Genomic DNA, 121896 nt, shown 5'->3' on the forward strand with positions numbered 1-121896 from the left:
GAGGGTGGGATCCCTGACGAAGGTAGTAGTGGCCGGAGGTGGTGGTGGCCGGAGGGCCCTCCAGGTAACGGCACCTGGAAAAGGAGGGCGAAGGAGTGAAAGCCACCACTCCTCCATCAATATGGTTCCAACCACAAGGGCTTAAAGGCGAGAAGTGAGTGGGAGGGTCTGTCCCGCCACTCTTGCCAGAGACATTGTGAACAATGTTGCTGCCCAGTGCCAGCGCTGGCATGGTGGGGCAAAGGCTGGGGCCCACCACAACTTCTAGAGTTGGCTGCACCGAGCAAAGCTGTGGTCTGTTCGGTGCCTATGTCATGGCTGGTGGTGCCCTCCAATGACGCCGCACCCCCAACCCCGACGCGCGCAGGCAAGAGCGGGGCCGGTATCGTTAACGGGTCGCCATTGGGCAGTGGATGCACACCTTGTGGCGGTGTCACACTGTGGGCCCCCAAGCCTGGGGCTGTCTCGAGGGCTGCAGCGATGGTGATGGGCTTCTGATCTGTTACACTCTTGTGCTCTCTGGACTCTGCATTTACTGTGCTTCCACCCCAGCCCCGCGTTCCCACAACGGACAAGGCATGCACGCACATAACCTGTGGTTTTGAAGTCCTCTCACTGTAGCTAATTTGGGGGGGGGGGATATCAACTATGCATTTCTTAGATACAGAGGGCAGTATGTCTGGGCTTTGAAGACCCTTCATTCCTCTCTTTTTTAAGGGACAATTTTGAAATCCTGGGGTTGAGTTGAGGGGGTTCATTTTTACACCGTTTTCTATCTGTGTGCACGACCGATGTCTTCCTGTCCGGCTGAGGAGGCTCCGGTGTGGCAAGGATGACAGTTACCACCACACCTTCGCCTGTCCCACCAGGCCCGGCAGTGTAGGGGCTTTGGTTGTGGGGGCAGTGCAGTGCCTTTAAGAGCCCTTTCTAGCATTTTCTAGCAGGGGGTGGGCGGGTTGTTGGCAAACGTGAGTCCCAGAAACCTTCCACTGCAAAGCAATAATCGGCGTCTTCCATGCATGGAACTCGCAGGGTGGGTGAGCTCCTCTGTGGTCTCTTCCCCCCCAATACTCAGCATGCAAAAAAGAAAAAAATGCAGTGGCGGCTGCAGTCCTCAGCATCCTTGCTGGGAAGGAAATGCCCCCCGAGTTCAGTGGGACGTGCTTTCCAGTAAACCAGGCTAGACTCTGGGCCAGTGATGGGCACTTGGTTCAGAGCTGCCTTCTCCAACCTAGCACCCTATAATGCCCATAATCCATCCAGCAGAGCTGGCTGGGGAAGCATGGGAGCTGCAGTCCAACGTATCTGGAGGGCGCCAATTTGGGGACAGCTGGCTTAGAGGGAGCGACAGCCATGGCAAAACGCGAGAGCCGTGTTCATTCGCACAGAGACTGAACTGGCAGAGGTGGTTTTCTCACACTCTTGGGCCATGATTGTTGCGCCAGGCCCCAAGTCACCTGGAAGCCCCACCACCAGCCCTTCCACCTCGTGATTATCAGGCCACTTTGCCATTCCTTATTTGGGTGGGCTCGGAGCAAGACAAGGAGCTGCTAAACCACGGCCCACCTGTCCCTCCACCGCAGTGGCCGGCTGAGCCCCAAAGACCAAGTTGCCGTGGCGAAGCCCAGAAGCAGGGCATGACGCAGGCAGAGGAAACCCTTGCTGCCAGGCCTGGGCTCTCTCTTGTTTGGGAGGCCCCGCTCAAAGGGCTGGCAGCTGAAAACAGAGCGAGATCATGCAGCTAGATGGCCAAGGGTCTCCCAGGAAGTTTTGTGGCTGATTTGCTTCTTAACAGCTAGTCCGGGGCCTGGTTCTGGCCCCATTGCCTTCCCTGGCCGCTGTCTTTCCCATGAGAGCCGGTGTTGAGTGCTGGGCTGAGGAGACCTGGGTTCTAGTCCCCACTCGGCCATGAAGCTTGCTGCGGGACTTCGGGCTGGATTTTCAGCCACAGCTACCTCACAGGGTTGTTGTGAGGATAAAAATGGAGAGGAGGAGGAGCAGGGGAGCCGCCTTGGGCTCCTTGCAAGAGGGAAACACGGCAGGATATACATATCATCATAATAATCAATCATATCTTTGGGCTGCAAACCCCAATTGCAAAAAGCCCATGCAGCGAGCTAAAAGGGGCTGGAGCATTCTGCGAAAGAGCAGGGAGCTTTCGTCCCCCTTCCCTCGCCCCCTTTCGCGCTCTTGCCCAGGACAGAAATGTGCAAGGAGATTGCTGTGCAACCTCCATGTCTCTGCCTGCAGAGCGAAGGGTTGTGTGCATCTGTGTGTGTGCATTCATGCATCTGTCCACACAAGCTGGAAGATTTATGCCTGTTCACAGTTATGTCTTATTTGTGCTATGTGAGGTTTCAGCTGACATATTTCCCCGGCATCTGTTTCGCCTTCCACTGAAAACACCAACTGGCAGCTGAGACCGGGGGGGGGGGGGGGGGATCTTCTTGACAACAGGAAATTGGTATTTTTAAGGAGAGAGCAGGAGCCAGGCGGCCGGCAGAGGAGAGGCAAGCAGAAGTGAGCATTCAGCAGTGGCTGCGTGGCGCCAATTGTATTTGGTGTTTACCTTCCCGAGGAAGGTGTGGGCGTCAAACAAAAGGAGCCGCTCCATCTGTGAACGAAATGAATGCAGGATAAGTGCCATCCTCCCACTACCTTTGCCCCCAGTGGTCTGCGTCGTGGTGGTGGTGGTGGAGACAGCCCCATGGAAGGCCTCAAGCCTGAAAGATTTGGCTGGCTGATGGGAATCCATTTCAGGGTGCTGCTTCTGTGGCCTCCTGGGCCAACAGTCCTCCGACCTCCCAAGTCTTCCCTATCTGCAGTGGGGCACACATGGCTGCCCACCAAGCCCGTGCATCCTCCCACCTTTAGCGGCCTGGCATTGCTTGCCCCAGCCTCCCCAACAGGTGCTAGCTTTGGACTCTAACTCTCATTAGCCCCAGCCAGCCTGGCCAATGGCCAAGAATGCTGGCAGATGTTTTGTTTGTCCAAAATATCTGGAGGGCGCCAGGTGGGGGGAAGGCTGGCTTCTTTCCATTTCTTCCCCACCCCATAGCCCCTCCTCAAGGTCCATCTCGGGTACTTCCAGGTTCCAACTGAGTGGCATAAATGCGGCGTTCAGACTCCCAGCTGAGTCTGACGGAGGATGGCCTCCACAGATGAGCTTAGGCTGCTGCCCACCCCTAAACTGGCCATGGCATAACCTGAAATAGGCAGGAGCCTACAGAATTCCCATTTGCTGCTGCCTCTTCAGCCATTTGACTCTGCTTCTGTGATGTCATGGCATGCCCTTGCCTAGGCTGAATGCACAGGGAAAGATGTCAGTCCTAGAATATGAAAGGCAAGTCCTGGGAGCGGGAGGAGGGGGCAGTGGAGCGAAGAGCATTCCACTGGATGGTGTCTTGGAGATGTGGGCCCGAGCCCTGCTGTTGCCTCCTTTTGGAAATCGTGACTTCTCCACTTCACTTCCCCTGCTTGTACGATGGGCACAGCTCGCAGGACGGTCATTCAAACTGGCCGGGATAAGGAGCATCCCTAGCATGAACCACTGCCAGGCCATTGCAAATCCAAGAGGGGTTGACAGGCTCCTTCCCTTGGGAATGCACACAACGTTGCAAGACCACCGTGCCCCCGAGGTGTAACACATGGGAGTTACAGCCTAATGCCTCCACCGGGCACCATTGTTACGGGAGTCATGTTTGACAGGGAGCCCTTGCCGTTCCCAGATTTTTGCTTCATCCGCCTTCCCCACGAATGGTGCTGCCCAGCTGTTTTGGGAGTACAGCTCCCAGCATTCCTAACCCTTTGGCGTGCTGACTAGTGCTAATGGGAGTTGTAGTCCAACCTACCTGGAGGGCCCCAGGTTGGGGAAGAGTGGTGATGGATAAATTGGCTGTGGGCAAGAGCATACAGAAATAAAGAAGCATCATCGTTTGGTTATGCAGTTCAGCCATTTCCAGAGACAGGGCTCTAGAAAAGGGATTTAAACACCTTTGTGAAATGCCGAAGGGCAGACAGGGGAACCTTTTTATCAGCAGGGAAGCGGACCTTGTCTGCCACTCCCTTCAAGACTTCCTTGTTCCCTCTGCGCTTAGCTGCAATCCTCACAGTATCAGGGGCAGGGGGGAGGAAATACCTTCCCCCAGCAACAATAGATGGTTCCCTGATCTGGACTTCTCCGGACAGCGTAGGTCTCTTTGGACTGCCACTTCAACATACCAACCCCCCACCCCCTGCAAAGGACAGAACCCCTCATCCAGGGAAGGAAAATCACGAAGTCTGAGACAATTTTACACCTTTCGCAAAAAAACTAGAAAAGTAACCAAGCACTGCTGGGAGTAATAAAATAACCACATGCTGTTGGGGTAATCCGCATACGGACATTTGTTGTGGTTGCTGGGATGGGGTGCGGTGTGGTGGATTGGCAGAATTAAAATAGCCAGGACTGCAAATGTTTCTCTTTGTCCCCATGAAACATCTTGTTTGTACGGAACATGCACATTTTTATATGTATCGACGCATGAACAATACAGCAAAGTCATATATCTATATACACACATATGTCTCCTGTTGGTATTTGTTGCTCTTTTTTACTCCCCCCCCACCCACATATTAAAGTGAAGACCTTGGACTAGGGGGTGGGGACCAGACACGGAAGCACCAGAAAGAGCTGAATACTTTTGCAGAAGTTGGGGTCCCCTCCTCAGCGGTTTGGCATCAAAATTCACTGGCCAGTGAAGAGCTGGCAGCAAAAACATGGCAGTTTTAAATATCATTTATTATTTAGGCACAGACACAACCCCCAAGCTCTGCCTTTCTCTGCTAACACCTCCACAAGATGGCTCCAGGCACCTCTGGGTGCACCAGTTTCCTGGTAGGCGCTTGCATGCGCTGAGTTTGCAAGTCTGCCCATAGATTGCAAGAAGAGGAGCCAGCAAATTTAGGAGACGTGCTTCAAAAGCCATCCATAGCTACAAATGTTTCTGTTTCTGCCTCTTTCCCCACCTTTTGCTGGAAGATGCAGCTGGCAAACTGCTTTGCCGTCTCTCCCAGAGGCTTCCCAAGAAGACACAGGTGCCCTCGTGTGGAGGAATCATAGAATCATAGGAGGGCTGGAAGGGGCCTGCAAGACCATCAAGTCCAACCCCTTGCTCAGTGCAGGAATCCAAGTCAGAGCATCCCCAACAGGTGGCTGTCCAGCCTCATCTTGCATGCCTCCAGTGTGGGAGAGAAGGCTACTCTCCATGGCTACTAGGCAAGATGGCTATAGAAGGCCTCTGAACACCAGTTGCTGCGGGGCATGAGTGGGAGGGTGCCGTTGTGCTCCTGCCCTGCCTGTGGGCTTCCCGTTGGGGCATCTGGTTGGCCACTGTGGGAACACTCTGGTCCAGACAGCTGGACTACAGCGGCTCCCTTGAGACTAATCCAGCTCTTCTAGGGCTCGTATGACATCTGCTGTGTCAATGTCACTGTCCGGCAAGGGCCAGGTGAAAGAGGCCTCCCGTCTCAGCTGCTCCCACCCCATGTAAGAGGGCCTTTTGTCCCAAGTGTTGGCAGAACACAGCCCCAAACAAATGCTATCTGAAAACCAGCAAATGGTTCTGAGCAGCTGCTGCCTCTTGCCTTTGTCCCTGGAAAACTGGGAGGCTAGAAAGGGCTCCCACTACCCCGGCCCACTCCTGCAGTGCTGGGTGCCCTTGCACGGGAGTAAAACACTCTGTCCACACCTGGTCAGCAATTTTTAAGCAGGATTATTTCTTAACACCTGCCAACAGCCTAATTCTGCAAGGAGAAGGACAACCGTGGCTACAGAATCTTAAAAAGGGTGTGCGGGGAGGAATGTTTACATCATGAAGAGCACGTAGATGTCTTGGGGGGGGGGGTGGATATAGGGATCTGCTCTAGATGAGAAGATACAATCATTGCTACAGTTTCACACAACCCCTTTTCCCAGAACAAGCACTGAGTGAGCAAGTGAGAAACTCCAGACTGACTTTTTTCGGTTTAGTTTCAGCATAAAAGTTAGTAAACAAAAAAAGATTGTATCATGCAAGTACAACATAAATGGCAAGTAATCAATTAACTGAAACTCACACCCAACAGCAAGCCTTCTTGTTGAATGTTTTTTTCCTAGGCCTTGACCTAATCCAGTAAACGACACACAGATTCGACCTCGCAGACGTATCATTTCCATCCCATTTAGCTGTTTATTTCTTATTCATCAACGACCTATTCCGCACGCTAGCCAAGTATCGTAGGCTGTTTACCAACACTTGTAGGACTGCAGCCGTTTCCTCACCGTTCTTTTTCACCTGAGAGCCAAAGTGACACAAAGACCCAGGTTTAGATCCAGGACTGGCCTTCCTCGAGAGGAAGTTCTCCCCTTGTGGAAGGTCCCTCTGCCTGATTTTTGGGTGTCCCTGCTCCACAGTGGACCCCATTCAGCAGGGTCTCCTGAATCTCTGTGTAGCATTTCAGGGGGGCTGGAGGAGACAGGGAAGTCCACTTCTGCCAGCGCAATAAATCTGCATCCAGGCCAACATGTTTACATCCAATTTCTCTCACTCCCTTTACAACCAAGAGCGACACCCAAGTGACACAATACATAACATGCCATTGACAAAGCCCTTCCTCAAGTGCCCCTCAGGCTGAGGGCGGCAACGAGAGAGGAGGCTTTTTTATGGTGGCCCCCCAACGCTGCAATGCTCTCCCAAGGGAAGCACGCTGGGCAGCGACCCTGCCACCCTTCCAGCACCAAGCTAAGGCTTTCCTGTTCTCCCAGATGTTGAGGACATTTCAAATCTTTAAAAATATTTTAGTGTTCTTATCATCTTTATTATCTTAGTCGTTGTTTATTATCCTAGTCCCTGCAATGTGATACTGCATCTTATACTATGTTGGCACATTTATTAGTTTTGTGTTGTTTTCTTTTTTATCACTATTGCAAAATGTCTGGAGAGATTTATTTTATGAGGTATTTAATAAATATAGAAAATAAAGGGTTCACAGGGACCTCATACTCCACAATATCTTTAATCCTAATATTGGGAGAGATCCAGTGTGATGGACTGGGACTCGGGGAATCTGGTTCCAGTCCCCACTTGGCCACGAAGCTCCCGGGGGGACTTCGGGCCAGTCACTCCCCTGCCTCACAGGGTTGTTGTGAGGATAAAATGGAGAGGAGGAGGGCCATGTAAGCTATCTTGGGTTCCTTGCAAGAGGAAGAAAGGTGGGATATCAGTGTAATAAATAAAAATAAACAATATCTTTAATCCTAATTTTTTTTTAAAAAAACCCTTTAGCTTATGAGAACAGTGAAGTCACCTACACATTCCCTGAGCATGGATACTTTAAATGGAAGCCTTGACTTCCGCCCCGTGGAAGCGGTAAGCGCGTCCTACAGTCTTGCTTGCAACTTCGCCTTCTCCTGCTGACCCTTTCCCGAGGCTGTTCAGCCCCACTCTTCTTTCTCTGCAGCAGGTGGGGGCAGCACCAGAGCTCTGGGCCCTCCGGGGTCGAACGCCACCCACTGACCCTCCTGCTTTGCCTGTGTGCTGTCGTTGGAGAGCCTGGCGTCTGTTAGTCATGGCAAGATGTATGTTGGAGCAGGGAAGCTGAGGGATGGAGGATGCTGAGACAGAGACCCAAGCCAAGGGGGGGCAGCTGAGCACCGGGGGAAGCAAGCACCTGTGCCCGCAAACGGGAGGAGGCAGAGAAGAATGCCCGTGCGTACAATGAAGCAGGCCCAGGAGCGCCTTTTGCAACAGGCCAGCTCAGTTTAAAGCAATGGAACAAGACCTTCAGAGCAGCCTTCTCCAACCTGATACCCTCCGGATGTGTCAGGCTACAACTCCCACCATTCCCAGCCAGCATGGCCAATGGGCGCTGTAGTCCAAAACATGATATGGGAGTTGTAGTCCAGTACTTGAGTTCTTGGTTCTAAGGGAAGCAAAAGCCGAGTGTAGCCAATTGCGTGCCCTGGATTTGAGGAAAGCCGATTTTAATCAACTCAGAACAATGACAAGCAAGGTCCCGTGGCAGGCGACTCTAATGGGAAATGGAGTCGAAGAGGGGTGGGAGTTTTAAAAAAAGGAAATCCTAAAGGCACAATTGCAAACAATTCAAACCAGAAAAAAGGTGGAAGACAACAGAAGAAGCCAGTGCCAGAGGTGGTGGGCTCTCCACGAGGCTGGACAGCCACCTGTCAGGGATGCTCTGGCCTGGATTCCTGCACTGAGCAGGGGGTTGGACTCGATGGCCTTGTGGGCCCCTTCCAACCCTGCTATTCTACGATTCTCAGCCTGGCGCAGAAAAGGATAGCAATGTGGAGGCGCCAGGCGCACTTCCCTGTGGAGGAGGAGAAGCATTGCAGAGCTGAGGGGTCGCCACAGAAAAGGCCGTGCTTTTCTCTTTATGGAACACGTCCGCGCCTCTCCGATTAAAGACCGCAATCGCATTGCTGGGCCGACGTTTCAATGGCGAGGAAGAGGCCGCGGCAAGCGTGGGAAGCAAAGACAAGGGCGCCTTGTGGGATCGGAGGCGGGGAGATGGCTGGCAGGTGCGGCGGCAGCAGCTGCCTCCTCGGCAATCAGGAAAGGAACTTTTGCCAAGCACTGCGCCTCGGGAGGAGAAGGAGCGGCTGGGTGGGCCGGGGCTCTCCATGCAGGCAGGCAAGCAGTCTCCCTGTGCCCCGAGGGAGCTCCAGCAAGCGCACCCCCTCCACAGCCTGCCACGCAGCCCCCGCCCGCCACGGCTTTCCCTGAGCGCCTCACCAGCTGCCTATGCGCCTTTATGCGCTGGACCTCGCCAGCCCGCCACGCCGCTTCCCGCAGCCATCAGGCCTGGACCAGGGCGGGAGAGGGATCCTTGGGATGGGGGAGCGCTCCTCTCTGGAGTCTGCCGGCCATCCAGCAGGGGGCAAGCGGCTCGTTCGCCCGCTCGCCAGCCTGAGCCTCCTCCCTTCCTGGGCGCGCTTTTGCGCACAGCCGGAGGCGCTCCGGATAGCCGAACCAGGCTGCCTTCCAAAGCCACTCCGACCTCGAAGTGACCAGCAACCACGGCGTGGGGCTCCTGTGGGGCAGGCTGGGGCTTGTGGTCCCCCCGCCCCGCATCCAGTCACGTTGAGAAGCAGAGCACTCCAAAGCAGCCTGGTTATTTCAGCGCACCAGCTAGGAACCCTCCCAACAATACCTGCCCCCGTCCCTGGTGGCAAAAACTTCCTACTGTAACCTGGTGCCCTCCAGATGTGTTGGGCTACAAGCACATCTGGAGGGTCCCAGGCTGGGGAAGGCCGCATGAAAGAACTCTCCACTTGCAGCCCTTTCCTGCCTGGAAAAGGCAAAGCCCCCGACCTCTGCACAAGCTAGAAATGCTCTTTGCCAAGCCGTGGCTAGCCGCTGGCATGTCAGGGCAAAGGAGGACAAGCGATGGTGCCTGTGGCCCTCCTAATATTGGCTGGCAATACAAACAGAACTGAGTTGAGCTGCGTGCCGCAAGCTACCTGCAATGGAGCATTTATTTTGGGGATGCCTTTACCACCGCCTCTCTACTGTGGTGGCACTGCAGAGCTCCCTGGTGTCTCTCCCCACCCCAATCCAGGCACTGACCAGACCCAAATCTCTTCAGGCAGCGGCAGCACCCCATCCCTTGGACTGTGCCCTGGGCACAGCGCCAATGAAGTTGGCGGGGCTATGAGAGCCTGGCACCCACAGTCTACACCGTGCCGTTTGCGCTGCGATCCCATGTATGAAAAGCGAGTGCCCCAGGTCCCAATGCACTAGAGCGGCCCCCAAATTTGGCAGCTGAGAAGCCCCTTTAAAGCAAGGGTTGGCAGCCGTTGGTCTGCCCCTTGGCCCCAAGTGACCTTCAGAGGATTCTGAGAGGGGGAAGAGCCTGGCCAGGTCCAGGGACCACAGGGGGCTGGCAACCCCACTGCCTTTCTCTGGGTGTCTTAGTGAAGAGTGCCTGGCAGCAGCGAAGAGGCCATTTTCCTCTCCCTGGTCAAGGCTGCAGCCTTCTGCATAGCCTGTGCTTAAGCTGGGGTCAGGCGACTGTGGCCCTCCAGTGGTTTTGGCCTGCAACTCCCATCATCCTCACATGGGCTCTGCTGGCTAGGGCTGGTGGGAGCTGTAGAGCAAAACATCTGGAGGGCTGCAGGTTGTCCCGTCCTTCTCCATAGCTGGGGAGGGACGAGCTTAAAAAACCTTAAACAAAAAAAACTTCCCTCCAATTAACTATTCCCTCAAGTTAAAAAAGCCAAGGCTGCCACAGGGGAGGTAGAACAGCCCTACTTCCCACTCACACACGCACACGCACACATAAGTGTGTAAAGGAATGTATGTATCTGGGCCAAGTTATATCTAACTGGTGAAAATATCCGCTTTCCCCGACAAAGCCAAGTGGACTGGGAAAGAATTTGTTTTCCCATCACACGTCTGAATGTTTGGAGGGAAGCGCCTTCGGTCGGGCACAGTGCGCGCATGGGGTTTCGTGTGCGCGCGTGATATGCGCGCGCGCGTTTGATACATATCAACGTGCCCTTTTATATTGCAGTTTTAGGGAACAACCCCATCGGGACGCGGCCGCCTCTGACCCCGGAGGCCACCACCTACCCGGCGCGGGCAAGCAGAGCGCGGAGGGCATCTCTCCTGCGGACCTCGGAGCAGTGGACTAGCGGGGCTGGAAGGGGCCACGGCCATCGCGGCCGACCCCGGTCGCAGGACAGCGGGGCTGGAAGGAGCGCGGCGGAAGCCGCCCGGCGGGCGGGCCGGCGTCTGCCAGGGCGCGTCTCGAGCTCCGCGTTCTGGCTGCTGCCGCCGGGGCGCGCGGGAGGCGCCGCGCGGCGAACCCCGCCGCCCGCGTCAGCTGCCGCCCGCCCGCGCCCGCGCTCGCCACGGCCGACAGCCCCGAGTCGCCCCCGGCCGTCCCGGCGGCCGCTGAGCTCCGGCGGGGCGCGGCGGGGCGGGGCTGCGTCGGGGGGGCGGCAGCGGCCTGGCGCCACTCGCGCGCGCGCATGGGCCGCGGCCGGGACTCCGTTTCCCGCGGTGCTCCGCGCGGGCGGGCGCCATCTTGCGCCGGCCTCTCCCCGCCCCGCGGGCTCGCATGAGCCGCCGCCGCCGCCGCCGCCGCCATGTCCGCCTCGCCGGCCGCCGGCGCCCCCCGCGCGGCGGCCTCGCCGCGGAGCCCGGCGCGCCTCTCGCGGCGGCAGGAGAAGGAGGAGCTGCGGCGCCTCAACGACCGCCTGGCGCGCTACATCGAGCGCGCGCGCGCCCTCGAGCTCGAGAACGGCCGCCTGCTCCTGCGCGTCTCCGAGGAGGAGGAGGTCGTCACGCGCGAGGTGAGGGGCGCGCGGCGCGGGGCGGGGCGGGGCGGGGTCGCGCGTCTTCGCAGGCCCGCCGCGGGGAGGGGAGGGGAGGGGAGGGGAGGGGAGGGGCGCGGCGGCCCCGCGCGGCTGGCGGCGGCGGCGGCGGCGGCGGCTCTGCCCGTGTGCTGCGGGGCCGAAAGCGGGCCGGGCTGGCTGCGCCCCCCCGCCTCACGGGCCCGTCGCGCCTCTCGCCCCGCTCGGCCCTGCGCCGCCATCGCCGCTGCTTCCCTCGTTGTCCTCAGTAAGCGGCTTTCCCGCGAGGGCACAGGCACGCTGCTCCCCCCGTCGTCGCCCTGCAAGGCGGGCTGGGGCGGCGGCGGCGGCGGGAGCTCTGGTCCCGCGTCGTGGCGGGCCCCGAGGGAGGGCAGGGGCTGGCTTGCGCCCCCGGCCTACCCGCCGTCCCGGCCGCCCGGGCCGCTGCGCGGGAGGGGCGCCGGAGGAGGCGGCTTTGCGCCGGCGTCGCTACTCCCGTTGAGCGGCGCCCTGCGGGGCCGCGGAGGCCTGAGGCGCCCCCTTGTGGCGGCCCTGCGGGGCAGGCCAGGGTGGCGGGGGCCTCCCGGTATTGGAGGCGGGGGCCTTGCCGCAGGTCCCCCTCCCAGGGGGTTCTGCCTGTGTCAGTAACGCTCAGCGTGACCCCTTGCACGGTCCCCCCGTGTGTTGACCCCGTTGTGCCCCCCTGAGAGGCGAGCCAGTTGTCTGCGACTGGAGGCACGGGCTGAGGCATGGAGGGGCCTTCATACCGAGGCACTGTGTGAAGCACGGCGGCGGGAAGGGTGGCGCTTACGGGGGGGGTCTTCGTGATGCGGGGAGAAGAGCGCGGCAGCAAACGACTTCGTCGCCCCTCCTCAGAGGTGGCCAGTCAGGTCAGGTGGCCCAGCTCCCTGTGAAGCCTTTGAAGACTGTGGTGGTGGCGGCGGCGGCATATTCAATTACGGGGGGGCTTTTGGGGCCAGAAGCCCCTGTTGCTGCTGCTGCGATCCTCCCCTCCGCTCCAGATGAGAGTTGGGCAAAGCCTCTTGCATCCAGATCCATGCGTGCGCTGATGCCTCTTGGAAGAGGAGCAGTGCCTCTCTGGTGGGGCCAGGCTCCCTGCATGCATCCCGAGGGTGGAGTGGGGGCAGAGGCAGCGACCCCTTTCTGTCCTGCATGGATCAGTGCTGGGGCGGGTCTCAGCGCGTCGGGCATTCTCACACCACCACCCCGTCCCCCGAAGCCTGCCTGGTTGGTCTCCTGCCCCGGGTGGCGTCTGCTTTTTGTTCCATTCTGCTGTCTGCAAGCGGAGGAGAAACGTGGTTTGTGCTGCACTTTGAAATGAGGAAGTCCCGCCTAAGCTTGGATGCTGCGTAATCTCCGAGCCAGTGGTCCTGCTCTGTGTTTGAGCAGGCTGTTTTTGGTGCGGGCTCCTCTTTCTCTGCTGAGTAGCCGCCGCTCTAAGCCACCTTCGCCCTCAGCCCTAACTTCGGCCAAGTCCCGCAGATTTCAGCAGAATGTGGTGCTTCCAGGTCTGCATATTTTGAATTGCGGGCTCTGTCTGATAACGCACCTTGTGGCCTTTGGACATGGTTATCGTTGCATGGGTGGAAATTTCAAACGCCCCCACGGGCATGTCTCTATTGGAGCAAGGTGGAGTTGCCAGGCAGCCAAGAGCATGTGCCGCATCTGTGTTGCTGGGATTTGGACCAGAATCCATGGCTCTCAAGGTGTCGGCACTCTCTTTGTATTCCTGGGATCTTCTGAGCTTTGGGGACGCATTGCTGTCAGGAGGGCATTTCCAGTCCAGCAGTCGGCACCCTTAGTGGGAAAAGAAGGGCAGCGCGTTTTGGACACAATGTAGCGATACATTTGAACAGCTTACTCAAATATGAAAATGAACGATCACAAACGAAACATAAAACTTCCAACCCTTCTTGGTTAACCACAGTGTGGGGCAGGGGCAGGGGGCTGCTTAGGATTCTTTCAGCATAGGGAGCTGTAGAAGGAAACACACAGCAGGAAGGGGTGAAGTCCTTGTATTAAGGGCATGTAATGAAGAGCTTTTGCTTTTCAGCCCCTGCGAATTGTACTATTACGGGAGTTGTAGACAAGGCTTTATTTATATTTCTAGAGATTGGCAAATGCAATCAAAAGAACACAAGAATAACTTTGCTGGATCCGGCTAAGGAAAATCTTCTCGCCCAGCATTTGAGCCCCCAGTCGTGTCTTGTTATGGCCAGTAATCATCGATACATCTCCCTTCCATGCATTTTCCTGTTTGTTTATTACATTTTTATCCTGCTCTTCCTACTTCCGTTCCAAATCTTTTAAGAACCTGCCAACCATAAGGGGAGCCTCCAGTCCTCTTAACCCATGACTGCTAAACTTTCTTAGAATCCTTTGTGGGAGACTTCGTCCAAAGCATTTTGTGAATCAGTGATTATAGGCTGTCTACCCAAATTGTTCTGAACCTTATAAGTATTGACACCTTCCAAGAATTCTAAAAGCTGGGTAAGGCAAGAAGATGTCCCTGTGCATATTCTTGCTTGCAACATTTTCCAGTATACTTAACGATTTTAGCCTTGGCGATGCTTTCTGTCATTTTGCGTGGGACAGTAGTCAGGCTGACATGGGGCAGTAGTCAGTTGCACGGGGCAGTAGTCAGGCCATAATTGCCTGGCTTCCCCCTTGGTAGAACCTGGCATGGCCCTGGCTCTTTTCCATCCTGATTTTAGTGATGTGGCATGTTTTAGCTAGAAGATGAACCATTTCCAGTTTAATTTTTTTAGGGACTCTATTCTTTATGCCACCTTTGTTGCCTTTGAAACATAGTTTTCAGTTCGTGTCTGTGGGGACCCTGTGAGTGGGAGTTCCTTTCCTTTCCGATGTGTCCAAAGAAAACTGGGGGAGCATCACAGTTTGCTGCCTGGCCTTGGATTCACCAGAAGGCCTCAGCATCATAGAGGCATGATGACAATCCTGGCCGACCTTCCAGGGTGGTTGTAACATTTACTGAGCTATTGTGTGATCTGCTTTTCCTGAGGTTCACATATAAATGCCAAGCATTAGGACCACATATAATATAAAGGACCACATATAAATGCCAAGCATTATTATTAAAGAAGCACAGACTTATTTTTTTTAAGGTAGGTAGAGGGAACGTGGTTTAGCACTCTGAGGAGACCGTTTCATTTTTCAGCCATGACTTTGGGCAAGTCGCTCAACCTCCACTCTACAGTGAGAGTGAGCGAGAGCTGCCCGCCTGCCACGCAGAGCTATCAGGGCTGTTTGGCCTAAGACGCCGATGGGGGCATGTCAGGAGATGGGGGCATGTCAGGAAATGCGTTGCTGCTGGTCTGTGCAGCTGAAGAGGCTTCCACTCCTCCTTCCCATCGTGTCCTTCGCCTCAGTGTCAGGTGGCTGCATCGGCTCTTTAAAGCTGGGGCATCTGGCTGGGGCCAGGATGCTCCTCCCAAGGTGGCAAATGGCAGGCCACCCACCACCTGCCACTTCTTAGAAAAGGTTTGCTCCCGGGGCCTTCGGCATTTCTGGCTCCCCAGAGGCTGCTTTCGGCATCTGAGTGTTGCTTCTGCCCTTGCAGGTGACTGGCATCAAGGCCCTCTATGAGTCGGAGTTGGCGGATGCCCGGAGAGTCCTCGATGAGACAGCCAGAGAGAGGGCCAAGCTCCAGATAGAAATAGGGAAACTGCGGGCGGAGCTTGACGAGCTCAGTAAGAGGTAAGGGACGTTGCCCCATGCCGTGGGGCCCCTCTCAGTCACGTAGGGCTGGGAAAGTATTCCTGGTACTTCTAGGCACCGGCTTGGCCTTCAGTCCGCCTGATCGTCTCCATCTCTCAGGGCCAGCTCTGCTAAAACGGCCAGGTTGGGGTGGAGATGGGGGAGTTTCAGCTTCCTAGATGGTGGGAGTGAAAGAAGGCAGGCTGGTGAACTTCACCTCCCTTCGGGCAACTCAGGCCTGTGTTTTTGGAGCTAGCATGCTAGGGCCAAAGTACCGGCTATGCTCAAATATGGGTAACGTGATCCCCAGCAGCTGCCTCTTCTACAGCAAGGGATTTCCCCTCCTCCCTCCCACAATGCCAGAGGCTTTTTTAAAAGCCTCTGTTGGTGACAAGTGAGGCTTTTATAAGCCTAATTACAATGTGGGGGAGGGGCACTTTCATAGGGGTTGCAGCTGGGGAGAGAAGGACTAACACTCCCCAACGCTAGGACAGCCTCCCCTGACACCCCCCCACCACTGCATTTAGGCTGCCCTGCCTGCCCATATATCCTTGCCTATAAGCAGTTCAGCCTTCAGGTCCCTGTACCCCACCTCCGTTTCCGGGCGGTTCCTCCAAATTGCACACACCCTCTAGAAGCTGTTTTTCCTTGGAAGACCTGGCCCCCAGGAAGCCTCTGTTCCAGGGCTTCACACGTAACATGAAGCGATGGCCTCAGCACTGCCAGCCCTTGGTGTGTTCCTTGGCCACCCTTACGTGGACACTGAGAATATGCCATGGGATCCAGTTCTTAGATGTAAATGTATTTAAATGTAGACAGCCAAGCTGAATATGGCATGAAATGGCTAAGAGAGCCTGTTTTGCTTTGTGGGGAATGTTCAATGTTTTGGAGCTGAAGTTGCAAGTAACCGGGCTGTGCCGACGTTTTGTTCCTGATGTGGAAGTTTGGGGGCTCTGCTTGTATCAACCCCTGCTTTTTTACAAAGCCTAGAATAACAATCCATTTAGTTACCTTGGCACTGAATTACTTGCTGCTTTGTCTGTACATAAAAATTTTGCTTTGAACAAATGCTAGATTCTTAGCATACCAAAGTCGTACTTCTGTGATCCTGGAAGGAGAGATGCCAAATATTCTGCTCTGTGCCTTGCACTGACTGGTGCACAGACCAGATTGATCGAGGGTGGGTCAGGGGGGAGAGTTTAATTACAGAGAGCCTTGTGTGCTCCATGTGCTAAACCCCTGTGCTTGGCTCTGACATAAAACTCTCCTTGACCGTGTGGGCTCTCGCTCTCCTGGCTTGGTGAATTGTAGATGTCTGGACACTTGGAAGGCAACCTGGAAAGGAAAGGGCTCCTTCCTGCGCTGGCCCTGTGAAGATTCTTGATGGCTGTGCATGTAGCGGGTGCCCAGCCCCGTGGGCCAGTGAGGAAGAATCAGTCCGTGCAAGAACGGTTCACCCATCAAGAAGCAGCAGTGTTCTTTGGACCTGTTATAGGGCCAGACTTCTGCCTGTTGCCCAGGGGAGAAGCTTGGGATGCCCCAAATCCCATGTCGTTGCCAGCATGGGGTAGTTTTCACTCAGCTGTCTTTCAGAGCAGTCCTTGCCATGGATGCAGTAACAGTGCCACCTACTTGGAATGAACTGTAGCAGATGAAAGGGTCTGAAGATCATAGCTGAAGTCGTCCTTGGTGCTTTTGTGGTTTTTACTTAAAATAAATTATTTTAATTGTGAAATTACAACAAAATAAAAGAAGAAGAAGAAAGTATATACATATGTAGATTTGTATATGTCAGTGACTACATATGGAATGCATACGTATGAAGACTTTCTAACACCCACACATCGGCTTCTATAAAAGTGGGCCAGATATCCAAATAAGGATCCATTTGCAGGTGGCGACTTTACACCATCTGTTCAAATATTGAAAGTGCTGTAAGGTCCTCAATCCATTGCGTTACAGGAGGTGAGTGTTTATCCTTTCGCTGTCATGACATCACTCTTGGCTGTCAAAAGGGTGCGGAGAATCCATTTGCGCTAAGCATGCATTCATTTCCATGAAGAAAGTAAATAATTTAAATGAGCATGTGCACCAGCAAATAGTAAAGACTGCTCCAGTATAAAATGTATCCATATAATAACCTCTTCCCCCAAAGAAGCAACTACTGGACGTTGACAAAATGTGTTGAAAAGAAGCATTTGCTGCATTGCATCGCCAGCAATTAACTGAATTAGACAAACCCGTATTAAAGAGCCGTTGCGGCATCCAAAGAGACATGAAACAAAAGTTTTTGCTGAATAAGACACAGCCTGAGATCCGCAGATGCTTCAGATATAGACACCAAAGTGGGGATCCATTGATTAGGCACAATGGGACAACCCAGTTCCCTGTTTCCTTCCTGCTTAGAACCCTGTATATCACATTTGTTTACCAATAACAAGTCTCTCTTGACATGGATCATGGGTAGGGATGTACAAAAGTCACTTACCTTTTTGATAGGGTGATTCGCGGTGGCGGGGAGGCGCTCTGCACCTTCCCCCGCAATCCTAAACCGGCTCTGCTCCGCAGCGGCTCCGTGGAGCCACTGGCCAGGGCCGTCTGCAGCCGGAGTTCCGGCCGTGGATGGGCTGCTGCAGATGCAAATGGCGGCCGCCGTAGCGGCCGCCATTTGCATCCTGCGAAGCTGCTGTGATAGGCTACGTAAGTATTTACATAGCCTATCACGGCAAGCCAAAAAACAAACAGCGTATGCAAATGGCGGCGGCCACCGCCATTTGCGTTCCCTATTTTGAGCCGTTTTAGCCTACGTAAATATTTACGTAGGCTATTACGGTGAAAAAAGGGAACAAAAATGGCGTAGTGGGTGCCATTTGCATTCCTTTCCCCCCCTCTGTTTTAGCCTACGTAAATGTTTTCGTAGGCTATTATGGCGGGAAAAAAAGGAACGCAAATAGCGCCCGCTACGCTCTTCGCGTTCCTTTTTTTTCATCGTAATAGCCTATGTAAATATTTACGTAGGGTAAACGGCTCAAAATGGGGAACGCAAATGGCGGCCGCCGCAGCCGCCACCATTTGCATACGCTGTTGTTGTTTTTTTGGCTTGCCGTGATAGGCTACGTAAATACTTACGTAGCCTATCACATCCTCCGCAGGGATGCAAAAGGCGTCCCTGCATTAGCCATGATAGGCTACGTAAGTATTTACGTAGCCTATCACGGCTATGATCAGGAAGTGAATGGCAGCCACGGGGCGGCCGCCATTCACAAGTCAGCATGGACGGCAGCAGGTAAGTGCTCCGTTTCGTGCGCCTTTTGTTGGTTGGGGGGGTGGGGGCTTCTTTCCGCCATGGATTTCGGGGAATCACTGAGAACCGTGGCAGAATTCTCTGACATCCCTAATCATGGGTCGCTTTGCCTGATCGGCCTCAATAAGTGCGTCTAATACGTACGTTCAGGACGAGGCTGGACAGCCATCTGTCAGGGATGCTCTGACTTGGATTCCTGCATTGAGCAGGGGGTTGGACTTGATGGCCTTGTAGGCCCCTTCCAACCCTACTATTCTATGATTCTATTCTATGCTGTAGAAGGGGCCTGGCCAAGCCTAGATACTAACAAATGCTGCAATTACGAATATTGCTACCCAGCCATTTGTGCTTTCATTAGCTTTAGTCAGGGTGAACTGAAAACACATGCAAATGTATTTAGCCAAAGAATAATGTCGAGTTACATTATGAGATGCGTTAACTTCAGACTGGATGGGAGCCTCTGCCCAGAAAAGTGGGAGGTCGTTCACCCACCCAGGCCACTGTGTGCCTATGTTGAAGGATCTACTTCCCTGTAGTTCATGGATGTGTCCCAGCCTACCAGAGGCAAAGCAGCCTGATCTGGACTGCCCTCCAGCTCTTGAAGGACACTCCCATGATCTGAGGAGAGTGGAAATTCACAGCCAGCACCATCGTCAAGGCATGGCGTGGTTCACTGGCACACAGGAGTGCTGGTGGCAGTGGGGAGGGGTCAGAGCGCCATCTGTCAGACCTCGCAGGCATTCGTTGCCGCTCAGGTGGTATGAGAGCCTGTGCCGACATCTCTTCCTCTTGTCTCCCTAGCTATAAAAAGAAAGATGGGGAGTGGTCCACGTCTCAGGGCCGCATCAAGGAGCTGGAAGTCCTCTTCCATCGGAGTGAAGCAGAACTCACTGCCACCCTGACTGAGAAGCGAAACCTGGAGGCCGAGGTAGCTGATCTCCGTGTCCAACTGGCCAAGGTAAATGTGGGGCAGGGGGGAGACCTAGTGGAATGTGTTCGATCAAGTGCCGGAGTCCCGTTGCTTGGATTTTAGAATGGCAGCCTCACAACCAGGGAAGGAGCAAACTGCTCTTGGTCAATTCTTTCTGCAGCAGCCTCCCCCAACCTGCCGCCCCCAGGCAGCCAGCCAGCCAGCCAGCCATGCAGGTGGCCGGCAGGACCAAGAAGCAGGGGGCTGCTTGGAGGGGGAGAGCAGCTCAATTCGCTCCCCATTCCGCCACCTAATGCACCCGCATCAGGCTGCTTCATGGTAGGGCTGGCTGTGTTTATGAGCATGCTGCTTGTAAAAGATAAGCCATGGCTTCCCCCCCAAACTCTCTTATCATTATGAGTGGACAAAGGGCTGGATGTGCCTGATCTCGTCTGATCTTGGAAGGGTTAGCCCTGGTTAGTACTTCGATGGGAGGCCACCTTGGGATCAGGCTTCCTTCACTGAGCAGGGGGTTGGACTCAGTGGTCTTGTAGGCCCCTTCCAGCCCTATGAGTCTATGATTCTATGTGCTGGGCTACAACTCCCATCCTTCCCAACGGACATGGCCATTGGCCCTGCTGGTGAAGATGATGGCAGCTGTAGGGCATCGGGGGAGGAGGCTCTTCTCCAGTCAGCTAACTGGAGGAATAGATGCCTCATTCCTCATTCCATATTTCCCGAATGCAGAATATATGTCAGAAACGTAACATGAAACCTTGGCAATGACAAATGTGTTGTTGGAGGTTGCTGAGGTGCAGCTACTTTGATTCTGCCACTCCTGTTACAGCACAGGAACTGAAGACCCCAAATTCCTTTGTTCATGTTGACTCCAGGAGTAACGTGGCCTCCTGGCTTAGGTTGTGTAGAAAACAAAATGTACATTCCCTCTTGGGCTGGCACGTTGGATTTACAACCCAGGGGAATATTTTGAGGAGGCACAAAGCCGAGTTCTTGGGCTTCCACAAAGCTGGAACAAGGCCTACGAAGTGTATACAGTATTGATGTTTGAGCGCCTGCCTCTAACCTGGCCTGGTCTGTGTCCTTATCTGAGTTGGTGGGGTTCTCTGTGCATGTTTAAATAAAAGTGACGGTGATACTGCCCAGGAGCCCTCACCTGTTGTCCTTTATTGATGTGAATCAGCTGCTGGGGTTCTTGTCCTCCCTTAACTTCAGCAGTCCAGCAGGCATTAAGTATATTCAAGGCAGAGTTAGGCGTTTATAAGAACATATAGTTATTGAAAGAAGGGGCTAACAAATGTACACAGTACTAATTCCCAATCAGCTTAGCAGTTTTTGCTCCTTTTTCCACTCGCTCCATTCCGCTGTCTTAAGAACTCTTCCCTTCCTCAGAAAATACCCACACACACCCCAACCACATCAGGTGTTGTAAGGTACTTTGACTGCTTAGAAATGCTTGTATTGCGTATTTATATGTGTAAATTCGGAGGTTTAATCTGCAGCTACGTCTCCCCGCTCCCCGCACCAGCTGCTGTGCAGAGGCTTTCTTAGCCCCCCACAACCCGCAGCCCTGCCTGGGTCCCAGAGACCATTCAGCCCCGCTGTTGTTGTTGTGCTCCGCCTGGTCCTGCGCCGCAGCTGGGAGGAGTGAATATGGTCGGGGGCTGTTCCTCCCCAGCTGGTTGGAACTGCTTTTTGGAAAAACAAAACAAAATCAGACTCTCAGATGATTTGGGCCACAAAGCAGCCAGGACTGTGTTTACTTCTGTTTAGATTTGAGGCTGGCTGTGCCTTTTCAGAGAGGCTGGCTGTGCCTTTTCTCCGAGGAGCCTCATGGTTGGTGAGGCTCCCTTCCCTCCTTGTCCCGTGTGCCCATTACACCTGACAGGAGCTTAGCTAGCAATGGTGTACCCAAAGACCATTGGCGCTCGGGGGAACTTGTGCAGCTGTATTTCTCCTGGAGCGTCTCCCTTCTGAAGGCCTGACGGGTGTATTAACAGGGCTTTTGGGGGTGGGGGGATGCTGCGTGAGCGTGAGGGAGACAGGCAGGCTGCCTACATTCCCAAGGGCCGTTTGCAGAAGCCCAGCAGGGCTCCCGCTTGATGCTGCGCCCACCCTGAGCACTCCCTCGTTCTGCCCTTCTCCCAGTCGGAAGATGCTCATGCCGTGGCCAAGAAGCAGCTGGAGAAGGAGACGCTCATGAGGGTGGACCTGGAGAACCGCTGCCAGAGCCTGCAGGAGGAGCTGGACTTCAGGAAGAGCATTTTTGAGGAGGTAGAAGGAGCTGCCGGTCGCTCGGGCTACAAGGGGAGACGGGGCGCTTGGGAGTGTGCTCAGCCTTGGCCAGATGCAGCGGTGGGAGCCAAAGCGGGTGTTGATTGAGCTGAGGGAGAACACAGCTCTGTCTGCACAGAGAAGGAGGGAGTGGCCCTGTCAGCACCTTTCTGCATCGGTGCGGGGGGGGGGGGGGCAGCGCTCTTCCAGACTAGCTCTGATGTGGCTTCCCAGGCTCCCCTTCCCCCACTCCTCCGCCACTGGAAGTTTGGTCCCTTCTGCCCATTACCAGGCGGAGGCCGCTGTGGGGGGGTCCTGCCCTGTGGCACCCTTGATCCGAGGCCGCCGCGGGCCGGCTTTGCTCCCACAGGAAGTGAGGGAGACGCAGAAGTGGCATGAGCGCCAGTTGGTGGAGGTGGACAGCAGCCGCCAGCAGGAGTACGAGTCCAAGGTCGCCCAAGCCCTGGAGGACCTGCGCAGCCAGCACGATGAGCAGGTCCGGCTCTACAAGCAGGAGCTCGAGCAGACCTATCAGGCCAAGGTGAGGCAGGCAGGCTGTGCCAGGGTTCAAGGGCAGCCCTTTGCAGGCTCCAGGGGCTGATTGCGGGGAGGGGGACACGTGGCATGTGTAGCATTGCTCTGAGTACATCTTGGGAAGCGCAGCCCGTAGCCCAGGGAGCCCTAGGAGCTGCTGGAGAAATCCGCTCCCGGAATCCAGGACTTTGGAAGCCCGTCTTGTCTTGGGTCGCTCTGTTCCCCTTCCCTCTTCAAGAGGAGGTAGATAGGCAGTGACTGCTTGAAACACGGGCGTCACATTTAAGGCCTCTTCCCTCTTTTCCAGCTGGAGAATGCCAGGCTCTGCTCTGACCAAAACGACAAAGCTGCAAGTGCTGCTCGCGAGGAGCTGAAGGAAGCCCGCGTGAGGATTGAGTCCCTCAGCTACCAGCTATCTGGGCTGCAAAAGCAGGTGAGGGAAAGTGCCCCCTCTCTTTCTCCTCAGCTATTTTCCTTGTCCTCCCCACAGCCCAGCCCAGCCCAGCCCAGCCCAGCCCCAAATTTGCAGTGGGTGTTCTGGCCACTTGTGCTGAGTCTGGCCCCGCTGGGTCCATCTCTCAGGATTGCCTGAGCAGTGGCTCTCCAGGGCTTCAGGCGGGGTCCCCTACCTGGGACCTTCTGCCCGCCAAGCAGGGCCTCTGCCACTGAGCTACAGGGGCCTTTCCCCACCCAGGTGCAGTCCAGACAAATGCCCTGCTGGGGGGCTCTTCCCCTTCCCGTAAGTGCTGGGCTGTCTGCAAGAGCGGAGGGTGGCCTTGTCCTAGGGTCCTTGGCCCTTCCCACAAGCACACTTCCCTGCAAGGCAGGCTGAGGTGGAGAGGAGCTCCTGCTCTTATGCTGGCCACAGATCGTGAATAATAGCGGAGATCCCCTGTGTGCCACTCTCCCTCCCAGCTGGGTGCTTTGTTCCCCGCAGCGGGTGAAGGTGCAGAACAGGCAACGCCGGCACCTCAGTCAGGCCTGGCCTTGCTGCATGTGGCTTCCCTGGCTGGCCTGTGCACAGTGACTGAAGTGCTGGCTGGAGGAGCTGCACGTGGTGCTTCAGCCAGGGACTGGGGGTGGGTGGGCGTGGCCCTGCCCCCTGACGCCTCCCCCCCGGCCTCCCCGTAGCTTGTTGCCTAGGTCCCTGGCCAGCATCTCTCCCTCTCTCCTCCCCTGCAGGCAAATGCAGCAGAAGAACGGATCCGGGACCTGGAGGACCTGATGGGCAGTGAGCGAGAGAAGCTCCGGAAGATGCTGGAGGCCAAGGAGCGGGAGATGAGCGAGATGCAGGACCAGATGCAGCAGCAGCTGATGGAGTACCAGGAGCTTCTGGACGTCAAGCTGGCGCTGGACATGGAGATCAGTGCTTACCGGAAGCTGCTGGAAGGGGAAGAGGAGAGGTAGGCGGGAGTGCCCAGGGTCCTTGTCATCTGGCCAGTTGAAGCAGCGGTGGCTTCTGGAAGGGTCCATGGCTGCCCCGAGAGACGGCCCTGGGCAGCCTCTCTGCGAGCTCTATGCAGATAGTCCCATGCGTGAATCAGTCGCATCCAAATAAGCAAAGAAGGAGGCCAAGGTGCTGGGTTCAGGCCCAGTGTTCCTCACTGGGTGGGTTGTGAGGGGCTGGCTGGAAATAGGGAGGGCAGTTGGCACTGTTGCTCCTGGGAAGCCCAACTGGCCCCTTCCGACACATCGCCCTCTGGCCTGACGATGTGGCCACCTTGCTGAAGCCAAGCAAGTCTGGACTTGATTGGGGAAGAGTGGCAGACAGCTTGAGGACTCCCACATACGTCCCCCTGAGCTCCGTGGCGGAAGAAAGGCAGAGTACAAACATAATAAGGAAACATCCATGTCAGCCCTCATGAAAGCAAGGAGCATAATCATGGTTCTCTGGGGTGCTGGAGGACGATACTGATGAGGCTGGGTCGCCACATCTGCAGACAGTGACGGAGCAGGGCAGCTTCTGTGGGGGAGCGTTGCGTGGCCTTCCCTCTGGACCAGTGCTGCCCATTCTTTAGCCTTGCTGTTCACCCCCTGCCTTTCCTCGCCAGACTGAAGCTGACTCCGAGCCCTCCGTCCCGCATCACAGTGTCGCGGGCCACCTCCTCCAGCAGCACCTCGGTCACTCGCTCGGGCCGGGGGAAGCGGAAGCGCATGGGAGCCGAGGAGCTCTCCAGCAGCATTTCCAGTGGGATCGGCCCCGGGAGCAGTAGTGCCAGCAGCCGTTTCCAGGTGAGCCAGCAGGCCTCGGCCAAAGGCAGCATCAGCATCGAGGAGGTCAACCCGGAAGGGAAGTACGTTCAGCTGAAGAACCGCTCTGACAAGGTAGGCTGGCTCTCGTCGGGGAGGGAGGAATCGCCTTTGAAATGTGCACTGGGCACTCCCGGGGACCAGTCTGACCCAGCACAGCTGGCCTTTGCCATTTGTGATCGCTCCCTGGGCACTTAAAGGGCCCTGTCTCTTGTTCCAGGATCAGTCTCTTGGGAACTGGAGACTGAAGAGAAAGACTGGAGACGGAGAAGAGATTGCTTACAAATTTACCCCCAAGTATGTCCTCCGGGCTGGGCAGACAGTCACAGTAAGTCTTTCCTTGGGGGAATGGGACATTGACTGAACGGGATACCTGTGTGCCAGGCTGGCGCTTCTCAAAGTTACACAATTGCTCAAACGCACTCGGCCTTCTTCAGAGCCTTTCCAGACCCAGAATCAATCCCTGCGTGGCTCCTGTGCTGCTCCTGCCTCAGGAACTGGCTCTTGGTGGCCAGGGCCGTGTGATCCAGCCACCGGATCACACGGCCCTGGATGATCAGGGGACTGGAAACAAAGCCCTATGAAGAGAGACTGAAAGAACTGGGCATGTTTAGCCTTGAGAAGAGAAGACTGAGGGGAGATAGGATAGCGCTCTTCAAGTCCTTGAAAGGTTGTCACAGAGAAGAAGGCCAGGATCTCTTCTTGATCATCCCAGAGTGCAGGACACGGAATAATGGGCTCAAGTGACAGGAAGCCAGATTCCGGCTGAACATCAGGAAAAACTTCCTGACTGTCAGAGCAACACAACAATGGAACCCATGACCTGGGGAGGTGGGGGGCTATCCCACACTGGAGGCATTCAAGATGAGGCTGGACAGCCATCTGTCAGGGATGCTCTGACTTGGATTCCTGCATTGAGCAGGGGGTTGGACTCGATGGCCTTGTAGGCCCCTTCCAAGCCTACTGTTCTATTATTCTATGATCCCTGTGGGAAGCCCTGCGCTAGCCTTGCCCACCTGTGCCAATGGAAGGGTTTGCCATTCCAGTCTGAGTGACTGGTCCTTGCTGCAAGGCGAGACGGGCAGGGCTCTTGCTTGCCAGGGCAGGGGATCAGGGCCTCTGCCAGGTACGCTGGGAACACAAGGCAGGAACGTCCCTGCAGGGGGTTGGACTCGATGGCCTTGTAGGCCCTTTCCAACCCTACTATTCTATGATTCTATGCATAAGCAAACCGCTTGGGGTGACCTCCTGCCTGCCTGCCTGTCTCGCTTGCCTGTTAGGTCTGGGCTGCCGATGCCGGCGTGGCCCACAGTCCGCCCTCAGTCCTCGTGTGGAAGAACCAGAGCAGCTGGGGCACTGGAGCCAACATCCACACCTACCTGGTGAACTCAGATGGAGAGGTACGTCCTTGCGGTGTGTGTGTGGAGGGGACAGACACATACATATGGCGAAAGCATAACCGTTGGCCTCCTCTTGTGTCTGTGTGGAGGTAAAACAGAGGGCAAGCCAGAAGCCCAGTCGAGGAAGGGACAACGCAGGCTGTGCTTTGGCTCATCGATGCTGATGGCAGAAGCCTGCATGTGCAGAATGTGGAGCATTTGGGCAGGAGCCGGCTTGGGCTGGGGGGTGTGGGGAGGAGAAGAGAATGTTGATTTGTTGGGTGTTGGAGGGAGAGGGAGGGTCAGATGCGTCCAGTTGGCTGTTTGGGGACAGTCTCGGAGACAATCGTTTCTGGCTCCTTCGTGGATACTGATTAAAGCTGTGTGTGTGTGTGTGTGTCTTTCTTGCTGAAAACCACGAACTTAAATCTTGCCACTCTTAGTTCTTTCACACCTTTTCTACCAGTAGCTTCACATCAGAAGAACGGTTACCTGCTCCTTCGAAGCTTTGGGAGCTCTAGAGGGTGGAGACTGTCTTGTGCTTGGTGCAAAGCAATAACAACAGAGTTCCACAAGCAGAGGGTGCCTTGAAGCATCTGCCAGCCATCAGGGCGTTTGTCTGAAGTGGTGCTTCTCCCTGTTCTTCCTAGGAAGTTGCTGTGAGAAGTTTGACCCAGTTGTCCACTCTGCTGCAGGAGAATGAGGAGGAAGATGAAGCGGAGTTTGGAGAGGAAGACCTTTTCCACCAGCAGGTAGCCAGAAGTGAGAGGCTGGGGCAGCTGCTGTTACGCCTCAGAAGGGTGGCTCAGCTTTGGCTGGGAAACAGAAGGAAGCGGGAAGAGACTGAGCGCCTCCCTCAGAAAGGCTTCTCAGAGTGATCTGGAGAGGAGGGATGAGTGTGTGTGTAATCAATTTTGTCTGCTGCATGAGTAGCCAAACCTTTTAAAAATGGAAAAGGAGACAAAAGGGACCCCAGTAATTAAGGGGATATCCAAAACCCTTCTAGAAGACTGCCACCCTTTGTGAGGAGTGTCTTAAGCCCCTTAGTAGCGTGGCTCCACCTTCCAGTCTACTCCTCTAGAGCAAAATTGGGGTACTTCTTCCTCACCCTCTGTCTTTCCTCTTCCTTTAGGGGGATCCCAGGACAACGTCCAGAGGATGTGCTGTCATGTGAAATGAAGCTCACTGGCCAATCTTTTCTCCTTCCCCCTTCTGCTCTATTTTTCTTTTGCCCAGAGTCACTGAAAACTATTTTTATACGTCTTATATGATTTCTTCTTTTTTCTCTTTCTTTTTTTAAATGGAATTGATTCTTTGATACACTTTTTAAAGAGAGGACTGTCTCAGCCAGAACTGCCACCGCATTCCGAGGTTTTCCCTTCCTCCTGGGAAGGCTACTGGGCCCTTGCATTGGGCTTTAAAGTCAAGGGCAGCGTGGCTCTTGGAGTCCCCAGGGAAGACATTGCCTTGGGAAGGGTGGGTGCTTTTGACTCCCTGCCCCTGTGTGGAAGGTCTGGTGAGTTCCCATATGCTTCTGCTGTCATGGGCTTCGTGTCACCTGGACCTTGTGCTGGAACAGACCGAAGGTCATAGAGTGGGAAGAGGCCCTGCCGATGCAGGAGATCGGCTGCTACACGATCCCTGACAGGTGGAGGAGAGTCCACCTATTCCGGCCTTCTGTTCCAGCAGCCTCTGAAAAGGGACTTGTAGACACTCGGTTTGGGGAGATGCTGTGGGAGCACTGCGTTCAGTTGTCAGGTGGCCCGCCCTCCTTGGAGCATTTGCTCCCAGCACACCCTTGGCCAGGCTGCCACGTCCCTCTGTTGCTGCATGTGCCACAGTCAGCAGAGCAACACACAGGCACTGGCAGGGGAGCGGCCCTGAGGTCTTGGGTAACCCGGCCGTGCTGAAGCACCTGAGTGAGACTCATCTGTGCTTTGATGGACTTGAAGCTGAGCAGACCCCTGACTGGCCTTGGGGCTTGCCTCAGACAGAGACAGCTGGCCTGGAAATGGCACGCCAGGGGGGCTGGCAGTGCTGAGAGCAACGGGTCTGGTGGAGTCTGGAAAGCCGCTTTGTGCAGAGGTGGAACGGGGAGCGTCTCCCGCCTAGCTCTTCATGATAGCGTAGATAGGGAGGGGCACATTGGGGGAGGAATTCTGGCCTCCCAGCTCTTTGCAAAACCCTCTTAGCATGACCTTAGTTGCACTACTTTGTACTTCACTACTAATGAAGGAAGCCTTCATTAACTACATTGTAGAAAGATGCTAGAAAGACCCTTGACATTGAACTGTTGTGTAAAATGTGGAATCTTGGCCTTTCAGAATTCTGGATTTTGGTGGTTCTGAAGCAGATAATCTGCCTTGTAGGTGGGAACCACATTTATAAAAGCTCTTGTCGTGAAGACCCGAGTCCTCATGCACACAGCACGTCCAGGCTGAAATTGGCCCCCATAACATGAAAGTGCATTTACAGGCTGAGATTTCAGATTCTGGAGGTTGAATGTTGAGATTCAGGTTTTGCAATTGGCAGCATTCCTCTTCCTCTCCAGTGCTGGCCTTGGAGCTCACTGCATTCTTTATTTTTAAAAAAGGGAAGACCAGTGACTTAAGCTGTGTGCAGGGGTCCCTTGCAGTACTCGTGAAGTGCGTTCACACCAGTGGGCATGTCAGTCACTGCTGGAGGACCTCCCACTCATGGACTCCTGGCTGAACGTCTGAACTGCTTCTCCTAAGCATTGTCATGTTAAGAGGCAGCACATTAAGCTCTCTCTGGTATTTAGGCCTTTTCTGATGTGCAAGTCGTCCCTTGATCATCCAGCGGTGGCATGCACGTCTGTCTGAAAGGATCCTAAGAGACGCCTGGGCAAAAGAGCAGCCAGCTTGTTGAGCGTCCTGCTTGCACTGATCTTAAGGGCGTAAGAGGTCCGTCCGAAAAGGATTCTGGAGCCTCCCAGAGTCATAGCAAAACCTCTGAATTCTGGCAGCAAACGGGACTTTGGCTGTGCTTTTCATTGTGAGCCCATGTGATCCCTTATATGGCTTCAGCTTGAGGACATGGGGATGTTTGTGGCCATGGCCAAACGTTCTGGTCAGAGAGAGGAGATTGACTGGCTGGAACTGGGGCCAGTGACACTTCATGGCTTTGCTTGTGTGCAAGTTGTGTGCATAGGACCGGGAATGAAAAGTCAAACTTTATATTCAAAATAAATAGATTCAAAGGTGCTAATATTCCACAGGCGTTTTGATGCCACAGGGTGTGTTAATGACCAATGTTGAATTCATGTAAAAGTGTTTTAGATTTAGATGTTTTAATCCATTTCCTATTGAGCCACTTGTGCAAACGCCCTGAGAAAAAAGGGTATATTGGATCAAGCATATAGCATTCTCTCTTCTCCTGCATCCCATGTCTTCCTTGCATAATCTCGCTGGGCTTGAACAGTTGGCTGAATATGTCATAGATCGTGCTTAAGTTGTCGCTCAAAATTAGGCTTCTCAGGCACAGCACAAGAACTATTTTGCAGCCTACGTCTTTACACACTTCCTCCCTGAGGAGGACAAACATGCTTTCCCAAGGCTGCTTCCTAGCCTCTGCCTCCCTCGGCGGTGGCCTGTGACCAGCCAGGCGTCTTCTCTTTCCTGTGAACCTTAAAAGATGTGAATGTTCCTTTCTGTGCGCACGTGCTACTGGGTGCAGCAGGCAGCTCCGTGAGTGCGGCCTGAGCCATCCCCCTTCTGCCCATTGTGAAACCTCCCTGACTCCTTTATCGACCCTGAAAATGGTCTGGAACTGAGGCAAGTGTAAACTGCCACTTGGCCGTGAGGCTCCCTGGCCAAGCGGTGCTGAGGGCTGAAATGAGAGCGGCAGTGCTTTGCCTTCAGAGCCCCTCACCATTCGGGACCTCGGCTGGTCAGCTTACATCCAGCCTTCCTCTCCCATGGGACCCTCCAGTATACATTCCTGTTTTTGGGCAGGGAGGCACCTCAGTTGCTAGGCTGAGTTGCAACCTGTCTGGTTCTCATTCTCCTGCAGCCAAGCCTCGCTCCAGTCAGCTGTCTTAAGCTGGGAATCCCAGAAAAATTTTTTATCCCCCTGCTCTGCCTCTAGCTGAGGGAGTCACATCTTCAGCCTCCCATCTTTTAGTTGCCTCTGCCCTTCACGCTGCCCGTCTCCTCACAGACATGCCTGTTTAGGGTGGAGAGCGGTTGCCGTGCACCCTTCAGGCTTTCCATCCCTCCCCGTGTGCTGGGGCATGTCTTAAATTGCTTAGGGTGCAATCCTGTGCAAGTTAGGCAGGAAAACTCTACAACTCCCAGCATTCCCCAGCGAGCCATGGCTGACTGGGGAATGCTGGAACTTGTGTGACTTTTTTTTCTATCTAAACCTGCATAGGATTGTGCCCTTAGTGTACAAAAGGCCAACCTGACTCCCCGCTCCCTTCATAGAGCAACTGGGATTCTGCATCAGCTCTTCCACTGTGCAAACCTCAAAATTCCAGAGTCTTAAAGGCTGGAGTTCCTTGTCATGTGAAATTCCCCCAGTACATTTTGCCAAGGAAAGAGATGTAGGGTCACGTCTTTCTCCTATGTGAAAAAAAAGATTTTCAAATACTTCATCATCCCACAGATAATCTCACTTCACTTCACCCCTCCCCCCCAAATCTATCAGGAGCTGCAGGCTATTTAGGAAGCCACCTCTCTTACTGCCTTGGTTCCCCACCCCCCAAATCTACCTTCCACTGAATTTGTCAGGGCCTTGTTACCAGTCCAAGAGCAGATGGTAGGAACCTCGGTTGGGAGGTGGACGTGGCAGCAGATAGATGTCTGGCTGTGACCTGAGACACACAAATCCTCTTTGCTCTTGAAGTACGCCTAGCTTTACACTTAAAAAAACCAACAATGTAATTTCTTTTATCTTTTAAGCCTGTATTTACACATGATTATTGGTAAATGTTAATGCCGCCTTGAAATGCTAAAGTCTAGAGAACAAACTGCTAAAAGAAGTACAAAGCACTGGACTCTCTTGGGGTTAGGGGCATTTGGGTGACCCCCAATCTCATCTTCTCTTTGATATATACAGTGGTGGGGGTTGCTTCAGAAGTGTTTCCGTCTGGGCCTTAGCAAGGTGTCACACGCTGGACTTTCTACTGACATACCCACTTGTGCATGCGACCCACCAAGTTCTGCCACCATTAGTTTCAAGTGAGAATTTTCATGGGAACCCTCACACAATCCCCACTTGAAACGTGCCCTACATGGCATTTCCCCATAAGAGAAACACATGTATGTATGATGCCCTGCTGAGTTGCAAGTTCTCAGGCTATAAGCTGAAACACAAAAGTAGTGAGACGAGCTTTGCCTTTATACAAAACGATTTCCTTATTAGAACTCTATTTTTGTAGCTGTGAGTTTTTGACTTGTGTAAGTTTTGGTTTTTAAAAACAGGGCAGCTGCATCTATAACTCTAATGTGCAACAGGAAAGGGGTGTGGGACGGGCTTGCTCCATGAAGCCTCAGAGTTGTGGTGCAACAGGGACTGTTGGCAGCCGCACACTTTTGGGAGAAAACTGTGATCTAGACTTTCCCATTTCAAAGTTGTTTTGCTTTATTATGGATATGCATGCCAAGTGTCTTTTTCAATGATTTGTAATATACATTTTTTTTGACTGGAAGCCTTTTGTACAACACTCCAATAAATGTTTTGCATTTTTATCCTGGCTGTTGTATAGTGTGCAGGTAAACTGTCCCCAAAACTCCCCATAACAGCAGACCATTTAGAGATCGTCAGCATGGCTGCGGCTGCTGTTTGTGTCCAAGTGTGAGGATTATTGCCATGAGGCAGATTATTTGCTAGTGAGAGCCTTGCAGGCCATTTCTTATGAGCCAGGCAATAGCGACTGGACACTGCAAGTGACGCTAATGAGGGAAGGAGTCCAAGATGGGTGGGAGTTTTTAAAAAAGGAATTTCTCAAGGCACGATTACGAACAATTCCAACAAAAAAAGGTGGAAGACAACGGAAGAAGCCAATGTAGCTTCACAAAAAGCTTAGAGATGACCTGAATACAAAAAACAACACACACAGGAAGTGGAAGGAAGGCCACGCTACGCTGGAAGAGTCCAGGCAGGTAGCACAGAATTGCAGGGATGGCGTCAGGAAGGCTAAAGCTGAGAATGAGCTGAGGTTAGCAGGGATGCTAAAAGCAACAAAAAGGCTTTCTTCAGCCATGTGCAAAGTAAAAGGCAGAGGAAAGAAATGGTGGTTCAACTATTCAATGAGGATGGTGAAATAACATGACAAAAGGCAGAAGTGCTCAGTTCCTACTTCGGCCCAGTCTTCTCCCGAAAGACGGCCTGACTCCCCTGGCAAAGGCAAAGTAACCCTCTTGTATGCTTTTTCAATCACTTCTCTCTCCTGCAAGCCAGATGCTCCCCCTTTTCTCTCAGCCACGCAGGGACTGTGCCTGGTCTCTCGGTATCTCCAGGAGGATGCCAGGAGCTGCATCCCTGTATTCTGTTTTAGAAATTGGGCTTACATTGGCCACTTTCCAGGCTTCCGGTAAAAAGGCTGGTCTTGGGCAAGCTACATGTTTTTGTTAAAAGAGCTCAAATGTGGAATTGCTGGTTTTCTAAGAGCTGTTGGCTAGACGCCATAGAGAACAGCCCAGAAACATCTTCCCCCAATGTTACAGCTTTCAATTAAAAGTTGGAAGCAGCCTAGAATGGACATTGGGCCAGTTTTAAATGCTGGACTAGGATTAAAGCCCACAGACAGGGCTCCAAATGAGAACATGAGACTGGGGACCTGGGGTGGGAAAGGAACATCCGAGACTTCAAGGCAAGAGCGCCGTTTGTTTTGTTCCTATCGCGCTGTTCTTCTTAAATGAAAATGTCCCTAAGGCGCTCTTCGTCGGCATCCACGGCTCTGGATCCGCCCCTGCACCATAGCCCACTTTGGCCTGTTGTAGGCCCCTCAGGACAGGGAGCGGCTTCTGCTTTTTGTTTGCCATTGTCCATACGGCGTTTCTCGGATTTTGAGAGTGTATAAAATATCGAGCCGGGAGGACGCAGTCGCGTGCAAGGGACCTGGTTCTCGCTCTTGTGTGCGCCCGCTTTCGGGCCGCGGGGAGCGTGGGGTGGGCGATGCAGCATCCCACCACCCGCTGCCGTGGGCTACGCAGCCTTTCCCAACCTCAGGGTGTCTTGGACTGCCGCTCCCAGCATGCACGACCGAAGGGCAATCGCTTGGGGCTGGGCGGGCTGGCGGCGGCGTCTTTTAGCGTTTGCCGCGGCCGGCGCATTGTCTGTATCGGCGCACGCCGCGGCTCAGAAGTAGTTCGCTTTTTTTACTTTGGCGGGCGTACCTCCGTTGTTTCGCCCCTGCATTTTGACGCCCCTTTGCATGTGCTTTTTGTTCTCACGGATGTGATTCCGATGGCGCGGCTCTGCGAGACGCCGGGGCGAGGGAGAGGCGCGGGGAGCGGGGGAGAGGAAGCCGGGCCAGGGCTGGCGCGAGGGGGCAGCCGCCGGCTCCGCCGAGACGAGGCTGGCCTGGCTGGGGCCGGCGGCAGGCGCGGCCCGGCGGGCCCCCCAGGCTTTCTCCGCCCTGGCCGGCCCGGCTGCGAAGGCCCGCCGCGGGGAGGCGCCTGGGCGCCCCCGCCCTGCGGAGGGGGAAGGGCCCCCTGGGGTGAGCAAGCGGGGGCGGGCGCCCCTTGGACCACCTCGGGGTGGGGGGGCGCGCAAGGAGCACCGGCCCCCGCTGCGTGTCTGCTCCCCCGGCAGGACATGCCTCGAGCTTGAAAGTGGCCGTGGGAAAACACGCCCCCCCCCCCCGAGATGTACACAGACCCTAGAAGGGTGAGCGACATTCAGTTTTCTACGAACGAGGGCGGCGGGGAGCGATGAGGCCCTGCCAGGAGGGGCTTTGTACAGCCGACCCTCGCTCTGGACTGGAGGCTCCCCGGGGCAGCGCCCTCTCGCTCTCGGCCCGTCGACGGCCGGGGGAGGAACCCGCAGGACGCGCCGGGGAGGCTTGGGCCAGGGGCTGGGCGGGCGGACGCTCCTCTCCGCTTCGCTTCGCCCCGACGAGCTGCAAGCGAGAGGCGCGCTACGGACGGGGCAGGGCAGGGCAGGGCAGGGCAGGGCAGGGGTGGCGCCCCCCTTCATTGCTCCTGCGGCCTTCCAGCCCCGCGTCCTATAGGGCGCGGAGCCGTTTTGCCGGCTGAAGCCTCCGCCCCGAGGAGCGCACAGCGCGTCTCGCCCAGGCGCCGCGGCGGTACCAGGTCCCGGGGGGGGGGGCAGTGCCTGCCTCAGACTCCGCCCCAAGCTAAGCCTCCTTTCCCCCGCCTCAAGGTCAAGGGAGGGTCCACGCGTCCCCCGAGGCGCGACTGAACGCAGCGGCGCCTCCTCGGACCTGCCATTCCCAGAGGGGCAGCGCCGCGTTCGTGTCAGCTGCGGCAAAACGCGACACAGTCTTGCGGCGCCTTGAGGACTAGCGCGTTGATTCCGGTGGAAGCTTTCGCGGGCGGGGGTCCGCTTCGTCCTCAGTCGCAGGTGGGGGGGGTGAAATAAAGAGGAGTGAGGCCAGAGGGGCCTGCCTGCCAGGGCGGCTCAGGGATGGGTGAGCGAGAAGCGAAGGATGAATTCTCCCCTCTCACCTTCCGCACTCACACCGTGTCCTCTCGGCCCCACCGCCTCCCTGCCATGTTTCCTGCTTCCAGAGTATTTGAATAAATTTGTAATCGTTGTTCTGATAGTGGGTTGTTTGGGTTTGCTGGGTGTTTTTTTTTAGCAATCTGCTCTTCAGTCCTTCCCTCCTCCCACCTACTTTTGTTTTTGCAAAATTGGCCTTCCTGGGATCCTGGAGTGAAAGGGGGCCTCAGAGGCTATCCAGACTGCCCCCTGCTCCACAGACAGACTGCCTGGGCCATGTGAGCCAGGTCCTGTTGATTTGCCCAGGAACCCAAGGAGGAGAGATCACTGACTCCTTCAAGGCGGCCCTCCAGATTCGTTCAATTACAACTCCCACCATCCCCAACCATTGGCCATGCTGCTGGGAGTTGGAGCCCAGGAACATCAGCTTTAAGGGTATATACTGCAGCCACGGCCAGAATACAGCATAAATCCCCATTTTTTTTGTTTAAGAATTACCTGGAGTTGGCCCCATTGAACTGAGTGGGACTTCTGAGTAAACATACGATGAAGCTGTAAGCTTCTAAGGTAAAGGTAGAGATGCCCTGCCTTCATCCTTGTGATTGTAACACTGTAATGGGTGCAATAGCCTTCCTTATTGAACAACTGCCTTGCAAAGTAGACCATATAGCAGGTGCATGTGCTCTCATGCATACACAGCATCTTGGGATGGGCTTAACAGATTAAGGTCGCAATCCTATGCACGTTTAGACAGAAAAAGTCCTACAACTCCCAGCATTCTCCAGAACTTTTTCTGTCTAAATGTGCATAGGACTGTGAATTTACAGAATTAATCATGACAGAATCTTCCTTGCATCTAACAAGACAGGCTCTGGTCCTGAAAAGTATCTTCCATAATACATGTGTAGCCTTCAGGGTGCCACAGAACTCTTGTCTGTTCTCACAGGCACGTACAGAGTGCTCCCACTCCGTCTGGCACTGGTCACTGCAGGGGGAACCAATTCAGCCATATGCAGCAGGGGAAATCCAACAGCCCCATGAACTGAGGCAGGAAGCATCCGACAGCTCTAGGCCAGTGAAATTTTTGCCACGACAAACGTGTTCGACCTCCAGGTGCCGCAGGACTCTTCTTTTGTGCGTTTGCCACCACAGACACAACCGCGCTGCTTTGCTCGGCCTTGAGGGCCATGGGACTGTGGGTGTCTGATCAGTATTTCCAGCAAGAAAAATAATAGGAACAATCTTTGTGTCTGCAGTAGTGACCCTGTACTCTTTGCACCCATTTGCTGGCAATGCAAAACCTTCTCCGCAACCTGCTGTTCTTTCTGGCCACCCAATTGGCCCGGCCTGGCCTGGCCTCCCTGCGTCTCCACCCCCCTGTCTTATAAGAAGCCCGGCATGTGCTCCTGCCTGGCCAGGCGCTCTTGGAGCAGCTGGAGGAAGCTGGGGAAGGGAGGGGGGCTGGGATCGTACTAGGAGGGGGCACTGCTCTCCACCTGAGTGCAGAAAGCTTGCGGGAGGGCAGCATGGGCAGGATGGAATACGCAGCCCCGAGGAGACCCAAGAGGGATAGTCTGGAGTATTTCATTGAGGATCCGGGCACAGGGACCCTTTACAAGAGAGGCCAGCTTTTGGGAAAGGTAAATCTCCACCAATAGAGAAATGGATCAGGTATTCGTTTGTTTGTTTTACAGGCACCGTTGCATAGTTTTCCTTGTGTTCTCTGCTGCTTACTGTAACGACGATGCGTTTGCCTCTTCAGATGACGTTGGCTGGAATGTCCAGCGATGCCTTTGATTTCATGCGCTTGGTTTCGAGATGCCCGCTTGCAGGAGGACGCAGGCACTTCCAGCGCTTTTAGGGTTGGGGGAGGCTGGCTGGCGTCACAAGTTTCTTTTCTGGCACGCAGGGCCCTTGCTCAAGTCACTGCATGGTTGTTAAGCAACTCAAAGGGCGCTCCTGACTCCGCAGCACTGTGACGAGGCGGTGGCGAGGGTGATGCCATCTGCTGGGGGAAACTGAGTCACAAGCTGGCGAAGCCACTCAAGGTCACTCAGCAAGAGCTGTGGTGGATAAGACTCCAGAGCCCCCTTTCCTCCTAGGACTGAAGGCAGATCCCAGGCGCCCCGGCCTGACCTCCTAGCCCCACCCTCGCCCCCTTCCTCACCTCATTGGACCCCACGTCTCTCCTCCAGAGCTGGAATCAAATCTGGTGAGGGTAGACCATCTCAATACACGGTCACAAGGGAGAGCTCAGAATCCTCTTCATTAACACTGCCACACATTATGTTACGGATTTTTTCCTCTCTCCACTTCAGCATTTTAGGAATGATCTTTCCTGTAAGATTTGTCCATTTTGTAATACATGCAAACATTATGATTGCACAGTGCCACGAACATACAGGGTTTAGCAGACGAACATTAAGAAAGTTCCCTGTCCTTGAGGAGCTTACAGTTGAAAATAGACTATTTGGAAAACTGCAGAGGGAGAGAGAGCAGAAGCTTGAGGGAGGGACGCACAACAATTAGAGGCAGCCGGGTCGGCCCGTTAGGGGGAAAAGATCCAAAATCCACAGGAAGGCAAATACCTTCATTAGAACAGACTGAAAACATCGTAAGAAAGTCAGCAGTCTTCCACATTCTACAGAATTCATCAGGCAGGATGAAGAGTTCTGGAGAACCCAAAAGCTTGCTGATTCTTTGCAGCATTTTACCAGTCGGATGAATGCAGTTATATGTACTTAAATGGGGAGGGAGGGGAGAGAACGGACATTTATTTATTTATTTATTTATTTATTTATTTATTTAATTTCATTTCTATACCGCCCAATAGCCGAAGCTCTCTGCTAGTTATTCCAAATTAACAATTGGTGACTACAAAGAGGTAATTTTTTGCATTTGTGGAGCCCTGATTCCGACACCCTCACTCTCTACTTCAACAAACTATACTCCCCCCCCCGGCCCCCTCCAGAACTGTGGAATTGGACCCTTTTTTTTGCCCCCTGCTTGAACTAGGAGAAGCTGTTCCAAACCCAGATCGGAAACTCCCTGCTTTGCTTGGGTTTTGCTTATCCGCTCTGCTTTCCTTTCTCTGGGATGTGGGCAAACATGTCCGGGCTAGTTAAAGGTGGAGAAGGCAGCTCAGCCCAACTGGGAAGTTGCAGGGGTGAAATTGTTTGTGTGGGGGGAGCCACCTGCAATTTCTGAAGAGAGGCCAGTTTGTGTCCGGGTGTCCTGCTCTCTTTTACACCCAAGGCAAAGGAGGGTTGACCCTGCACACGAGAAATCAGACTTGGGCGTCTGAGGGGCCTGTCCTTGCGACAGACATGAGCAGTCTCTAGATGCCAGATGCTGGAGAGAAGCAGGAGGGAAGCTCTTGTGGCTGTCTTATTGGGGCATCAGGCCAGCCCCCGCTGGAAACCATATACTGGGGAAGAGCAGGGTTCTCCTTTCAGAGGGATGGTGTAGCAGTAGCTGTGACAGCTGAATGGAACCACCCTCCCCAGGGAAGCTGGAAACAGGCAGCCAGAGGAGGTGAACCTTGGGCCTGATCCAGAAACGTTTTTCTTAGATTCTTCCTTCACTTTTTCTTGGGGGAAAGGGAGCTCCCTGCCTTTAACAGCAGCCCGGCAAGCAGCAGTCCAAGCTGCTTGCCGGCAAGCTGGGTGGGGAAAATCTGCCCCTCTCTTGACATACCTGCTCCTCACATGAAGCTATTCAAGGTGCAGGAGCCCGGCCAGGAAATGTGCCTCCTCCATGTCCCGTGTGCTGTTGTGGCATCATGCTGCCGCTGCACCTTGCAGTATCACCCATCCAGCACGGCCCGTCTCTCTTCCTCTCTGGCCTTCGCCGCTGCCATAATTTTCTCCAGTTCTGGAAGCCTTCCTATGGGACTAGTTCTTATTACCGCCAAACTGGCCTCTTGCCTGGAAGGCTCAGCCTCGAATATTTCATTGCCCAGATGGGTGGGGAGCCCATCACCCTCCTCAGATCTCTTTGCTAATTGGATGTGTTCCACCATGAAGAACGTAAATAGAGAGGGTCCCCCTCCCGCATTCCTCTCCCATAACACTAGAATTCAGAGCCACCAATACAGTGGATTGGTAAGAGACCCAGGATGCAGCCCTGTGTGCCTTTATTTGGGAGTAAGTCCCATGGAACTGAATGGGGCTTGCTTCTGAGTAAACATGTATAGCATTGCCTTGTCAGGCAGACAAAACAATGCAGAGATGGGGTGCTGGCCGCAAAAGAGGAGGGGGGTGGGCTATTGGGGGGAGGGAACAGATTGGCCATGCTGGCTGGGATAATGGAAATTGTAGTCCAACAGCAGGAGGGCACAAGGTTGGGTGAAGGCTGCCTGAGGAATTCTGTGCAGAGGGTGACTGTGGCAGTATCCCTCACGGGTGCATGTCCCAGCATCGACCAATTTGCCACGAATTCGTCACTTGGACCGAGGTGGGCCCATCTGTGTTCCCAGTCAGGAGCAACAGCAAAACCCCCTTTTCTTTGCCCAGAACCTCTATTTAGAAATACGCTGCCTTTGACCGTGGGGGGCCTGTTTAGGTCTCCTGGGTCACAGACGCTGGTAAACGCCTCCTCCTCCAAGAATTTGCTGGGTGCTCTCTAATAATCTCAGAAGTGCCTGGCCAGATCAGTCCCTAAAGGTTCAACCCGCCCAGCATTGGTGCCAACCGAGGCCAGGCAGATGCCAAAATGGGAGCCCCCCAAGCTAGGCAGAAAGACAAGAGCCCCTGCTTGCTGATTGTCTATGCACAGAGATAGATTGCCCCTGAAAAGCAAATAGCTGTTGGTGGATTTTGAGCACAGAAATCCCACCCACCCCGCCCCGCAAGGGCCATGTCCCATCCTGGCTGTGCTTTTAGGCAGCTCTTTTGGGGCCTGGTGGTGGGCCAGCACAAAGACACTGCATTTTGATCCACTTTTAATTGGGTACTGGAGGTGCCTCTCATTGCCCTGCCTCCGTGTGCCTTCAGGATGGGGCAGCCCATTGGCTTGAATATATGCCTGTAGCAATGCTGGGAGGGAAGTGATCTTCCCCTGGCAGTGCCAAAAGAACCCCCAGGCAGACGGGCCCAGGGGAGAAGCCCCCTGCTCTTGAAGATCATCCTGGTTGGGTTGCATGGATGGAGGGGGCTCCCCACTTTTCTCCCCACAGATGGTTAAGTAATAGACAGATGCTGTTGGGGAGAGGTGCCTACTTTTAAAGAGGGTGGTGGCAATTTTGTTTTTAACAAAATCTAATAGGCGAAGGAGAAACACAGGAGGTTTGAATGTTTTCACCAGAAACTTTTGTTAAAGCTGGAAAGTGGCATATGAGAGGATGAACGTATGCAGTGTGTGAGTGTGTATATGGATGAATACATATCAGACCAATTTGGGGTGGGAGAACCATTTTAGGTTGGTAGAAGAAATTTTAGAGTGTCACAGAAGGCTTCACGCCTTTGTGCTTGGCAAAGGTGTCCTGTGGGACTCTAAAACTGGCACATTCTTCCAGCTACCTAAGATGGTATATACGTGCACAGCAGACATACACACGTGCTCCCTCCCTCCCTCCCTCCCTCCCTCCCTCCCTCTCTCTCTCTCTCTCTCTCTCTCACACACACACACACACACACACACACACGGGGTCGGTCACAAGCTGAATATGAGCCAGCAGTATGAATTGGCTGCAAAAAAGGCAAATTAATCTTAGCTTGCAATAGAAGTATAGTTTGTAAATCATGGGAAGTGATAATTCCACTCTACTATGTGCTGGTCAGACCTCACCTTGAATACTGTGTCCAGTTCTGAAGGAGGATTCAGATCAGTTGGAGCGAGTTCAGAGAAGGGCAGCAAAGAGCATCGGGACTAGAAACTCAGTCCAGCAAAGAAAGGTGGAAGGAGTTGGGTTTGTTTGGCTTTGAGAAGAAAAGACAGAAGGGGAGATATGGTAGCACTTTTCCAGTCAATCAGAAGAGGGCCACAACCTGTTCTCTGTCATCCAAGACTTAGGGCATGAAATAATGGGCTTAACCTACAGGAAGGCAGATTTAGGAAACATGCTCTAACGGTCCAAGCAGTCAGACAATGGGAGGTGGTGAGCTCCCTGTCCCCGGAGGAATCCAAGCAGGGACTAGACAGCTGCCTGTCAAGGAGGCTTAAAACTGGATTCCGGCACTGAGCAGGGGTGGACTTGAGGACCTCAAGGGGACCTCCCACCTCCTCTAGGATTCTGTGACTTGCCCTGTTGATCCAGCAGAGAAAGATGGGGTCCTTCTGCTTCCTCCTGCCCCTTTGGGGGTGCAGGCTCCTCACGCCTCGCCAGAGGCCTGCAGATGCCCTCTCCCCATGCCTCAGTTCTTGACTCACTGCCCCCACTCCTCGCTTTTGCTGCAGGGTGCGTTTGGAAGATGCTACAAGTTTACAGACACGTCCACCAACCAGATCTACGCGGTGAAGGTCGTCTCCCAGTCCCGGGTCTCGAGGCTGGACAGCAGAGGGAAAGTGAGCTGAGGGCTGGGGGGAGGGTCTCGGTGGGGCAAACAGTGCCGAGGCTCTGCTGGGTGGAGACCAGCTCCATCCTTGGCTGGGCACCCCCGCCTCGCTCAAGGGAAGCCCCTGTATCTGCGGGAGAACGGTTGTGCGACTTGTGTTCTCCATGTGCGTGTGACGCCGCGTCCCACTGTCTGCTGTTTCAAGCTGGGTGTGGCAGGAGGTGGGAGGCATCTGTTCCCCCCACTCACACTGAAGTCAGTGGGTGCAAATACGAGGACCAGTCCCAGGCCATGCGCAAAGTTCCACCATTGTGGTGGGCATGGCTCAGAATTGGTTAGTCAGTTGGCCACAGTGCAGCCTGCCTCACACTGAATCCTGGCCCTTTGGTGGCTTCCCGGCTTTTGTGCTGTGTCCCCCCCCCAATTCTAAACGGCTGAAACGCCTCTCCGCAGGTTGAGCTGCTGGCAGAAATATCTGTAAGCTAAGATGTGTTGGGGGGTTATATTTTGGCCACGTCTCTTGCCTTTGGCTCCACTCACCTCTGGAATGCGGCCCCCCAAGAGCATCTTCAAACCGGAACTTGACCCTCAGGTGAAAGATCTTCCGCACCCCTGGAGCAAAGTGTTGCACCCTAAAAGACCTTGTTGTTCCGGGTGATTTAGTGCAGCGCGAGGCACCTTAACACAAGCACGTCTCTGCCCCAAGGAGCTTCCAGTCCTGAAGTGGAGGGCGGGGGGGGGGGGTTATGGCTCACTTTTGTCCCTCCTTCCAGTGGGGTTTTGCCCTTGGAGGCCTTTCCTTTTTCCCCCCAGTGCTGCCAGTTCCAGCTGACCCCGGCACCTGGGCCGCCCCGTGACTTCTCCCGCGCTCTCGCTTTCTGTGCTGGTATTTCTGCAAAGCTCTCATTTTTTGTTTGGTTTTAATTGTTCCTTCACAGGTTGAGCGTGAGATCGAACTGCACAGCCGGCTGAAGCACCGGCACGTCGTGGCCTTTCACCGGCATTTTGCTGACCGGGAGAACATTTACATGGTGCTGGAATATTGTAGCAGGAAGGTGAGAGCGCGGAGGAAGCAGCCAAAGCGTGCAGGCTCACCTGAGGGGGCCTCCTGCTACCCCAGACGTATTTAGTGGACGACTGAGGCAGCCGAAAGGGCGCCCCACGCTCCAGCCTGCACACATGGCTAGGACAGCGCCCGCCAATAACAGGAGTGGGTGATTTCTGCAGGGAGGGTGGAGCAAAGTTTTCACCTCACAACAACCCTGCAAGGTAGGGCTGGCCAAAAACGTGTGATTTGCTCAAGGCTGCCCAGTGGCTTGGAAGACCAAGAAAGATTCGAACTCGAGTCTCCCAGGATGAAAGCCCACAGGTGCACGCCCTCCCTTTGAGGCCGGGAGGGGGAATGTACGGCCCACCGGCTGCTTTACATTTATATCCTGCCTTTTTTGCTCTTGCAAGGAGCTCAAGGCAGCTTACACGGTCCTTCTCCATTTTATCCTTGCAACAACCCTGTGGGGCAGGTTAGGCTGAAAGTTAGGTGAGCGGCCCAAGTCACCCTGTGAGCTTCATGGCCGAGTGGGGACTCAAACCCGGGTCTCCCCAGTCCAACACTCAAGCCGCTACACCACACTGGCTCTCTGTGGTGTTGGACTGGATCTCCCATCATCCCTCACTGTTGCCTAGGCTGGCTGAGGCTGATGGGAGTTGGAGCTGAACAACATCTGGAACAACCTGCCCCCATCCTGGCTTTAAAACATGCATACTCAGCAAGACCCAAATGAAAAAGCTTACCGGGCACTGATGCATATGGGTTTGGTTTCCAAAGGTGAGGCAAATGCACTTTGAGTATGCTCAGAGGTCCTGTTCCCCTTTACCGTTATTGCAGCAACTTGATTGAAACTAAGCTGTGAGGCAGCTTTGTTTTTTATTGTTTAAGGGGCTGTCCATCCTTACGGTGCGTCAAAGGGGACCAAGAAGGCAACCCAATCTGCAAACGCCCACACCGCGTTTTCACCAGGGGTTGCCAAATGGCCAGAATGGGGGGCGGGTGGCCTGATCTGTTGCTGGGCTTCTAGCCGAGGCTGGATCTGTGGGAATCAGCCGTTGAGGCTTTTTCACGGCGTGGAGGGAAACGCGATCGTCTGTGTGCTTGTCTGCGTGCCAAGTTGCTCCTCAAGGCACAGGAGCAGGGGCTGCTAAAAAGTTGGCAACCCTGACCTCCATTACTCTGCCCCCCTTCCCCAGGCAAGATTTGGGACTGCTGTTCTGGCCGAAGGCACTTCCTCAAGAGGGGCTGTTGTTTTTAGGGGCTTCCATCAAGTTGCACAAAAGGTAGACAATTCAACAGGTAAAGCTTCTCCCACCAGATGGGGCAACATAGACAGAAATTCAGACACTGAGGGCTCCTCCCCCACCCCACCACAAGCTGGGGGAAGATTTATCCTTTCGTTTTCTGCGTGTTGGAAGGGGCAGAAAATTTCCTTGCATCCAGAAAATGGCTAAAAATCAATATCGCCTTTCTCCTTTCTGCTGCCAACCTGCTCAACACATTTTTAGTCCCTGGCCCACATCCTGAAGGCACGGAAGACACTGACGGAACCGGAGGTCCGTTTCTACCTGAAGCAAGTCATCGCTGGCTTGCAGTACATCCACTGTGAAGGGATCATTCACCGGGACCTCAAGCTGAGTAGGTAGCAAAAGGCTGAGTGGAAATTTGAAGGCGGGGGCCCTGTTCCCTGGCAATGGGACACTTGAAGCCCCATCCTATGCATGCTTCCTTGGAGAGACCTCACACCGGGCTTCAGTGGGGTTTACTCCCAGGTAAATGTGTTTAGGATCGCAACCTGAAGTCGGGGACCAGGACATCTGGGTTCTTGGGGGCAGGAGTGCCATGAACAGCTAGCACAACTTTTCCCCCAAAGGACCTTAAAAGAGCCGGGCTGGACCAGACCCAGATGACACTACCTAGTCCACTATCCTGTTCCCAGCAGGGGTTGGCCAGGTGCCTCATTGTTGAGACCACAACCATCCCCTCTGGTTTTCTGCCTGTTTTGGCTGCACAGAGGTAGAGTCTGCCTGTAAGCAGAGGTTCTGTTCATGGTCTTTGTGAATAGTTGCTAATTGCACAATGACCTTATTTTTAAAAACATTTCATCGTTTAAGGACAGCCGGACATATGCCTGGTTCCAGGGGCTCATTTTATTATTTTTACTTTGAAAACAGATGCTCCTTTTTCAACGGCAAAACAAGCCAGTGTGTTGAGCGGCTTCGTTCTGTTCCAGCAGCCATGACGGGGCTGTGCTTTCCGTGAAGTGGACATGCGAAACTGCACATGCTTCGAGTAGTTCTTTTTAATCAGGGATGGCCAGCAGCTGTTCTGTTTGCATATGAAGAATGTTTAAGTTGTGGAGTGTGGCATGGCCTGGGGGTGGCGGGGAGAGAAACGTTAGTTGTGAGTTTCACAACAGAAGGAGTAAATGTGCCATCTAATGGAGGCACAAGGCCATCCATTCCAGTCTAAAATGGTCTGGGGCCCCAGCTGAGGCTTCCCCTCTGTGCATTTTCAAAACCACCCCTACCCAGGTGCTGTCACAACAGCTTGCGGCAGGGAGTTCCGTCGCTTCATTCTGCGCTGCATGAAGAATATCTCTCAGGGGTTGTCCTCCCACAGCTTTGGCCTCCTTTGAGCTCCCTAGTTACTTCTTTGTTAATTAAACATGCCGGCTCTGCTCTTCAGGGATCTCGTTTGCATGTCTGCATTCATTTGCACCTTGTTTCCTCATGGGGGGTGCTGATTTACTCTCTGATGCCCTAATTGCCCAGCAGCCTGGTGATCCGTCTGAGACCGGAGAGGGCTGTGTGGTGGGGTGGGCGCTTTGCAGAGTGGGGTTAAAAATACACAGCCAGCCGTCTCGGGGCAGAGTAAATGCCTGCGGCGTGAGCTCATGGCTCGATTGCAGGCGGGCTGCTGGGGCTCTCCAAGCGGAGGGCCTGGCCGGGGAAATGCAGCTCAGATTTGGCCGCTGGTGTGTGTGCGCATGGGACGTATGCACACACACACACACACACACACGCAGCCTTGAGCTGCCACCATGGGGGTCGATGGGGTGGAGATTGAGCCTGAGCAAAAGAGCAGCACGTTCTGCTGCTGGCAAGGAGGACAGGCAGCAAAGCTCTCTCTGGTGTGCACAAAGACCCACGGACTCGCACAGAGACACACAGGCCTCCCTTCCTCAATGCACATGTTGGTTAAGGACAGAGACGTTTCATACAGCTGTCGCCAACCTGGCTCCCTCCAGAGGGCTTGCACTGCAACCCCCAACACCCCCAGCCAGGCTAGAGGTTGTAGTCCAGCACTGAGCGTCTCCAAACTCTCTGCCTTGCCAGGTAACTTCTTTGTGACGAAGAGCATGCAGGTGAAAATAGGGGACTTGGGGCTGGCGACTCGGGAGGAGCAGGCCAGCCGGCGGCGAGGGTGAGTGTTATGGGCAGGAGCTGGTGAGTGCCGCGGAGGGTCTTGTCTTTTCTGAGTAGAGGGAACCCAGCATTTGAACCTTGGGGGTGCCGTGGAAGCCGCTGGGGAACATTTAAGTCCTCTTATGACATGGTCTTGGGTGCGTTTCTCTAGAAGTAAAGCCCACTGTTTTCCGGGAGCTCCCTCCCTCGTGAGTCTGTGAAGGGCTGTGGTCTCCATCTCTGGCGCTTTAAACGGATGAAAGCTCCATTTCCGGGGGTGGGGGCAACCTCTTAATGATCCACATCGGGTGGGCAATTCATGGCCCTCTAGACGTTTTGGCCTACAGCTCCTCGCCAGCGCAGCCAGTGGTGAGGGCTGATGGGTGTTGCAGCCCAAACCTTTTATTCCAGTAGGACAAGCAGGCCAAAGACGTCACACCCGAAATGCCCTTTGACCTTCATAGAGAGCTGCTCAAGAGCAGGAAAATCCTGAGCAGACCTGATTCTGCTTCGCGGGACTTGAGAACTGGCACATGGGCTTCTCGTGGGCAGGGCCCCCAATTCCTGTCCATAAGTCTCCACAGAGCAGGGTCTTTCCCATTCCCCCATGTCCTCTGCCTTTGGTGTTTTGAGGGCTTCCATCTCCCACCACCACAGCCAGCACTGCACCCGTCTGAAGAAGCTCGCTCTGGCTTATGCCACAAAAAAATGCACCCTGGTTTTCGTAGCACCTTTTCTGTGTGGAGTGACCTGTTGCAGTTGTTCCTCGTGTCTCTCTGTCTCTCTCTCTCTCTCTCCCTCTGTGGCCCTTTCCCTCCCTCCACAGAGTGGTCTGCGGGACCCCCAATTACTTGGCTCCCGAAGTCATCGCTAAGAAGGGGCATTCGTTCAAGTCAGACATCTGGGCACTGGGCTGTATAATGTGAGTAACTCGAGGCTGGCCCAGGACGTGTTGCTGCCTGAAGCAAAGAACAAGCTGCCGTCCCCGTGCCAAACGTGGCTGGGCCAGGCCAACAAATCTGGCTTCCACTCTGACCGCGGACGAGCGAGGTCGCTTAGCGGGGGCTGCAGCTCTCTCTCCCGGCACCTGCCTGCCGTCTCCAAGCAGTTGCCACCTAAGGCGACTGCCTCACTCTGCCTCATGGCGGGGCCGGCCCTGGGGGAACTCTGGGGCCCATCAGGCTGGCAGGCTGATCCGCACAGCCTGTGTTTCCAAAGGACTCCGGTGACGCTTCGCTTTTGGCCAGCCAGGCCAGAATGTGGCCGTTGCAGGGATCCCTGACATTAATCTCCTGTCGTCTGCTTTTCCCCCAGGTACACAGTCTTAACTGGCTGCTCCCCTTTCGAGATCACGCACAAGCAGGAGATGTACCGGTGCATCCGAGAGGGCCGATACCCCGTCCCCAGGCACCTCTCGGCCAGCGCTCAGGACCTGATCGGAAAGCTCCTGGCTCCCGACCCGGTGGCCCGACCCAGCCTGGAAGAAGCCCTCAACCACGCCTTTTTCACGCAGGTATGAGGCAGGGGGTTGGAGGCAGGCTTGTGCCAGCTGTTTCTAGTTCCCAGACACAGAGAGGGCGCAAGGATTATTGCTATGGTTGTTATTGAGAGTTGTTGATGTTGTTATTAATTCTAATAGACTTATATAGTGCTTACTGTATTTAAAAATATCTCTAAACAGTATACAAAGAAGGATTAAATACAAGTATATAAAACATTTATAAAGACAATGAAAATCAAGTAATCGCAACACCAAAATTAACAAACATGTTAACGCGGGAGAGCAGCATGTGCGTCCACTGCAAACTAGAAATCAGAGGAAGACTTCTCACCATGAGAGGCCCTCAAGTCTGGCCATCTCCCTGGACACAGAACCTGGCCAGATCCAAGGAGGAAATGGAGGCATTTAGAGGAATGTGACTTCTGGGATTTTCTGATGCTCACTGGAGTCAGAAAGAGGATCTGTCCCCCCCAACAGGAGGGGAGGACCTTCAAATTAATCTGGTGCCTCCTGAGTCAGCCATGGCTCAGGACTCATGGGTGCCATATGATTTTGGATCAGAGGTCTGCTTTGGCCATTGCTGCAGATCTGAGCTCAGCAAGGAATTCCACTCCAGCCCCCACCAGGCTGACATGGTTGGTGTAACCCGTTGACTGGCTGTGGGTTCATCTGGAGAAAGGATAGCCTTTCATTGTCTCCTTGCACACTCGCAGTCTGGTTGCAAAGGTGGATCCCGGGGGTGGGGGCATGGGGGGGCTACTCCAGGGAGGAGAAATCTGTTGGACTGCAAGTCCCATCATTCCTCACCCTTAGCTCTGCTGACAAGGGCTGCTGGGAGCTGCCATCCAGCCACATCACCCTCTTTCTCCTTCTGCATCTCTCACCAGGGCTTCACTCCGGCCAGGCTCTCGTCACGGGCGTGCCATTCTGCCCCCATGTTCACGCTCCCTAACCCACTCAGGAAATTCTTCCAGAAAGCGGCCAAGCTCCTTTTCCGGGGCTCCCCGTGCCAGAACCCCAGGACTGGTGAGTGGCATGAGAGAGAATGCTGTTATTGGAAGGAGGAGACCAGAGAGGGAGAGGAATCCGGAAGCCCTGTTCCAGAACAGGACGCTTTCTGATCTGCGCTCCCTCCTCCTGTCAGCCAGCTCGACGGGCAGCCAAGGTTTGTGCTGAGGGACCCGCACTCTCCACGCACTTGGAGGCAACCTTTCTCATTGCTATTCCTGAAGCCTAGAGTAGGGGAGCGTCCAGCAGCCGTGGGGGTGCAGGCCCAAGTGGGGTAGGTGTGCCTTGGAGACTATAAATCTGAAATGAATCCAGATTTAAACACAAAGCTCCAGCCTGCTTTTCAAATTTTGCTGTTGTGTTGTTTTGCTGTTGTTTGTAAGCTGCAGGTCAGTCAGCCTTTTAAATGCATCAATGACGTCTCTAGTCCGCTGTGTACCCAGCACCTGCCAGGCTTGCAGAACTTAGGCTGACTGCACCAACCACTGTACTCTTCTTTTCCTGCTCTGCCCCCAGTGAGCCCTGAGCCCCGGGAAGCAGAGGAAGTGCGTCTGCAAGAGGTGCCACGATGCCCCCCTGTTGAGCCCCCCAGCTTAGTAAGAAATGGCTCTTTTAGTATTGGGGGCGGGAGTGTCTCTCTTTGCAGTTACAGCATTGCTGAGAAGCAACTGGGCTCCTGATTGGGACTCCAAATTGGGTGTTGTCTTTTACTTGGAGAGATCCCTTTCCCAGCTTATCCCAGTTTTAAGGGGAGTGGGGGTTCTCAGAGGCATGATGGGGGGTGGCTTCCCTCCCTGTCTCTGGCACTTCTGTGGGATTTAATTATCACTGGGGTTGCTTCTTTGTTGCTTCCCCCCTGCCCCCAATGAAGGAAGCAGAAAAGGGGAGCGGAGGAGACGTCCTTGAGGATCCAAGCAGTTTCCCTGTTCACTTGCTCATGAGGGGGTCTCTGAACAGCCCATCTGAAGCACAGGGTGAGTGGAGCCACAGAGGTAGAGAGCTGGGTTGGTGTGTGCTTGTGGTGGTTGGGGGAGAGAAGCTGTGGGCCACCTTTTCTTAGAAAGATGGAGAGGAAGCCATGAAGAGAGCCCCCCCCCCCCGCCTTTTGGCGGCCCAGGCTGCTGTGAGGATTCGAAGCAGAGGAACAGTGCCAATGAGAAAGATGGCAACCCTCACCTAGCGCCAGCCAGCAATTTGGCTTGAGGCACTGTGACGCCAGACAACCCCTCCCCAGCCCACAGAGGAAATATGGGGAGGGGATTTTACCCCATTGGGAAATTAAAGAAGGTCATTCCAAGTGAGGTCTGCAAGGCATGTCCTGAAACTGCTAAAAAGGGAAGCTAAACCGTGGTAAACTAGACGGGTAAACTTTCAGGGCAATTTGGGTTGCCCTATGTGATGTTTTCCGAGGAGCAGAGTGGAAGGGTCAGAAGGCGAGGAGACCGAGAGGCAATACATCCGGTGCTCAGATTCACAGGGGGCAATGAGGGCTTCCCTGCTTTTTATTTATTCCTTTGTTACCCTCTCCATCAGGTGGCAGTTCAGCTGCCTTTTAGATGGCCCTGGGGATGGTCAGCGGGGGGGGCCCAAGGGGTGGCATTCACTAAACACTCCCCTGTGTCGCCCCCTCCCCAATAATTTGGACACTGGAGAGGGGGAAGAGGCCTGCCTGATGATTGAGCAGCTACTCCAAGGAGAGTGTCAGTAGCAGCTTTGCAAAAAGAGACGAAGGCGCAACCCTGTGCACATTTAGACAGAATGCTAGCAGCTGTAGAACTTTTTTTCCATCTAAACTTGCATAGCGTTGCACCCTAAAAAAAACCCATTGAGGGAAGCAGAAAAGGACTTGATTGACCCAACACATTTCAGGCCTTTGGGGCAAAGTGGCACCGTCATTCCCAAGATAACCAAACCAGTGTCCCTTTCCATGTTGGAGTAACCACAGCAGACTTCTAAATACCTGCTGTGGTTTTCGACAAAGTGCCCCATGATCTCCTGATGAGCAAACTAGCTCAAAGTGGGCTAGATGAAACAACGATCCGGTGGATCCACAGTTGGCTACAGAATCGGACTCAAAGAGTGCTTATCAACGGGACCTTCTCAAACTGGGGAGAGGTGACGAGTGGGGCACCGCAGGGCTCAGTCCTGGGCCCAGTGCTCTTCAACACTGTTATGAATGACTTGGAGGAGGAGGTGCAGGGAATGCTGATCAAATTTGCTGATGACACAAAATGGGGCGGGATAGCGAATACTTTGGAAGACAGAAACAAAATTCAGAGTGATCTGGATAGACTGGAGCGCTGGGCAGAAAACAACAGAATGACATTTCATAGGGAGAAATGCCAAGTTCTGTATCTAGGAAGAAGAAACCAAGTGCACAGTTACAAGATGGGGGATACGTGGCTCAACCACACTACAAGCGAGAAGGATCTTGGAATTGTTGTCGATCACAAGCTGAATATGAGCCAACAATGTGATGTGTCTGCAAAAAAGGCAAATGCTCTTTTGGGCTGCATTAATAGAAGTGTAGCTTCCAAATCCCGGGAAGTGCTAGTTCCCATCTACTCAGCACTGGTTAGGCCTCATCTGGAGTACTGTGTCCAATTCTGGGCACCACACTTGAAGAAGGATGCAGACAAGCTGGGGAGGGTTCAGAGGAGGGCAACAAAGATGATCAGGGGACTGGAAACAAAGCCCTGTGAGGAGAGACTGTAAGAACTGGGAATGTTTAGCCTTGAGAAGATAAGACTGAGGGGAGACAGGATAGCGCTCTTCAAGTCCTTGAAAGGTTGTCCCAGAGAGGAAGGCTAGTATCTCTTCTTGATCATCCCAGAGTGCAGGACACGGAATAATGGGCTGAAGTTACAGGAAGACAGATCCCGGCTGAACATCAGGAAAACCTTCCTGTTAGAGCAAAACGACAATGGAACCCATGACCTAGGGAGGTGGCGGGCTCTCCCACACTGGAGGCATTCAAGACGAGGCTAGACAGCCATCTGTCAGGGATGCTCTGACTTGGATTCCTGCATTGAGCAGGGGGTTGGACTCGATGGCCTTGTAGCCCCCTTCCAACCCTACTATTCTATGATTCTATGACCTCTAAAAACAGAGAAATGGCTGCAAAATATGATGCTCCAGCCTCTAAACATGAAGGGGGTCAGGCAGAGAGAAGGAGAGGGCTGTTTAGCAGCTATGAGTCATGACAGATGTGGGAGCTGCCATTTTTGGATGCAGTCTACCTTTAGATACATTCCTGAGGAAGCCACCAGAGGAGAGGTCTATTTCCTCCCTGCTCTTCCCATCAGGGCATCTGGCTGTCCCGTCGGAAACAGAGTGCTGGAACCGGCATCTGTGCCAGCAGGGCTCTTCTGGTGTTCTTGGGAAACGGTAGGCTGGAATGTTCAGGGGATGGTTGAGGCCTCGGGGTCAGAGCTGCAGACGGAGGGTCTGCCATTCTCCCCCCTACCCCGCCACCCCTTTTTACTCTGACTCTTATTCATTCATTCATTCATTCATTTCACTTCTATACCACCCAATAGCCGAAGTCTCTGGGTGGTTCACAAAAATTAAAACCAAACAGCACACAATAAAACAATTTAAAATATATAGAACATTAAAACCACAATATAACAATACAACCACAATAAAACCTAGCAGCAGTGCAGGAGTTTAAAATACAGATTTAAAACAGCAAAGCTAGAAGTCTAGAAAGCTAAAATGCTAAAATGCCTGGGAAAATAAAAAGGTCTTCACCTGGCGCCGAAAGGAATACAATGTAGGTGCCAGCGAACCTCACTAGGGAGCTCATTCCAGAGCCGGGGTGCCACAGCAGAAAAAGCCCTCCTCCTGGTAGACACCTGCCTCACTTCCTTTGGCAGGGGCTCACGGAGGAGGGCTGCTGAGGATGATCTTAAGGTCCAGGCAGGCACATATGGGGGGAAGCGATCCTTCGGGTAACCTGGCCCCAAGCTGTTTAGGGCTTTGAATGTTAACACCAGCACTTTGAATCGGGCCCAGAAATGGACTGGCAGCCAGTGCAGCTGGAAAAGTACTGGCGTAACATGAGCTCGCTGGCCAGTCCCTGTTAACAATCTCGCTGCCCTATTTTGGACCAGCTGAAGTTTCCGGACCATTTTCAAAGGCAGCCCCACATATAACGCATTGCAGTAATCCAGACGAGAAGTTCTCAGAGCGCGGATAGCTGTAGCTAGGCTCTCTCTGTCCAGAGAAGGGCGCAGTTGGTATACCAGCCTAAGCTGATAAAAAATGCTCCGTGCCACTGAGTTCACCTGTGCCTCAAGTGACAGTTCTGAGTCCAAGAGCACCCCCAAACTATGAACGTGACCCTTTAGGGGGAGTGCAGCCCCCTCCAGAACAGGTTGAGTATTTATTTATTTATTTCATTTCTATACCGCCCAATAGCCGAAGCTCTCTGGGCGGTTCACAAAAATTAAAACCAAACAACACACAATAAAACAATTTAAAATATATAGAACATTAAAACCACAATATAACAATACAACCACAATAAAACCTAGCAGCAGTGCAAGAGTTTAAAATACAGATTTAAAACAGCAAAGATAAAAATTTAGAAAGCTAAAATGCCTGGGAAAATAAAAAGGTCTTCACCTGGCGCCGAAAGGAATACAATGTAGGCGCCAGGCGAACCTCACTAGGGAGCTCATTCCAGAGCCGGGGTGCCACAGCAGAAAAAGCCCTCCTCCTAGTAGCCACCCACCTCACTTCCTTTGGCAGGGGCTCACGGAGAAGGGCCGCTGACGATGATCTTAAGGTCCGGGCAGGCACATATGGGGGGAGGCGATCCTTCAGGTAACCTGGCCCCAAGCCATTAAGGGCTTTGAATGTAAACACCAGCACTTTGAATCGGGCCCAGAAATGGACTGGCAGCCAGTGCAGTTGGAAAAGTACTGGCGTAATATGAGCTCGCAGGCCAGTCCCCGTTAACAATCTTGCTGCCCTATTTTGGACCAGCTGAAGTTTCCGGACCGTTTTCAAAGGCAGCCCCACGTATAACGCATTGCAGTAATCCAGACGAGAAGTTCTCAGAGCGTCGATAACTGCAGCTAGGCTCTCTCTGTCCAGATAAGGGCGTAGTTGGTATACCAGCCTAAGCTGATAAAAAGTGCTCCGTGCCACTGAGTTCACCTGTGCCTCAAGTGACAGTTCTGGATCCAGGAGCACCCCCAAACTACGAACCTGATCCTTTAGGGGGAGTGCAGCCCCCTCCAGAACAGGTTGAATATCACCTAGCCGGGCAGACGAACCACCCACTAACAGTACCTCCGTCTTGTCTGGATTGAGTTTCAGTTTATTAGCCCTCATCCAGTCCATTACTGTGCCCAGGCACTGGTTCAGAACAGCCACTGCCTCACCTGGTTTTGATGAGAAAGAGAGGCAGAGCTGGGTGTCATCCGCATATTGATGGCACCTCAGCCCACCCCTCCGGATAACCTCCCCCAGAGGTTTCATGTAGATGTTAAACAGCATGGGGGATAGAATAGAGCCCTGTGGAACCCTATGGCACAATTGCCATGGCACAGAGCAATAATCCCCCAGCACCACCTTCTGGAATTGGCCATCCAAGTAGGAGCGGAACCACTGTAGTGCAGTGCCTCCAACTCCCAACCCAGACAACCTATCCAGAGGGATACCATGGTCGATGGTATCGAAAGCCGCTGAGAGGTCCAGGAGAATCAACAGGGTCGCACGCCCCCTGTCCCTCTCCCGGCAGAGGTCATCCCACAGGGCGACCAAAGCAGTTTCCGTTCCAAACCCAGGCCTGAAGCCCGATTGAAATGGATCTAGATAATCCGTTTCATTCAAGAGTGCCTGGAGCTGTCCTACAACCACCCGCTCAAGCACCTTGCCCAGGAAGGGGATGTTGGCCACTGGCCTATAATTGTTAACATCCTCTGGGTCCAGGTTAGGCTTTTTCAGGAGTGGTCTAATTACTGCCTCTTTTAAAGCGGCAGGCACCACTCCCTCTCTCAAGGAGGAATTTACAACCTCCTGGACCCAGCCGGACATCCCCTCCTTGTTTGGTTTAATAAGCCATGAAGGGCAAGGGTCAAGCACACAAGTGGCTGATCGGACTTGGCCAAGCACCTTGTCCACATCCTCAGGCCTCAGTAACTGAAACTCATCCAATAGAACTGGACCAGACGGTGCTCTGAACACCTCTACCAATGGAACTGCATTAATGGTGGTGTCCAATTCATGACGAATCTGAGCGACTTTATCCTCAAAGTGCCGCGCAAACTCGTCACAGCGTGCTACCAAGGGTTCCACCGTCTCTCTCCCTGGCCCAGAATGTAACCACACTGAGAAGATGCAATGCTGGTGGAAAAGGACTGTCTCTTTGCCACCCTCACCGCCACAGAGTAGGCTCGATAGTGGGCTCTTACCTGTGTTCGGTCAGACTCAGCACGAGTTTTCCTCCACCTGCGTTCTAGCCGTCTCCCCTCTTGCTTCGTTGCCCTCAGCTCAGGTGTATACCAAGGAGCTGGCCGGGCTCTGCTCAGAGGGAGAGGGCGCTTGGGCGCGATCGTGTCAACCGCCCGAGTCATCTCTGCATTCCACAGAGCGACCTGGGCTTCGACAGGCGCACCAGCCATACCAGCAGGAAAATCCCCCAGAGCCCTCTGGAATCCATCGGAATCCATTAATCTCCGGGGGCCGACCATTTTAATAGGTCCCCCACCCTTGCAGAGGGGAAAGGCCGCCAGGAGTCTAAACCTCAGCAGGAAGTGATCTGACCATGACAAAGGGACAGATGTTAATTCCTCCACTTTCAGATCACCATCCTCCTGCCCAGTCGAGAAAACCAGATCAAGCGTGTGTCCTTTTGTATGCGTTGGGCCGATGACATGTTGGGACAGCCCCATGGTTGTCATGGCGGCCATGAAGTCCTGAGCCGCCCCGGATACAGCGGCCTCGGCATGGAAGTTGAGATCCCCCAGGACCATCATCCTGGGGGTCCTCAACACCAAGTCCGAGACCACCTCCGTCAGCTCAGGCAGGGAGTCTGATGGGCAGCGGGGTGGGCGGTACACCAACAGAATCCCCAATCTGTCCCGGGTACCCAACACACGGTACAAACACTCAAGATCTGCACTCGAATAAGCAGGAAGCCTGGAGAGGGAGATTGAATTCCTTTAGACCACGGCAACCCCCCCTCCCCAACCCTCAAGTCGGTGTTGGTGCTGCACCCAGTACCCAGGAGGGCACAGCTGGGAGAGAGTGACCCCTCCCAGTTCCCCCACCCAGGTCTCAGTAATACATGCCAGGTCATCCCCCTCATCCACAATCAAATCATGGATGAGGGAGGTCTTATTTTGGGCCGACCTGGCATTCAGCAGCAGCACCACCAGACCCGAGGGCAGACTGGTAAGGGCTGCCAGGAACCATCAGGCTGGGGGAAGAACCAGAAGAGGGGACAGCTGTAAGGAGTATCACCTAGCCGAGCAGACGAACCACCCACTAACAGCACCTCCGTCTCGTCTGGATTGAGTTTCAGGTTATTGGCCCTCATCCAGTCCATTACCGTGCCCAGGCCCTGATTCAGAACAGCCACTGCCTCACCTGGGTTTAGTGAGAAAGAGAGGCAGAGCTGGGTGTCATCCGCATATTGATGGCACCTCAGCCCACCCCTCTGGATAACCTCCCCCAGCGGTTTCATGTAGATGTTGAACAGCATGGGGGACAAAATACAGCCCTGTGGAACCCCACGGCACAATGCCATGGCGCAGGTGAACCTCTCTCGTTCTGTCCGGCAGATGCAGCGTGGCGCCCAGGCAATGTGATTGAGATGGTGGACCAAGTGCTGCGGACCTGCCTGAAGACCATCCCACTGGGTGAGGTTCGGTTTCTGAATACAGGGCGGATTGAAACAAGAGCGTAGGGAGGTGCCTTACATGGACCTTGTCCATTTACCTCAATATTGTCTCTGCTGACTGGCCGTGGCAGTCTGGGCTCAGAGAGGAGCTTTTCCTGTGAACCTGTGTTCTGCCACTGAGCTCTACGCCTTTTAAAGATAAATGAAGACGTTTTATACCAAGTTTGACTGTTGGTCTAACACAGGACCGTTTACTCCAGAGGTGGGCAGAAAGTCGATCTCCAGATGTTTGGGACTTCAGCTCCCATGCTGGCAGGGGCTTCTGGGAGTTGAAGTCCAAAGCATCTGAAGATCTGCCTTCTGCCCACCCCTGGTCTTCACTGACTGGGAGATGCTTCCTGGGGTCCACAATAGAGATGGGTCTTTCCTGGCCCTACCTGGTTATGCTGTCCCCATTTTACAAAATCAACAAGAGTGGGGGCTTCAGGGTGCTGCATCCCCAACCCCGGGACCCGGGATGAGACTTCCCTCTGCCTCTCTCTCAATCCCTGCAGCAGAGCAGAACCCTGAGGCCCAGCAACGGGCCAGCCCCGCCCGGATGGTCACAAAGTGGGTGGACTACTCCAACAAGTACGGCTTTGGCTACCTGCTCTCGGACGGGTCGACGGGGGTGCTCCTTGCTGATGGGACGCACATCGCCCTCTGCCCTCGGCGCCAGTGAGTGCCCACCACGCGCCCCTCCCCAGCGTGCCCCCACACCAGAGGAAAAAGACCGAGACTTGAACGCTCGAGCCAGGTGCAAATGCCAGCGGCTGAAAGCGAGCCACTGGGTTGGAGAGAGGGCGAGAAGGGCCCCCCAGAGGCCAGAGACCCCACCCCCGGACGGCCTCTTCTGCCCTAGATGAAAAGCCGCATGATGCTGGTGGCCTGTGTGGAAGGGGTCTGGATTTGCAGATGAGGCAAGGTTAGAATGGCTGCAGATGTTTCACCTGGAGGAGATTCGGGGGAGACAGGGTAGTGGCCCTGCAGCATTTCAAGGGCCGGCACACAGATGACGGGGCAGATTTTGTTCTCTGCTCCAGCAGGCAGAAACGGGGGCAGGGGGACTGGTGACTCTTGAGAGAGCCCTGTCTGCATGGCTGCATCTTAGCGAGTCAAGAGCGGCAGCAAAGGTCCCTGCCCTCAGCAGCCTCCAGTCTAAAACGCAACTCAGGGAGGTAACGGAGAAGAGAAAGAGGGGGGCAGGACAAAGTCTTCCACCATGTCTTGAGGGACAGGCACTCTGCACGTGCTTAGAAGTCCTGTCTGCATTATTCTTCCTTCTCCTATTCTTGGGCTGAGCCCCTTCTGGCTCAGGAAGGAGCTCTTGGCCACTGGCACCCCCCTTGGCTCGCAGATGACGAACTAGCCAGCCCCGGCCTGGTGATGTTTGCAGCACTGTTTCTTGCCCCCTCTTTCCAGGCTGGTCTGCTACTGCTCAGAGGCCCAGGAGGCCGCCTCCTTCCCACAGAGAGAGGTGCCCACCGCCTTGGCCATGAAAATGGGCGTCCTCCACTTTTTCACGCACTACATGCAGCAGCGGCTGCTGGAGGTGAGGGGCCGGCTACCTGGGGGGCTCGCCTGAGGAAAGAGGTCTTCAATCGCCACTGCGAAGCACAAGCAGCAGCGGGTGGGTTTGCCTGTCCCCAAGGCATCTGGGCAGCCAGGGCCCCACGGAGCTACCAGGGGTGGAAGCAGCGGCAGGAGACGCTTCTCTTGCTTTGGGGCCCTGCCGCTGCCTCCCCAGTTCTTCTGTAGCTGGGGAGTGGGCTCTGACTCTTTCTTCTTCCCCAGGGGGGGCACCAGTGGACAAGTCCCAGCAGCTCAGCGGAAGACCTCTCCCTCCTGCATTTTGCAAAATCCGACGAGGCTCTCTTGATGCTTTTCAGCGACGGGACCCTGCAGGTAAACGGAGGCGCATTTCCGGCCCCGATTTTCACGCAGTCTGGTTGTTCCCAGGTTTGCTCCCACACTCGCCTTGTGGGCAGTGGGGGAAAATGAACATCCAGTACAAGGAAGGCTTCTGGGCCACCCCAAAGCTCCTTCGCTCTTCCGCGGCCTTTGGGTTGGTGCCAATTCAAGAGTCTTGAGCCAAAGTGTAGAAGGGCCCTTGTGGACTCGTCAGGATCAGGTTCTCCTGAGCGCAATGCTGTTGTGCCAGAGATGTAAACAATGAGGCTGATCCCACCCCACCCCACCCCACCTTTGGATATATAAAAACCAGCAAGCACCTGGCTCTGTCTTAAGTGCAATGCACCCACCCCTTGTACGGCAGAGAACAGAAATAAAGAGAGACATGGCGGGTTTTTTATATTGGCCAAGCTGGGGAGGAGATTAATTTTAGGTGTTGAACTAGGTTAAAAAACAAGCTGACAGAAGCCATATCAGGTAGCATTACCTAGCGGCTGGAGGGATTGTAACCCTGGAAAGTTACTTCCCTGGGGCACGGCAACTGATGATGCCCCTTTCGCTGGCTGTCCTTCCTAGCAGGTGCGTCGGGAGAAGGGCCTTCAAGGAGGCGCTCCAGAACTGGGCAGGAACTATCTGCCCAGGTAGCCACTTCGTACAAGGGAGGCACACAGGCACAGAAAGGAAAACAGAGATAAAGTGAAGCAGGGAGGGAGGGAGGCCACTGCAGCCACTGAGCAAACTTGAGGCTCAACGGCTGCCCCTCCCTCGAACCCAAGCCCGTGATATCGGGTCCCCAGGCTGGAGCGTGGCAAGGGGGAGTGTGTGTGACCAGACCCTCACCCCCCAGCCCTGCGGCCGAGCGGGAGAGACAGGGCCTTGTGCTCCTTCCAAAGGATCCCCAGGGATTCCCAAGGATCGACCGAGGGGGTGTTTCTTGGGTAAATTAGCAGGCTTGGAACAAGTCTGAGGGAAGCCCAAAGCCCAAGCGCCTGGTGGCAAAAAGTGGTGTGTGTATGTGTGTGATCCTATGCCCAGGGGCATCATTAGGTGTAGGCTGCTTGGGCTCCTGCCCCGGATCTATTTCCCAAAGCCCCAAGCTCCCATTTGTGCCGATGGAAGGTGTTTTTCCTCAGCTTCATTGCCATTCAGGGGGTGCTTTTCAAGGAGGAATGCAGCTGGGGATGGGAAGGGTTGACTCTCCCTTCCCCATATGTTACAACACTCCCCCGCCCCATCCCACCCCAAATCTCTCTCTCTCTCTCTCCACTGCAGTTAAGCTTAGAGAAAAACCATTTTTCCCATGAGCTTGGGATGATCTGGGACAGAATACCTATAAACTGCATTTATTTTATTTGAGAAGATTGGGATGAGAAATTCTTTGGCTGGCTTTGGCTCCTGCAAAATGTAAATCAATCCTAATATGACTTCTAAATGTGCATAGAGAGATATAAATTACCATGTTCAGATTTTATGCAGATTTGCGACCTGTGGCGCTGGGGCCCCAAACTTTTAAAGCACCCAGCAGCGCCCCTGCTTATGCCTCCTTCCCACCCCGCTTATTTCCTTCTTTCTGGCTTCTTCCCCGCTCCCAACCTGGCACAACTTCCAGGTCAATTTCTACCACGACCGCACAAAGATCGTGCTGAGCCACTCCGCCGGAGGATACGTCTTGACCTTCGTGGACCGCCAGCGCCTGAGCACCACCTTCTCGCTGGACGCCCTGGCGCTGTGGGGCTGGACACTGCCCCTGCGGGAGCGGGTGGTGTATGCTCTGCGCATGCTCCATTGCCTGTAGCAGCCCCCAACCCTCCCCCCCATGACTGCTGGAGCCAGATGTAAGAAAGCTGTGCAGGAAATCTCCTCCTCTTGGGACTGTTTGCAAGCTTGTGGGCCAGATCCTGCTCTGCTCCTTGGGGGTGGAGAGAGCTGGCACTGGGGCTGGGATGTTTGGAACCGCCGCTCCCCTGGTGTGACACTGTGACTGGGAATTGGGCAGCTGTACGTGTGGCAGAGAGTGCGTGTGTAGGTCTGTGGTGAGGGCGATGGCGGGATCGCCCCCAACATCTGGGCAAGACCCTCACAGCTGGAAAGGCATAGCAAGGGAGGCAGGGAGAGGAGTTTAAGGAGGCCTGAGGCTGTGGTGAGGGGCAGAGAAAGCAGCAGTGGGATTCCAGTGGAGGAGTGGGCAGAAGGAAGGGATCTGGGGGCACGAAGGAGCTGAAATTTGGGCAGGCATCTCTTGCCACTTCCCTCTGGGAGAATATTGCAGGTGTGTTTTAGCCCTCATGAGAGGGAGCAGCCCAGGCGGCTTTGGTTCCGGGTCTTCCCGGCGAAGCTGCCCGACAGTGCACTTGTCTGTCTGGCCACAGGGCTTTGCTCTGACTAGCTGCAGGACCCAAAAGGCACCCCTGGAGCTCCTTGGCGTGGAGATGCCGCCAGGGATCGAGCCGGGCACTCTGAGCTCGTCAAGCGGGGTCCCCGCCTCTGCCACAGGCCCGGCCGCCCTTGCATGAGGAGCAGAGGTCTTCGAAGCCCCCGCTGGACAGCAGAGTCCAGACTTGCAGGCCGAGGAGCAACAGGAGTGAGATCCCAGAGGACAGGAAACCTTTGGTCAACACGACTTGAATGAAGAGAGGGGCAGGGAAAGAAGGGCTGCCCATGTGCGGGGAGGGGGAGTTCTTAGGCCTCCGAACTTCCGTTCCAGGGGATTTTTTAGCGGGTCTTTTTTCCTAGCAGGAGGAAGAGGGGGGCTCTAAGCAGAGGGAAGGAAGGGGTATGTGGCTGGAGGCGTGAGATCGTGGAATCAGAGGAAAGGGATGCCGAGACTGTCATAAAGAGGAAAGCCGGGAGAAATGGGGTGGGGAAGCAGATGATGTTAATCTGGCACTGAAAGGGTTAAATAATCTTGCTAACAAAAGACTGAAGAGGGGACTTCAAACTGAAGATGGCTGATTTGATCTGGAATGGCTGTATGGTCTGAATGAGGGTTTTAGGGAAACCTATGAGAAGTCACCCTAAAAGACCCCAGACTCCTTTTTGAGAAGGCTCCATATTTACGTAGCAGACCCCTGGCCCATGGGCAAGAGGACTTTACATGGAAGAGTCTCTCGGTGGCCACAGCAGGCATGGCTGGTCCCAGCACAGATGCTGTCCTGGTTGTACTGCACAAACCCTGTTTTAATTAAAGCCTGTTTTAATTAAAGCCATGGAGAGACTTTGGCGTTGGAGGAGTTGCTTTTTTCAGAGCTGGTTGGAGCAGCACACGAGGGAAGCTGCACCCTGGCCAAAAAACACCCAAAGACCATTTCCCATGACAACAGTTATCTTCTGTGCCGTATTTATCTCGCTCGAATGTTTCTCTCCCCTCCGGTCGCTCACACGAGGGCACCCACTTGGGTAGGGAGGAGGCGCCACGTTTAGCCGCTCCGGAGTGGAGCGGCTCCTCCGCAGGGCTGTCGCTGGACGGTCTGGAATGAGGGGGTCAGAGAGAAACGGGGCATTGGGGACAAAACAGCCAGACCTCGAACACAGCTCACTAGATACAGTTTGTCATTTCCTTGTATGCCCCAATTTAAAATGCTTTAGCACTGCATATCTTACACGCCCACGTGTGCTTTCCAGCTATCCCGGTGGGTTTGCATTCATGGGTCAGAAGACTGGAAGCAGGAAGCAATGTAGTTCTTGGTGAAAACTGCTGGCAGGATTTTGCTCATCTTTCCACAAGATACAGCACAATCGTATGCCTGTTCTGACAGAAGGAAGTCCTGCAACTCCCGGCATTCCCCAGCCAGCCATTTCACGCCATTCGGGAGTGGCCGCAGCTCAGTAGCAGAATCCCAGCTTTGCCTGCAGAACGTCCCAGTTTTGAACCTCAGCAGCATCTCCAGGTAGGGCCAGTCCATGTTGACAAGACGGGCCTGGATGGGCCCGGGGCCCGACTCAGTGTAAGGCAGCTTCCCGCTTAAAGCAGCCCTTGGTTCACAACCACGAGGACTGGAATCTTGCCTTGTGCTTAGTATTAGGACCACAGTTCAGTTGCAGAAGATATGCTTTACATGCAGAACCCCAGAGAGCTGCCACCAGTCCCCACAGACAGTTCTGAGTTTGGTGGGCCTGCAGTCTGGCTTAGGCCTGGTCCACACGTAATGCAAACCCAGGCTATGGGTTGTGTATGGGTTGTCGTTGAATGTGGGTTGTCGTTACATGCAAACCCTGCACTGTGGTTTAACTGTGAGTTGTTAACCACAAACAACCAGGATGGGAAACCTGGTTTGTTGTTGGGTCGCGAACTCTGATTTATTCATGGTTCTGATAAAGCTGTTAACAACGATGCCTCTCAGAGATGTTTAGTCTCTTGCAGTTCTTTGAGAAAGCTAAATATTTTTCCCAACTAGGCACTAAACCAGAGACAGCTGTCTCACCATAGAGGCTAAGGTTTTCTCAAAGGCATTCCCCATCTCAGTGAGCGTGCCCAGCAGAAAATTTGCCTGCGCGTTGCCCGGCTTCACAAACAGGGCCCCTCGGTATCTCCTCCTTCCTCTTTCTGTCCTTTCCTGGGTCTTTCCTCTGTTCTTAATTCTTGCCTGTTGTTGCTTTGGCTCATTAGCTGCACCTGCCAGCCAAACTTCCACCCCTCCATGGCTTCTCACAAGGGTTAACCTATACTTAAGCCACAGCGCAGGGTTCACACGTAACCACAACCCATGAGTCAACAACCACCCATACTGTACCTGTATTCTGGATTGTTTTTACATGCGAACCAGGTATGAAGGTAACTTCCTATGTTTTGGGGGGGACGCATAGCTCAGGGGTGGTGCACGGCTCTGGTGAATAGGACTGTGAGAAAGTGGCTGCCCCTCATCTCCGAAGGTCACGTCCGTGGCCCTAAGAAGCTTAACTCGCCGTTGGCCCTCTGAGGCATTAGCCGCGCTCCAGCCCTGCCTGCCCGCGTCCTCTTGCCCTCACAGGTGAGTGCGTGTGGCACTGCATGGAGCCTGCTGTCCTTGTGTGGCGTGGAGCCTGTCCCTCTCCGGCCCTTTCCCTATAGGGCAATGCTATGCACCCTCTCCAGAGAGCCAGGATCGGAAGATTAGACCTCAGAGGGCGACAAGGTCTCCCGGACAAGCGTGTCACCACTTTTCAGGAAAACACGGCGAAGGAATGTGGCACGTTCCCCTTGACTGCAGCAGGACACATCAGCTGAGGAGGGGTCGGCAGGGCTGCCAGGGACCAACGACACCCATCCCGTCTCCCGGTCAGTGTCTCTCTTGCTCCTCAGGGCTCAGCTGCTTTTGCCTCGGTGTTCCTCCGTCTCCTCCTGCCACGCGGCAACTGCCTGGCCTGCTCCACACCCCGCCCGCGCCAACCTGGCCCACCCTTAAAGCTAATTCCCAGTCTTCAAAGTCACGCTTCTGTCCCTCATTATTTTTAGAAAGGCCTTGATTCACCTCATTTGCCTGCTATGGGGGTCTAGTTGCTGTCTGATTAGGGGCGGCCTCTTACACATCACCAACAGAGGACAAAAAGAAGCCATCGGTTTGCAAGAAAAAAGTGCAGGTGCTAATTTATAATGTATAGATGCTAATTTGGAAAGAATGCCCTGACTTTAAAGAGAAACACAAGACTCGCCCAAGTGGGGAAGGTGCTGTGACCAGGTGAGCTGTGACCTACTGCTCATTTTGCTGCCCACAGGTGCTGCTGCCTGTGGGTGGCCAGCTTCCATGGCTGTGACGGAACCCCGCTTTGCAGGCAGAAGGTCCTCATTTCGATCCCCAGCAGCATCTCCAGGGAGAGCTGGGAAAGAATCCTGCTTGAAACCTTGGAGAGCGGCTGCTGCCAGTCAGTGTCAACAGTATTGGGCCGGATGGACCCCGGTCTGGCTCTTCCGATGTTCCTATGGCCCATGCTGTGTTCTCCCTTCTTCGGGTTCTTGACCGTTAAGCCAGACCTTCCCGGAGCCCTTCCTTTACAGCCTGACTCCAACAAAGACTGTCCTTTGGCAGCTCTGCAAACAGAGGACTGTCACCTGCGCCCCATAAGCAGCTGGTTTTCTCAACTCAGAGCTGACATGGAGGGCAGAGAAGCTGAGAGAGTCTGTCAGCCGTAGCAACCGCTCAGAGAAGAGGTTGTTGCAGTGGAGAAGCTGCCAACCACTCCTGTTTTTTGGCAGTATCCATTTAGATTGGACAAACTAGTACACATTAAGGTTGGAGACAATTTTTAAAAAAGATTTGGGTGGGGGTCTCCCTGGCAGCCTTCCTTCTCCCTCTGCAAGAGATGCACTCCGGTTAACACATCCTCATTTTTTCCCTCCATGGCAGCCTTGAGGAAGGTTTCCACTTAGGCTACACCACAGCTGCAGTTCCAAGCAGAGATCTTTATCTGGACAAATCAGGACGTGTGAGGTCCAGGGTGGCGCAAGCATCCCTTGAGCAGGGAGTGGAACAAAGCATTAAACCTGCAAAAAGGTAGGCCTGGTTTTGGTTCTGGTCGGCAGTTGGTTTAAGTCTTAAGATCTTCCCAAAACTCCTTTTAGGTCTCATATACTCCTTACTGTCCCCATTTTCCAGAAGAGACATCTTCTGACATGCATGCTCCGAGGGATGTTGGAGAAATCCGCAACAGATTCAAATGAGCTCAAATTTCTATGAATCCGACCTGCGGCTTCCACAGCAGACTGGCTTTTTCTGAGTTGCACAGACTCGTGATTGGTTTTTTTACTGGGATTTGCACAAATTTGCACTTGTGCTAATGCATAGTAGTGATAATGTGCATTAGTGCAACTACAAATTAGCACTAATACACATTAGCACAAGTGGAACAAAATTCTTACACAGTCCTAAAAAGAATCCGATTCCGTCAATGAGCAGAGAACTGAATGAAAGACTCCTCACAATCTGCCAAACACAGACAGAACGGATTTAACAACCTCCGTACCTCCCTACATGCTTCTAGCGTGTCCACGCCTCCACACGCAGATACAAATGGCCTGCGTGTGGCTGCTTCACTACCCCTCCATAATCTGGATAGTAAACAGTTCCTAAGGGTGCAATCCTGTGCATGTTTAGACAGAGAAAAGGCCTAAAGCTCCCAGCAGTTGCTGGGATCCATTCAGATCCATTCAGAGATGAAATATACTTTGGTTTTAAAAGGGCAACACATGCAAAGGCAGGTTTAGCTACTCTTCCCCCGCCCCCAGTTTGCTTCAGAAGCTGATGCAGGCAGAGCTGATCAGTGCAACACAGACACCAGCCTTTGGCAATGTCTAGGGGATCAGGGCAACTTACAGCTTCCTCTTTTTAACTGTGAGATGTGGCATTTTCCCCCCTATTTAAAATATTTTTTGCCTTTCTACCTGAACAGCACACGTGCATACACACATGCACACTCCTTCCATGTATTGCAGCAAGAAGTAAAACACTCCCCAAGAAACTCCCCACAAGCCACCAGCAGGCTGTTCAGAAGGAGATGAGAGGAAGAGCTGGACAATTCCCCCAGCCATGCTGAAAGATTTCCGCCCTCTCTTCCCTCCCCGTCCCCTTTTCCTTGTGTGTCATGTCTTTCTAGATTGTAAGCCTGCAAGGGCAGGGACTGTTTTGCCTAATTGATTATATGTAAGCAACCCTGGGAGCCTTTCTGGCCAAGGAGCAGCATAAAAATACTCCAAATAACTGAATAGAACAAGGAGCCTAAAATGCAAAACCATTTAAAGCAGCCGAAGAACTGGTCATGGAATGGATTGTCTTGATCCGTTTTTCAGTTGGAGTTTCGGCCTGGGTCTGCCTTGGTCACTCTGTGGGATGACCTCTGATGGGAGGGAGACAGGGAGGAACACGGCCCTGTGGGCTCTCTGGACCTCTCAGCAGCTTTAGGTACCTTCGTCCTACCCTGCCAGAGGGGATCTCTTTGAGACAGGAGTTGGCGGAATGCCTCTTCAGTGGTTCTGCCTGTACCTGGGGGGCAGTTTCCAGACCGTGGTGCTGAGGGATTTCCACTCTGCCCCGTGGCATTAACATGTTGGGATCCCGTGGGGTTCTCTCTTCTCCCCAGGGCTGTTTAACATCGACATGAAACTGCTGAGCAAGGTTATCTAGGGATTTAAGAGTGCGATGCCACCTGTCTGCAGATGGCACCCAGCCCGGGTCGAATTCTCTCTTCCACCAAAGCCAGGCAAGGGGGAAGAAACGCTCAGTTTGTGCCTTGCTGTGGCAATGGACCAGGTGAGGGTCAATAGGTGGAGACTCCACCCAAACAGGACGGAGGTATTCTTAGGTGAGCGGCTTGTCTGCCCAGGCGAACGGTGTTCAACCTGTCCTGGAGAGGGTTGGGCTGCTCCTAAAAGACCAAGACTCCACTTATTATCACATCTAACAGAGCTGCTGCTGCTGCTGCTGCTCCAATTTGTCTAAACTCTCCACTTTTTAACGTCAACGAAGGGCACAATCTGACGCATGTTTGGACAGAAAAACGTCCCACAACTCCCATCGTGTTGGGAGTTGTAGGACTTTTTTTCTGGCTGGGGAATGCTGGGAGTTGTAGGATGGTTTTGTGGCTGGGGAATGTAGGAGTTGTAGGACATTTTTCCTGTCCAAACATGCAATGGGCTGCACCCTAAGCCAATGTCTACCACCCCATCTTGTGGCAGGGAGTTCCATAAAAGAAAATGCAAACTCTACAAAGAAGTCCTTCCTTTGACCTGTCCTGAATTGCCCACCAACCAGGTTCACCAACAGGTTCATTAGAACCTGTTGGGTTCTAATATTACAAGAGGGAGAAAAATGTCTCCCTCTCTGCCCAGGCATAGTTCTGTATCCCTCTGTCATGCCCAACCCTCTTTACTTGCTTTTTTTCAAAGCAAAACAGCCCCAGATGTAACCCAACCTTTGGGCTGTCACTCAGTGGCAGAGCCCCCGCTTTGCATGCAGAAGGTCCTGGGTTCGATCCCCAGCAGCATCTCCAGGGACGGCTGGAAGAAATCCTGCCTGAAACCCTGGAGAGCTGCTGCTGCCAGTCCGTGTCGACAAGACTGAACTAGATAGATCAAGAGTTTCACTCTGTATATGGCAGCTTCCAATGTGCAGCCCTTTATTCAGAATGCTGAGGACTAGAACCTTGCCTTAGGACCACACTTCAGTGGGAGAACATATGCTTTGTGTGAAGAAACCCCAGGGAGCCACCGTTGCCAGGCCATGTTGACAAGAGTGGCCTAGATGGACCAAGGGCCTGACACTGTACAAGGCAGCTTCTGATGTTCCCATGTAGCCTGGCGCCTTCCAGATGCTGTGAGACCACAAGGCCCAGCGTCCTACAGCCAACCGGGTTGGAGGCTGTTGTGACCTTTCCTCATAGGGGAACCTGCTTCCCATGTTATTTCAATCCATCTGACATATTCGTATCTATTTCAATAACAGATGAAGAAGTTTTAGAAACTAATCCTCTTGTGTTGATAGTATGATAATAATATACCTTCAAATTTTGCCGTATTTCTAGTTGCTCTTGGTTTTACTAAAGGATTTGTAACAAGGTAATGTATGTGATGAAGAAGCATCCAGTTCTTTTGCATTCCCTGAAGCTTTCCTTCTAACCTTGCTACAGCGAGAGGGGTTTTGTTCTCTTTCACTTAACACATTTTATTTGGAGGGAAAAATAGAAAAGATTTGAAATGGGTAAGACAGCTCCTTTTTATACATTACTTTAAAAATTTGGAAAAAATGGGAAAATAAATTAATCCCAGGAATGTCCCCATTGCTTCCACTTTTGTTGTACCCAAATTTGGCTTACAGAGATAAACAATAATCAATATGCAAAGTGGAAACAGAAAGGGGTTATAGAACGAGAAATTTTTATGGCAACATCCCTTTTTTGAGATGCAGCAGCCAGGTTGCAGCTTCACCTGATTTCAGGCCTCATCTTGGAGGTTGTGCACTGTCCTTTCCATCCCACCTTCTTCGCCTTTGTGGCCACCACCAGGTAAACCCATCCGGTCCTTCACAGAGCCTGTCCCCCGGCCATTTGGGCCCCCCTCCCGCAAAGGCAGGAGCTGCTGCACTTGGGGAGATCCCTCATCCATAAGGCAGCTGTCCTGCCAGCCTGAGGGAAAAGCGGGGAGAGGTGGAGGAGGGGAGCAGGCTGGCGGCCCGTGGCCAAGCGCCACCGTGAGCTCCCACTGAGCATGGCTAATTTGGGCACTGCTATTTAAATCAGAGACGTGCATGGGAAAAAATACAGAGCAGACATGATAAATCGGGCACAAGATGGAAGAGATGTTGCTGGGTAGTTTGATACAGCAAAGCCCCTCTCCCCCAGGCACCCTGTAGAAGCCCCTGGCCATGCCGTCTGGGGATGATGGGAAGGCACCAGATTGGGGAAGGCTGAACCAAGGCCCCATCAGCAGTGTCGCAGCGGCACCAGGGCTCCACCCCTCTCAGACTTCCCGTTCCCTCTGCACTTAGCTGCATCGGGGGGGGGGGGAATGCATTTTCCCAGCAACAGCAGATTGTTCCCTGCTGCAATGCAAGTATTTTGGGGTGGATTGGTCTTGGAGGGGCAATCAAGACCCGTTTGCTCTGCAAAAGACCTGCTTCTGCTGGAGATGAAAATGGCCGGACCTGGTTTGTTGATATGGATCTGCTTGGAGTTTGGGACTCTTCCTGCAAGCGTGGCTATGGGGACTGCAGCAGTGAGTGCCTGCACTTCCAAATTTGCTAGTTCACCAGCGCCCAGCGCCTTGCCTGCAGGACCGCCCTAGAACTGGATGAGACCTCAGAGCGGATGGTGGAGGCTACCACTGGCCCCTTTGTCTTCAAGGTCAAGAGGAGCCTTTGTAGCCTTTCTGAGACCAGCCTGAGGGGATGCCTGACTCAAGGTGGCCATGGGGTTGGAAGATGGGCACTGTAGTCCAACACATCTGGAGGTCACCAGGTTGAAGAAAATGGGTACAGACACGTTCTGCCACTTGAACCTGGCGCCCTGCAGTGTCGGACTACAACTCCCCTAATCCCCAAAAAGCCATTGCTGCCAGTCAGCGTCAACAATACTGGGCTAGGTGGACCAAGGGTCTGACTGTATATGGCAGCTTCCTATGTTCCTGTTTAAATCAGTCCTTTAAATCAACCATGAGGACTAGAAACTTACTTGTCTTTGGAGAAGGACAATAGCTCTATGTTCTGCATGTAGAAGTTCCCAGTGGATTCAGTCCCCAGCAGCATCTCCAGCAAGGCAAGACCCCCTGCCTGCAATCCTGGAGAGGTGCTGCTGCCAGCCAGTGTTGACAATACTGGGCCAGATGGACCATGGGTAGAAGGCAGCTTCTGGTGTTCCTATGAGTGGGATCCAGGCCGAGCTCAGCTGAAAAGTCCTAATATGAGAACTTGTTTTTAACAGTCGAGAGTCCCTCTTCTCCCTGCCCAGCAACCGCTTCCTAACATCACACACTTGCAGCAAAGCTGGTTTGGAGTCTCCTCAGGGAGCCAGGCATGTTGGAATGATTTTGCAAGGGCCAACAGGGAAAACAGGGCACAAGTCTCATTTGCTGAAAACTCTGTTGCATGCCTAGGAAAAGGAGGTGGCTGCAAACAGAGAGACCCTGGTCCAACTGGGGCAGGGAAAACCCTGAAAAGGTTTGCCCCAAATACTAGGAATGGCACAGCCATGTTGAGGAGCAGCAGGGGACAGGAGGGTCGCCCTGGAATCCGGCCCCACATGACAAATTTAGCCCCGTCTGCATGCCCAGGAAAAGCACAAACAGCTTGCCCCAAAGGGCAACATGTACAGTCTCTGCAGAATGATAAACTTAATCCTCCTCCACACACCCCCCCTGACTTTTAATAAACCAATTTGAAAATAGAGCCCACCCTAAAATTAACCCTGACCTCTCCCCGCTATTCCTTCGGAGCATCAGCGATCTGGCCTGGGCAAACAAAAGATGCGCAGCGCATGCATGTCATGATGCGACCACAAGCAGCGCTAGGGTGCCCTCCGAAGGCCAGACGTGGTGCTGCAGCCCGCAAGGCCAAAATGTCAGAAGTATGGGGCTGTGCTTGCAAATGCGGGAAGAGGCAGCCCAGACAGGCGGGGGCTGGAGCAGCTCCCCTCGGAGGAAAGGTTACATCTGGCGCTTTTTAGCTTAAGGGAGAGTACTGGGAGACACAGTAGGTGTGTACGGGCTTATGTGTGGTGCAGAGAAAGCGGAGAGGGAAATTTTCTCTCTCCCTCTCCGATATCAGAAGCTGATTGGTGGGAGATTCAGGACACATGAAAGGACTGCTCCACACCACACAAGGTGGAACTGAACGCATTGCCACAAGGCGCAGTGATGACCACCAACTTGGACGGCTTTAAAAGGGGACTAGGCAAGTTCATGGAGGATAATGAAAAGCTACTACTTCGGATGGCTCTATGCTACTTCCAGAATCAGAGGCAGTATGCTGGGGAACACGAACAGGAGGGTGCTGTTGCGCTCATGTCCTGCTTGTGGGCTTCCCTTTGTGGCATCTGGTTGGCCACTGTGAGGACAGAATGCCAGACTAGAGGGGCCTTTGGCTTGACCCAGCTTCAGGGGTCTTTTCAGAGCTCAGGGTGGGTGTGGGGAGCAACACACGAGCTGATTAAGATCTCTCAAAAGATGCTCATGATGCTGCAGGGAACAGGCTGCCACCCGTCCAATCATGTCCTTGCATCAGCAACTCTCAAGAAGAGTTGTGCGGCACCCAAGAGACGGACATAGGTCCTGGGGCAGAAGTGTCCCTGGAGGGCGGCCCATGTCTTCTGATGCAACCATGTGGGTCCCGGATGTCTGTGTCCACCCCCAGAAAGCCGATCACGAACCAAACCAACTATGGGACCACCCCTGCCACTTCCGGGTCTCACGCAGAGGGTAACAGAATGTGGCTAATGTGGGAGCTCATCGACCACTTAAACCATCCAGTTCCAATTAATTTTAAAAAAAACTTTATTGGGTAGCATTTGTCATCAGATCTAAAAACCCAAACAATCCGAACAACTGGGGAGCTTAGCGCAACAGGTGACTAAAACCAGAGATGTGCTGGAGCAGTCTCAATCCGTGATCTGTTTTAGACTGGTATGAAACAAGAGGGCGGAGAGGTCCAGCGTGTTCTTCTAGTGGATTTTCAGTACACCAAACACGACCAGAGTGGATAGTGAATTTGAGTTTTCTATTGACATATTGCAGACCTGCACGTCACCCGAGATCGTCCTGGATGCACCCAGGGCCTCCCGAAAGCACAGATGTTTGGATACAGTGACTCAGATGTTTGGACAGAGCAATTTTCTCCCTGGCTTGTCCCAAGTGCGGGTCTCTCCTTCCCTCCCAAACTCGTTTCACTCTGCTCTAAACAAAAAGGCTTGGATAGAAGCAACAGCTAAAATAAAGGCTTCAGCCTGGTTCAAATCCAGAATATTGGACACAGAATGTGACACCCAGATCATAAAATCACAACAGGGATAAGTGAATGGGAGAAAGGGGGTTCATACAAAACCCAGAAGTGGGACATAAAACAAACCGGGGACTCCTGACTCGCACGGCTACAAATGGCCCAGAAAACAGTTTGGGCTCTAGAAGCAAGAGCAGGACCCAAACCAGGGCAAGGTCCTCTATCTGTCACCTCGGCACAGACACAGGCAGGCTGGTTGCACCATAAAGATCCAAGGGGACGGTGACTTTGGAGTCATTATCCCCGACAAATGGCTCCCCCTTTTTGTAAGACATGGGGCAGTTTTTCTGAAAACAACCGTTAAAACAGCAGTGGATTATTGCTTCTTTTTTCTTCTATTTTTCCTTCCCTGCTCTGAGAACGCCCTCCCCAACCTATAGAACAGCCCTCCTCAACTTGGCCCTCTCCAGCTGTGTTGGACTACAACTCCCAGCATGTGTGAGCAGCATGCTGGGAGTTGTGGTCCAACACACCTGGAGGGCTTCTGGTTGGGAAAGGCTGATAGGGAGGTTTTTTCTAAACCCGTCAAGCTTGGGAGAAGTGTGCAGAAGACAAGAAATTCGGCCCCCACCTGACAGTGCCACCCCGCCTCCCAGCAGGCACAGCCAGAAGCCCGTCTTGCAGAAGGGCAGCCCCGGTCAGGGCTTCAGGGACGGCCAGACAGGGCGGCTGCCACCGAGTGCCGAAGCAGCAGACAGGAGAACTCCACTTGGCCCGGGAAAGAGCGACCCCCGGCTCAGCAAGCTGACGGCAGGGTGCCAGGCACCCCAGCCAGCCCTTTGCTGGTCAAGAAGGCGTCCTGCTTGGGGCGTCGGCCGAGGAACTTGAGCAGCATGTCAGAGGCATCCAGCGAGCCGCCCGGGCGAAGGATGCAGTTGCGATAATCCATCCCCACCTGCAGAGAGCCAAGGCAGAAGCTCAGTGTGGCACGGAGAGTGGAGTGACGGCCATGACGCTGACGGTTGCTAGACTCTCAGCCTCGCCTACCTCGCAGGGTTGCTGTGAGGACAAAACGGGGAGGAGGAGGAACATGCGAGCCACCTTGGGCTCCTTGGAAGAAAGGCAGGATATAAATGAAAGAAACAAACAGCATGCAGTTCAGAGGTCACGCCCCAAACCACGATTTGGCACTTTGGAGCGGGCAAATTGCCGTTCGGAGACACCCGACTGCATTCATGTGACACGGTGGTGCAGAGCCACTTTCAGCACGAGGGCTGAAGATGCTCTCGGGGGCCGCACTCCGCTGGCGGGCAGAGCCAAAGGCAAAGGGGGCAGGGCCAAAGCGGAATACAAACTAGCATGGGTCCGCTCACACGCCAGCGGACGTTGTGCACAACAGCAAACAAGGGGCAATTGTTTTTGCCCCTCTGCCTGCCCTGCAGAAGGCAGGGTCTGTTTGTTTCCATACCTTACAGTTCATGATCCCTTCCTGCTTGAACCGTGTGCAGAACATGTCCATGGAGTAGACCTCGCTCCAGAGGTAGCCGTAATATTGGGCGTCGTAGCCTCCTGCCAAGTGGCCAAATGTGGCTGGCATGCTTGTACCTTGCAACAGGCAACATAAGAACAGGGTAAGGCCTCTGGTGGGCAAAGAGACCTCCAGCAGGCCCCTCCAACTAGATTACTGTAATGCGCTCTACATGGGGCAGCCCCTGAAGACTTCAGTCAGCAAAGGTTGCCACGGACTGAGGACTGTCACACAGGTTTTCAGTCATCTGCAGTGGTCACCAGTTGGCTTCTGAACCCAGTTCAAGGCAGTGATCTTGGCCTATAAAGCCCTAAATCAGGGGTACTGAAGCTCTTCCAGCCCAAGGGCCAAACTGCTTTTCAGAGCAGCTCTCAGGGGCTGCATTCTGGTGGCTGGCAGGGCAAAGGGATGGGGCAAAAAGGCTGGGGCATGCTGGGAGTTGTAGTCCAACACATCTGAAGGGCAGCAGGTTGGGGAAGGCTGGTTTAAAAGGTGCCACAGGATGCTTTGTTGTTAACGTAGATTTGGTGAGTAAATAAAGCATTACCGGGGGCGGGGGGAGAGGGCCCGGGGCCAGTCTGAAGCCTCCGCTGCCCCCTGCCGGTTACCTGGGGTTGCCGGGATGCCCAAGATCTCGTCACAGAGCCTGGCGTACTCCTCCACGGCGTCGGCCTGGGTCTGTGTGTGCAAGGCCTGGTCGACCTTAGCCAGAACGATCTGCCGTAAGTTGAACAGCCCTGAACAACATCAGAGAGGAGCAGAGAAGTGGGTGGGCCGTTCTCGGGAGGGAAGCCGCCTGGCGCCAGGAGGAGGGCAAGGGCTGCGGCTGGGTGGGAGAAGCCCTGCACTGCACACAGAAGGCTCTGGGTTCAATCCCTGGCCTCTCCAGGGAGGGCTGGAAAACAGCCACCTCAGAAACCCCGGAGAGCCGCTGCCAAGCACAGCGAGATCAGCCAGGGGGCTGAGATAGCAGCTTCCTGTACTCCTGCTTAACTCAGCCCTTCGTTCACAGTGATGAGGCCCGGAGCCCTGCTTTATTGAGAACGTGAGGGCTGGCACCTTGCTTTGTTCAGAACCACGAGGGCTGGCACATTAGCTTATTTGAGAAGCTTGGCAGCAGAGCACACGCTTTGCGTGCAGAAGCCCCCAGGATCAACCTCTGGCAGGATCTCCAGGTCACACTGGGAAGAGCCCCATTTGAAACAATGGAGAGCTGCGGCCACTCAGCGTAGACCGGGGTGGGCAATCCAGGCCCTGTTGGACTCCAGCCCCCATCAACCATATGGCTGATGGTCAGGGGATGATGGAACTGCAGCTCAGCAACATCTGGCAGGGCACCGGTGCCCCCTCCTCTGGGGTGCCGAGCGGCTGGGCAGCGTGAGCGCAGCAGCACGCGCGCGCCCCTCCCCCACCTGTGTTGGCCTGGCGCGATCTGATCAGCTTCTCCAGCAGCTCGTCCGGGAGGGGGCTGCCGGTCTTGTAGTGCTTGGACATGCGCAGCAGTGGCTCTTTCTCCCATACCCAGTTTTCCAGCATCTGAGAGGGAGCCTCCACAAAGTCCCGCTCCACGTGGGTCCCACTGAACATGGCGAAGTCAGCCTGTGGCGAGGAGAGGAGCCTGAACATTTATTGATTACATACATTTAAGGTGCAGTCCTATGCGTGTTTAGGCAGAAAAGGTCCTACGACTCCCAGCATGGCTGGCTAGGGCATGCTGGGAGTTGTAGGACTTCTTTTGCCTAAGCATGCGCAGGACTGCGCCCTTATGCACCACTTGCAAGTGAAGTCTCCAGGTGGCCACAAGGAATCATGAAAAACACATCGCATCCCCCGGCACCCTCCAGATGTGTGAGACCACAAGTCCCATAATCCCTAGCCACCAGGGCATGGCCAGACAAGCCACCTTCCGGCTCTGGTGACAGGTCCGAAGTCCAACCTGGGCCGCTTCTGCCCCCCCTCCCCGCATGGCTCCGGGTGCTGATCGGCCTTCTGCCCCGGCCCGCACCTGTGAGCACAGCTGGTGCATGACGTGGCCGAACTCGTGGAAGTAGGTCTCCACCTCGTCGTGCTGCAGCAGAGACGGCGCGTCCCTCGTGGGCTTGGTAAAGTTGGCCACCATGGCAGCGATGGAGATCTGGCGGCTTCCGTTGGCCAGCAGGCAGCCAGGCTGCAGCCCAAAGCAAGCAGCGTGCCCGTACTTGCCCTCCCTGGGAAGAAGACGCACCGTCAGAAAGCACAGCTGCCCCCACGGCTCCAACACGCAACGGTTCAGCCAGAGATGTAGAGAAAAACAGCCAGAACATCAGGCGTCTTTCTTTAAACCGGAATATTCCCCCTCCCCTAAACTTTGGGAACGTCTGTCTCAGCCAAAGGCTTGCCACTCGAGATTTTCTAGACATAAATAATGGGACATTCCGGATTCTACAAGAGACGGAACTGGGTTGATTTCACGCTCCTGTCTACAGAACTGCTTTCTTAAAAATTAAACTTACGATTATTTCTGGTAATAAACAACAGTGAAGTATAAAAATCTTTGCAGTTTAACCTTTCAAACTGTGCCATTTTAATATTTAAGGCTGCAATCATTTACTCAGGAGTAAGTCTAACTGAACTTGGTTGACTTACTTTTGAACAGACATGTATAGGATTGCACAGTTAACGTCTCAATGTGTTTAATGCTCTTGTTCTTATCGCATTAAGGTTCTATTGTTTTACATAGTTGCACATCCCCCTGGGTGGCTTTTTAGCAGATAAGGCAGCATATCGATGTTAATAATAAATAATGCCTGCGATAATAATGATCTTCCTGTTAGTAATAAATAATGTGTTTAATGCTCTTGTTCTTATCACATTAAAATATTTCCTTGTTTTAAGCTGCTGTACGCCTGGGTGGGCTTTAGCAGTAAAGAAAGACAGACAGGCATTTCTGTCACCAGGGGTTCTGTTAGGGTTGGAACTGAGCCCATAGAGCCCCAAAGCAGCTGATTCTGAGGAAGAGCTGCAACCCGTGGGAGAGGAGCCGCTTGTCTCTCAGAGGCGCAGGTGCAGGTAGAGCCCCCCCCACCACTCGCATTCCTGAGAGAGAGAGTGACCCTGGCAGCGAAAGAGCGGGAGAGCGGTTGTGGCTAGACGCAAGGCGCTGGTGCAGAGGGAGGCGCGAGGTGGAGGGTGCCGAGAGGAAGCGCTCAGCCCGCTTGGCGCTATGGCAACGGCTGCGCCCCGATGCCCCACGGGTAAGGGGGGAGCCTCCCCTCCTAGCCCATATGTTTCAGAGCTTTCCCGCCCTTCTCCTCAAAACGGGGACCAACTTTATAGATGGAGCTTAGGTTACCCTGTTAGGATACCCTTTGCAGTTCCTTGCTCAGTCGCTGGCAATTGGCATCTGAGTCATTAAGTTGAAACGGAATAAAGCCTTGGAGAGATTCCCTTTTGTCTGCGTCTTGTTTGGGCTACTGGAGGGGACTTTGAAAGGCAGCTAGGGTGCTCCTGACAGGTTCTGTGTCAGATGCTGGGTTCTGGACCCCACATACACAGCCCGAAATGGGCGCAGGGGAGACCGGACATCCCCTGTGCCCCAGCTCCCGCTCTCAGCCTGCCTCGGCCAGACTCACCGGGGATAAAGGTCCAGGTAGAACTTGCCCAGGGTGTCTCCCGAGGCTACATCCTTGACAGTGTAGAGCTGCACATCTTCGTGCCACACCTGGACACTCTCCTCCCGGTGGAAGGTGAGGCCCAGGAGCTCCTGGTAGATCTCCAGCAGGCCTTCTGTCACCACTTGCATGGGAAAGAACTCCTTGAGCAAGTTCTGATCCACATTGTACTGTTTCTCCTCCACCTGGTTCATGTAGTAGCGCATGTCCCAGGCATTGATGCGTCCGTCGAAAGGCAGGCCTTGCTTCTCGCACTCTTTGCGCTTGAGCTCCAGGATCAGGGCCCGCTCCTTCTCACCCAGCAGCTGCAGCTTGTCGGCCAGCTCGTCTGCAGGAAAGAGAGGCTGAGGTGGAGGAACTGGAGGCACAGAGAACCGCAGAAGAAGAACTTGCCTCCACTCCCAGGCTCCCCCTGCACTATATGAGCAAGCAGGAGGGGCCGTCCTGGTGGTGCGGAGATCCAGAAACGGGAAGACAGCAAAGCACAGCACAAAGTCACACAAAAGAGCCGCTGCTGTGGCAGAGCCAGGCGGGTTCATCTAGACCAGGAACTAGTCCACTGTTTCCAACAGCGGACAGCCAGATATCCTCAAGGAGAGCCCACAAGTAATGGGCAGAGGCAGACTGCCACTGTGCCCATCATGGCTGAGGGACCTCCATGGATTTGTCTAATGCCTCTAAGCTGGTGTCTGCTGTGACACCTCAAAGCCAACATGGATTTGTCAAGAACAAATCCTGCCAGATGAATCCGATCTCATTTTTTGGTCAGGTAACCTCCCTTGTGGACCGTGGGAATGCTGTAGACATCATATACCTCGACTTCAGCAAAGCTTTCGACAAAGTGCCCCATGATATCCTGATGAGCAAACTAGATCAAAGTGAGCGAGATGAAACAACGATCCGGTGGATCCACAGTTGGCTACAGAATCGGACTCAAAGAGTGCTTATCAATGGGACCTTCTCAAACTGGGGAGAGGGAATGAGCGGGGTACCGCAGGGCTCAGTCCTGGGCCCAGTGCTCTTCAACATTTTTATTAATGACTTGGAGGAGGAGGTGCAGGGAATGCTGATCAAATTTGCAGATGACACAAAATGGGGCGGGATAGCTAATACTTGGGAAGACAGAAACAAAATTCAGAGTGATCTGGACAGACTGGAGCGCTGGGCAAAAAACAACAGGATGACATTTAATAGGGATAAATGCCAAGTTCTGCACGTAGGAAAAAGAAACCAAATGCACAGTGACAAGATGGGGGATATGTGGCTCAACAACACTACAAGCGAGAAGGATCTTGGAATTGCTATCGATCACAAGCTGAATATGAGCCAACAATGTGATGTGTCTGCAAAAAAGGCAAATGCTCTTTTGGGCTGCATTAATAGAAGCATAGCTTCCAAATCCCGGGAAGTCCTAGTTCCCCTCTACTCAGCACTGGTTAGGCCTCATGTGGAGTACTGTGTCCAGTTCTGGGCACCACACTTGAAGAAGGATGCAGACAAACTGGAGAGGGTTCAGAGGAGGGCAACAAAGATGATCAGGGGACTGGAAACAAAGCCCTATGAAGAGAGACTGAAAGAACTGGGCATGTTTAGCCTTGAGAAGAGAAGACTGAGGGGAGATAGGATAGCGCTCTTCAAGTCCTTGAAAGGTTGTCACAGAGAAGAAGGCCAGGATCTCTTCTTGATCATCCCAGAGTGCAGGACACGGAATAATGGGCTCAAGTGACAGGAAGCCAGATTCCGGCTGAACATCAGGAAAAACTTCCTGACTGTCAGAGCAACACAACAATGGAACCCATGACCTGGGGAGGTGGGGGGCTATCCCACACTGGAGGCATTCAAGATGAGGCTGGACAGCCATCTGTCAGGGATGCTCTGACTTGGATTCCTGCATTGAGCAGGGGGTTGGACTCGATGGCCTTGTAGGCCCCTTCCAACCCTACTCTTCTATGATTCTATGATGATTCTATGGCAGAAAATGCTGTAAATTCAAATTATCCCTTGTGACGGGGGGCTTCCTTTTGCCTGCACAGAATCTCCTGCCAGCTTTTTCTTTAGGGGAACCCCAAGTTCTAGCACGATGAGAGAGGGGGGAGAAAAAACCCTCTCTGTCCACTTTGGCAGAGAAAGCACAGAGAGAATACTCTCCTCCCTTTCTTGTTGTGCTAGATCTTGGAGGCAGACAAAGAAATGGCTGGCCGGGGCAGTCATGGTTTTGGAGGCGTAGTGGGCTTCCCCTGTTGGGGTACCACTGCGGCAAACAGGACCCCGTGGCCCTCTAGGGCCCAATCCGGCAGGGTTCTTAGACACGGGTGGCAGACAGGTGTTCCTCACCATTCTGTCCAGCAGCCTTACCTAGGAAAGTCACCACTGTCTTGCAGTCCTTGGCCATGTTCATCTCCAGCACGAAGTCGGCATGTGTGTCGAACCCAAGCAGGGCAGATTTCCTGGCCCGAAGGTCCACCAGCTCCTTCAGGATCTGGCAGTTCTCCTGCGGCGTTCGGAGCAGAGAAGGAGTTCAGCTGCCGGATGCAAACCCCGGCACGAAGCGAGGTAGGGAAGGGGCCCAGGTCCCCACCCGCTGCTTACCCCCTTGCATCTGGAGTTGAACTGCGCCTCCATCTGCCTCCGGGTCTCTGGCACGTGGCACTTCTTCATCAGGGGGAAATAGTGGGGGTACTTCAAGGTGACCTTGAGTTTCCCATCTTTTGCCTTCTCCAGGGAGCTTAAGAAGTCCTCAGGGAGCCCTCCTGGGGGGAAGAAGAAGGAAGGCAGAGGGGACCGGTCACGGGGGGCAAAGAGGCCCAGGGGAGGGGCTGTGGCTCAGTGGCAAAGCCCCCACTTTGCATGCAGAAGGTCCCAGGTTTGATCCCCGGCAGCTACTCCAGTAGGGCTGGGAAATAATCCTGCCTGAAATCCTGGAGAGCCGTTGCTGCCAGTCAGCGCCTGCAAAACTGAATTCAGAACCATCAGGACTGGAATCTTACTTTGTTATTTAAGGAAGGGCCACAAGATAGCGGTGGAGCCCCTGCTTTGCATGCAGAGGGTACCAGGCTGGTTTAGGCACCCATTTCTGCCCTTCAGTGCGGACAATACTGAGGTAAGCGCAGCAATGGTTTGACTGGGCAGAAGGCAGCTCTGTACGTTTTCCATTTGAGTCACGGTTAATTCGGAACCACGGGAACTCGAATCTCAGCTTATTTTTAAGGGGAAGACTGTGTGGTCTGCTCGTGTGCGCGCTCGCTCGTGCGTACACACATTTCCCATTCAGACAAGGAAGCCACAGACAGCACCCGGCACAAGCCAGGTCACTTGGGAGACCCGACTGCATCCGGCTCCATAGCTTTTCCTCCACGCCCTTACCCAGCTCCTCCTTGGTGAACGGCAGGAAGGTCGTGTCTTCGTTCAGGTTTTTGTTGAAGTCGATGCAAAGAACACTCAGCTTTTTCTTGATCTCTTTGATTTTCTGTAAAGGGGGGAGGGAGGGCGAGACTGGGCTGAAGGGAGCCGCGTGCCCCACTGATTCGGCGGCCTCCAGGCAGCGGCGCTTGCAAGGTGCCTTCGCGCAACAGGCTGGCACGAGAACAGGGTGCCCAGTTCCCAAGTCACCAGAATATACACTTCCATGATTCGTGAGTATCACACTGCCTTACGGCAGAGACCCACGTGGCAGGGATCTTAACCCTGGTGCGCGCCCCAGCCTCCGGCCAGGCTCAGCTCTGTCTTCTCGGCACTTCGAGCTCCGCTCCATTGCTTTTAACTGCCTGGGGCGACCCTCGAAGGGGCTGCTTGGTGTCGCCACCCACCTCTGCAACTGGGAACATGAAGGACTAACACCTGACTGGCCCTCATGGCAAGTCTTGTGCTGGACTACAACTCCCATAGTCCCCAGCCAGCATGGCCAACATCTGCCCTGCAGGTTTGAAATGCTGGCAACTTTGGAGAATGCTTTGGTTTTACTTGTGTGTGGGTGTGTATGGGTTTTTTTTGGTAGTATTAATTACGCAATTGTATTTTATTGTCTTACTGCAAACCACCCTGGGATATATTTATACAAATACCCAATAAAAAATTAAAAACAGAAGCACCAGCCTCAGTTTCCCCAGTGATTGTTCTTACAGTGACCACTCGAAGGGATCGCGCTCACCTCCTGAGTCGCCTCGGGGAGATGAAGGCCGCTTCTTTTGCCCAGTTTGATCAGCCTCTCCAGGTACCTCTTTGCCTCTGGCTTCACGGAGGCACCTTCTAGTTTTTCCTGGAAGACAAGGGGGAAAATAGCGATTTCCAGAGCAGAAGCACATCTGGCTTTTTAGTTGTGCTTCTCCAATATTTTTAGCCTAAGCAGTAGGGACGGATTGGAAAATTCTAACATTAAATGGCCTGTCAAACTTATCTTGCAGATAGCTGGTAAACCAGCAGAGCAACTGAGCTCTTGCAAGGAGCCCTGAGCTGACTTACCAGCTCAGCTCTGGCAAAGCTCATCTTTGTAGCTTTCCTAGTCAGTGATAACACAAGGGGAGTTATAACTGGAAAAGTATTTCAGCGCTAATTAAAAGGTAGATAAGATGAAATAAATGGGAAGATAAAATGCTGCCCACCACAAAGGTTATTGTGAATGTGTGTTGAGCCATGACAGGCTCACCTGCTTGATATGTTACAACCCACTCCCTAAAAAGACGGCAGAGTAGTGCTAGGGGGTTCTGTAACTGCAGAGACCATGCTACTCTTTTCAGAAGAACGGAAAAGTTGGTTTTTCTGCATTCTGAGAAACGCAGAAGGAACATACTGGATGTTGTGTGGCTGCCCCATAAAACGGGTGAGTGAACTGTGGCAATTCCTTGCTAAACGCTGAGCATGGGAAGACCCCTTGGGTGAGCCACACATCTTATTACAGCGCAGGGAAGGTGCCCATTGGAGCCCTTTGTAGCACAACTAAGACAAGATGGCTGTCTCACCTGGGAGGGCATGCTGAAAGCCGAAGGACTTTTTTCTGTCTGAACATGCAGAACAATGCACCCCGAGTCTCTCATCCGGGGCAGGGTGAGGTTCCCAGCATGTCTGCCCCTTAGCCTCAGCAAATAGTCCTTTGATTTACATTCTTGTGGGAATAATTAGTACGTGAGGCCTGTATTCTTAGCGAGTTGGCAGAGCACCTGAGCTCTTGCAAGGATCCCCAGGTGACTTAGGAGCTGGGCTCTCACAAAGCTTATGCTTATGGCCTTGTTGGCGCTCACAAAGCACAGCTCTGAGGTTTTACTGCCACTGATAGGTTTGAGGTAACAATGAAAAAATGAAGACAGCCTTTGGCTTCTGCTGAGGTGACCAAAGATGAGCCCATGAGTTGATTTGATCTAAATTAGGATTGGGGAAGGGCAGGTCTAGGAAAGATAATAACCTCTGTTGAGCTTAGGCCACAATAAATTTGTTAGTTGTTAAGGTGCCACAAGACTATTAGTCCGTGGTAGTAAAGACAACATGCTTGTTCCAGAGGATGCTGATGGAATTGTAGATTGCCGGATACATTTTCCGTCATGGTGTAGCCCAGGGATCCCCAACCTCTTTGGTCCCCTGGGCACATTTGGGAATTTGAGAGTCTGCTGTGGGCACCACCACAAAATGCCTAATCTGTGGATCGCTGCTTTGGCATCCTGTCGTGTCTGTGGATCTCAGGCTGCGTCTTATTCAGCAAAAGCTTTTGTTTCATGCCTCTTGGTTGCTGCAACATCTCTTTAATAAAGAATTGTCTAATTCAGCTAATTGGTGGTGCTGCAGTGCAGCTAATGCTTCCTTGAAGCATATGTTTTGGCAGTGTCCAGGAGTTGCTTCTTTTTGGGAGGAGGCATTTATATGGATAAATTTTGTACCGGAACACTCTTTACTATTTGCTGATGTACATGTTCTTTTAAATTTTTTACCGGTTTCATGCAAATTAACACACGTAAGCGTCAATGAACTCTCTGCACCCTTCTGACAGCTCAAAGATTGACATCACAACATTGGAAGGCTAAACGCTCCCCTCCTCTAATGCAATGGACTGAGGACTTTACAATGCTTTCAATATTTGAGGGGGTGGCATGTAGACGTCACCTGCAAATGGATCCTTATTTGGATATCTGGTCCGCTTTAGCCTATGCATAATTGCTAGGAAATTGTTTGCATTTCATATGTATTCATTGCGATGGGCGCATATTAAAAACACGGAAAGAAATAATTTAAAAAATAAAACAAAGTTTTGCAGGTGCCCGTGGACGCCACATTGGGGTCCCCTTCGCGGGCACCATCGGAGGGGTTTGTGGGCGCTGCATTGGAGATTCCTGGTTCAGAGAGCCTGTTTACTCCAAAGTCAGTCCCAGTGTCTTCACTGGGTCTTAAGCCAGGTAAGAGTGCAGAAGGTAAGAATGCAGCCCACGCCTACTCCAAACATTTTGGCCTACTTCTCAGCCCTGGCCAGTAGAGCCGACAGCGGATGACAAGATGAGTCACAGGCCCAAACTCCTAGAGGTCTGCTGTGGCGCTCAGAGCACCCGTTCCCCAACCTGGTGCTCTCCAGATGTTTGGGGCTGCATCTCCCATCAGCAGCCAGGGATGACAGAACTTGCAGTAATGGGGTGGGAAAGGGTGAAGGGGAATGGCAACCCTGCGGGACTCACCCTCTGGGGACCCAAGCCAACGGCGTCCCCCCCGCACTCACTTGGAGCCAGATGACGCGCTGGTAGACGTCACGCCGCATGCTCATCTCCACGTCGAACTCGGAGAGCTTCTTGTCGGCCTCCGTGCTGGCTGCGCGGACCGCCTTGCATGGGGATACGTGCTGCGGGAAATCCAGCATGTTCCTCTGCACTGAGAGGGGGAGAGACATAGCCATCCGTCATCATGTGCCGGGAGCTCCAGGAGCTCCCCAACTCCCCCTGCCGATTGCGGTCCACTAAGAAGGATCCCACAGCGACCAGGCCACGTTAAATCACTGGCTGCCCTCTTAAGGGCACTGTGCTAGACCCCGGAGGACTGCAGTTCGGGACGATCGGAAGCGCAGCCCAAGACATCCGGGGCGGGCCAGGTCAGTGGAGGCCACGAGTTTGCAATTCCTTCCTTCCTTCCTTCCTTCCTTCCTTCCTTCCTTCCAGGGCTGTCTTGTTTTGGGCAGGGGGGTTTATTTTTTTAGTGGTCAAGGTTGGTTTCAACAATGGCTTATTTTTGTAAACTATTATTATTTATTTCATTTCTATACCACCCAGTAGCCAAAGCTCTGAGTGGTTCACAACAATTCACAAGAAAAAATAAGTAACTTCTATAAGTACTTTTAGTAGGCAAATTTAATAAATGATGTTATTATTATTAGGTGCACCCCACTTATGGGATAAACTCTCTCAAGAGCTCTGCCTGGCAGCGACAATGTCTTTCTGGGGCCAGGCAAAGACTTTTCTTTTCTCCCAGGCATTCTAGAGACCTAGTTCTAGGTTATGATGGCTGTTTCCTCAATTCATGTGTTGTTTATTGTCTGGCATTATATTACATTTTATTTTTTAAAAATATTTGTATTATATTTTATATTTTTAACTGTTCTATGGCATTTAAGTTTTTTAACTGTTTATAATCCGCCCAGAGAACATGAGTTCTTGGGCAGATTAGAAATGTAATAAATAAATAAATAAATAATAAAAGCGAAGAACAGAAGCTAGAAGAGCAACAGCAAGCTGAGGCAAGAGGAAAATGCTGAGGTGAGGAAAAATGAAGCAGAGGATACTCCTTGGAAAAGGGTGACAGTTAGGAGCAGAAGAATTAGAAGACACTCGGCACCAGTGGAAGCAGTGGAGCTGTGGAACTGTTTCCAGGTACTTGAGGATGAGAATGGAGGGCAGCCTGCAGAGGAAGAATTACAGGGGACCCTGCAGGAGATCGAGCAAGAAGCTGAAGGTCAGTCAAGCAGAGGCGATGAAACCAGAGCCTACAGCTACAAGAAGAGAAGAGTGGTAGTAGTGGGAGACTCCTTGCTGCGTGGGATCGAGACCCAAGTATGTCGTGAAGACCCGTGGACTCGCCGGGTATGCTGTCTCCCGGGAGGACAGATTAGAGACGTGACTGAAAGGTTGCCTGCACTCATAAAGCCCACTGACAGGTATCCCTTTCTTCTCACCCATGTGGGAACAAATGATACCGTCAAGCGGAGCAACGAAGAAATCATGTCAGACTCTGAAGCTTTGGGAAGGAAACTCAAGAACTTTGGAGCCCAGATAGTTTTCTCATCCATCCTTCTGGTAGAAGAGGGATAGAAAGGGAAAGGAAAATACTCCGGGTGAATGACTGGCTAGGAAGGTGGTGCCGACAAGAGAGATTTGGATTCTGGGACCACGGCCTATACTTCCTGGAAGATGGGCTGTTGGCAAGGGATGGGTTGCACCTCACGAAGGATGGGAAGAATGTGTTTGGCCACAGGATGAAGAAGTTTATCAGGAGGGCTTTAAACTGAATGCTATGGGGAAGGGATACGAAAAGTTGGGGGTAAGAATGGACGAAGGCTCATGCACTGCAATGGAGAGAACAGCTCTAATAGCGCCCAATAACAGTCTTCAGAAACATGTAGGAAGAAAGCCAGACCATGAAGCACATGGTCTTTGATGTCTATATACTAATGCCCACAGTATGGGAAACAAACAGAACAAACTTGAACCATTAATACAGGAGGGAAATTATGACTTCTTAGGTGTAACTGAGACTTGGTGGGATGACACCCATCACTGGAATACAGCAAGTGAAGGATATAACCTGTTCAAAAAGAACAGAAGGAACAGAAGGGGAGGTCGGGTTGCACTGCATGTGAAAAATACATATCTCTGCACAGAAATACAGGAGGATGAGCTTGGTAGCCCCATCGAGAGCATCTGGGTTAAAATAAATGCAGCAAAGAATAAAAGGAACATGGTGATCTGAGTCTACTACCAGCCAACCAATCAAGGAGAAGATGAGGATGAAACTTTCGAAAAGCAAATAGCTAATGTTTCAAGGAAGCATGATGTAGTAGTAATGGGAGATTTCAATTTCCCCGATATTTGTTGGGAGACAAATTCTGCCAAACATGGCCCCTCCAGGAAATTCCTGACTTGTGTGGCGGATAACGTCCTCAACATAGTAAGAAGCAGAGACATCACCTTGCCGACAAAAGTCCGTCTAATCAAAGCTATGGTTTTCCCAGTAGTAACGTATGGCTGTGAGAGCTGGACTATAAGGAAGGCTGAGCGCTGAAGAATTGATGCTTTCGAACTGTGGTGCTGGAGAAGACTCTTACGAGTCCCCTGGACTGCAAGGAGGTCAGATCAGTCCATCCTCAAGGAAATCAACCCTGAGTGCTCATTGGAAGGACAGATACTGAAGCTCAAATATTTTGGCCACCTAATGTGAAGAGAAAACTCCCTGGAAAAGACCCTGATGCTGGGAAAGACTGAAGGCAAAAGGAGAAGGGGGCGGCAGAGGATGAGACGGCTGGATAGCATCACCGATGCAATGAATATGAACTTGAGCACGCTCCGGGAGAGAGCGCAGGACAGGAAGGCCTGGCGTGCCGTGGTCCACGGGGTCACGAAGAGTCGGACACAACTGAACGACTGAACAACAACAACAACAGAACGTAGAGGAAGGAACTAGAGGATTGGCTATCCTTGACTTGATCCTAACCAACAGAGATGACTTAGTGGGTAGTAAAGTAGCAGTTACAGGAACTCTGGGGGAAAGCGAGCATGTTATACTTGAGTTCTTGGTTCTATGGGAAGCAAAAGCTGAGTGTAGCCAGACGCGTACCCTGGTTTTTAGGAAAGCTGATTTTAATAAACTCAGAACATGGGTAAGGTCCCATGGCAAGTGACTCTAACGAGAAAAGGAGTCCAAGATGGGTGGGAGTTTTTAAAAAAGGGAAATTCTCAAGGCACAATTACAAACAATTCCAACAAGAAAAGAAGGTGGAAGACAACAGAAGAAGCGAATGTGGCTTCACAAAAAGCTTAGAGATGACCTGAAAACAAATAAGGACAAATATAGGAAGTGGAAAGAAGGCCAAGTAACAAAGGAAGAGTACAGGCAGGTAGCACAGAATTGCAGGGATGGTGTCAGGAAGGCTAAAGCTGAGAGTGAGCTGACGTTAGTGAGGGATGCTAAAAGCAACAAAAAAGCTTTTTTCAGCTACATGCAAAGTAAAGGACAGAGGAAAGAAACGGTGGTTCAGCTATTAAATAAGGATGGCAAAATGATAACAGATGACAAAGAAAAGGCAGAGGTGCTCAATTCCTACTTTGGCTCTGTCTTCTCCCAAAAGAGGGTCTATGACCCCCCTGGCAAAGGCAAAGTACAAGCTGAAGGGGCAGGATTGCAGCTTGAGATCGATAGGCATACGGTCAAGGAACACCTAATTACTTTGAATGAGTTCAAATCTCCAGGGCCAGATGAACTGCATCCTAGAGTAATAAAGGACCTGGCAGAAGAACTCTCAGAACTGCTGTCTATTCTCTTTGAGAAATCATGGAGGACGGGGGAAGTGCCAGATGACTGGAGGAGGGCTAATGGTGTCCCTACCTTCAAAAAGGGCAAAAAGGAAGAACCTGGGAACTACAGACTAGTCAGTCAGACATCAATCCCTGGGAAAATTCTGGAGCAGATGATAAAGCAATCCATCTGGAAGCACCTTGAAAACAATGCAGCGATGACTCGAAGCCAACATGGATTTGTCAAGAACAAATCCTGTCAGACAAATCTGATCTCATTTTTTGATCAAGTCACCTCCCTTGTGGACTGTGGGAATGCTGTAGACATCATATACCTCAACTTCAGCAAAGCTTGATAAAGTGCCCCATGATCTCCTGATGAGCAAACTAGCTCAAAGTGGGCTAGATGAAACAACGATCCGGTGGATCCACAGTTGGCTACAGAATCGGACTCGGAGTACTTATCAATAGTATGTTCTCTGAGGAGGTGCAGGAAATGCTAATCAGATTTGCAAGTGACACAAAATTGGGCGGGATACAGAAACAAAATTCAAAGTGACCTTGATTGACTGGAGCGCTGGGCAGAAAACAACAGAATGACATTTAATAGGGACAAATGCCAAGTTCTGCACCTAGGACAAAGAAACCAAAGGCACAGTTACAAGATGGGGGATACGTGGCTCAACCACACTACAAGCCAGAAGGATCTTGGAATTGTTGTCGATCACAAGCTGAATATGAGCCAACAATGGGATGTGGCTGCAAAAAAGGCAAATACTCTTTTGGGCTGCATTAATAGAAGCATAGCTTCCAAATCCCGGGAAGTCTTAGTTCCCCTCTACTCAGCACTGGTTCGGCCTCATCTGGAGTACTATGTCCAGTTCTGGGCACCGCACTTTAAGAAGGATGCAGACAAACTGGAGAGGGTTCAGAGGAGGGCAACAAAGATGATCATGGGACTGGAAACAAAGCCCTATGAGGAGAGACTGAAAGAACTGGGCATGTTGAGCCTTGGGAAGACATAGGGGAGATAGGATAGTGCTCTTCAAGTACTTGAAAGGTTGTCCCAGAGAGGAAGGCCAGGATCTCTTCTCCGTCATCCCAGAATGCAGGATACGGAATAATGGGCTCAATTGACAGGAAGCCAGATTCTGACTCAACATCAGGAAAAACTTCCTGTTAGATCAATATGACACTGGAGCCAATTCCCTAGGGAGGTGGTGGGCTCTCCCACCCTGGAGGCGTTCAAGACGAGGCTGGACAGCCGTCTGTCAGGGATGCTCTGACTTGGATTCCTGCACTGAGCAGGGGGTTGGACTCGATGGCCTTGTAGGCCCCTTCCAACCCTACTATTCTATGATTCCATGAAAACGTTTCAGTGTGGTGCGTCTCAACTCACCTGTGTACTCCAGCTCCACGGCCGCCAAAGCCTCCAGGGTGCTTTCATAAGAGACGTTGTGCTGCTCCAGGGCTCCCACCATGTCATATACTCGCTTGGTACTCTCAATGAGCTCAGCGGTCGCGCATTTGATCTGCGAAGCTGTCAGGTCCCACCGGAGGCGGTTGGCCAAGCAGGGGGGAGCCTGGCTCTCCATGACACTATCTGGACAGGTAAGACCAGAAATTAGGCACCTTGGCAAAGTTAATCCGGAGAAGCAGGGAAAACACACACCTCTCCCACAATTGTTCTCCAGGCAGGCAGGCATGATTTCATTTCAATTGATTTCATTTCAGTGGGGCTTCAGGCCGGAGCATGGGACAGAAACGGCCTTGGTCGCCTTGGTGGATGATATGAGGAGGGCCCTGGATAGGGGTGAATGATCTGTCCTTGTTCTCCTTGACCTCAGAGGCTTTTGATACCATCGACCACATTATCCTCCTGGACCGCCTGGAGGTTTTGGGCACTGGAGACACCGTATTGCAGTGGTTCCGGTCCTTCCTCTCCGGCAGGTACCAGAGGGTAGCACTGGGAGAGGAGGTTTTGGACCCGTGGCCACTCACTTGTGGGGTGCCACAGGGTTCCATCCTCTCCTCGATGCTATTTAACATCTATGTGAAGCCGCTGGGGCTATCATCAGGAGGTTTGGGGTGCAGTGTCATCAATATGCGGATGACACGCAGCTCTACCTCTCGTTCAAATCTTCAACAAGGTTGGCCGTAGAATCCCTGTCCAAATATCTGGAGACGGTGAGTGGCTGGATGGGGAGCAATAAGCTGAAGCTGAACTCTGACAAGACCAAGGCACTTCTGGTGGGAGACAAGAGGAAGCTGGGGGATGTTGACCTGGTGTTGAATGGTGTACGGCTACCCTTGAAAGACCAGGTCCGCAGCCTGGGGGTCATTTTGGACTCCCAGCTGTCCATGGAGGCTCAGGTGTCAGCTGTGAGCCGGACAGCGCTGCATTAACTCCATCTGATACAGCAGCTGCGCCCCTGCCTTCCTGATCATCTGCTCCCATCGGTAGTACTTGCCCTGGTCTCCTCTTGCCTAAACTACTGTAATGTGCTCTACATGGGGTTACCCTTGAAGACGGTTCGGAAGCGGCAGCTGGTGCAGAACACGGCAGCTCGCCTGATTAAAGGCAGCCGCCGGCAAGATCACATCACTCCAGTACTGAAGGAGTTGCACTGGTTACCAGTTGTTTTCCGGGCCAAATTCAAGGTGTTGGTTTTGACCTTTAAACCGTATATGGTTCTGGCCCAGCCTATCTCAAGGAGCGCCTCCAGCAACACTAGACCAGCCGCTTAACAAGATCAGCCTCGGATGGCCTTCTCTCTGTCCCATCAGCCAGGACAGCTAGACTGGTGGGGATGAGGGAGACAGCCTTCTCTGTGGTGGCCCCCATTCTGTGGAACTCCCTCCCTAGGGAACTCTGCCATGCCCCCTCTTTAATGAGCTTCCGCCACCCATTAAAAACGTGGTTGTTCGCGCAGGCATTTGGGATGGGTTAGGGTATTTTAGAAAATGTTTTTACTGTAGAATTTTATTGTTTTAAACTGTTTTATTATATAATTTCTACATCGCCCAGAGTGGCTGGGTGACCAGCCAGGTGGGCCGTTAATAAATTTAATAAATAAAATAACAAACGAAGTATCTCAAAGATGAGAGTCCCCTTTCCCGACAGAACAGTCTATCCTAATCTGCCCAGAGAACATTCTTCATTGGGTAGACAAGAAATGTAATGGGTATGTAATAAATAAAGTAAGTAAAATCTGGTGCCTGAGTTAACTGACCTCAGTTCTCACCTACTGCTAGGAAAACAGCAACGCCAGGGAGCCTATACAGGGTTAGACTCTGGGTTGATCTGGCGCGTTTATAGTCCGCTGAGCCTGGCGGCAGTGGCAGCAGCTCTGTTTTCAGGCAGGATTCTTTCCTAGCCCTCCCTGGAGATGCTGCCGGGATCAAACTAAGGACCTTCTCCGCGCAAAGCAGGGGCTCTAGCGCTGAACTTCTCAAAATAAGCTGAGATTCCAGTCCTCATGGATCTGAATAAAGGGCTCATTTAAACTGGAAAGTGCCTCCGACCAGGTCAGATTATCACTCCATCTAGCCCAGTGCTGCGGACACAGACAGGCAGCAGCAGCTCTGCAGGGATCCAGGCAGGCCTCTTTCCTAGCCGCCCCGGAGACGATGCCGGGGACGGAACCGGGGGCTTTCCGCACGCAAAGCGGGGCCTCCGCCACAGAGCTGTTCACTGCAGCGTGCACAACAAAGGCCGGACCCCGCTCCCCAATAAAAGCAGCAATACGATTGCAGCCGGCAGCCCAAAAACAGGATTACGAGAAGGCCCACAGAGGCGGAGAAGGACAGGCTCGGGGCAAGCTCGGAGGCGGGCAAGAGCAGGGCTGGGGGCTCCAGGGGCCTGAAGCAGCTCCCCCCGCCCCGGGAGCTCCTTCCAGAAGCGGGCCCGCGGCCGAAAGGGTCCGCCGGAAGCGCCGTGCTGGGTCAGGCCGGAGCCTCGCGTCCGGCCTTCTGCCCCACCGTGGCGGCCAGCTGCCCCGCGTGCGCCACAAGCAGGGCATGAGCGCAGCAGCACCCCGCCCCTCTCCCCAGCACCCCGCCTCGGGAGCGGGGGCGCCCCGGCTCGCCCGGGCACCTCCCCGCGCCGCCCGCCTCCCGAGGCTCCCCGGGCAAAGGCGCCGCGGACTCCCGCTCCGGGCCAGCCCGCGAGGACTAGCGCCTTGGCTCGGCGGGAGGGCGGCGGCTTCGCGCGCCAGGGCCCACGGCCCGCAGGCCCGCCGGGCAGGGGAGTCCGGGCAGCCGGGGCCAGCCGCGCAGGCGGAAGCTCCACAGGTCCGGCTCCCTCCCGCTCCGGAAGGGGCAGAGGCCCGCCAGCGCCACGCGCCTGGCCGGGGAGCCGCGGCGGCTGGCGCTGCGCAATGAATGAAACGCACGGCCACACCCCCAGCGCCCCTCCCCACAGGTGCTCTCTCAAGGGCCCTCGAAGGGCACCTTCGCGGCGCCGCGCTCCTCTTCTCCTTCGCTTCCGCCCCCCAACTCCTGGCCAACGGGAGCCGGAAGTGTTGCTCGGCCGGCACGACGCCCGCAGCCCCTCTGGCCGCAGGACAGGAGGCGGCGGGGCGGGATCACGTCGCTCGCCTTTGGCTCCTCCTTCCTCTCCCACAATGCCTTGCGCCTCCGCAGCGGCGACTGGCCCGTCTTCCGCCCTCAACTGGAATTCGGCCAGAGCTGCTGCAGGCAGCCGAGTGCTGGACTTGGGCTGGGGAGGGTCAGGAGGGGCGACTGAAGGAGGCTGACCTTTCCTCTGCGGGGGGAGGGCGCACCTCTGCCTGGAAACGAGAACCGCCCTCAGCTCCCGCCTCTGGCTTGCAATGACAACGGGGCGTTACCTTGCGGGGCTGTGCAACGCCTGCTACAGCTAACACCCCAAAACGAGGTCCTCTTCATCGTAGGGGGCTGGAATGCCAAAGTAGGAAGTCCAGAAATCACCGGGGTGACAGGCAGGCATGGCCTCGGTGTACAAAACGAAGCAGGACAAAGGCTAATAGAGTTTTGCCAGGAGAACACGCTGATCGCAGCAAACACGCTTTTCCAACAGCACAAGAGGCGACTCTACACAGGGACATCACCAGATGGTCAATATCGAAACCAGACTGATTATGTCCTTTGCAGCCAAAGATGGAGAAGCTCTATACAGTCAGTCAAAACAAGACCTGGAGCTGACTGTGGCTCAGATCATGAGCTTCTTGTTGCAAAATTTCGGCTTAAATTGAAGAACATAGGGAAAACCACTAAACCGTTCAGGTATGACCTAAATCATATCCCTTATGAATATACAGTGGAGGTGAGGAATAGATTTCAGGGATTAGACCTGATAGACAGAGTGCCTGAGGAACTATGGACAGAGGTCCGTAACGTTGTTCAGGAGGCAGCAACTCAATCCATCCCAAAGAAAAAGAAGTGCAAGAAAGCAAAGTGGCTGTTGGAGAAGGCTTTACAAGTAGCTGAGGAAAGAAGGGCAGCGAAAAGCAAGGGAGAAAGGGGAAGATATATCCAACTGCATGCAGAGTTCCAGAGAATAGCAAGGAGAGACAAGAAGGCCTTCTTAAATGAACAATGCAAAGAAATCGAGGAAAACAACAGAATGGGAAAGACTAGAGATCTCTTCAAGAAAATCGGAGATCTCAAGGGAACGTTTTGTGCAAAGACGGGCATGATAAAGGACAAAGAAGGCAGGGACCCTACAGAAGCAGATGAGATTAAGAAGAGGTGGCAAGAATACACAGAAGAACTATACAGGAAAGATCTGAATGTCCCTGATAGCCATGAGAGTGCGGTCACTGAACTTGAGCCGGACATCCTATAGAGTGAAGTCAAGTGGGCCTTAGGAAGCATTACTAACAACAAAGCTAGCAGAGATGACAGTATTCCAGCTGAGCTATTTAAGATCCTAAAAGATGATGCTGTTAAAGTGCTGCACTCAATATGCCAACAAATTTGGGACGCTCAGCAGTGGCCACAAGACTGGAAAAGGGCAGTTTACATTCCAATTCCGAAGAAGGGCAATGCCAAAGAGTGTTCAAACTACCGTACAATTGGGCTCATTTCACATGCCAGCAAGGTGATGCTCAAAATCCTACAAGCTAGGCTTCAGCAGTATGCGAACCGAGAACTACCGGAAGTACAAGCTGGGTTTAGAAGAGGCAGAGGAAATACAGATCAAATCGCCAACATTCGCTGCATCATGGAGAAAGCAAGAGAATTCCAGAAAAACGTCTATTTTTGCTTCATTGAATACACTAAAGCCTTTGATTGTGTGGATCACAACAAACTGTGGCAAATTCTGAAAGAGATGGGAGTACCAGACCACCTTACCTGTCTCCTGAGAAACCTGTACGAGGGTCAAGAAGCAACAGTAAGAACCAGACATGGAACAACCGAGTGGTTCAAAATTGGGAAAGGAGTACAAGGCTTCATATTGTCGCCCTGCTTATTTAACTTATATGCAGAGTACATCATGAGAAACGCCGGGTTGGATGAATCACAGGTCGGAATTAAGATTGCCGGGAGAATAATCAACAACCTCCGATATGCAGACGATACCACCCTAATGGCAGAAAGCGAAGAGGATCTAAAGAGCCTCCTGTTGAGGGTGAAAGTGGAGAGTGCAAAAGCTGGTTTGAAACTCAACATTAAAAAAAACGAAGATCATGGCATCTGGCCCCATCACTTCCTGGCATATGGAAGGGGAAGAAATGGAAGCAGTGACAGATTTTATTTTCTTGGGCTCCAAGATCACCGCAGATGGTGACTGTAGCCATGAAATTAAAAGACGCTTGCTCCTTGGGAGGAAAGCTATGGCAAACCTAGACAGCATAGTAAGAAGCAGAGACATCACCTTGCCCACAAAGGTCCGCATAATCAAAGCTATGGTTTTCCCAGTAGCAACGTATGGCTGTGAGAGCTGGACTATAAGGAAGGCTGAGCGCCGAAGAATTGATGCTTTCGAACTGTGGTGCTGGAGAAGACTCTTACGAGTCCCCTGGACTGCAAGGAGGTCAAATCAGTCCATCCTCAAGGAAATCAACCCTGAGTGCTCATTAGAAGGACAGATACTGAAGCCGAAGCTCAAATATTTTGGCCACCTAATGCGAAGAGAAAATTCTCTGGAAAAGACCCTGATGCTGGGAAAGACTGAAGGCAAAAGGAGAAGGGGACGGCAGAGGATGAGATGGCTGGATAGCATCACCGATGCAATGAATATGGACTTGAGCACGCTCCGGGAGACATTGCAGGACAGGAAGGCCTGGCGTGTTATGGTCCATGGGGTCACGAAGAGTCGGACACGACTGAACAACACTGCAGGGGTGTCGAAAGCCAGTGTTTCTCAGCTACAGCATCCCCCCTCCCCCTGCATCTGCAATATGGGGTCAATGGATTGTGTTTGCCTGGGGGTTTATTGGCATGAGCAAGCCTATTTTCAAAAATATGTCTAAGAGCTTCCACAACTAATAAATCACACTTCTTACACGATATATAAGTCCTGAGTCAGGAAGAGCAAGAACCCCTTGTTTGGGGAGAAGACTTGCTGCCCAATCTGAGATTTCTCCATATATATACATATATAATTTGCGCCTTCCCATTCCACTCATTGAACCCGGGAATAACCTACTCAGAGAATATGTGTCTCTCTATTTTTCATATCTCTGTGGAAGGGAGGATGGAAGGCGGAGATAGCGTCACGTATTCCCAGCGCGTGCGCCTTCGGGAGCTTCGGCGCATGCGCTGTTGAGAGCGAGGAGGGGGCGGGGCGTGAGAGAACTGAGACTTGGACGTCGATGACTGGCGGAACCTGTCCCGGCGCGCAGGCGTAGTAGAGCGGCCGGAGGGGCAGCCCCATTGCGGCTGCGCAGTTGAAACGGAGCCCAGAGAACAAGGCAAGGGGGCCTTGGCCGCGCATGCGCATACGGGAGATCGGTGGCTGCTGCGCTGGTGGGGGGGCGTCGGAGCGCTGGTGAGTGGGGAAAGGGCAGGGGGCGGGGTGGGGCAGAGAGGGAGCCCCCTCCCCAGAGGGGAGGGGAGGGGAGCCGAGCCCCTCTCCCAACCCCAGGACATTCTGGGGGATTTAGGTTCCTGGGCTTTACCTGTTGGGTTTCTGCCTGGCTCTTCCCCTCCTTGAAGAGAGGGGGAAGGGGCGGCTCCTGTAAGGTATCCTAGGTCATGGGGCGGGTTGTGGTGGGCCCGGACTGTATCTGTTGCTTTTCTGCCTCTCCTGCCTCCCCCTTCCATGAAGAGAGAAGGAGCTGCCCCTCCCCCACCCACCCCAATGCATTATGGGGGATTTTGGAGGGGAGGGTAGTCCGAGGGCTGGACCTGTTGGGCTTCTGTCTGCCTCTTTCTCCCCTTCCCTTCAGCCTCCTTGAAGGTCTTCTGGGCTATTCTCTGTGTGAATCTCTAGGGCTGCACCTGTTGGATCTCTGCCTCCTGGGTAATTGAGTGTGTGCATGTGGATTTCTGCCCTCTTAAGTATGTGTGTATCTCTTCCTCTCCTGGACTGTACCTGTTGGATTTCTGCTTGTTTTATTTTCCTTTCCCTCACTCTACTCTGGGAAGAAAGGAAAGGAGGAACTGCCCCTCCCTTTCTTCCAAAACATTCTGGGTTGTTTTGATGTGGGGCCCTTATTGGGGGGGGAGGGTTGTCCCTTTTTTTCCTAAGGAAATAATGAAGCGGCAGAGAGGGTATTGCTGTAACATACATTCAAATTAAGCAGATGCAGATGCCTCCACCTCCATGGAGGTGGAGGGAGGGTGAGAGAAGGAGGTTTGCCTATTGGATTTCTGCCTGCCCAGAAGCCAATACACTCCCCCGTCCCATCGCTCCAAAGACCCAATTGTCACCTTTCCATGCTATTTCCCAACAACTGGGATCCCTTGCTCAACAAAAACCCCACTCAAGATACAGGGTGGGCTGTAAATGTGACATTTCTCCTACCCATTATTATTATTATTAGGTTTATAATTTAGACTCAGGAGTTTTCTGAGCTAAGCAACGGAGTCTCAGATAACATCCCGTCTCAGATCCCTGTATGAGAAGGCTGAGGACCCTCCTCTCACAGGACCACCCTCCTTGTGCGTGGGTAGAGGGGGCTCCTTGGCCACTGCTGTGCCTGGTCCCTGGCCAGGGTCATCCTCCCTCCCTCCTTTGAGCAAGAATGTTCATTTATTGATGCAGTAAATGATGCTATGGTGGCTAGGGAATGCTGGGAGATGTAGGACTTTTTCTGTCTAAACATGCACCCTTAATTTCTTTTGTGGGTGAGGACTAGAACCATCCTGTCTCCCAGAGTCACGTCAACATTGAGAAGCACTTTTCAGTGTCCTTGTCCTCATTGAGGGGTGTGACTTGTGCCTGGGCTGTACCACCTCAGGCAGCAGGAGAGGCCCGTGTGCCTGAATGCCTCTCCACACAAGTAAGCATGTTTCTCACACGTAGCAACCTAGCTTGTCAGGGAGCAGGCCTGGCTAGGACCCTCCTTCTCTCCTTGCTAGTTTTCAACACACAGTGAATTACAAATGCAGGAAATGTGGATGTCCTTCCAGCATCCTCCTTGAACCCGTCACTTCTGGATTCTGCTCGCCATCCAGACCTGTGCTCAGAAACCTGGAATAATATACTGTCTTGTTTCCAACCTGCGAGTTGTGCCAGCTGCCCTGACAGCGATGGCAAAAATCCGGCAAAGGTTTCTCAAGACTCCGCAAACAACTTCACAAGCGGATTTCTGCATTTGCTTGTGCCATCCTGTGATCTAGATCGTGCAGATTTACATCTGTGGTGGAGGCAGGACACACAGGGTGGATCCTGTCTTGGGGTGGAGGCTGGATTGGATGGATCCTGGCATGCTGGTGCGATGTCCCGTGGGAACTTCACGCCAAGGAGAGGAGTTTTGCAGCTGCTCAGGGGCACAAAGCTGGAGGGCTCCCCTGCCTCGCCATCCCTGGAATTGTCGGTTCAGGGAGCGTGTTGGGGCTGTGCATCCCAGCCCCACGCCCGCTGGGATTTGGCATCCTTAGGCATAGGTATACAAAGGCACAGACCAGTAGGGATCCGGAAGGAATGGGGGGTTTAATAGAACGTGGATGCTCCCAGAAGGAGGCACTGTGCGGCATAAAAATACACTTCTATAGCGGTGATATTATAACGTTTGGCTATTATAACGTTTGATCTCTGAAGCGAAGACACACTTGGGGACAAAACAGCACAGTGAAACAGCATTCATCCCAGTCCGTCTGCTGCATGTGCAAAGTCATCTTGCTGAGGAACAGGCATCCGAGCATGTGCAAAGTTCTTCCGTGCCATGGCTGTACAGCTGCAGCTGACTCCATGCTGCTGTGGGATGGAGGAGAGGGAGGACTTCTGGGTTGGAGGGCGAGGGCTGGTGTTTCAGCAGCCATGCCGAAGCCAAGCAACTCGGTGTGGCTGATGCGTGGCTTTGTGGGAGCCCTGCCGGCTGCAGCCAAGATCTCTCAGGAGGAAAGAAAGTGGCCCAGGCCTGCTGCGGTCCAGCGGCTCAGTTCTTCGGTCTTGCCCCCCCCCCCAGTCCTTCCAAAGGGAAACGGAGCAACCTTGGAGTGTGGGAAAGGCCTAATCGGAGTTGTCCCCTGAGCTGTTTGGAGTAGGAGTAGGCAGGATGGGTGTGGCAGCTTAGGCAGAAAAGTGACTTTTCTTGCTTAGGGGTGGTGGCGTTCGTGTCCTCTAAACTTCCCTTTCTCATCACCCCTAATGGGATCATTATCTTTTGTTTCCCCTCTCTGCTTCCTTTTTTAAAATTATTAATTAAGAGAAGTAGTGGCAAGGGGTCCCCTGGAGGACAAAATGGCAGACAAGAAACGCTTGGCTTTCTCCATCATCCAGTTTCTCCAGGATCAGCTGCAAAATGGAGGCCTCTCTCCGGACGCCCAGGAGAGCTTGGAAGGTCAGTTGGGGGTGCCAATGGGAGGGGTCCGTGTGGGTGGAACCTGGGGGTCGCCGCCACCCCCCCCCCCCGATCTTCCGCATGCATCAAACACAGGGCTGAGTGACCTGGTGCTCTCCAGCTATGTGGCACTGGTGAGGGAGGATGTCTTGGGTGGTCTCCTCTTTCCCTGCTACCTTGAAAGTAAAGACAAACGCACATTGGTTGCTCTTGCAGCAGAATGGCTAAGCACCCCCACAGGTCTTGCAGGGCTGAGCACTGTGCAAGGGGCAGGGGGGAGCCAGCTGCCATGAGTTGCTCGGGACATGAGCAAAGGAAGCCGTGTTAACCAGACTCCTTGGTCCCATCTTCTTCAGTCGCCATCCAGTGCCTCGAGACGGCCTTTGGGGTGTCCATGGAAGACAGAGGCCTGGCCTTGTCACAGACTCTTCCAGAGATCTTTGAAGCTGCGGCAGCAAAGGTGGGTGCCTGCAGGCGGAACCTGGGGGGATTCCCTTCCCTTCCCCCTGAACCAGCAGGCGGAAGAAGTGGACTCTGTTGCTTCACATGGCAGCTTCAAATGTCCCTGCACCTGTCAGCCCTTTGTTCAGAACCCAGAGGACTGGAATCTTGCTTTACTTTAGGTGAAGGGGCGTAGCTCAGTGGTAGAGCTCCCATTTTGCATGCAGAAGGTCCTAGGTTTGTTTCTTTATTTTGTTTATTACATTTTTATACCGCCCAATAGCCAAAGCTGTCTGGGTGGTTCACCACAATTAAAACACAAAGCAATAAAATGCAAATGATAAAATACAGTATAAAAGTTTAAAACTTCAGTATAAAAATAAGCAAACAGAAGCTAGCAGGAGTGCAAAACTTTAAAATGCAATACCAGATAAAAACAACCTGAAAAACTAAAACACCTGGGAGAATCAAAAGGGCCTCACCTGGTACCGAAATGAGCACAGTGTAGGTGCCAGGCGATGCTCTCTGGGAAGCTCATTCCACAACTGGGGTGCTACAGCAGAAAAGGCCCTCTTCTTAGTAGCCTCTTCTTAGTCCCCAGCTTCTCCAGATAGGGCAGGGAAAGACCCATCTCTCCTTGAAACCCTGGATCTGCCAGTCAGGGTAGAGAAGAATGAACTAAATGAGCTTATGGTCTGAGTCAGGATATGGTAGATTCCTGGTGGGGGGAGAAGTATCAGGTGAGGACCCCAGGTGTCGTTCCAGGCAGAGTTAGTCTTCAGGGCTTGAAGCTGCATTCTCCTTGCTGCTGACCCAGCTCCACCAGGGGTTGCAGCATCTGGAAAAGTCTGTGAGAAGTGCTCCCTCCACAACACACCCGCGTATGCCTGGCAGTTTGCAGAACTTGCCACACTCCAGTCACAAGCCATGGTCGTGCATTTCTCTCTCTTCCCATGCCGTCAGGAGCCACTGCAGAGCACGCCAGCGTCTGAGCCAGTCACCCCCTCGGAAGAAGACACCGCTGAAGCGGAGAGACTGAAAGCTGAAGGTAAGTGCCCAGGTTCCTCTTCCAAGTGGATGGCTGAGACTTGTCTCCTGCTGCTTCTTCCCTTCCGGCTCTATGGTTCCCCTTCAGAACATAAGAAGAGCCCTTCTGGATCAGACCCAGGGTCCATCTAGTCCAGCATTCTGTTCACACAGTGGCCGACTAGCTGTTGACCAGGAACCCACAAGCAGGGCATGAGTGCAACAGCACCCTCCCGCCCATGTTCCCCAGCAACTGGTGCACCTAGGCTCACTGCCTCTGGTACTGGAGGGAACACAGAGCCATCAGGACTAGTAGTACAGGACTTCCAGGAGTTAGAAGAGGGATAGAAAGGGAACGAAAAATACTCCGGGTGAATGACTGGCTACGAAGGTGGTGCCGACGAGAGAGATTTGGATTCTGGGACCACGAACCATACTTCCTGGAAGATGGGCTGTCGGCAAGGGACGGGTTGCACCTCACAAAGGATGGGAAGAATGTGTTTGGCCACAGCATGAAGAACTTCATCAGGAGGGCTTTAAACTGAATCCTACGGGGGAGGGAGATGTAATGTTGGGGGTAACAATGGATGTAGGCGCATGCACTGCAACCGAGAGAGCAGCTCTGATAGCGCCCAATAATAGTCTTCAGACACAGGTAGGAAGAAAGCCAGACTATGAAGCACATGGTCTTCGATGTCTATATACTAATGCCCACAGTATGGGAAACAAACAGAACGAACTTGAACTCTTAATACAAGAGGGAAATTATGACCTGATAGGTATAACTGAGACTTGGTGGGATGAATCTCATGACTGGAATACAGCAATTGAAGGATATAACTTGTTCAAAAAGAACAGGAGGAACAGAAAGGGAGGTGGGGTTGCACTGTATGTGAAAGATACATATCTCTGCACAGAAATACAGGAGGATGAGCTTGGTAGCCCCATCGAGAGCATCTGGATCAAAATAAATGGAGCAAAGAGTAAAAGGAACCTGGTGGTCGGAGTCTACTACCGGCCACCCAATCAAGGAGAAGCCAAGGATGAAACTTTTGAAAAGCAAATAGCCAATGTTTTAAGGAAGCATGATGTAGTAGTAATGGGGGACTTCAATTTCCCCGATATTTGTTGGGAGACAAATTCTGCAAAACATGGCCCCTCCAGGAAATTCCTGACTTGTGTGGCGGATAACTTCCTCCTACAGAAAGTAGAGGAAGGAACTAGAGGATCGGCTATCCTTGACTTGATCCTAACCAACAGAGATGACTTAGTGGATAAAGTAGCAGTTACAGGAACTCTGGGGGAAAGCGACCATGTTGTACTTGAGTTCTTGGTTCTAAGGGAAGCAAAAGCCGAGTGTACTCAAACGCGTACCCTGGATTTTAGGAAAGCTGATTTTAATAAACTCAGAACAATGATCAGTAAGGTCCCATGGCAAGCAATGCTAGCGAGAAAAGGAGTCCAAGATGGGTGGGAACTTTTAAAAAAGGAAATTCTCAAGGCACAATCACAAACAATTCCAATAAGAAGAAAAGGTGGAAGACAACAGAAGAAGCCAATGTGGCTTCACAAAAAGCTTAGGGATGACCTGAAAACAAAAAAGGACACATATAGGAAGCGGAAAGAAGGCCAAGTAACAAAGGAAGAGTACAGGCAGGTAGCACAGAATTGCAGGGATGGCGTCAGGAAGGCTAAAGCGGAGAACGAGGTGAGGTTAGCGAGGGATGCTAAAAACAACAAAAAGGCTTTCTTCAGCTACGTGCATAGTAAAAGGCAGAGGAAAGAAATGGTTGTTCAGCTATTAAATAAGGATGGCAAAATGATAACAGATGACAAAGAAAAGGCAGAGGTGCTCAATTCCTACTTTGGCTCAGTCTTCTCCCAAAAGAGGGTCTATGACCCCCCTGGCAAAGGCGAAGTACAGGCTGAAGGGGCAGGATTGCAGCTTGAGATCGACAGGCATATGGTCAAGGAACACCTCATTACTTTGAATGAGTTCAAATCTCCAGGGCCAGATGAACTGCATCCTAGAGTCATAAAGGAACTGGCAGAAGAGCTCTCAGAACCGCTGTCTATTCTCTTTGAGAAATCATGGAGGACCGGGGAAGTGCCAGATGACTGGAGGAGGGCTAACGTTGTCCCTATCTTCAAAAAGGGTAAAAAGGAGGAACCTGGGAACTACAGACCAGTCAGTCTGACATCAATCCCTGGGAAAATTCTGGAGCAGATCATAAAGCAATCCATCTGGAAGCACCTTGACAACAATGCAGTGATTACTCGAAGCCAACATGGATTTGTCAAAAACAAGTCCTGCCAGACAAATCTGATCTCATTTTTTGATCAAGTCACCTCCCTTGTAGACCGTGGGAATGCTGTAGACATCATATACCTCGACTTCAGCAAAGCTTTCGACAAAGTGCCCCATGATATCCTGATGAGCAAACTAGCTCGAAGTGGGCTAGATGAAACAACGATCATGTGGATCCACAGTTGGCTACAGAATCGGACTCAAAGAGTGCTTATCAATGGGACCTTCTCAAGCTGGGGAGAGGTAACGAGTGGGGTACCGCAGGGCTCAGTCCTGGGCCCAGTGCTCTTCAATATTTTTATTAATGACTTGGAGGAGGAGGTGCAGGGAATGCTGATCAAATTTGCAGATGACACAAAATTGGGAGGGATAGCTAATACTTTGGAAGACAGAAACAAAATTCAAAGTGATCTGGATAGACTGGAGTGCTGGGCAGAAAACAACAGAATGGCATTTAATAGGGACAAATGCCAAGTTCTGCACCTAGGAAAAAGAAACCAAATGCACAGTTACAAGATGGGGGATACGTGGCTCAACCACACTACGAGCGAGAAGGATCTTGGAATTGTCGTCGATCACAAGCTGAATATGAGCCAACAATGTGATGTGGCTGCAAAAAAGGCAAATGCTATTTTGGGCTGCATTCATAGAAGCATCGCTTCCAAATCCCGGGAAGTACTAGTTCCCCTCTACTCAGCACTGGTTAGGCCTCATCTGGAGTACTGTGTCCAGTTCTGGGCACCACACTTTAAGAAGGATGCAGACAAGCTGGAGAGGGTTCAAAGGAGGGCAACAAAGATGATCAGGGGACTGGAAACAAAGCCCTATGAAGAGAGACTGAAAGAACTGGGCATGTTTAGCCTTGAGAAGAGAAGACTGAGGGGAGATATGATAGCGCTCTTCAAGTACTTGAAAGGTTGTCACAGAGAAGAAGGCCAGGATCTCTTCTTGATTATCCCAGAGTGCAGGACACGGAATAATGGGCTCAAGTTACAGGAAGCCAGATTCCGACTGAACATCAGGAAAAACTTCCTGAGTGTCAGAGCAATACGGCAATGGAACCAATTACCTGGGGAGGTGGTGGGCTCTCCCACACTGGAGGCCTTCAAGACGAGGCTGGACAGCCATTTGTCAGGGATGCTCTGACTTGGATTCCTGCATTGAGCAGGGGGTTGGACTCGATGGCCTTGTAGGCCCCTTCCAACCCTACTATTCTATGATTCTATGAAAGGAACCTGGTGGTCGGAGTCTACTACCGGCCACCCAATCAAGGAGAAGGCAAGGATGAAACTTTTGAAAAGCAAATAGCCAATGTTTTAAGGAAGCATGATGTAGTAGTAATGTTGTTGTTGTTCAGTCGTTCAGTTGTGTCCGACTCTTCATGACCCCATGGACCGTAGCACATCTTTTAGCCTTGTCATACGTTCCATGGGGTTTTCTTGGCAAGAATACTGGAGTGGGTTGCCATTTCCTTCTCCAGCGGACCACATTTTGTCAGAACTCTCCACCGTGACCTGTCCGTCTTGGGTGGCCCTGCACGGCATAGCTTATGGCTTCACTAAGTTACGCAAGCCCCTTCGCCACAACAAGGTAGTGATCCATGAAGGGCGTAGTAGTAATGAGGGACTTCAATTTCCCCGATATTTGTTGGGAGACAAATTCTACAAAACATGGCCCCACCAGGAAATTCCTGACTTGTGTGGCGGATAACTTCCTCCTACAGAAAGTAGAGGAAGGAACTAGAGGATCAGCTATCCTTGACTTGATCTTAACCAACAGAGATGACTTAGTGGGTAAAGTAGCAGTTGCAGGAACTCTGGGGGAAAGCGACCATGTTGTACTTGAGTTCTTCATTCTAAGGGAAGCAAAAGCCAAGTGTAGTCAAACGCATACACTGGATTTTAGGAAAGCTGATTTTAATAAACTCAGAACAATGATCAGTAAGGTCCCATGGCAAGCAACGCTAACGAGAAAAGGAGTCCAAGATGGGTGGGAGCTTTTAAAAACGGAAATTCTCAAGGCACAATCACAAACCATTCCAACAAAAAGAAAAGGTGGAAGACAACAGAAGAAGCCAATGTGGCTTCACAACAAGCTTAGGGATGACCTGAAAACAAAAAAGGACACATATAGGAAGTGGAAAGAAGGCCAAGTAACAAAGGAAGAGTACAGGCAGGTAGCACAGAATTGCAGTGATGGCGTCAAGAAGGCTAAAGCTGAAGGGGCAGGATTGCAGCTTGAGATCGATAGGCATATGGTCAAGGAACACCTAATTACTTTGAATGAGTTCAAATCTCCAGGGCCAGATGAACTGCACCCTAGAGTAAGAAAGGAACTGGCAGAAGAACTCTCAGAACCACTGTCTATTCTCTTTGAGAAATCATGGAGGACGGGGGAAGTGCCAGATGGCTGGAGGAGGGCTAACGTTGTCCCTATCTTCAAAAAGGGTAAAAAGGAGGAACCTGGGAACTACAGACCAGTCAGTCTGACATCAGTCCCTGGGAAAATTCTGGAGCAGATGATAAAGCAATCCATCTGGAAGCACCTTGAAAACAATGTCGTGATTACTCGAAGCCAACATGGATTTGTCAAGAACAAATCCTGCCAGACGACTCTGATCTCATTTTATGATCAGGTCACCTCCCGTGTGGACTTGGGAATGCTGTGGACATCATATACCTCAACTTCAGCAAAGCTTTCGACAAAGTGCCCCGTGATCTCCTGATGAGCAAACGAGCTCAAAGTGGGCTAGATGAAACAACGATCTGGTGGATCCACAGTTGGCTACAGAATCGGACTCAAAGAGTGCTTATCAGTGGGACCTTCTCAAACTGGGGAGAGGTAACGAGTGGGGTACCGCAGGGCTCAGTCCTGGGCCCAGTGCTCTTCAACATTGTTATTAATGACTTGGAGGAGGAGGTGCAGAGAATGCTGATCAAATTTGCAGATGACACAAAATTGGGCGGGATAGCTAATACTTCGGAAGACAGAAACAAAATTCAATGTGCTCTGGATAGACTGGAGCGCTGGGCAGAAAACAACAGAATGACATTTAATAGGGATAAATGCCAAGTTCTGCACCTAGGACAAAGAAACCAAATGCACAGTGACAAGATGGGGGATATGTGGCTCAAGAACACTACAAGTGAGAAGGATCTTGGAATTGTTGTCGATCACAAGCTGAATATGAGCCAACAATGGGATGTGTCTGCAAAAAAGGCAAATGCTCTTTTGGACTGCATTAATAGAAGCATAGCTTCCAAATCCCAGGAAGTGCTAGTTCCCCTCTACTCAGCACTGGTTAGGCCTCATCTGGAGTACTGTGTCCAGTTCTGGGCACCATACTTTAAGAAGGATGCAAACTGGAGAGGGTTCAGAGGAGGGCAACAGAGATGATCAGGGGACTGGAAACAAAGCCCTATGAAGAGAGACTGAAAGAACTGGGCATGTCTAGCCTTGAGAAGAGAAGACTGAGGGGAGATAGGATAGTGCTCTTCAAGTCCTTGAAAGGTTGTCCCAGAGAAGAAGGCCAGCATCTCTTCTTCATCATCCCAGAGTGCAGGACACAGAATCATGGGCTCAAGTGCCAGGAAGCCAGATTCCGTCTGAACATCAGGAAAAACATCCTGACTGTTAGAGCAATGCAACAATGGAACCCATTCCCTAGTTTGGTGGTGGGCTCTCCCACACTGGAGGCGTTCAAGACGAGGCTGGACAGCCATCTGTCAGGGATTCTCTGACTTGGATTCCTGCATTGAGCAGGGGGTCGGACTCGGATGGCCTTGTAGGCCCCTTCCAACCCTACTATTCTATGATTCTAGCCATGTATTGCCTTTTCCTCCAGGAATTTGTCTAACTCCCTTTTAAAGCCATCCAAACTTGTGGCCATCACTACTTCCTGTGGTAGAGAATTCCATAGTTTATGTGCTGTGTGAAGAAGCCCTTCCTTTCTGAATCTCCCACCAATCAGCTTCATGGGATGACCCCAGGTTCTAGTATTTTGAGAGAGGGAGAAAAATGTCTCCTTCTCCACATTCTCTACACCATGCATAATTTTGTAGACTTCTATCATGTCTCCCCTCACCCTCCTTTTTTCTGAGCTCAACAATCCCAGCTGTTGTAACCTTCTCTCACTGGGGAGATGCTCCAGCCCCTTGATCATTTTAGTTGCCCTTTTCTGCACCTTTTCCAGCTCTACACTATATTTTCTGAGGTGCGATGATGAGAACTGTACACAGTATTCCAAGCGTGGCCGCACCATAGATTTGTGCAGGGGCAGTAGGATATTGGCAGTTTTATTCTCAATTCCTTCTGTAATTATGCCTAACATGGAGTTTGCCTTCTTTACAGCAGCCGCACACTGGGTTGATATCTTCCTCGAGCTGTCCACCACAACCCCAAGATCTCTTTTCTGGTCGGTCACTGCTAGCTCAGATCCCATCAGGCTATACTTGAAGTTGGGGTTTGTTGCCTCCACGTGCGTCACTTTACACTTGCTTACATTGAACTGCATTTGCCATTTAGATGCCCATTCTCTGATTGGAGAGATCCTTTTGGAGCTCTTCACAATCTGTTTTTGTTTTAACCACCTTAAATAATTTAGTGTCATCCACAAACCTGGCCACTTCATTGCTTACTCCTAATTCCAGATCATTTATGAACAGGTTGAAAAGCATTGGTCCCAATACAGATCCCTGTGGGACCCCACTATTTACTTCCCTCCATTGGGAGAATTTACCATTTATTCCTACTCTCTGCTTTCTGTTCTTTAACCAGTTACTGATCCATGAGAGGATCTGTCCTCTTATTCCATGACTCCTAAGTTTGGTGACGGACATTGTCAGAAGCCTTTTGGAAGTGCAAGAAAACAATGTCTACCAGATCACCCCCATCTACATGTGTGTTGACACTCTCAAAGAACTTTAAAAGATTAAATCTTTTTACCTTTACGGAAGCCATGTTGATTCTTTTTCAGCAGGGATTGTCCTTCTATATGCTTACTTGTTTTATCTTTAATAATGCCTTCGAACAATTTACCAAGAACAGATGTTAAGTTAACCAGCCTGTAATTTCCTGGATCCCCCCAGATCCCTTATTGAAAATTGGTGTTACACTGGCCATCTTCCAGTCCTCTTTTATAGAGGCTGATCTTAGGGACATGTTGCATATTTTGGGTAGAAGATCAGCAATTTCATATTTGAGTTCTTTGAGAACTCTAGGCTGGGTACCATCTGGGCCTGGTGATTTATTTGCTTTCAATTTATCAATAAGGTTGAGAACGTCATCTTTTGTCACCACTATTTGCCTCAGTTCCTCAGACTCCTTTCCTGAAAACATCCGTTCAGGCACAGGTATCTGTCCTGTATCTTCTGCAGTGAAGACAGGTGAAAAGAATTCATTCAGCTTCTCTGCAGTCTCCTTGTCCTCCTTCACTACTCCTTTAACTCCATTGTCATCCAGTGGTCCAACTGCCCCCCAGCTGGTTTTCTGCTTCTGATGTATTTAAAGAATTCTTTACTGTTGGCCTTGATGTTGTTAGCGATATGCTCTTCAAAATGCTTTGTTGCGTCTCTTGTTGTCGGCTTGTATCGCCTTTGGCAAGCTTGTGTTCCCTTTTGTTTTCCTCACTTGGGCAAGACCTCTGTTTTCTGAAGGAAGCTCTCTTTCCTCTGATAGCTCCCTTACCACTGTTTGTCAGCCATGCCGGCGACCCCTTGGACTTGGTGCTGCCTTTCCTCACCTGTGGTATACATTTTAGCCGGGCTTCTATTGTTGTGGTTTTGAGTAATCTCCAAGCATTCTGAAGGATTTAATCCCCTTGGCTCCCCCTTCTAGCTTCCGTTTCACCATTCCCCTCATTTTAGAGAACTTTCCTCTTTTGAAGTCAAATGTGACTGTGTTGGACTTCCTGGGCAATTTCCCACTGAAATAGATATTAAATCTGATAGCACGGTGATCACTGTTTCCAGCTGGTTCAGCAACATTTACATCTGGTACTAGGTCCTGGGCGACACCACTTAGGATTAAATCCAAGGTCGCCTCCCCTCTGGTCGGTTCCATGACCGACTCTTCTAGGGCACAATTGTTTAGGGCATCTAGAAATTTCACCTCCTTCTCGTGGCTGGAACATGCATTTGTCCAGTCAGTGTGGGGGTAACCGAAGTTGCCCATTATTACAACACTGCCTTGTTTGGAGGCCTCCCTGATTTCATTTTCCATCTCAAGGTCACTCTGAGCATTCTGGTCTGGGGGATGATAGCACGTTCCTAGCACTAAATGAGCTTCGGAGCCTGGTATGGTCCCCCACAGTGCTTCTGTGGAAGAGCCTACCCCCTCCAGGAGTTCTCTTCCGCTCGACACTGTGCCTCTCTGACGTACAGGGCAACACCTCCCCCGGTGCGCCCTTCCCTGGCCTTCCTGAGGAGTTCATATCCAGAGATGACCGTATCCACTGGTTCTCTCCACTCCACCAGGTTTCTGCAATGCCCACTACATCCAGGTTCTCCCTTAAAACCAGGCGCTCCGACTCTCCCATTTTGGCACGGAGGCTTCTAGCATTTGCATAGAAACGCCTCTACACGGTGTCCCTCTCCAGATGCCTCTGGCGTGTGCCTCTTTTGCCATGGGACGTTGGCCCCTTTGATGAGCTCTTATGTTCTGCCACGTGCTCCTGGCCCGTTTCCTCCCCTTCTACATTCGGGCACTCAAAAGCATTTTCATCTTCATCCCTTTGGGATGATTTCGCCCAAACCGGATGCTTCCCAGCTCCTGTCGGCTTTCCCCCAGGGCTGAGTTTAAAAGCTGCTCTGCCCCCCTTTTCTGTTAGCGCCAGCAGCCTGGTTCCATTTGGGCTCAAGCGGAGCCCGCCCCTCTTGTACAGGCCCGGGTTGTCCCAAAACGTTCCCAGTGCCTAAGAAATCTGAACCCTTCCTCCCGGCACCTCCGTCTCATCCACGCACTGAGACCCCTCGGCTTCGCCTGTCCCGCTGGCCCTGCGCCTGGAGCAGGTAGCACTTCCGAGAAAGCCACCTGGGTGGCCCTGGATTTCAACACCTGCCTAGCAACCTAAGTTTGGCTTCCAGGACGTCACAGCTACATGTCCCCGCGTCATTGGTACCAACACGGTCCACGGCCACTGACTCCACCCCAGCGCTATCTGCCAGGCTACCTAGAGGGCGCGTGATATCCGCAGCCGTCGCACCAGGCAGGCAGTTCACCCTGCGGGCTACACGCCCATCACAAACCCAGCTGTCTATGTGTCTAAGGATCGCATCTCCCACTACCACAAGCCCCCCCCCCAGGAGGCCCCCCCTCAGCGGGAGAGGGTATTGCTGGAGGAGGTGGGGCAGTCGAGCATGGGGTGCCCGGCGCTCTGGAGAGCAGGAGGTCTCCTGGGCCAGCGGCTGCCCTGCCGGACCCCGGGGCGGTGGATCACGCTCACCGCTTGAGCGACTTTGCCTTTGTCGGTTCTGCCTCCCGCGTGTGTTGCGTGTCGACTGGCCCTACAAGGACGCCATGCAGTGGTAGCCGCAGGTTCCAGAGCTGGCCTGCCCAGTGGGCAGCTGTGCACTGGCATGGCTTGGCAGTGCTGGACGTGCGTTTCCTCCTCCCCTGCTTTCCGGCCCTCCCCGCTGGGAGGGTCATTCGCTCCTCAGCAGGGCTTTGAATGGGGCAGGGGGCGGAAGCTGGTGCTGATGAAGGGGAAGCAAAGACCAGGCAGCAGAAAAGAGATACTGGAAGGAACGAAGGACGAGGTGGTTAGGAGCCCCAGGTGACGTGAGAGAGGCTGAGGGCACTGGAAGAGGAGGAGGGACCGTGTTGCCAAGTGAGAAGCCGTCATAGGGCCCTCCTTGGCTGCACTGTGGTGCCGGTTGGGCAGGAGAAGCCGGAGGCACAGGAGGAGCAACTAGGATCTTGAGGAGCCCGGGGTGGGGGGAGGGGAGGCCCCGGAGTCCCCAGCAGGCCCCGGAGTCCCCAGCAGGCCCCGGAGTCCCCAGCAGGCCCCGGAGTCCCCAGCAGGCCCCGGAGTCCCCAGCAGGCCCCGGAGTCCCCAGCAGGCCCCGGAGTCCCCAGCAGGCCCCGGAGTCCCCAGCAGGCCCCGGAGTCCCCAGCAGGCCCCGGTGTCCCCAGCAGGCCCCGGTGTCCCCAGCAGGCCCCGGTCCTAAGCAGAGCGGCTGGTGTCCTCTATAACCCATTCCCTCATTTATCCTCACTAGGGAACGAGCAGATGAAAGCGGAAAACTTCGAAAGTGCCATCTTGTACTACGGAAAAGCCATCGAACTGAACCCGTCCAACGCGGTGTACTATTGCAACAGGTGAATGCTGCTTAGGGGTTGCTGTCTCCTCTTCGCCACTTGGTTCTGTGCGGAACTCCAAACACTGTCCCCGCTCTGCACAGGGGTGGAAAGAGTCTTCCCTCTTGTTTCAGCTTCTTTCCCCACGCCCGGTTTGGGGTGTCTTATTATGAAGCACCCCACCCTTCTCAAAGCAAATTTATAACCCTGCTAATAAATGGGAACCTTCAAAAAACAGCCGGCAGAAGGAAGGAGAGAAGGAAAGGAGGAGCAGGCGAGTTCCCCCTCCGCCCTGTCTTCACCTTGCAGTTTTCTAAAACAATTGAATTGCTTCTCCTGAGGCTGAATGGCTGGCAGGAAGATGTTTGGGCTCCGCCCCTTTTGCCCCTGGCCCCGCCCACCACTGGAATGTGGCCCCTGAGAGCCTCTCTGAAATAGTCCAGGGTTCGACACCCCTGTCCCTTACCATTAATTGGGATTGCATTTTGTGCCCAGTGTGGACGCTGAAGTTTAGAAGTGGATCAATAAGAAACACTTTGTGTGATGCCTCTAAGTAGTTTCTCAAATTGCTGCGCTTGCTTAATGGCTTTAAGATGCCATTGAGGGTTTTAAAAGGGGATTGGACAAATTCCTGGAGGAGGAGACAATCGGTGTTTCATGGGTCTGTGCTACCTCCAGTACCAAAGGCAGTGAGCCTATGTACACCGGTTGCTGGGGATCATGGGCGGGAGGGTGCTGTTGTGCTATGGCCTGCTTGCGGGTTCCCAGTCGACAGCTGGTTGGCCCCTGTGTGATCAGAATGCTGGACTGGGTGGGCCCTTGGCCTGATTCAGCATCAGGGCTCTTCTGTTCTTATCTCAGAACTTCCGTTCAGCAAGTGTGCGGTGTGCCTTTCATTCCCGCTGCTGAATTACAGCCCGTGAGGAGAAGCCAGGGAACTTGTGTTGAGAGTCCCTCTTTCTTTCTCTCCAGGGCTGCTGCTTACAGCAAACTCGGAAACTACGCCGGAGCAGTTAGAGACTGCGAAAGAGCCATACATATTGATCCCAAATACAGCAAAGCGTACGGCAGGATGGGGTGAGGCCTGCTGCCGCTTAACATCCGCCCACTTCAGGGATCTGAGCCCACTGTGCTGGGGTGTGGGGCTTGTGTGAAGAGACGCCATCTCATGCTCTGGGCAGACAGGTGCCACCACCGAGCAGACCCTGTCCACAGGGACTTCCAAGCGCACCTCAGATGGTGGAGGATGCGGAGCAGAGGCAGCCCTGAAGAATTTAACAGGTGGACAGAGCCATGGCAGCCTTGGTTGCTCCGCAAGTGTGATAGTTCCACGCAGCTGGGGGGGGGGGTCGTCCACTCTCTGCAGGGAGGAAGAACCCAGCGCAGTTCTCCTGTCCCGTCTGCTAGTGCAAGAGCTAAACTGCAGGCTCCCACTGCTGTGTTCTGGCCTTTGAAATCTATGGGGAGCCTGGCGGGGCTTCCCCTCTGTGGCTCCGAGGTCTTGCTGCTGCATGTGCTGTTTATCCAGCGTTCCTGGGTTCTCTCCCAACCAGGCTGTTTCCAACCAAAACAGAAGATGGAGCATTGTGTATGTAGGTGCCCGTAGCTGTTCCTTAAACCAGAGGAAGGGGGCAGCCTTTTCAAACAACTGTTTCACGGGGGTGCAAGTGAGCGGGCAGCCTCATTTCCCAATTATTTTTCTCCCCGCCCCCCTGCCTTTCTGCAGCTTAGCGCTGTCCAGTCTGAACAAACTCTCAGAAGCTGTCGTCTACTACAGAAAAGCCCTGGAGCTCGATCCGGACAACGAGACGTACAAGTCGAACCTGAAAGTCACGGAGCAGAAAATGAAGGAGGCACCGAGCCCGGTGGGTTCCTGGAACATGGCAGGGGGAGCTGGGAGAGGCTCCCTAATCTGGGGGGGACCTGCTGCCCTTGGCCTAATTTCATACAGGGATGGGGTGGCAAGAGGGGGGCGGGGACGAGGTGGCACAGAGAGAAGGAGGGGAGAAAGGAGTTGATGGAACAGAGAGAGAGGCGGAAGAAGATGGAAGATGGGGTGGCACGGGGGGCGGGGAGGCAATGGGGTGGCACAGTTTTGCAAACTCTGCCCAGTATTGCCTTTGGCTCTGCCCACCATCAGCCGTGCCTCCGAACGTCTTTCCTTGTGGTCAATGGCTCTTTATAGGGTAAAGCCCGCCTCACCCTGAACGCATCCAGTGTGTGTTCACTGCCCTGATATGTGTCCCCCCCCCCCCCCCGGTTGTCTCCGCAGACAGGAGGTGCTGGAGGGCTCGACCTGGCCGGCCTGCTCAACAACCCCGGCTTCATGAGCATGGTGAGTGGAGGTTGCGCCATGTTGGTCCGATCGCGCTCTGCATTTGCCCCGGGAAGGCGGAAAGGTGCCAGGCGTGTCCTTGCACAGCAGAAGAGGGTGGGGGGTTGCCGGCCCAAGCCGAGCAGAGCAATCTGGGGAGGAGACCCTGGCTTAACAGTAGAGCCCAGGAGGGGCCTCAATCCCCAGCAGCGTTGGCAGCTTAAGAAAGGGGCGGGCGTTGGGAAGGCGTTCCGTCCAAGAGCTGCTGCCCATCAGAGCAGTCAAGACTCTGCTGAACAGACAACTCAGGGAAGACGGCTCTCTCTGGTCCCGCTTCTTCCATCAGGGGCCTTTCGAGCGGCTGCACAGGGCATGCCAGAATCGCCTGCTTAGCATTCCTTGCCTTGGTCCTTTTTTTCTTCTGGAATAATTTTTGGGGGACCAAAGTGGATGCAGGGGGAGTATTGCTTACACAGTGCCATCGCTCTGCGGCTGCCAAGGTTTCCTTCTTCCAGGGTGTCGCCCGGGGCACCAAAGCAAGATCCAGCCCCTACCTCTTAGCTTCAGAATCCTTCTATGTGTTCCTTCTTGCTGGGGAGGGGGGGCAGAAACAAGCTCCCTGCAGCTGCTCCTTCTCTGGCGGATGGGTGAAGCCGGAGTCCGCAGTCCCAGGGAACGGTCCGTCGGAGCTGTGTGTTTGATCTGGCAGGGAGGGCAAAATACTAAGTGTAGGATGCTGAAGTTTTTCCTGGCCTAAATCAGCTACATTTTAGAGGGGCGAGGGGAAGAAAATAGTGTACGGTGGGGGTGGGCAACTTGAGGTTGAACCCCAACTCCCATCATCCCTGACCTTTGGCCATGTTGGCTGGGGCTGATAGGAACTGGAGTCCAATCTCATCTGGAAAGCAACAGATATTTACCAGTATTCCTATCGAAGTAGTACAAAGCTTTGAATGTGTTTGAATATAGCATGAAACTGCCATGAAGTATGTGTAGTTGCATTTAAAAAAAATAACAATTTTCTCCTTTTAAAAAACGAAATAGGCATCTAACCTGATGAACAACCCACAAGTACAACAGCTGTAAGTATGGGAACGTCTCAGTTTTGGGTTTCTATAAAAAGGTTGTTCCTTTTGAGGTCGGGTTTCTCTCAAAGTCCCGCACCCCGCACAAAGACACGGCACGGAGCCAAGCTGCCCTGAGATCAGTGAAGCTGCTGTGCTCAGGCTGGAGTCCTCCGCGCGTTTATGTGGGAGTAAGCCCCCACTGAAGACAGGTGGGCTGTCTTCTGACTAGTCAGCATGCATAGGACTGTGGCGTGAGTCAGTCAATGGGTTATGAAACATTCCAAGCTACTGAGAACGGTGTCCCTGATTTAAATCCATTGGCAGATGTTTTTATTTTATTTTAAAAATCCATATACTTATTAAAACGGCAGAAGGCAAGCGCCATATTAAAAGAGGCGCTTTTAATGAGTTCAAATCTCCAGGGCCAGATGAACTGCATCCTAGAGTCATAAAGGAACTGGAAGAAGAACTCTCAGAACCGCTGTCTATTCTCTTTGAGAAATCATGGAGGATGGGGGAAGTGCCAGATGATGGGAGGAGGGCTAACGTTGTCCCTATCTTCAAAAAGGGTAAAAAGGAGGAACCTGGGAACTACAGACCAGTCAGTCTGACATCAATCCCTGGGAAAATTCTGGAGCAGATGATAAAGCAATCCATCTGGAAGCACCTTGAAAACAATGCCGTGATTACTCGAAGCCAACATGGATTTGTCAAGCACAAGTCCTGCCAGACAAATCTGATCTCATTTTTTGATCAAGTCACCTCCCTTGTGGACTGTGGGAATGCTGTGGACATCATATATCTTGACTTCAGCAAAGCTTTCGACAAAGTGCCCCATGATCTCCTGATGAGCAAACGAGCTCAAAGTGGGCTAGATGAAACAACGATCCGGTGGATTCACAGTTGGCTACAGAATCGGACTCAAAGAGGGCTTATCAATGGGACCTTCTCAAACTGGGGAGAGGTAACGAGTGGGGTACCGCAGGGCTCAGTCCTGGGCCCAGTGTTCTTCCACATTTGTATTAATGACTTGGAGGAGGAGGTGCAGGGAATGCTGATCAGATTTGCAGATGACACAAAATTGGGCGGGATAGCTAATACTTTGGAAGACAGAAACAAAATTCAAAGTGATCTGGATAGACTGGAGCGCTGGGCAGAAAACAACAGAATAACATTTAATAGGGGCAAATGCCAAGTTCTGCACCTAGGAAAAAGAAACCAAATGCACAGTGACAAGATGGGGGATACGTGGCTCAACCACACTACAAGTGAGAAGGATCTTGGAATTGTTGTCGATCACAAGCTGAATATGAGCCAACAATGGGATGTGTCTGCAAAAAAGGCCAATGCTCTTTTGGGTTGCATTCATAGAAGCATCGCTTCCAAATCCCGAGAAGTCCTAGTTCCCCTCTACTCAGCACTGGTTAGGCCTCATCTGGAGTACTGTGTCCAGTTCTGGGCACCACACCTTAAGGAGGATGCGGACAAACTGGAGAGGGTTCAGAGGAGGGCAACAAAGATGATCAGGGGACTGGAAACAAAGCCCTATGAAGAGAGACTGAAAGAACTGGGCATGTCTAGCCTTGAGAAGAGAAGACTGAGGGGAGATAGGATAGCACTCTTCAAGTCCTTGAAAGGTTGTCCCAGAGAAGAAGGCCAGGATCTCTTCTTGATCATCCCAGAGTGCAGGACACGGAATCATGGGCTCAAGTGCCAGGAAGCCAGATTCCGGCTGAACATCAGGAAAAACGTCCTGACTGTAAGAGCAATACGACAGTGGAACCAATTACCTGGGGAGGTGGTGGGCTCTCCCACACTGGAGGCCTTCAAGACGAGGCTGGACAGCCATCTGCCAGGGATGCTCTGACTTGGATTCCTGCATTGAGCAGGGAGTTGGACTCGATGGCCTTGTAGGCCCCTTCCAACCCTACTATTCTATGATTCTTTGAGGCAGTGAGCCGCACTCTGGCAGCTTTGGGTGGAAGCTTATTTCCAAATGCCATTGGTGCATTTTCCTGTGGCTTTCTCCCTCGCCGTCTGCCACGGGGTTTGCTTCCGCGGGGTGGCACTCTTGTGGTCTCTGTGGGGGGAGAAGGAAGAGCAGGAGAAGTGCCCACCGGTAGCAAGAGAAATCCTTCCTCGCCGCCACCACCCCACCCTTGAAATGATGATAATGAGGCCTTCCTCAAAGGGCTGTGAGCTCCTCTTCCACGGAGCAGGGCCAGACACGCAAGGCCTCCAGCTTCTGAGGTGGCTGAGGAGAAAGGGGAGGCCTCGGCCCTTTTGACTGGAGGGCAATCCCAGTCATCAGAGGGTGAGAGAAGGCTCAGAGAAGGGCAGGGAGAGGCCCTGTTTTCCCCTCCTTCTGATGCCCCCAGGGAAGCCAGTGGGTCTTCTCTGGAATTATGCATTTGTATTATTTATTGCAGTCATTTCTACCCTGCTTCTTAGCCAGACAGACTCCCAGAGAGCCCTACAAAGTTCGTAGGATGCTCCCTGTCCTCAGGCGTACTATCTAAAAGACACGGCATATGAGGAACAAGGGATGGGGAAAGAGTAGGAAAAATCACCTCCAGCCAGTATCCGTCTCCCGTCTTGGGTCTATCAGACACACAAACTGCTTAGGACTGGAGGTGTGTGGGGAGGTGGGAGGGAGATGAGATGACTGGGAGTTTCAGTCAGGTTTTCTTTTTTTGTGGTTTCCCAGTGAATTTATTTTAATTGTATTAATTTTCCAAAGACAAAGAAAAAACCACGCACATCAAATTTGAATCTAATTATTGACAGAGATTAATACATTTATCTGCCCTTTGCAGACAAAACTATAGGTAGAATCCATTGGCTGCTTGGAGATTTTCTTTAGGCTTCTTCACAATAACAAATTATATTTAGGGTGTAATCCTGTGCATGTTTAGACACAAAAAAGTGCTAAAACTCCCAGCATTCCCCAGCCAGCCAGCCAGCCTTTAGTCTCTTTTCCATAATCTGTGGAAAGGCTTTGAGAAATATTACCTGTTATATCCCTGGTGTGTATAGAACATAAAACATGCCACATTATGTGACAATCAGATACTTTTCCTTTAGCTCATTTCAGCTGGTACAATAATCCCCCTCCCAGCTATTTGCCACAGTTCCGTGTACCAAAATTTCAAACAGTTTTTCTAATGCTTTTGGAAAGTATCCAGTGTTGCTTTGTTTCCCCTTCAAGGTTTTTAATCCTTTATTTTCTCATGCACAGAAAAATCTGCCTTTTTGTGGCTTTAACCTGCCCAGAAGGAGAATCCCAACACATGGTGAAATGCTGGCAGGGTGGGGTGGGGAATGACTGTTTTCCTCCTAAAGAGTCAGGGGCTGTGAATCCTGTTTCTTCCACTGACTTTCCCTGTCCATCCTGGCAATTTCTAAGGCTTTTAAGAAGCCATTTCATGGTAGCAGGGGGAGGAGCGAGTTCCCAGCTCTGAAGCCAGAGTGTTTGGGGGCCATGATGGTGTTTTCAGAACCGCTTTTCCTGTTCCTTGGATCTCCTTTTACGAAACAGGTGGATTCGTGGCTCAAACCACTCAAGGGCCTTCTGTGTATTTCAGTCTAGTAATGGTGAGCAGGCAGGGAAGAGCTCCTTTCTTATCACCCCACATCACAAAGCCCCCCCCCCTTTTTTTTGTAGGATGTCAGGAATGATTTCGGGCGGCCACAATCCCATGGCGACGCCTGGAGCCAGCGCTTCCCCCAACGACCTCGCCAGCCTTATCCAGGCGTGAGTAGAACACGCGCGCGCTCTCTATGCAGCTGCCTCCAGTGCACAGGAAGGAGCAGCGATCCATCCGTTGCGTGTTTCTTCTTATGTTCTTTCTATTCCTCTCCCATCGCCCAGACTGGGTGCTGTCCTCAGATCCCTTTGCTAGCTTCGTGTTCCCTTCTGGATCCAGCATAAATGGTTCCCTGACCCTTTAAAGCTCCCCGTGGCTTTGTCCCACCCTCTTGGCTGTTCACTTCTTGCTGCATCCCCGCCTATGACTCCAGCTCTTTCAGCTTGACCACCCTCAGCCATACAAAGGTCTTCTGGTTCCTTTCATGATTCTTTCAGAGAATTCGATCTCCACTTACCCAACCCTGGAACCAGTATAGACCCAAAGTCTTTGCTTTAGTAGCAGTGGGTATCCTAGCTATAGACTACATTGATTTCAACATCTGGGGTTTAATAGATTAAGGGCACAATCCTATGCATGTTTAGACAGAAAAAAGTCCTGTAACTCTGGCTGCAGAATGCTGGGAGTTGAAGGACTTTTTTTCTGTCTAAACGTGCATTAGATTGCACCCTAAGATAGTTATTTATTAGTTTCCTTGGCATATGATGGTGCTATTTTTATGTTATGTAATATTTATAAACTGAAGAATGGATTATAAACTATAATTTGTACATGTTTGATAAGCTCGATAAAAAATAAAATGAAAAGGAAGTCCCTAGTTCAGACGTTGCATGACTAGGTGGCCGTAAGCAAGCAGCTCTCTCTAAGACCCTCAGTCCTTTTCTCTTCTATCTGAAATATGTGGATAATAATTCAGACGTAACCTTACAGGGTTGTTGTTAGCACTGTGGCTAGGTAAGGCCTACGAAGTGTTTTGATATTATTATGTGTAGAAGTGTTACAGGCAGATACAAAAACCAGGTATTCTGTAGTATAGCTAAGAATTCTGTTTGTTGGCAAAGTGTGTTAGGCAAAGGGCTGAACAAGGCTAAGTGAAAATTGTATGGTCTGATCAACCGAGTCCTTGTATGCAACGTGTATGAATTCTATAGATTCCCAAGCAATGCTTAAGAAATGTGTAAACGCCTGAAAAAGTACATTGGGTCCCATTCCTAGGAATTCTATGGATTGAGTCCTTAGGCAACATTCACTGAAACTAAAAGGCATGGAAAAATTAAGGACATACTCTATGCCATGTGCAATTACATAATTTGTACTGCGATGTGACAAAGCTGATGGGCATTTAGATGGACACAGAACCTTATTTTTAATCACAGAAATGTAAAACTGCAAGGAGAGCTCTTTTGTCTTTTGAAGTGTTGTCTGAACCACAAGTAGGGTTTGGCTGGGGCTGCTAGGCATTTGAGTTGGCCAAGTGTTCTGTGCCATGTGTGGGGCGACAGATATATAACTCTTTGCTTGTTCTTTCTGGTTGTGGCATGTCTCCTGTAGATAACATGAACTGAAGCTTTGCCTGTAAAGTTTGAGTTTCTATTTTTTATTTTACATTGTTGTTTTAAACTTTTATAATGTATTTTAGCATGATACATTTAATGGTTTTCATTGTTGTGAACTGCCCACAGAGCTTTGGTTATTGGGCTGGCATAGAAATGCAATAAATTAAAAAATAGTAAATGAACGTCAGTAATCAATAATAACTCTTTGTGCCGGGTTTTCCTTCTTCTGCTACAGAGGCCAACAGTTTGCTCAGCAGATGCAGCAGCAAAATCCAGAACTAATAGAACAGCTGCGCAGCCAAATCCGGAGTCGGACCCCCAGCAACAGCAACGAAGAGCAGCAGGAATGAGAGAGCCAGCAGGTGAGTTTACAAGTCTGTTTCTCTCTTATGAGCATGTACACACTCATGCGCACTGCCCCATTTTCACCCTCTTTACATGGACCAGTTGCCAGCATGCAGTGAAAAAAGGTGCAATCCTACGCATGTTTAGACAGGAAAAAGTCCAACAACTCCCAGCATTCCCCAGCCAGCACAGGGAGTTGTCAGACTTCTTCTGTCTATACATTCATAGGATTGCACCTTAAATAAGTTAATTTACTTGGTTTAAAATCTGTCCCCGCACAAAAAGGGACTCAGTAAAAGTGCAGAAGAGGTGATCAGTTGGCCAGGTCCACTAAAAAGAACCTCCATGTTCAGAGACCCTCCCATTCTGTCTAATACTGACCTCTGGTGGCCAATGCCATCACGATTGTAGCCAAAGTGGGGCTGCTGAGAAGTCAGAGGGTGCTCGAGGGAAACCCAGGGTTTGCAGAAGTACAAAAAAGCTTTAGGGGGAAAAAGCAGAAGGGAGCACCCTGCCTGACTGCCCAGTGAGGACAGACTATGCTCTGCAGCCAAATAATTTTGTGAATTTGGGGAGGGTGGGGCAACTGGAGGAACTGTGGAAGAGAAAGCAACTGAGGAGAGAAGAGTTAAACTCATCAACACGCGTGTGGGTGTGTGTTTATCTTTCTTCCAGGGCTTCTCTTTTCTGGGGAGACATCCTTCACTACAGGGAAAAGAAGAAAGGAAGAAGAAAAAGGAATTGGACAGCCCATCTTTGTCTTGCTGTCTCTCCAGCTGGAAAACCCCAAGCGGGACAACGGGTGGGGAGCCAACCCTGATCCGACCTGCATGTTACAGACAGTTTCTTGTAGTCTGCCCGCTCTCCTCCCGCCACGCTCTGCTCCTGCGGGGCGGGCCTCTCCAGAAAAGCCAGCAAACAGTTGACCACAGACCAGCGTCCCCCCTTCTCCCCCCCCAAGAAGCAGCCAAATGTCCGGTGATTTTAAATCCCCCCGCTCCCCGCTCGGGGAAGCACTGCTGCTCGGAAGAACACTCCACTCTGGACCCGCACGCTTTCGAGCCACCGGGGGGGGGGGGGGGGCGATCCTCCCCCCTCTTCTTACAGACCCATTTGCCTCCCAGCTTGGAGGGGTTTCTGTTTCCGCTTCCCCGTCTGCCACCTTTGCTGACTCTTTCTGGCACCAACGAGCCGGCGGGTGGGGGCGCTTCGAAGTTTGCCGCCGTTGGCCCGTTGCCTGTCCCTGGGCACAGCACCCGCATGCCTGTAACATCAAACGGTGAACAGGCACCTGGCAGGAGGAGGATTTGTGTGACCATGTGTGTTGCTGGTGGGGGGGGCGGGGGGGAGCTGATAGTAGGGGGGGCCGAAGACCATATTCTGGGATTTTTGCAAATGGGAGCTCTCTCTTCATTTTGTTTTTAAATGGGACTCCTTTGATTTGTTTTAAGATCATGGTAAGCATGATATGAATAGTCAGAGTGGTGGGCAGATTAGGGTTTTTACAGTGTTTTTAGTTCCAGTTTGGCTTTTGTTTTTCAGAGGGAGGGAGTTCTGCCCACAGGTGACCCCAGGAGATCCGACGGGACCCATTCACAGTGGACATTGAGTGTCGGACACCCACGGTTGCACCCGGGGTTCAGTTTCCTGGTGGCAGTTTGCATCTTTCTCCAGCTGGGCAGAGACAGGCCTGCCAGCTGACACACCCTAGCCCAGGGGTGTCTCATACATGCCAGGAAACCAGCCCTTGAAGGCTATTTCTGGGGTCGGGGGCTCAAAGGAGCATCCCTCAAAGAGCAGGGTCTGAAACAGCCCCCTCCTTGCTGGCTGCTTGGCCCCCCAGCCTCAGCCAGGGGTGGGGAGTGTCTCTCCCTCCTTCTCCAACAAGTCAGATCAAGCAGGTTCTGTGTGAGGTTCTGGGTCAGGGGTGGGGGCCATTTCCAAACATGAGTAGCTCAGCAGAAAGGAGGCCTGGATTCAGCCCCCTTCCCTCCTGCTCAGCCCGGAGCCATGCTGCCTTTCCCTCCGGGGGACTGCACCGCCATCCCCAGCTCTGCTCTTGGATCTCGGCCTTCCTGCAATGGGGCACTTCTGTTTCGCCCAGCCCAGGCCCAAGCGTAGCTGCCTGGACAGTAGCCTGGAAGTAGCCTGGTGCCTGGAAGGCCTGTGCTCTGTCGCAGCTCTTAAACAGACCTCACGAGGATGGGGTGGGTGGGGGGCGGTATACGGGCTTGGCTCCCCCTGCCCAACCAGACGCATCTGAACTGGACCTCCAGTTCCAGCCTAGTCTGGGACTGCTGAAAACAGAACTGTTGAGTGTCCTTCATAAAACTTGGAGCAGGAAAGTTTGGGGGTGATGGAGGGATGACATTTCCAAGATGGCAAAGCTGCCTCGAGGAAAATAAGGGAGTAATCCCAAAAGGGGAGTCGGGGTTGCTGCCTTTGCGCTTCTGGGTGCTGAGGAAGAGCCTTCTGACTCCTTCAACACACGTTCTGTTTCCAAAAATTGGCACTGTTTTCATTTTTTTAATGTAGAAAATAAACTTCTTTTGGCACGGTTTGCCTTCTCATGTCAGCCTGTCGCTCCCTTGCCTCGGGCTGACCAGAGCGCAGCGGGAGTTTCGGGGCCCAGCTCTGGCGCAGACAAAGTGGCCCTGTGGCAAGTCAGGCATGCCTACCTGGGCTCCCTGTTTGTGAAGGAGGCACGGGGGCGGGAGTGTTTGAGGGGCTGGCCCATCCCGTAGTGCTGCGCAAAAATTCAAGGGATGGGTCACGGTCAAAGGAGCAGCCCTAATGTTTTTGTCCCCTGTGACAAAGAAAGGGACCCCAACAAACTGCTGATCTTACGAGTAACAAGCATACAACAATGAGATTTATAATATACTATAAAACATTGATGAAACATTGCTTGGGATTGCACAACAAAAGGTGCAAGTAAAAAGTAGTAATGCCATCTACAAAACACTATAAAACATTTATATCAAAGTGTAATACATAGCTAAGGTTATACAGCAAAAGGTGCAGATAAAAGTCAATTTTGGGACCAACTACTAAAACATAGAACAGTTGACAGGTGAAACCTCTTTCCATCTGCTATAAGCATTGCAGTATCCAATTACAAAAGCGAATTGTAGAGTTTAATTCTTGTATATGGGTTCAGAAATTCACTTCCTATTCACTCTGACTTGGAATCCTGCCTTGAGCAGGGGGTTGGACTCGATGGTCTTGTGGGCCCCTTCCAGCCCTACTATTCTATGAGTTCTAGTAA

General features: G+C 52.6%; 5 protein-coding genes across 20 annotated transcripts in view; 4 read left to right on the forward strand and 1 right to left on the reverse strand.

Moving 5' to 3' along the window:
- LOC146333438 (leucine-rich repeat and immunoglobulin-like domain-containing nogo receptor-interacting protein 3) overlaps window positions 1-122 on the forward strand; it is a 3283-nt gene extending 3161 nt beyond the window's left edge. Inside the window, exon 1 of the mRNA XM_084826163.1 lies at window positions 1-122. This exon is cut by the window's left edge and continues 3161 nt beyond it. The gene's annotated coding sequence lies outside the window, so the exon portion shown is untranslated.
- Window positions 123-11091: 10969 nt separating this feature from the next.
- On the forward strand, window positions 11092-32708 carry LOC146333439 (lamin-B2-like). 3 transcript variants are annotated; one of them, XM_084826165.1, is made up of 12 exons: window positions 11092-11338; window positions 14940-15076; window positions 19182-19338; window positions 21457-21582; window positions 21953-22123; window positions 22424-22549; window positions 23299-23519; window positions 24168-24348; window positions 24587-24694; window positions 25647-25766; window positions 26396-26497; window positions 26878-32708. In XM_084826165.1, exons 1-12 carry the CDS (start codon window positions 11132-11134, stop codon window positions 26917-26919), a joined length of 1698 nt encoding a protein of 565 aa, XP_084682291.1. In that variant the 5' UTR covers window positions 11092-11131; the 3' UTR covers window positions 26920-32708. The 3 variants fall into 3 exon arrangements, with proteins under 3 accessions (XP_084682291.1, XP_084682290.1, XP_084682293.1); XM_084826164.1 differs by having other exon boundaries at window positions 24168-24441; window positions 26878-32706; XM_084826167.1 differs by lacking the exon at window positions 11092-11338 and adding an exon at window positions 11437-12228 and having other exon boundaries at window positions 24168-24441; window positions 26878-32707.
- A 3212-nt stretch (window positions 32709-35920) lies between these two features.
- Window positions 35921-60996, forward strand: LOC146333440 (inactive serine/threonine-protein kinase PLK5-like). Its single transcript, XM_084826318.1, has 15 exons — window positions 35921-36034; window positions 40791-40898; window positions 41827-41943; window positions 43445-43574; window positions 45275-45362; window positions 46170-46265; window positions 46658-46856; window positions 47732-47870; window positions 48369-48448; window positions 48724-48897; window positions 55477-55726; window positions 56262-56424; window positions 57169-57298; window positions 57541-57651; window positions 59267-60996. The coding sequence occupies exons 1-15, from the start codon at window positions 35921-35923 to the stop codon at window positions 59450-59452; spliced, it is 2085 nt and encodes a 694-aa protein (XP_084682444.1). The 3' UTR covers window positions 59453-60996.
- A 9588-nt stretch (window positions 60997-70584) lies between these two features.
- On the reverse strand, window positions 70585-94957 carry LOC146333441 (thimet oligopeptidase-like). Of its 8 annotated transcripts, none has more exons than XM_084825923.1 (13): window positions 94801-94957; window positions 88095-88298; window positions 82918-83066; window positions 80374-80481; window positions 79590-79692; window positions 78816-78976; window positions 78582-78717; window positions 76188-76554; window positions 74582-74783; window positions 73989-74175; window positions 73185-73313; window positions 72517-72653; window positions 70585-72003 (listed from the first exon to the last, which is right to left on the reverse strand). In XM_084825923.1, exons 1-13 carry the CDS (start codon window positions 94943-94945, stop codon window positions 71845-71847), a joined length of 2187 nt encoding a protein of 728 aa, XP_084682049.1. In that variant the 5' UTR covers window positions 94946-94957; the 3' UTR covers window positions 70585-71844. The 8 variants fall into 8 exon arrangements, with proteins under 8 accessions (XP_084682049.1, XP_084682051.1, XP_084682057.1 ...); XM_084825925.1 differs by lacking the exon at window positions 94801-94957 and adding an exon at window positions 91546-91746; XM_084825931.1 differs by lacking the exon at window positions 94801-94957 and adding an exon at window positions 91148-91251.
- On the forward strand, window positions 94619-121188 carry LOC146333442 (small glutamine-rich tetratricopeptide repeat-containing protein alpha-like). Of its 7 annotated transcripts, none has more exons than XM_084825936.1 (13): window positions 94619-94670; window positions 95977-96126; window positions 97496-97629; window positions 97986-98089; window positions 99034-99118; window positions 109621-109720; window positions 110672-110776; window positions 111426-111564; window positions 111972-112034; window positions 113058-113095; window positions 116745-116834; window positions 118519-118645; window positions 119304-121188. In XM_084825936.1, exons 3-12 carry the CDS (start codon window positions 97530-97532, stop codon window positions 118631-118633), a joined length of 939 nt encoding a protein of 312 aa, XP_084682062.1. In that variant the 5' UTR covers window positions 94619-94670; window positions 95977-96126; window positions 97496-97529; the 3' UTR covers window positions 118634-118645; window positions 119304-121188. The 7 variants fall into 7 exon arrangements, with proteins under 7 accessions (XP_084682062.1, XP_084682058.1, XP_084682063.1 ...); XM_084825932.1 differs by having other exon boundaries at window positions 97501-97629; XM_084825937.1 differs by having other exon boundaries at window positions 95983-96126.
- Window positions 121189-121896: the final 708 nt, after the last annotated feature.

This window comes from Heloderma suspectum, chromosome Z (assembly GCF_057233095.1).
Source record: "Heloderma suspectum isolate Gila_16-S chromosome Z, 16-S_ref, whole genome shotgun sequence".
NCBI classification, from domain to species: Eukaryota; Metazoa; Chordata; class Lepidosauria; order Squamata; family Helodermatidae; genus Heloderma; species Heloderma suspectum.

What these genes read in the sequence shown, in the direction of transcription:
- LOC146333439 (XM_084826164.1), top strand. Translation starts at nt 11,132, where the DNA reads ATGTCCGCCTCGCCGGCCGCCGGCGCCCCCCGCGCGGCGGCCTCGCCG. An exon ending in TCCGTGTCCAACTGGCCAAG is followed by an intron (nt 19,339 to 21,456) that starts GTAAATGTGGGG and finishes CCCTTCTCCCAG; the next exon opens with TCGGAAGATGCTCATGCCGT. An exon ending in GGGCTGGGCAGACAGTCACA is followed by an intron (nt 24,695 to 25,646) that starts GTAAGTCTTTCC and finishes CTTGCCTGTTAG; the next exon opens with GTCTGGGCTGCCGATGCCGG.
- LOC146333440 (XM_084826318.1), top strand. Translation starts at nt 35,921, where the DNA reads ATGGGCAGGATGGAATACGCAGCCCCGAGGAGACCCAAGAGGGATAGT. An exon ending in CAGGCCAGCCGGCGGCGAGG is followed by an intron (nt 45,363 to 46,169) that starts GTGAGTGTTATG and finishes CTCCCTCCACAG; the next exon opens with AGTGGTCTGCGGGACCCCCA. An exon ending in TGCAGCAGCGGCTGCTGGAG is followed by an intron (nt 57,299 to 57,540) that starts GTGAGGGGCCGG and finishes CTTCTTCCCCAG; the next exon opens with GGGGGGCACCAGTGGACAAG.
- LOC146333441 (XM_084825923.1), bottom strand. Translation starts at nt 94,945, where the DNA reads ATGGAAGGGGGAGGCAGGAGAGGCAGAAAAGCAACAGATACAGTCCGG. An exon ending in GACAGTGGTGACTTTCCTAG is followed by an intron (nt 76,555 to 78,581) that starts GTAAGGCTGCTG and finishes TCTTTCCTGCAG; the next exon opens with ACGAGCTGGCCGACAAGCTG. An exon ending in TGCACCAGCTGTGCTCACAG is followed by an intron (nt 74,176 to 74,581) that starts GTGCGGGCCGGG and finishes TCCTCGCCACAG; the next exon opens with GCTGACTTCGCCATGTTCAG.
- LOC146333442 (XM_084825932.1), top strand. An exon ending in TGAAGGAGGCACCGAGCCCG is followed by an intron (nt 111,565 to 111,971) that starts GTGGGTTCCTGG and finishes TTGTCTCCGCAG; the next exon opens with ACAGGAGGTGCTGGAGGGCT. An exon ending in AACCCACAAGTACAACAGCT is followed by an intron (nt 113,096 to 116,744) that starts GTAAGTATGGGA and finishes TTTTTTTTGTAG; the next exon opens with GATGTCAGGAATGATTTCGG.